Source organism: Engystomops pustulosus, chromosome 4 (assembly GCF_040894005.1).
Source record: "Engystomops pustulosus chromosome 4, aEngPut4.maternal, whole genome shotgun sequence".
Classification (NCBI taxonomy): Eukaryota; Metazoa; Chordata; class Amphibia; order Anura; family Leptodactylidae; genus Engystomops; species Engystomops pustulosus.
In genome coordinates this window covers 58,979,112-59,107,647 of record NC_092414.1, presented here as the reverse complement: position 1 = coordinate 59,107,647, position 128,536 = coordinate 58,979,112, and the positions used below count along the sequence as shown (strand labels likewise).

The 128,536-nt window shown below is 41.9% G+C and overlaps 2 protein-coding genes across 5 annotated transcripts; both read right to left on the bottom strand.

The window, feature by feature from the left end:
• Positions 1 to 32,548: 32,548 nt before the first annotated feature.
• On the bottom strand, positions 32,549 to 100,568 carry PDLIM7 (PDZ and LIM domain 7). Of its 4 annotated transcripts, none has more exons than XM_072146007.1 (11): positions 100,409 to 100,568; positions 100,102 to 100,206; positions 75,685 to 75,836; positions 74,629 to 74,659; positions 71,000 to 71,202; positions 41,492 to 41,529; positions 39,332 to 39,575; positions 38,126 to 38,306; positions 36,448 to 36,568; positions 36,193 to 36,308; positions 32,549 to 34,625 (listed from the first exon to the last, which is right to left on the bottom strand). In XM_072146007.1, exons 2-11 carry the CDS (start codon positions 100,195 to 100,197, stop codon positions 34,539 to 34,541), a joined length of 1,269 nt encoding a protein of 422 aa, XP_072002108.1. In that variant the 5' UTR covers positions 100,198 to 100,206; positions 100,409 to 100,568; the 3' UTR covers positions 32,549 to 34,538. The 4 variants fall into 4 exon arrangements, with proteins under 4 accessions (XP_072002108.1, XP_072002109.1, XP_072002110.1 ...); XM_072146008.1 differs by having other exon boundaries at positions 100,365 to 100,556; XM_072146009.1 differs by having other exon boundaries at positions 100,384 to 100,556.
• Positions 55,768 to 62,534, bottom strand: LOC140126495 (PDZ and LIM domain protein 7-like). The gene is made up of 6 exons (XM_072146010.1): positions 62,487 to 62,534; positions 62,047 to 62,063; positions 61,794 to 61,883; positions 61,509 to 61,663; positions 59,028 to 59,064; positions 55,768 to 56,467 (listed from the first exon to the last, which is right to left on the bottom strand). The coding sequence occupies exons 1-6, from the start codon at positions 62,517 to 62,519 to the stop codon at positions 56,371 to 56,373; spliced, it is 429 nt and encodes a 142-aa protein (XP_072002111.1). The 5' UTR covers positions 62,520 to 62,534; the 3' UTR covers positions 55,768 to 56,370.
• Positions 100,569 to 128,536: the final 27,968 nt, after the last annotated feature.

Here is a 128,536-nt window from a genome sequence, read left to right as displayed (position 1 = left end):
CCCTGGTATCATGAGGTATACATACAGATGCTGTGAGGGATCCCCATTGTTATGGGATATAACAGTACCAATGCTATCAGGATTCCCTACTACCCTTGTATCATGAGGTATACATACATATACTGTGAGGGATTACTAGTATTATGGGATATAGCAGTACCAATGCTATCAGGATTCCCTAGTATCATGAGGTATACATACAGATACTGTGAGGGATGCCCATTGTTGTGGGATATAACAGTACCAATGCTATCAGGATTCCCTACTACCCCGGTATAATTAGGTAAACATACAGATACTGTGAGGGATTACTAGTATTATGGGATATAACAGTATCAATGCTATCGGGATTCCCTAGTATAATGAGGTATACATACAGATACTGTGATGGATCCCGATACGAGTGGATATCACAGTACCAGTACCATAAGGCAGTGTTCCCCAACCATTTTGGATCCGACTGCACCCAAAACATTTTTTCCTAGGGACCAGGCCGGGTAACCCTCTTACCATGATCCCCGGGCATAAAATTGTGTGCCCCGCAAATACTTCATATCTGGTGCCTGGGAAAATTTATGTTCACAGCTGGTCACTGGCCAAGAAAAGGTTGTAGACCACTGCTGTAAGGGATACCTGTTATCATGGGATATAACAATACCTAGGAGGGGTTCCTGTTGTTATGGGATATAATCAATGATATGTTATATACCAATGATATGATGGACTGTAATGGTTATCTAGTAATATTTTATATAAAAGCACCAGTAAAATGAGGTATTACTAGTATTATTGCATTTACTGCTTCAAAAATGGGAAGAATCCCAAGTGTTATGGGATATAGCAGCACCCGTGTTGTGCAAGCTTCCTGGGACTGTGGACTATCCTAGAACCTTTGCTATGAGGATCCCCTAGTATTATAAACTGTAACAAGGGTTCCCTAGAATTATGGTATATTACGACAAGTACTGTGAGGGATTACTAATGTTATGGTATTTAACAGAACCATGCAGACCTTAGTATTATGTATATCATATATTCAGAGTGCCAAATCTGGAATCGTCTTAAAGGGATTGTCCACTTTCAGCAATAAAATAATATAATTTGAGTAACCAAAAGTTGTACACTTTTCCAAAATACTTTCCGTAACAGTTCACTGTTTTCTTGATTTCTGCTTGCTGTCATTCAATCGGAAGCTTTTTTGTTTACTTCCTGTGGATAATAACCTTCCCATAGTCATGTGATGTCACACAGGTGCACGGATCGTTATAACCGGTGTGACATCACATGACCATCACATGAGCATGGACCAGAGTTTCACAGGTAGTAAATCATGATACTTTTGTCAGTATTCGGGATCAGTGGATCCTCTGGACTACCGCGGGAGGTGGTACTAGCCGACAACTGGGACCAGAATCTAAGTGGAACCTGGTATTTACCAGGCAGGGTACCACCAGGTCGTTCCACAGGTGCGACTAGCCCGCAATGGCAGCCGAGGTCGAGGTACCTTAGTGGAAGACAGTCATGTGGTCAGGTCCAGGCAGATGGGAACAATATAACTAAGGCGTTGGCACAAAGATCCGTCAGGGAGAGCAGGAAGAGGAAGGCTTAAATAATATAGCTGAAATGGCCAGTGCCAATTAGCGCGTTGGCCCTTTAAATTTACTGAAGGCGGCACTCGCTGCCGGAGTCGACGCTGGATCTCAGCAAGGTGAGTGACCCGGGGCAGCGCAGAGGGGCACAGGTGTGCCTGCGACCCGGGAGATAGGTTACAGGGGCACCCGTGACAACTTTCTGATGAGTGACAGCAAGTAGAGATCTAGAAAACCATAAGAAATACAGAAATACATTTGAAAATTGTAAAACTTTTAATTAAACAACAAATATCAATTATTTGCTGAAAGTATCTGCTGGGGTAAATCCTACAACCATTCCATGTGCAGGTACCCTAAGTTTTTCCCAATGCAATAAAATATAAGCTGTGAGTTACAGCATGTGGCTAATATTTGTATTACACACTGGGGGACATGTATCATAGTTTTTTCTTTCTTTGGTCTATACGTTAGACATTTGGAAGGTCTTTTTTGCGCCTTATGTATGATAATGTCTTTTTTCTTGTGATACATGTTCAGTTTTTCCTATCCTGGCAGGCACAAATTTTGGCTTCTTTTTGAGACTTTTTGTTGCAAATGTCTCAAATCCACATAGACACAAGCCATGTGAGGGTGTTATATACAGGAGAGGACGCAAACCATGTGAGGGGTTATATGCAAGAGAGGACACAAGCCATGTGAGGGGGTTATATACAGGAGAGGACACAAGCCATGTGAGGGGGATAATATACAGGAGAGGACACAAGCCATGTGAGGGGTTATATACAGGTGAGGACACAAGCCATGTGAGGGGGTTATATACAGGAGAGGATACAAGCCATGTGAGGGGGTTATATACAGGAGTGGACACAAGCCATGTGAGGGGGATATATACAGGAGAGGATACAAGTAGAGATGAGCGAACATACTCGTCCGCCCGCTCGAGAAAATGGCATCTCCCGCCGTTGTGATTTATGGCGGCCAGAAACAGAGCCAATCACAAGCCAGGAGACTCTGCACTCCACCCAGCATGACGTGGTACCCTTACACGTCGATAGCAGTGGTTGGCTGGCCAGATCAGGTGACCCTGGAATAGACTAGTCCCTGCCCGCGCTGCTCGTATCATTCTCTGTCTGGATGCCGCTAGGGAGAGAGCTGCTGCTGGTCAGGGAAAGCGTTAGGGTGTTCTATTAGAATAGTGTTAGGCAGGAGTGATTCTACAAGAACCCAACAGCCCTTCTTAGGGCTAGAATAACGTTTTATTTTACTTTTTTTTGTTTGCTTGTGGCTTGGCTTGCTGCCATTAGTAGTGCAGCTAGTACCATATTGTGAGGAATTTGCAGGGGGACTTGCTACCGTTTAGCTCTTAGTGACACACATATCCACCTTAAACACCGAAGTGGGACAATTTATTAGGGGTTTGATTAGAATTAGGCAGAGTCTGCTGATTTATTTTTTTTTACCTTTATTTCTTTTTATAACTCAAAGTAATCTTGCAAAGCAGTGTGCTTTCAGTGTAGGCTAGAAAATAGCCATAGTAGAACCCCAACGGCTTACTTAGGCCTACAATAGCGTTATATTTTCCTTTTTTTTGTTTGCTTGTGGCTGGGCTTGCTGGCATTAGTAGTGCAGCTAGCACCATATTGTGAGGAATTTGCTGGGAGACTTGTGACCGTTGTGTTTAGCTCTTAGTGACACGCATATCCACCTTAAACACCGAAGTGGGACAATTTATTAGGGGTTTGATTTGAATTAGGCAGAGTCTGCTGATTTATTTTTTTTTACGTTTATTTCTTTTTATAACTCAAAGTCATCAGGCACAGCACAAAATCCAGTTGTGTGCTGTCAGTGTAGGTTATAAACTAGCCATAGCAATAGGATAGCATCGTTTTGTTTAAAGAAAAAAAATGTTTAACCCGAGGGCTAGGGGTAGAGGACGAGGGCGTGGACGTGGGCGTCCAACTACTGCAGGGGTCAGAGGCCGTGGTCCTGGGCGGGGTGAGACACCACCTGCTGATGAGGGAGCAGGGGAACGCCGCAGAGCTACACTCCCTAGGTTCATCATGTCTCAAGTTACTGGGACTCGTGGTAGAGCACTGTTGAGGCCAGAACAGTGCGAAGAGGTGATGTCGTTGATTGCGGACAATACTTCTAGCCATTTGTCCACCAGTCAGTCTTCCACGCAGTCCACCCATGTCACCGAAATCAGCACTCCTCCAGCTCCTCCACCTCAGCCTCCTTCCCCCCAGTCTGCCCCCTCCCAGCAAAATTTGGCATTTGAATCGGCATACTCTGAGGAACTGTTTTCTGGACCCTTCCCACAGTCACAAACCACTTGTCCGGTTGCTGCTGAGCTATTTTCCGATGCCCAGGTTTTCCACCGGTCGCAGTCTGTGGGTGATGATGACATTATTGACGTAGTGGAAGAAGTGTGTAAAGAGGTGTCGGACGATGAGGAGACACGGTTGTCAGACAGTGGTGAAGTTGTTGTCAGGGCAGGAAGTCCGAGGGGGGAGCAGACTGAGGGATCGGAGGATGATGAGGGGACAGACCCAAGCTGGGTTGATAGGCCGGGTGAACACAGTGCTTCTGAGACGGAGGCGAGTCCTATAGCAGAACAGGTTGGAAGAGGCAGTGGTGGGGCCAGACGGAGAGGCAGGGCCAGAGCTGGTGCATCAGCGCCAAATGTTTCCCGTAGTCAAGCTCCCGTGGCGAGGGCTAGATTTTCAGAAGTCTGGAGGTTCTTTAAAGAAACACCGGATGACCGACGGACTGTGGTGTGCAACCTGTGCCAAATCAGGATCAGCAGGGGTTCCACAACTACTAGCTTAACTACCACCAGTATGCGCAGACCGACTGTTGTGCGACGTGCCCACGAGGTGGAATTCAACATTAACCATGTTATCCAGAGTTTACCAGCAGCGCAGAGCGATTGTAGACTGCCAGATGTCAACTTCCACCAGAACTGGTAGTCAGGTCAGTCAGCTTCCTCAAGTCTACAATGAGGAGTGGACGTGGATGTCTGATATCTGTCAGGTGCTGAGTAACTTTGAGGAGTCAACACAGATGGTCAGTGGCGATGCCGCCATCATCAGCCTCACCATCCCGCTGCTTGGCCTGTTGAAAAACTCTCTGGTCAGCATGAAGTCGGAAGCTTTGCGCTCGTCACAAGAGACGGGGGAAGAAGATTCCCTTGTTGATAGCCAAAGCACCCTTAGGTCTGTTTCTCAGCGCATATCGGAGGAGGTGGAGGAGGATGAGGAGGAGAATGTTGGCGAGACAGAAGAGGGGACCATTGTTCAGTCCTTCACTGTTCAGCGTGTATGGGCAGAAGAAGAGGAGTTGGAGGAGTTGGAGTAGGAGGAAATGGGCAGTCAGGCCAGTGAGGGAGTGAATTCTTGCGCGTTGGGACTCTGGCGCATATGGCAGATTTCATGCTAGGCTGCCTATCCCGTGACCCTCGCGTTCAAAGAATTTATTCCAGCACCGATTACTGGGTATTCACTCTCCTGGACCCACGGTACAAGCAAAATCTTTCCACTCTCATCCCTGGAGAGGAAAGGAGTGTGAAAATGCATGAATACCAGCAGGTCCTGGTGCACAAGCTGAAACAGTATTTCCCTTCTGACAGCGCTACCGGCAGAGGGCGTACTTCTGCGGGACAAGTAGCGAGGGAGAGTAGGCGAGCAGGCAGCTTTTCCAGCACTGGCAGGGGTACACTTTACAAGGCCTTTGCCAGTTTTATGTCACCCCAGCAAGACACTGTCACCTGTCCCCAGTCTTGGCAGAGTAGGGCTGATCTTTACAGAAAGATGGTGAGGGAGTACGTAGCTGACCATACCATCGTCCTAAATGATCATACAGCTCCCTACAACTACTGGGTTTCAAAGCTGGACATGTGGCACGAACTGGCGCTGTACGCCTTGGAGGTTCTTTCCTGCCCTGCCGCTAGCGTGTTGTCTGAGCGGGTTTTCAGTGCAGCTGGTGGCATCATCACCGATAAGCGTACACGCCTGTCGACTGACAGCGCTGACAGGCTGATGCTTATCAAGATGAATAAAGCCTGGATTTCTCCGGATTTTCATTCTCCACCAGGTGAAAGAAGCTCAACCTGAATAATGTATGCACTCCTCCTCCTCATTGTCCTCCTTCTCCTCCTCTTTGTACACTAAAGCAGAGGAAACTGGCTATTTTTTGCCAGGGCCAACTGGCTCTAGCTATAGTACTCTATGTATTTAATTTTTCTGGAGGACCACCTACCTGCTCCTCTGGTTTGAAAACTTTTTGGACTGCCACATACAGGCACTATCCAAATTAAATTGTCTCCATAGCAGCCTCCACATGTCGTCTTTTTAGCTGGCTCCACACGTTGTCTCCATTGCTACCTCCACATGTCATCGCCATAGCTGCCTCCAAAAGTTGTCCATATAGCTGCCTCCATACATGGTCTCCTTATCAAACGAACTGTGTCAGGCAGAATTTTGGGTTGTTTTCATGGATTCCACATAAAACTTGTTAACTTTGTCGCCACCCTGCTGTGTAATCCACAAAATATACTGGCAAACTTTTATCATTTACCGATATTATTTCAGCGCTTCTTGCGCATCTGTTTACATTCCCCTCACCCGCCATAACCCAAACTTTTAAGAACGCTACTACACTTGATCTTATACAAAAGGTTCTTAGAAGTGCTGTTTGGGGAGTAGCCTAGATACAGGGGCTTGGATTGGCGAAAGCTCGCCTGGCAGCGGAGCGCCAGCTCCATGCCAAGATCCAACTAACATAGTTTTAACTGCAGTACCTTTAATCTACTACTAGTTCACTGCCTCCATACATGGTCCCCTTATCAAACGAGCTGTGTCAGGCAGAATTTTGGGTTGTTTTCATGGATTCCACATCAAACTTGTTAACTTTGTCGCCACCCTGCTGTGTAATCCACAAAATATACTGGCAAACTTTTATAATTTACCGATATTATTTCAGCGCTTCTAGTTTTAACTGCAGCACCTTTAATCTACTACTAGTTCACTGCCTCCATACATCGTCCCCTTATCAAACGAGCTGTGTCAGGCAGAATTTTCAGGTGTTTCACGAGATACATAGTGGAACTCGGCCCATCTGTCGCTGCCATGCTGGAGACCTGAAGTTGCAATCATAGCAGCGCAATATGGATGCCCCATACTGTCGCTCTTAATCATGGAACCATTTCCGTAAAAACAACTAAAAATAGAACCACTATGCTATTCCATTATTCCTAGGTGAAATATTCAAACGACCCGGCCTGCTTTGAAAATTATAATTTTTTCAAAGTAAACGCTTCTGGCCCCCAGGCCCATTTTGGGTGGGGAGGAGCCGAGAGACAGGGGCTTGGACAGGCGAAAGCTCGCCTGGCAGTGGACTGCCAGCTCCATCCCAAGATTAGGCAGCCTCAGAGGCATTCATGCATGCTGCCCCTGCTGTTTCCTGTCCATTTTGCCTCCACGATCCTCCACAGCGTCCACAAATGTCTCATTTCAACTCTCTATACCCCAGACGCTGGAGCACGAGAGGATATGCAGCACATCATCCCCTTATCAAACGATCTGTGTCAGGCAGAATTTCCAGGTGTTTCACCAGACACATAGTGGAACTCGGCCCATCTGTCGCCGCCATGCTGGAGACCTGAAGTTGCAATGATAGCAGCGCAATATGAATGCCCCATACTGTCGCTCTTAATCATGGAAGTCGTCTCCATGGCTGCCTCCACATGTCGTCCCCTTATCAAAAGAGCTGTGTCAGGCTCATTTTTCGGGTGTTTCACCAGATATGTTATGGAACTTGGTCACTATGTTGCCACCATGCTGTGTTATCGACTAAATATACCGTCAACCTTTTGGTCACATAGGAAATCATTTCAGCGCTTCTTGCTCACCTCCTTTGGTGAAGCCTGAGTCCATTTAGGGTATGTCGCCATGACACTCTCTAGCCTGCTGCTGCTGCCGCTGCCTCTGCATGCCGTCCCCTATAGTGTCAGGGTCAATTATTGCATGTTTTAGATGCTATCTAGCCTCATTCGGTCACTCTGTCATGGCCATGCTGTTGCCCATAATTTTGGCATAATGGTGCGATTAAGCAGCCTCAAAGGCATCCATGCATAATGCCCCTGCTGTTTCCTGTCCATTTCCGTGGTGTTTCCATCCTTTTCTGAGGTTCCCAGGTGTTTGGCCAAGCTTCCCTGTGCAGAGCCTTGGTCCCCTTGAAAAATGCTCGAGTCTCCCATTGACTTCAATGGGGGTTATTCGAGACGAGCACTCGAGCATCGGGAAAAGTTTGTCTCGAATAAAAAAGCTCATCTCTAGATACAAGCCATGTGAGGGGGTTATATACAGGAGAGGACACAAGCCATGTGAAGGGGTTATATACAGGAGTGGACACAAGCCATGTGAGGGGTTATATACAGGAGAGGATACAAGCCATGTGAGGGGGTTATATACAGGAGAGGATACAAGCCATGTGAGGGGGTTATATACAGGAGAGGATACAAGCCATGTGAGGGGTTATATACAGGAGAGGATAGAAGCCATGTGAGGGGTTATATACAGGAGAGGATAGAAGCCATGTGAGGGGTTATATACAGGAGAGGATAGAAGCCATGTGAGGGGGTTATATACAGGAGAGGACACAAGCCATGTGAGAGGTTATATACAGGAGAGGATACAAGCCATGTGAGGGGGTTATATACAGGAGAGGATTCAAGCCATGTGAGGGGTTATATATAGTAGAGGACACAAGCCATATGAGAGGGTTATATACAGGAGAGGATACAAGCCATGAGAGGGGTTATATACAGGAGAGGACACAAGCCATGTGAGGGGGTTGTATACAGGAGTGGACACAAGCCATGTGAGGGGGTTATATACAGGAGAGGACACAAGCCATGTGAGGGGGTTATGTACCGGAGAGGACACAAACCATGTGAGGGGTTATATGCAAGAGAGGACACAAGCCATGTGAGGGGGATAATATACAGGAGAGGACACAAGCCATGCGAGGGGTTATATACAGGTGAGGACACAAGCCATGTGAGGGGGTTATATACAGGAGAGGATACAAGCCATGTGAGGGGGTTATATACAGGAGTGGACACAAGCCATGTGAGGGGGATATATACAGGAGAGGATACAAGCCATGTGAGGGGGTTATATACAGGAGAGGACACAAGCCATGCGAGGGGGTTATATACAGGAGTGGACACAAGCCATGTGAGGGGGTTATATACAGGAGAGGATACAAGCCATGTGAGGGGTTGTATACAGGAGAAGACACAAGCCATGTGAGGGGTTATATACAGGAGAGGACACAAGCCATGTGAGGGGTTATATGCAGGAGAGGATACAAGCCATATGAGAGGGTTATATACAGGAGAGGATACAAGCCATGTGAGGGGGTTATATACAGGAGTGGACACAAGCCATGTGAGGGGGTTATATACAGGAGTGGACACAAGCCATGTGAGGGGGTTATGTACAGGAGAGGACACAAACCATGTGAGGGGTTATATGCAAGAGAGGACACAAGCCATGTGAGGGGGATAATATACAGGAGAGGACACAAGCCATGCGAGGGGTTATATACAGGTGAGGACACAAGCCATGTGAGGGGGTTATATACAGGAGAGGATACAAGCCATGTGAGGGGGTTATATACAGGAGTGGACACAAGCCATGTGAGTTGGATATATACAGAAGAGGATACAAGCCATGTGAGGGGGTTATATACAGGAGTGGACACAAGCCATGTGAGGGGGTTATATACAGGAGTGGACACAAGCCATGTGAGGGGGTTATATACAGGAGAGGATACAAGCCATGTGAGGGGTTTTATACAGGAGAAGACACAAGCCATGTGAGGGGTTATATGCAGGAGAGGATACAAGCCATATGAGAGGGTTATATACAGGAGAGGATACAAGCCATGTGAGGGGGTTATATACAGGAGTGGACACAAGCCATGTGAGGGGGTTATATACAGGAGAGGATACAAGCCATGTCAGGGGTTATATACAGGAGAGGACACAAGCCATGTGAGGGGTTATATACAGGAGAGGACACAAGCCATGTGAGGGGTTATATACAGGAGAGGATACAAGCCATGTGAGGGGTTGTATACAGGAGTGGACACAAGCCATGTGAGGGGTTATATGCAGGAGAGGATACAAGCCATATGAGAGGGTTATATACAGGGGAGGATACAAGCCATGTGAGGGGGTTATATACAGGAGAGGACACAAGCCATGTGAGGGGGTTATATACAGGAGAGGACACAAGCCATGTGAGGGGGTTATATACAGGAGTGGACACAAGCCATGTGAGGGGGTTATGTACAGGAGAGTACACAAGCCATGTGAGGGGGTTATATGCAGGAGTGGACACTACTGTACATTTTGGATTTGAGGCTATGTCCTGCATTTTTAAGCACTCTAGTCACACCCCAGGGAGATGACGACATATAAGGCTGCTGTCACATGTGGTGTTAAGGGGGAGGTCACACGTGGCGTTTTGGTTGCATTTTCATTGCGTTTTGAAATGCATTACAGCAGCTGAGGAGAGGTGATTTGCCCCATTACATTACTGTTAACATTTGTGCTTACAAAATGCACATGTTAACACATTGGTAACACACATGTTAACTTTGTGTTAATGTGTGTTAACATCGCGTTTACATTGCGTCTTGCAAAAGCAAATAGTAACAGTAATGTACTGGGGCAAATCACCTCTCCTGTAATGCATTTCAAAACGCGACCAAAATGGCACGTGTAAATCAACCTTAGAAGCAACCAATAAATTTAATAAAAATGTAAATGCAAAAATTTATGAATTTTAAAAAAACAGGTTAATGTGCAAAATTTTTAACTTTTAAAGCATGTGAAATAATTACAATTTACATGTTAAAACAGGGTCCATGAAATAAATCCTTGATACATAAGTGAAAAGTCGCATAGAACATCTGGTAAATAAAGATACATAGGGCACTGCACAAGCTGCAGAGCAAGGCCAGCAAAAGTCGCAGTGAATAGACGCCAAAATTAGTCAATTTAACTAGCAGTATTAAAGATACATGTCCCCTGCTGTGTCTCTACTGTAGATCACAGCATTGTATTGTTATGTCCAATATACTGGGAGCGCTCATACCTTAGTACTAGCATGGTTGTATCCAACATAATGATGGATCCCCATAGCTTTGGTATTTTAATATCTAATAGATAGTGTTGATATTGGTATAATCCATACACTAGAGAATCTGTAGAAAGTAAATGAGGAGTGTATGTTATAAACCCTGATACAAAATCTCTAGCAGAGCTCCCATCTCATAGGTATCTATGGCTCTAGGCTATGCCTCGGGACAAAAACACAGATGTGACAGATGGGAGCAGGATATGCCTGGGTGTAATGTGAGAGTACTGAGTGCAGCCTTCAGTTTGACAAGTATTTATGGGGGACACTACCAGTGGCATATGGCTTTAATAGTTTTTATTTAAAATACAAGTATCCATTTGTATCTACAAAGATCATTTTCAAGGTGCTCACATGGATTTGGAAGCATGCACAGCCTACTCTCAATTCGGCCCAACCATGGGAAAGGGGGTCAGTTAGGCCCCGTTTTTGTGATAGGTAAGGGACCCATATCTATCATGTATTTTATGACAAATTTTCATCATATACATGGGAATACCCCTATAAAGTAGTTGCCCACCTTGCAATGAATTTGTTTTCTTAAAACTTAAGTGGGTTCAATTGTTTTTTTTTTTGTTGGGGGATGTATCATAAGCTGGTGCACTGTTTGCCACTGTATGATTGAAGGGAAACTACCACTTGGGTAGTCATGATATAAACTTTATACCATATATACTCGAGTATAAGCCTAGTTTTTCAGCACAAAAAAATGTTCTGAAAACCCAAACTCGGCTTATACTCAAGTAAAAAAAATATATCAAAACTCACCTTTCCGGCTTCCCCCGCTGCTGGCTATATACTGGGGCAGGGGGCTGGCTATATACTGGGGCAGGGGGAAGGCTATATACTGGGGGATATGGGTCGGCAGGCTATATACTGGGGGGCAGGTGCTGGCTATTTACTATGGGGCAGGGTCCGGCAGGCTATATACTAGGGAGGCTGTGACCAATGCATTTCCCACCCTCGGCTTGTATCCAAGTCAATAGGTTTTTCCAGGTTTTTGTGGTAAAATTAGGGGTCTCGGCTTATGCTTGGGTCGGCTTACACTCGAGTACATATACGATATGCCTTATAGTTATAGGATTTACTTCTATGCAACAGAACATGTTTTCCTTTGGCGTTAAATGCTGCTGTCGCATAGAAAAATTAGCTAATTCGAAAAACTGGACCATGGAAGGGTATTGGATTACCAAATATAGAACGAGGGGGACCATGAGCAGCGTGTAAGTGACACGGCTTTATAATAGAGGAAGGTGCTGGTAGATTTCCCTTTGAAAAAATTTGCTGTGTTTCTGTTAAAAGCAGATACAAATGCACATCATGTGATACCAAAAAATACTTTTTTATTTATAATCCAAAAATGTGCATTTACTCACAAACCAAAATTTTAAAAAGGACTTTGTATAACACCAAAGGCACTCTGAGCTCTCCCACCTGCACGTTCCGAACTTGCATTAGGTATGGCTTCTTCTGGGAAATGTTCCCATTCCACTACAATGTCACTTTTATATCTATGAATTTACATACTTTTCAAAAAATTACAAATAAGTAACACTACATAACTCATTTTGACAGCTCAGATTATGATCAAAATCAAATATAATTTTATCACTAACAATGAAAAATAATCAAGAAATTTTTTTTTTTTTTTTTTAAAAGGTCAGAATTATTACCATTAATATAACATCTTACAAAAAAATTACAGGGAACTACAGAAACATTTATTTGAATCAGAAAATTGCCAGAGAGCGATAAATCCCTAAAATGAATGTCCAGTGATTACATTAGAATATAGATTTTGTCCCACATTGAAATATAAAATTTTATAGAAAAGTTACAAAAAAATCAAAAAACATACTCTCTATAGAACATGTTCAAAACTACAGAAAGCATTTTTATTTCTAGATCAGAATTGAAACCAAGGGGAACATTTGTCCCAAAAGTGAATTACTTTAAACATTGTCTTTGTCTAATTTTAATTTTTTTTTAATCTTCACCCCTCCAATTTCTTGTGACTCTTTCAATAATATATAGGCAGTCCCATGGTTACGTACAAGATAGGTTCCTTTGGCTTGTACTTAAGTTGAATGTGTATGTAAGTTGGAACTGTATATTTTATAATTGTGACTCCAGACAATTTTATTTATTTTTTTTGTCCCAGTGAAAATCGGCTTTTTAAAATTTTTGGTTGTCATGGGACCAAGGGTTATCGATAAAGCTTCATTACAGACACCTTACAGCTGATCAATGCACCATGGGACTAAAGTAAAGTATCCAGAGAGCTTCACCAGAGATTACAGTGGACATGGGGGTCCGTCTGTAACTAGGGGTCGTCTGTAAGTAGAGGACCGCCTGTAAAATGATCTACCTCTTGGATCCCTATTCTGGTTAGTATAGTAATATGCAGATTGTATATATGACCTTTCCTAATACATATGGTCCCCTGTAACAGAAGACCCCTAGTTGGACCCTTCTTCCCACTGTGACCTCTGGTGAAGCTCTCTGGATGCTATTACTCTACTCTACAGCTGTAAGGTGTCTGTAATGAAGCTTTATGGATAATGCTTGGTCCAATTACAGCAAAAAATTTTGAAACTCCAATTGTCACTGGGACAAAAAAACATTTTGTCTGGAGCTACAATTATAAAATATAAAGTTTTGACTTACATACAAATTCAACTTAAGAACAAACCAGGGACTGACTGTATTACAAAAATGTTCCCCATACTTTCATGTCATTCTTCCTACATCTTCTTAACCACATAGACATTCTACAACATAAATTACTCCTGAAATGCTACAGAAAAAGCTTTTTATGCCTTTATGATTTGTCCCATTTCATGCATCTTTGCAGGGTTTACAATGTAAATAAACATAAAAGCTTTTCATACCGTGCTCTCCTTTATTTTATTTTGAACAGTACTTCAATCACTCTCAAAAATATTATCTTGTATTTTTTCACTTATCTTTAAACAATATAGAGATGATAAGATATAAGAGATGCCAACATTGGGTTTTTGAATACGGTAAGTAACCTTTTTAACCATTTCCAGAGCTGCTTTGGTTGCACCATCAGGACATAAGGGTTTTTCTCCCACCAATTTGCCACCCTTGAGAATTTTGAGAACCCATCATCTGCATCTAAACAGCAGTGGGCATTGCCGGACAGAGTGAACTGTTTTCACATGACATAGGGCAGTGATGGCTAACCTATGGCACTGGTGCCACAGGTGGCACTCGGAGCCCTTTCTGTGGGCACTCAGGCCATCACCAGAGATGACTCCAGGTATCTTCCTGCAGTCCCAGACAGCCCAGGACTTGCTGTGCACAGAGCTATATTAAAGTGACAGCTCTACCTGGGACTATTTTCTACTTTATTGGTGCCTCAGGAGCTGGTATCAATGAAAACTGTGACAGAGAAGGGAGTATAAATCACAAATTAAATTTCTGTGTTGGCACTTTCCGATAAAAATAAGTGGGTCTTTGTTGTAGTTTGGGCACTCGGCCTCTAAAAGGTTTGCCATCACTGACATAGGGGGAGATTTATTATAAATAAATGGTCTAAACAGGTCACCTTGGGTGCCTTACCCACACTGCCCTTAGGTGCCCTTCTTGGGAGGTGCAGAAACTCCATATAGTTTCTCTCCCTTTATACTGATACAGACAGTCCCCGGGTTACATACAAGATAGGGTGTGTAGGTTTGTTCTTAAGTTGAATTTGTATGTAAGTCGGAACTGTATACTTTATCATTGTAATCCCAGCCAGAACTTTTTTGGTCTCTGTGACAATTGGATTTTAAAAATGTTGGGTTGTCATAAGAATCAATATTAACACTAAAGCTTCATTACAGACGCCTGTGATAACTGTTACAGCAGATCATTGTAGCCTAGGACTAAAGTACAAGAAATTACCAATATCCAGAGGTCCGTTTGTAACTAGGGGTCGTATGTAAGTCGAGTGTTCTTAAGTAGGGGACCACCTGTACTTGTAGTTGAATATTCTTCTTGTTGCTTATCCTGGGACACAGTAAACTGAACAATGTGCTCTTATACAACCCTTGAATTCAACAGGAGATACAAAGGGAGTTGGAATACTTCTTTATTTCTAATGCAGTCTTGGTTATTCATTCTCTCACTTGTTGGGAAGTACATAACTCCTCATAAGAAGCGTTATATCTAAATAGGGCGCTGAGTTAAGACGACGGACCAGCTTAAGCAATGAAACTATTGGAACGGATTACAGACTTCGGGGCTAAACATAAACAATCCCAAACACAGAGTTCTAAAGTTCTCTTCATCTCCCTTGCATTCTCTATGTACAAAGTGCCGACATGTATTTAACAAGTTTGGTAATAAGCCCAGGGAAGATCTTGGCCAGCGCTGTTAGGGTTCACCTCTTAACAACAAATGTCCACTTTTCCTGCTTTTGGCCAAAGCATTGTCTGGGTCAATAAATCTTAGATGCTAGATAACAGCATTGCATAATAATAATAATAATTCTTTATTTATATAGCGCACACAGATTACGCAGCGCTGCACAAGCATATCAAATTGGTCCCTGTCCCCATGGGGCTCACAATCTAAACAACCTAACAGTATGTTTTTGAAGTGTGGGAGGAAACCGGAGTACCCGGAGGAAACCCACGCAAACACAGAGAGAACATACAAACTCTTTGCAGATGTTGACCTAGGTGGGATTCGAACCCAGGACCCCAGTGCTGCAAGGCAGAAGTGCTACACACTCAGCCACCGTGCCGCCCTATAGCAGCATTTTTTTATTTTTTTATATGGAAAAGTGACACCTTATGGGCCCCTATGCCTCTTGGGCCATATTGCACCCACTTCACTTCACCCGTCAAGTTACACCCCTGTTAATTACTATATTTTGAAGAAAGGTAAATGCAAGAAAAGTTTATGGAAAGGGTCTTGGACCATGTAAGAAAACTATCAGGTAAGCCTTGATACATTTCCTGCATTGTCTAGTATCATTCACTCTGCCTCCCTAAAGGTGTTGTCCAGGAGTTTTAATTCACGGTCTATCTAAAGAATATAATTCCTGGCCAATCCCTTTAAATCACGTGTCTGTAATGTAAGTCAAAGAAATGGCTACATCAAAGTTTTCAATGCCACAAGGTTAAAAACCTTTACCTACCCTGTTCACTGAAAGTGCATTGTCCATCTATAATAAAGCGAGCAGTGATTCACTAAGATCGTGCGCCAAAAATCATTAATGTGTCACTTCCCCGCTCAGGTCCGACAGAGTTCACCATCTTTTTTTGTGGTGCATCTTAGGGCCTGCGACACAATTTAAAAGTTCAATACGGCGCTCAGTCTGAATCAATCAATTTGTGTTGCATGGAAGCCTGCGCACTTTTTCACCTGCATCCCGGCCTGCTGGTTTTCTCTTAGTCTACAAAGCCCGGCAGTGCCGTACCAACCTTATCCCATAGCATTAGTTTCAAGTTATAAGAGGCGTGTGGCTATGGTCGGAACAGAACTTCCAGGCTCTGTATATAAACAGAGACCCGGTAGTGACGGTAGGCACTATGGGTGAACAGGAGCACAGGAGGAGGTGAGTATACGTGTTGAATTGTTTTTGTAGCCCTTCTCCCCCATCCATTTATAGTTTTTTCCTATCCCGGACAACCCCTTTAATGTATATTTATCCATATATCCATTTATCCATATGCAACACCCTCGCCGATGCAAGGCAGAGGGGTTGTTGCGAATACGTCCCACCATGTAGCTTGCAGCCTGTGAAGGGTCTGATCAACCCCACAGCAGGTCACTTCATAACACAGATGAGCACTGCAGCGGTAGAGTCTGCCTGGTAAGGCAGGAGTTAATTGCTTTATGTGATGTAATATGTGTCATCCAATCACATGTGTTCAAATCTTGTATCTGTGAGCTCAGCTTCCTGCCTGAAGAGTGTAGTGAGTTAGTTAGTGAGAGGGTATCATCCTACCTTCAAGGGTGATATCTGAAGCAACCCAGGACAAGCTGCAGCATCCTACTAGGACACAGCTATCTACCAGCCTGCTCTTTGCATCCAGGCTGGTGATCTACTCCTGTGGCTCCCTCCAACTGCATCTCCAGCATTCTACCATTTTCTACCAGTAGTGCACGTTACTACTGTTCCTGTCGGTTCCAATAAAGAACTGTAAGTTATTTTTGTTCAACGTCTGCCTCCGTCTGGTCCCTGCTACTACGGCTGTCACCATCACGGGCACCCTATCCACTACACAGGGACTCATACTCCAGACCCCAAAGGGTTACCCCAGGGAGAACCGCTATAGCAGCCTCTCCCTCATCATTTCTTGCCAACACCACCCTGCTGGAGACCTGCTAGGCTGTAGAACAGCCCTCCAGTCCTCATACCAAGCACCGTGACAATAGCGTGCCTAGGCCGCAACCGCCAGCCACTCAGGTACTGCGGGCCCAGGCTGTCTCTAGGCCCCAAGAAAAGGCTAGGCCTCGGTGGGGGATTCATATTCATCCATATATTTATCCAATGTCCAATAAATTCTAGTATAGAATCTACCATATGTCACCTCAACTGGAAACTGATGACCATGATGAATTTACAGGCTGTCATAGCTGAATAGGTCACTAGTGGTGTATTAGGGCTCTTTAATTGGCATTTTGCTGTCAGGAAGGCAGGGGCCTGATCCTGTCCCTGTTGCCAATACTTACTGATTGCTATTTTCTGATGGGTAGAGCTGTTCACTATGCCCCAATACAATCCCTATCGAAGATCGTTGGTTGCCATGCTAGCATGTATTAGAGCACAGTGAACATTTTCGGGTCTGAGAAAGGAAATTTTGACGATTGGATATCAGAACATGATTCTACCCCAAAATATTTTACTTACTGGCCACATTGTATTATAGTATAATATATTATAATATAGTATATAGAAATTTGTGTTAAAAATGGAAGGATTTGTAAGCCATTCCAGCTAAATATAAGACTGTATTTTCAGTTTACCTCATCCTTATGGCGGCTCATCATAGGTGGGCCTGGCTTGTACATGCCAATTGAAAATTCTTTAGTTCTTTCATGTTGATTTTCAACAGGAACACTATGTCACAACCAATCTGGGAGGGTTTCTTCCCCAGGGAGTGTGGGACTGGAGAGGAAGCCTGATTTCTCTTCTATAATTAACTTGCCTTTCTAATGTGGGAGCTGTGAAGACACCTCTGTGCTAGGGTGACAATACACCCTCATCCATATGCAGCAAGGCTTCACACTGCTCACATTTTCCTGTTCCTTGCATTTACTAAGCAGGGGAAGGTGGATATTACATATGTTATTGTAAGGAAACAATGCAAAACAAGATCCTTTACGTGAAGATCCTTAGAATAGCGGAATAGGAAATGGGATATGTAAGTTGTGTGTATGTCTGTGGGATATAGCCTTTTCAACAATACAAAGACATTCCTTTTGTTACCTCCAATGAAGGTCAGAACAACAGGAAGGCCATTGTTCACATACATTAGATTCTGGGGTGTTTTCATTTTAAGCAATAAATATGACTACTCCCCCATATTATGTTTGGGAGAGGGGGTCTAATTATACGTCAGTAACTTATAGTTCTACATATAGAATTCACTACGTAGGATGAGGAGTGATATTTACTGAGCAGTAGAGAATATACAAGCTCCGAGTACACATTGGTCCGGATTTATCAATCTTCCTGCACCCGTATTCTGGCATAGTTCACACATAAATACACGTGCAATGTGCCTGCATTTCCACCAGTATTATGTTGCTACTATACTATGTGCGCCACGACACAATACTGTGAACCTAAATGTAAATTGTAGTGCATTTTCGCATCGGATGCCACATTTATGTCAGCAAGTCCAATTATATTTGTTAAACTGAGTGCACCAGAAAAAAAATCTGTTGCACCCAGTTGAAACGCTATCAGTGCATGCAGGGTGAACTAGATAAAAGGGTTTTTCCCACAAAGCAAGTTAGGCCATATCTACATCATAGCGCTTAACTTGCTGATCTGTGGGGGTCTTTGTGATGGAACCCCCACAGATCACTTGAACACAATGTACCCCCATTACACCCCTACTTGCACCATCAGTGATCTCTGTCAGCTCCATAGAGATGAACGGGACAACCCCGTCTTATGTGACTGACTGCTCCAGCTCAGTGGTGCTATGAGGGGTGCAACGGAGGAAATTCGGACCAGGGCCTGGGCCAGCACTGAGTAGACCCAGGCCCAGAGCTGCTGGGGGCCCACATAAATCTGTACATAAGGAATCCATGGGGGTGAGGGGAGCTGTATCTAATGAATCCGTAGGGTGTGATGGGGGCTTTATATAAAATAACCATGAGGGGGCTGTTTGGGATCAAAAACTAGGGAATATTATAAGAAACAAGGGACTGGTTTAGTTTCTGAATTTGTAATGCTACCACGTGAGTTCACTGCAAACAGGCCCACTGAGGCTCTGTCACCCAGGGGCCTACTGACACCTGGAGCCAACCCTGCATCGGACCCCGGTTCGATTCCCTTACTAATGCAGTTTGCCTTACTAAGAGTAAATCTGAGCCACTGCTTGGATTTAGCTAAATTCATGTCCACAGTTTTATGGCCACCAAGATGTCAAGCTACAACTATTATTTTATACTAGATCAGAACACCTGGAAAACAAATTGCTTGTTCTCTTGGATACAGTATTGTGACCCACTGATGACAGTAGGCACTGAAATGACAGATTCCCTCAGAGTGCCTACCAGTGATACACTACGCCAGGGAACTACGAGGTTGGGAGGCAGAGCAGAGGCACTTTCTCCTGGCACAGTCAAGTAGAAAGGTCAGGGGTGCAAATTCTCTGGATGTTACGCCTTTTTACTTATTTTCTGTCTGTATTGCAGAAATCTACAGCAGCTGGAGCTTCTTACTATCTACGGTAACTGGATCCAGAAAACAGCTCTGTGGGGATTCACTGAAGAAGGGAGGGGGAGAGAGTGTATAAGGAGTTCCTTACTACTGCTTGGTGGTGGCAGATCTTTAGGAGAGTTCATGGGGTTATTCAGACTGTTTCAGACTGAACCCACTTTCATCGGATCTTCAGCTTCCAGATCTGATTACAACTGGTCCAGTTTGCAACACAAAACATCTAGCCTTTTAAAGTATGAGGGTTCTGTGTGTGTTTGCATGTATGTATGTGTGTGTAATGTGTGTGCATGTATGTATGTGTGTATTGTGTACTGTATATATGTTTGGAATGTGATTTATATTTGTAATGTCTAAGTAATTGGTTTGTAATATGTGTGTATTGTGTACTAGTTTTATGGGTGTAAGAGTTATGTATGTTGTGTCTATGTATAATAATAATAATAATTCTTTATTTATATAGTGCACACAGATTACGCAGCGCTGCACAGAGCTTGCCAAATCAGTCCCTGTCCCCAATGGGGCTCACAATCTACCAGTATGGGAGGAAACCGGAGGACCCAGAGGAAACCCACGCAAACATGTAATTGGAAATAGGTTTGTAATATATATTTTTGGATTGTGTGTATTTCATGAGTTTAATCATAATTTAAGTTTTGGAGGGGAAATGGATATTTGTTATGGGTAAAAACACCTATAGCTTCTGTCAATTGCATATTGACCTGCCTTAGACTAGTGTGAAAATGATCAACCAAAGGTAGATTGAACCTACATAAATCTGCTTTGGTGGCACTTAATAAGGAAATAGTTCTTGTGAACTGAAGTGGGCAATATTTCATGCTGAATAAGAGTGTTCAGACTGTCAGCAGAGATGAAGCTTTAAGATGTCAAATATAAAGCTAGCATTGGTTTTACTGCCTTGTAATTGACCCATCTGCTTGACCCCTCTGCTTGATTGTTTCTACACACATGCAGTACTGTATGTATGGTTTATGAATGTCTCTATATATGCAGATATTTATAGATTTTCCTATTCACATTAACTGTATTGTGCTGTGTAGGGGCTTTATTTTATGCCGTGAGGACTGACATTTATACTGCTTTTATGTTTATAGCTTCCTTCATTATACACTTTCCCTGCAGTCTTAGATGCCTTATTTACCATGTGTGTAATAACATGATTTATAGGATTTGACACATTTGGTATCTTACATAACGCTAATCACTTCTCCCTTGCACCAAGCTAAAAACATTGATGACCTATCCTAAGTTTGGAGTGTCACATCCAGCACCTCCACTTTATCACTATAGTGGATAAATATAGTTCTGCAGATCTGTTCATTTTCAAATTAATCTGTAGTAACTGGTTCTGACCACTATACTAAAAATGGAACTGTCTGCTTCCTGTGTTGTATTGCTACCAATCTCATTAATTCTGAATGGTGCCTGAATGGGAGAGAAGAGGTTAGCAGATTTGTGGGGCTCTAATCATAGGCCCCAATATAACAGCATGTGGAGAAGAAACTGTGGGGCAGGTAGAGAAGAATCTATGGGGCAGCCGACCTCCACCTCCGTCCAGGCTGACCAAGCATGATTGATAAGTCTGTAATTAAAGATAAATAAGAAGAGACCGGTCACTCATTCCCTGCACAAAAGAGAATCTTCTCACAGGATCCCTTCAATGTGAACATCGCTGGAAGTCTTTGTAAGTAATGGATTAATGGGAATGTTTCCACCAGACTCCAGCGCTGTCTATATCTCCACCACAGGTCCACAAGAATAGATTGTCCATATGGATGACAGGTATACTCTATATCAGTGGTGGCGAACCTATGGCACGGGTGCCAAAGGCGGCACTCAGAGCACTTTTCGTGGGCACCCGGGCCATCACCCCAGCACACCAGTCAAAACTCAAAGAATCTTCCTGCAGTTCCAAGCAACTTAAAAGATGCTGCTTCCAGTCATATTTTGATACTTACTTGGGACTGTAGGAAGAGGGAGAATTAGACAGGGTCGAATTATTTTTGGAGGATCTTCTGCTTGCCCCAGAGCGGAACTGGAAAGTAGCTAAAATGATAAAAATTTTCCATCTTTCTACTGTGATGCTGTCCTCAGGAGGCCAATATGATTGAAAGTTGTTGAACAGGGAGCAATAAGTTACTGCTTTAATTTTCGGTTGGCACCTCACGATAAATAAGCAGGGTTTTGGGTTGCAGTTTGGGCACTCGGCCTCTAAAAGGTTCGCCATCACTGCTCTATATAAATGGCAGGATGTCAGCAGGAACTGAGTACAGGGATCCTCTATAATTGGGGATCTGAAGTTGGCTTTCATCTCCCTGTCACCTCATTCATAGACAGATTGCACCCCATGTACCCCTTGCTTCTTTCTCACCCAGTATCTGTACTTATTCACAGCCTGCACCCCTATGTCCTAGGAGAAGCAACCTCTATGTCCTAGGACAGTGATGGCTAACCTATGGCACTGGTGCCAGAGGTGGCACTCAGAGCCCTTTCTGTGGGCACTCAGGCCATCACCAGAGATGACTCCAGGTATCTTCCTGCAGTCCCAGACAGCCCAGGACTTGCTGTGCACAGAGGTATTTTAAAGTGACAGCTCTACCTGGGACTATTTTCTGCTTTATGGATGGCTCAGGCTGCTTGTATCAATAAAAACTGTGACAGAGAAGGGAGTATAAATCACAAATTAAATTTCTGTGTTGGCACTTTGCGATAAATAAGCGGATCTTTGTTGAAGTTTGGGCACTCGGTCTCTAAAAGGTTCGCCATCACTGTCCTAGGAGAAGCAGGGACCTATAGCAAACTTCTGAATGGGGCCCCCTTCCCCCTAAAAATGTAAATACTTGTATACTCACACGTGTGAGTTATAATCACACTCATAAATACACATAAATCATTTACATACTTATATGCACACACATGCAGCTTAAACATACATATATCATATACAACTACCGCTGTAGTTACGCCCCTGCTGCACCATTATATCCCCATTTTCTCATAGCCATGCCCCATGCAGTAAAAACACCATGAAACTGCACATCACCCAGCTTGAAGAGCATAATATATATAGTATAGCAGTACCTCATCCCACATTTTAAGCCCTACAAAAAAAAACTTTTTTTTTTTGTTTTGAAAATTTTTTATTTACACGCAAAATCACATAATAAAACAATTCCATTAATACATATACATTGCATATAAATACATATCTAACAGCATATATGAATACCCCACCTTCAGCCTCCCCCCCCCCTTTTCACTACCCCCTCCTTTTTCTGATGAAAAAATATTTTGTTAATACATGTATTATATCTATGTTACATGCAAGTACTCCACCCACACAGGATCACAAACATAAAATATTTCAACTGGTGCATATGCATTGTCTATAAATGCTCAACCAACCACAATGACATGGGCAAAGTCCGCTTCTTGTCCACCACATCTCAGACAACTATCTTCCATCCTCACCTTCATTCTATATAACAGTGCCGGTGAAAAATAAATCATATATAAAATGCTATGTTGGATTAGTCTGTGATTCCAACCCAACGAACAGTGTCTTATATTTCTATAAATGTTATTCCATACGATAGGGACATTATCCTCTTTTGCTACTAATTTCTCCCATTTATCTTGTGCTTTGTGCCTATTGTTAAATGTCGTGCTCTTTATCATATACTTATAAATCTTAGAAGTCATTTTCCTTGTGCTTTTACCCTTCTTTATAATCTCTAAACAGTCGTGTGTAACTACCCTCAGACCATACCCTTTCCTTTTCCTAAAATCCCCTAAAGCGTGTACTATTTGACCATATCTCAGAAAGTCTCCTCGGTCCAGATTGTATTCCCCATTCTCCTAGGTCTGGTACTTTCGCTAGTTCCGGTATCGAATAGTTGCCCCTTAGAGGTGTCATGTCCAAAAACCCATGAATTCCCAGTAATTTTTTAAAGCCTGCCCATCCATTAAATAGCACCTTGGAGATTTCCCACTGTTTAAACTCCCCCGTATTAAGGATGCCACTCTCCAGTACCTCAAAGATCGAGACCCTTAAACCTTTTGTGGCTAGGATTAATCTTTGATATACTGGATTATCCCTCCAGCCCACTATTCTGGTAATCTGTGCGGATATATAATAGCCAAAAAAGAACGGTATCCCAAGTCCCCCATCTTCCAAGGGGCGATACAAATACCTCAGTTTCATGCGGACTTTTTTACGCCCCCATATGAGGTCATTCAACATTGCTTCTATGACTTTAAAATATGATTCCTCTATCCATACTGGGCTGGCAGAGATTACGAATAGAATTTGGGGTAGCAGAATCATTTTAATCAACCCGATTCTATATGCTCTAGAGAGGGGCAATCTATCCCAGCAATGAATTCTATTCCTAATAGCTCCCAGAAGGGGGATTAGATTTAATTCCACAAACCTATCTAGCTTACTAGAAACCTGGATGCCGAGGTACCTAAAATTACCATCACATATCGAAATCTTCTTATCCTGCATTTTCTCCCTTACTCCCACATCCAGAGGCATCAAGAGAGATTTTTCCCAATTGATCTGTAAACCGGACCATTTCCCATATTCATCAATCTTCCTTACTACCCTGGGGACCGTATTCGGGGTATCCTGAAGGTATAAGATCAGGTCATCGGCATAAAGACAAAGTTTATCGGAATGCCCCCCACTCCCCCCACCCGTGACCCGTCCATCCTGCCTCAACAGGATTGCCAATGGTTCGATATATATGGCATAGAGTAGCGGGGACAGGGGGCACCCCTGTCGTGTCCCTCTAGACAGCGGGAATGACAAAAAAAAACTTTAAAAGACATCTACCAGCAAGATCAAGGATTGTAAACAAAGTACATTTACATGCTGGTGTGTGCCCCCTCTGGCAGTATCCACTTTTTTTGGCTTCTTACTTTTCACAAAAAAAAACACCTTTAAAATGATGCACACAAGCCTAAGGGGCTCCAGGCTCAATTAACTTCTATGGAGGTCAGAGCCCCTTAAGCACTTTTGCATAATGTCTAAAGCTTTTTTTGTAAAAACAAGGCATCTGAGAAGGGGCCATTAACTCTTTGCCTCTGCTACTTTCTTCAGCTTCCCTACCAGGAACTGGTCAAAACTGAGATGTCACTTTATGTACATTGCTGTGAGTCCAGTACATTGCTCATTTAGTATAAAAACACAAAAATGTGCTTGGTCTGTGCAACCTGAACCGTGTGGTGGCCTGATTTCATAGACCAAACACCCTACTGGGAAATGTCGACATGGTCAAGACAATCTCCTGCAGTTCAAACCGAGCATCAGTATGGGGAAGAAAGGTGATTTGAGTGCCTTTGAACGTGGCATGGTTGTTGGTGCCAGAAGGGCTGGTCTGAGTATTTCAGAAACTGCTGATCTACTGGGATTTTCACGCACAACCATCTCTAGGGTTTACAGAGAATGGTCCGAAAAAGAAAAAACATCCAGTGAGCGGCAGTTCTGTGGGCGGAAATGCCTTGTTGATGCCAGAGGTCAGAGGAGAATGGGCAGACTGGTTCGAGCTGATAGAAAGGCAACAGTGACTCAAATCGCCACCCGTTACAACCAAGGTAGGCAGAAGAGCATCTCTGAACACACAGTACGTTAAACTTTGAGGCAGATGGGCTACAGCAGCAGAAGACCACACCGGGTGCCACTCCTTTCAGCTAAGAACAGGAAACTGAGGCTACAATTTGCACAAGCTCATCAAAATTGGACAGTAGAAGTTTGGAAAAACGTTGCCTGGTCTGATGAGTCTCGATTTCTGCTGCGACATTCGGATGCTAGGGTCAGAATTTGGCGTCAACAACATGAAAGCATGATCCATCCTGCCTTGTATCAACGGTTCAGGCTGGTGGTGGTGGTGTCATGGTGTGGGGAATATTTTCTTGGCACTCTTTGGGCCTCTTGGTACCAATTGAGCATCGTTGCAATGCCACAGCCTACCTGAGTATTGTTGCTGACCATGTCCATCCCTTTATGACCACAGTGTACCCAACATCTGATGGCTACTTTCAGCAGGATAATGCGCCATGTCATAAAGCTGGAATCATCTCAGACTGGTTTCTTGAACATGACAATGAGGTCACTGTACTCAAATGGCCTCCACAGTCACCAGATCTCAATCCAATAGAGCATCTTTGGGATGTGGTGGAACGGGAGATTTGCATCATGGATGTGCAGCTGACAAATCTGCGGCAACTGTGTGATGCCATCATGTCAATATGGACCAAAATCTCTGAGGAATGCTTCCAGCACCTTGTTGAATCTATGCCACGAAAAATTGAGGCAGTTCTGAAGGCAAAAGGGGGTCCAACCCATTACTAGCATGGTGTACCTAATAAAGTGGCCGGTGAGTGTATATATGTATGTCCACTAAAGAAATCTCCAGAGTCGTGTTTACTATCACCAAATTTTGCGTACTGTAATGACTGCAAGGTCCCTTAATCTGCTGGAAGTTTGCAGGGCATGAATTTCACAGTCCTGGGTCCAGCTGACGAGGTTTCACAAGACATAAGGACATTATAGAAGACCCTATTAGGTGTCTTGTACTTATCCTGGTAAATGTTTGTAGTGGTGGCCAACCACTTTAAATAAAAACTTATGAGAGAGCCATTTTTCTTTCTATAGGGTGATGTGAATATGATTCAACATACTTACTTACATACTTACAAACATACTTATAATGTTTATATAGTTGCCTCTACAATGTTTGCACTCACAAAACATATAAGACAGATGCCAGTTACCGATGTACAGTACTGATCTGCATTTGGCTATTGCAGGACAGACACAAGATTGTATACTGTATATACTGTATACAGTGTTGTGTGGGAAGCTGAATTTAAATAATTGGAGAAGTTAGTTATCTAGTGACAATCCATATAATGACACTTCATGTTTGAAGACAACGGAGTGTTGTGAAATTTGATATTAATTTCTTGGGTCAATCATTTGATTTATAAAAGAAATTCAGAGATACCATTGAATGTCCTGTAACCTTGTTGAGACCCTGGATAGCAAAAAATCCCCTAAAATAATCAAACATAAACTTTACAATAAAGACTGCAATAGTCTGATTTACAGTCTGTACACACAAGACTGATGACTTCATAGGATGAAATTCTCGAGGCATATGTTATGACTAACAGAATGATTTATAGGCTAGGTTTTTGAAGGGAACTAAATGTTTAGTCTAATATTTGGGCAGAGACGGGGGTGAATTAGTCATTGTGCTTCCAGATAAGTCAAAAGAGGCTACAGAGGTTATTATGGCTCCTAGTAGTCAACACATTTACTGATAACCATTAAACATAATGACATTTGTAAAACATTATCTTAATAGTGTCTACCAGGCTGGGCAATGCTGGCAACACACAAGACAGCTTGGACATTCACCCCAATAAGTAAGGAAGGATTTGAGATACATGCTAGAAACCTCTGCAATTAGTGCTCATGTTTTAGTTGAACATACGCAATCCCTATTTGCTGTCAGGTGGCCAGCCAAACAAATCAACTGCAGCAGAATGGTCAGTACAAAAGTACAAAGTATCTCAAATCCACAGGAACATCTTTCTGTTATGGCTCAGAAAGAGAACCTAGCAGAAATCCACCTCCCTAATGCTTAATGCCATATGCCTAATGATCCCTTTAGAGGAAATCTTCCATTAAAATCAAGAATGATTGTTCCATGTAGTTAGTTTGGTAGCAAAGAGATGACTTTTGCAGCATTGGTTAGAGCCAGGGATTCCTCCGGTATCTAAAGTACTGGATCAAATGACCCAACTTTTTCACTTAGAACGGTTGGAAGCAGAAAAGGCCAAGTCCAAATTGACAGGGAAGTTGTAAGGGTTTCTTGGCACATCATGTCTCCCCCCAGGAGCGGGACAGCATCTTCCAGCCATTCACGCTCACGCAATGGTATCTGATGGAACAATTAAGGGGCACGCTCAGAAATTTGGGGATACCTGCTTAGGGGAATGGAGAGTTCCAGCACCGCTGAAGGGAAATGAGGTACCAGGTGGCCTTGATTTAGGGGATGAAAACAGCCAGTTCTGATACCAATTGGTCAGGCGAGTTAAATATCTAGTTCAAGTGATTACTGTAGAAGTATCCGGTATAATAGGCACATCGTTCACAAACCTGTTATGTGTGTGTGAAGTATAATTTGGTTCACCGTATGACCTGTGAGTCAGATACCAAGTTTATGGGACTATTAAGGTCTATGTAACAAGTAGCATGCGAGCGTATATGTGTTATGTAAATGTTTGCAAAAAAATTTAAATAACTAAAATGTTAAAAAAAAAAATCAAGGATGATAAACCAGGGACACTAAGGCTATATTCACACTGCCGTTGCCCGCCGTTCACCCCTGCCCCTCTCCATAGGGATATATGGCGCCATAATACGGGAAAAGATAGGACATATCCTATCTTTTTCCCGGGTACAGAGCCGCACGTGTGCTGCACCATAACACTCCCGTAGGGCGCCGTGCGCCCATTGCAGTCTATGGGGGACGTATATCGGCCGTATATACGTCAGCCGTATATACGCCCCCCTTGTGGCAGTGTGAATGTAACCTTACTCATAGATCCAGGCACCGTCACTGTGGTAATCTGTTTATATTTGTTATCCATGGCCTCCTTCTTGCTTAAACCAACTTGTATAATTATTGTAATGAGCCTGAAGGGCTCTGGTGGATGTTTTCACAGCCCCTCAGTGCTTCAAAAGATGTTACAATGAGCATAGCAGGTCTCTCATTCACCTGCACTTCCTGCTGCTGCCACATTACACAGAAAGAGGAGGTGAGCACAGGGGGTTATGCAAGACATGTTCTGCTCATTGTAACAGCCTGTGAATCAGCAGTACTGAAGGGCTCTGGTAACACCTCAGGGCCCTTCAGGCTCATTACCATAAATAGTTGATTTTAGAATATTGAGGCCATGAATTGCAAATATAAGAATGTTACCACAGTCACAGTGTCCCTGGTTTATCATGCTTCATTTTATGTTAGATTTTCTTTAATGTCTTTAAATACTCTATGTACAGCATATACTTACCATGTAGCACAAGTGTGAGCAAAACATAAATTATTGCCCTGTATTCTGTATCCAGCCATTTGTTAAGCTTCCTGTACTCGATTCTTGACCTCAAAGATTTTTTTCTCTTGGTCTAAGGTAATGTAGTTTTTTAAACAGTTTGCAAACTTTTTACAAGTAACCTGTACTGTTAATGGATAAATGGAGCCATTCAAAAACCGGATGAGGTACGTACTTTCAATCTGAACAGTGAACGTTGGGTACATTTGAACCTGAACTGACTGGTGAAAAGCTTTCCTTTTCACATCTTGAACTCCAATGAATGGACAGATATTGGAGAGAGAGGGAGATATATAGCAGATCTGACGGTATGTAATGGCTGTGATAGCAGAGAGGAGAATGCCATGTATTATGTGCATCTCATGGATCTCATCTCTCTCTTTCTATGTTAGATACGTTAGATATGTAGAATGTTCAAAGGCTAAATTAAAGTGTATATCAACCTGATAATCTAACCACATTGTCAGCACATGGAACTAAATGGATCATGAAGTGTCTGCTTAGAGAGTCCCTGGCCACACCTTGGAATATTACACTGACCATCACTTAGTTATAGGAGCTAAAACAACAATAAAACTGAGTAAAATTGTAAAGTAAGGGGTTAAAAATAATCTTTATTGTGTTAGCACCACTAGGGAATTGAAATTTGAGAATTTTCTTTCATGGGCAAACCCTTTTAACTCTGTGTGCCTGTGATTGCTTGCTCTTTCCCCTTGCGGCATGTCCTAGCCTCCCTATAAGTGTTCAGCACAGACTTATACACATTACGGCTTCATTCACAAGGACCTATGGGGAATGCAGCAAGCTTGCCGCCGTACATATGTACACCATAGACAGCAATCAGCGGACGGAGTGATACGGTACCGCTCCGTACATGGGGAAACGATGGAACGTATCCTACCTTTCCCCGTGTGCCTGGCCTTGTGCCATGCATCTCTATGGAGAGGGGTCACCCCTCCTCCTCTCCAGCGCGGCAGATGTATGAATGTAGCCTTACTCTGTTTGTAGATTTGCTAACCTTCAGGCATTTGATCTGTGACCTTTATTTCTTACTCTATTGGATTGCGATTTTGTCATTGCTTGATCCCACTGACTTGATTTGTCTGCTCCGCTTAATTGTGTTTTCTGTTTGTCTTGTTCCGTGTGCGCACTGAGACATAAGGAGGGATCGTCTTCTAGTTGTCTACCCCATACCAAGGGGTGGCGAGCAATGGGAAGGGACAGCTGGGCACTGGGTTTAGCAATAGGGCCCACTGTGTGTGTCTTTAGTCTGTCCCTGAGTCTGCATTTGACACTGCCGCAACAACGCAAAGGCTACACAGATGTGTTCCCACTGAAGGCAAGCCGCTCCCTCGCAGTCTTTGCAAACTCTGTGCATGAATGAGGCCTAAGGTATCGGTGTGACTGCTCAACTTCATCCTATAACCATGCCATTATCTTAAGTAGCAGATGACCTTTTGTATGGGTTACCCATGAGCTTTATAGGTAGAATCGGGGTGGTAGGTGCCCTTTAACACCTATGGAGCCTGGAGCCCTTCAGGCTCATTTGCATACAGTCCTTCAACCTGGTGGTAGATTTCCTTTAAGTCCGCCTGTGCCAGGCAGTGTGCAGGCGTGGAGCAGTAACGCCCCGTGCCAGCGCACTTATCGGCCAGGCTCGTCCTCCTTCACACCCTCTTGGCATTGAGGTGGCGTAATGGAGGTTAATAGGTGGTACAAGCCCTGATAAATGTGGACCATTGTTTCTAATGTTCATGGTTTAATGTGAATTCTACTATCTAACTAAAGTGTCTCGTATTTTGGTAAAAAAATGTATGGTATATTACTTTTGGTATGTGTACTTCTGTTGGTAAAGAGTGTTTGCCTATAGTAACAAGTTTTATAGTTACTCATGGTGAGCAGATTGCTTTCAAGATATTTTTTCCATAAAATAAAAATAATTTTAATCCTTGTTTGGATGTCTGTATTAGGCAGTCCCAATTCCATCTAAAAACATTAATACATTGACAAATGAGTATTTAATGTGAAAAGGGTGTGATTCTATATGCCCATAACTCCGGGCAGCACTGATTGGACACAGTGGGGACGGGGGTGATGTATCTGTCCATTTTCTGTCCATTTATGGGAGTGTTTTGGCTGTGCGCAGCAGTGGTGCACTTGCAGTCTTGCAACTTTTCATGTGACAAATGAACATGAAAACAAATGATTATAGACCAAAGCTAAGTCACAGTGGCATAAACCATGTGATGGGTTTCAGTGATTTTTCACAATAGGAATGAATTCATGTAATGTGATTTTCCAAAATGTTGCAGTTCAGCCGCCCCCCTTTTATTCAGACATCATTGAGGGAGATCCGGTAGGGGATCAGGTCAACGCTGGGTGGGCAGGGGCACAAATAGTCTGCCCCACTGAATTTACTGTAGTCTTCACCGGGAAAGAGAGAGACAATAGCATAAATCTCTGACCGGTCAGACCTGGCGGAGATTGTGGCTGGAGCCCCTTAGTAGATCATGGACGCCAGTAGGAATTTTATAGCACTGTCCCAGGGAGCCGGCCTAATGACAAATTCCCCCCAGTCAGTCTGTGTAGGGACACCGTTGTGTTGCACAGTTATGTTTTCATACTTTTTAATGAGAAATAATAAAATGTTCCTAAGGCATGGATGGCAAACCTTTTTGAGGGCAAGTACCCAAACTACAAAAAAAACCTACTAATTTATTGCAAAGGGTCAATATGGCAATTAAAGCAATAACTTTCCTGCCTGCTTTGTCACAGCTCTTGTATTGGCATCCTGAGGAATGCAGTAGAAAAGTAGAAAGTATGAGGAGAAATTCAGATTATTATTGTAGCCAGCCTCCAGGGCCCCCTGAAGAGGAAGAATTGCAAAACCTAGCGCAAGAGCACACATTAAAATTCAACCCTGTCCACACCTCCAAGGATGGCAGCCAAGGATGTGTTGCTTTAAAAGCACTGAGCTGTGTGGCTTGGGACTGCAAGCAGAGGCCGTTAGTCTGGTCTTGGAAACTGGGGTAATGGCCCGGTTGCCAACAGAGATGGCTCTGAGTGACACCTCTGGCGCCCGTGCCATAGGTTTGCCACCACTGTCCTAAGGTGTTATTGAGCATACACGTATTTGCTAAAGCAGGCAAAAGAGGCAACAAGTGCTTCCCATATACCACATGCTACCACTGCAGTCAGTTTATAGCCTCAGCAGTCACACAATTCATGTCGTTGAGGTCGGTGGCTACCTTGGTCATGTATTGTATAGGGACACGTTACGTCTGGCTCTATAATTATATATATTATCTATGCATAAATCAACATCAACTTGGTTTTAATCTTTGCCGATGGGAACTCTACACATCCTGACCCATCATTGATAACAGTTCCTACTACACCCATACATCTTGCTTGTTACCTACATCCATGGGAACTATGTCTACACATCCTGACCCATCACGGATGACTATATGTTAACATACTTGTCCTATGGTGAACTATAACTTCACAAGTCCAATGAACTTATAGTAAATTTGGTGCACTGTACATTGGCATGTATACCAGCTCATCCTTCGTACAGGATTTATAACCTTTCCTGGTGAGTCCAATTCTAATACAAACTCTCGCCTGCCTGAAAACCACTAACAGCTAATACATCAGAAACATAACAGCAAACAGAAAGGTTATAGCTCATCAACGGAGAAGCATTTATTAATGTGTGGTACATTAAAGCAAAGTGACAAATGGTGAGACCTTGAAGATAAAACAACATTCTTCACAGCACATCAGTCTGATGAACGCCTCCATAAATATCATGGCACAGGCAGGTAAATGACTGGAGTGTATACTGCTAGCTACTTATCAATTGCTACCTTGCACGTATCTGAGGAATGACATATACTTTCATTTTAAGGAGAATTAGCATGCAGACTCTACACATTTTGTCTACTTTAAGAAGACCTTGCATGACAATGTCATTTTAATCGGTTCAGCCAACAAGGGTATATACTAAAAGCACATGGAATCATAAATGGGTATATACGATTATACCCAATATTACTTATCACTTATATTATCCGATGGACATTTGACCATTCCCATGAGAAAGCACACTATCTGCTTACCTCTAGTATACATACAGGATAGCTAAGAAAACCAAGGGTATTAAAGGAACACTAAACCTAGTATCATTACTGAAAGAAATCAAGAAATATTCTTCTCAGTCTGTATCATGCAGAGATTGTCTTGTAGGAATCCTGCGGAGAACAATGGGATCAATCTTCTACCGATCAGTCCTGTATTAGGATGAAGACTTGCTGCAAGTGATGGAGCTTCACCTACGGCCAATTGCAGACAGGGCTTATGTGGGAGGCTGCTGCTCCAGCCAGTTGACTTGGGTAAGAGGATGGAAAATGACAAAGCTCCTAACAGAGATCCCCCTGTATATCTATAGAGTTTTAATAGCATCATGGAAGTAAGAACAGGGTGGGTTGATAGAAGAAAGTACTGGGTGTTTAATGTTCCTTTAAAAATGTCTACATTAAAATAAATGCATTTGAAATATTTTGCTCGCATTGCTAGTAAGGAATTTTGGTTTGGCATATGGCTAAATCCTGTGAACAGTCTCTTGTACACTACTAGAAGAGATAGAAAGCCTCTACATGTGTTATACATAGTGAAGTTGTAGAATTCTAGTCATAATTACCTACTGTATCCATTCTAGCTGCTACTCTGATTGAAGTCCTAGAACTGTAACAGGAATCCTCTACATATAATGCACATCCACATTATGAATCTATACATACTAAGGTAAAGCATTGTAAACTGAGTCCTATGTAAACTTACATTTCGCAATGTCCCCTTTAACATCTTTTCACTTTGTAAACCATCTGAATATCTCTTGTAAACTTTTTAACTCTTGGGCGCATAGCCCCATATGTCTCTATTACCACTGCCTTTAGTGCTGTATGTCTAAGTTTGTCTAAGCCCGATTGTGAGCCTTCAACTTCTTTCTGTGAAATACTGAATTAATGAAAAGATCTGCATAAGATGGAACACAGATATTGCCCTATGTATCAGTGCACCCCAGTAGTATCCATACTCACATTGAGCCCATACCATCAATAAGGACATGTAGGGTGTATAACCCCAAAAAGTTTGATAGACTATTATGGTAAGTGATCCAAAGGGGTCTTCAAATAGGGTTGACCTCTGCAGGAGTTCATGATCACTGAAATAGTGTGTGAACCTTGAGCCAGTCTAATACTGGAATAAGCATTGAATTATGGACTGATGCATCTACAGCTATGTAAAGATTACCTATATAATTGTTCTGTGTTCAACCCTTTCCAATTCCGCACAGAACAAATCAGCGATAAAAGAGTTTGTATGGCTAATGTCTCTCATACTAGATAGCCGATTAGAACCTTGCATTATAAAACAGTAAGTCTTTAAGAGGAAGCTGAAAAGTAATAACAAAAGTTTCTAATGTTTCCCCAACATATCTTCTCTTGTGGTGCTGGAGACATAGCTGATGTATATATATATATATTTATATATTGTGGGTCACTAAAGGCTCCTTCGTATTCTTACTGCATGCAGGCAGCTGTAGTGTGTATGAGGTGTGCATGTCTGTGAGATAGTGAAGGTGCCGCCGTGCAGGTGGGACACTGATCACACGTTGGAGAAGGCGTGGGTCTTGCAAAGAGGTTTGTCCTTCTTGGAATAAAATGTCTTGCCTTCCAGATTCATCTGACATATCTAAATGGGAAAAGAAAAAGAGTTGTATAACAGGAATATAACTCATCGACCAAGCAAATGATTTTATATACAGTATATACATAGAGAGAAAGTGCAGACCCACTCTCCATTTTTAAATACCTGATATCCTAATTCATGAGGGTCTGACAGCTGGTTCCCCAACCCATTATGACAACAGGACCCCAAGCAATTAGAAGAACGGGGTTCCCATTTTCACTATAGTGTGGACCGCCATGCCGGGCATGTGCCCTGCCACTCTATTTAATTCTCCGCCCATGATTGGTGGGGGTCCCAGCTGTCAGACCTCTACTGTTTAGGAAGTTATCCCTATCCTGTTTTGTGAGCATCCACCTGGCTATCTCCCTGTACCTCATGCATTCATTACACTTATATTTCCAATTCCTATCTCAAAAAACATATGAATTATAAGATCCAAGAATTTTGGATGTACATAACATGAGCCACATTAATTAGATTATTCTTAGCCTCTCTTGGCATAGGGTGTAGTTTAGAAGAGAGAATATTTACCAAATTTTGGCACAGTTATATTTAAAAGACATCTATCACCAGGATGAAAGACTGTATGGAAATGAGCCAGGCTCCATTAACACCTATGGAACATGGAGCCCCTGAGGCTCATTTCCATACAGTACTTCATCCTGGTGGTAGATGCCCTTTAAGTGAAGAATCTTCTGTGTGTTCTTTCCATAGCTGCCATGATGATGCACTTGAAATAGGACACATGTCAATTTTTACTGCCCACAAAATTATGTGTTATGGGTTATGTCAGTTCAGCTAAAATTATTAATGTGCCCACTTGCTAGGGGAGTGAAATCTTTCTATAAGCAACTGCAGGTTTACAAGTAGGTGTTTAATGATAACAAATATCCACACAGTCACAAGGAGCCCATCAAATAAAAGAAAAAATAATCCCATTTCTTATTTAGTCTACATAATTGCCTCCTTTTCCAGGAAATTATTTTTCACTCGAGAACTTCTTTATTGGCATTTGGGAAATCTGTGCAAATTAGCATGAAATTAAAAACAGCACAACATGCCATCAAAATGTTCTGTAACCACGGAGAACCTGTAAGAGTATCCTTGGCATACACCTTAGGAACACTGTGGCGAACTTATACAACGTTGAGGACAGGCGGTGGTTATGCCCAATTTTCTTGTAATGAAATATGTGAGAGCAGACTCTATGGATACATTAAAACACAGAGAATAATAAAAGTAAACTGGGACTTTAACATTATTATCTGTCTGCAAATATTATCTATCTGTAGATAGATCACTAGGGTCCACACCCATCCCAAAAATGGGCCTCCAGGATCCCGTATCTTGTTTGATTGGAATGATGGTTAGTATTTGGGTACCATCAGTGCCACAAAAGGTTAGTGTCTGGTAACTAAAAAACTTTGTCTGATTTCACCTCAGGGAAGTACTTGAAAGCTGTGATTAGATATTACATTGGTGCCAGATTCTCAATTTACAGTTAGGTATCATTATCTCAGCTGCTTCCTTACAAGGAGCATGTTAAAGATTGTGTAGAGTCAAAGCTTACCGCACAGACAAAGCAGGTGTCGTGCCAGCTGAACCCCAGCGCCTCCAAGAAACGGTCACCGGCATCAATCTTGAAATCACAGCCACGACACTTAGTGCCAAACATCTTCTCATAATCTGAGCAACAAAAACACCTGTTGTTGTTTTTTTTAAACATTTTCAGCAGGAATATACAAAAATAAAGCTTCAGGACTGTCTTATTATCCTATGAAGCAAAGACACAAACAGACAATTATCTCAGATGGCCGCGGCTCACCTCTTTCACAATATGGCTGTCCTTCTTCCATGTAAAAGGCTCGATTGCGAATTGGGGTCTTACAAAATGCACAAGTAAAACACTGAACATGCCAAGTCATCTTCAGAGCATGCATAATCTCCTGAAAATGGAAGATATAAGTCAGCACACAGCATTATCAGATAGAAATTAGCACACATTAAGCAAGTAAATGTCACAGGATTTATCAGGAAAATCAAAGAAACCGCCGCATAACAACCAGGAACTTACTTGCCAAGAGGATAACAACACAACACGCCATAAAAAGGAAAGCTGCAATCATAAACAGCAACTCTAACAGCTATTTGTTTTCTAGCCCCGCTCTGGGTGGTAAAATTCAGGGGTGAAATACCTAAAAGTGGCAAGATTTACAAAGAAGCTGTCCTCCTTCCACCTGTTAAAAAAAGTTTACTTGCAAGTCTGAACATGGCATACATCTAACAGTTGTGGGCCACAAGGTTTTACATTAGGTTTCCAAAATAATATATGTAAGCCGACCCCAGTGTAAGCCAAGGTACCTAATTTTACCACCCAAAACGGGGTAACCTTATTCACTCGAGTATAAGCCTAGGGTGGGAAATACATCGGTCACCGCCTCCCTAGTATATAGCCAGCCATTCCCCTGTAGTGTATAGCCAGCCCCCTGTAGAATATAGCCTGCCAGCCCCCTTTAGTATATAGCCTGCCAGCCCCCCCTGTAGTATATAGCCTGCCAGCCCCCCCTGTATTATATAGCCTATCAGCCCCCTGTAGTATATAGCCTGCCCATAAAAAAATAAACTGAGTACTCACCATTCTGACTCCCCAGGCAGCAGTTTTTGTAACTTCATGTGCGATGCCTCTAGGTCCGCGACAGCTCTGTGAGCACGGCACGGCCGCTGCTGACATCACAGTTGTACAACGCACATGAAGAAAGAAGAGGATCTGCCCGGGGCGTCGGAATGATGAGTACTCAGTTTATTTTTTTTAATATACATAAGTATAAGCTGAGTGAGAAATTTTCAGCACAAAAATTGTGCTTATACTCGAGTATATACGGTATTTCATAGCTAGAAGCCACAACTGCAGCCACAGCTCCTACTTGCTTCCAGGAGGGCTGTGTCTGGAGTTGCTTCTTCCATAACAGTTCTGCTTTCAGACACTTCTGATAAATGTCCCTCCATGTTTATTTATGTGCTGTAACTCTTGTACTGGACTGTATCCATAAGGATATCACCCCATAAGGATGTCAACCCATAAAGATGTCACCCCATAAGGATATCACCGCATAAGGATATCACCGCATAAGGATGTCACCCCATAAGGATATCACCGCATAAGGATGTCACCCCATAAGGATATCACCGCATAAGGATATCACCGCATAAGGATGTCACCGCATAAGGATGTCACCACATAAGGATGTCACCCCGTTGTATGTGGATAAGCCATTCTAAGGAATTCCGAATAAAATAACAAACATATAATAATACAAAAAATATATGTACTGCATATAATATATTATCCAATGTAATAATAGAATCACACAAGAATGAGATTGTATAGTCATAATGGCATCACACAACACCCTTAACTCCTGCCCACATTACAAATCTCTGTCTTTTTCTAGAAACACAGCATCAACAATAATAGTTGCAAATCAGTGATCCAATGGACTCACCCCTGTAATCTTCTTTTTACACTTGGCACAGTTGGGTGCGAACCTGACATCATAGCAGCGTGGGCAGAATATAGATCCCTTCTCCTCAAAAAATCCTCCTTCTTCAAGCACTTTGTGACACTGGGAACAAGTAAATTCCTCAGGGTGGTAATATCGACCAAGTGCCAAAAGATATCGCCCTCTGTGAAGACAGTTCAGATCATCGATAAGTTAAGAACATTGGAGTACACCGGCGTTATTCTTGGCTTATTCACAGATTCTGAGAATTGTTTTTTTCCTTTTTTATGATTCCATGTGCTTATTTCTTTGTGTTTCTATATAGAGAATTGTAGGTGCTTTATACCACCTACAATAAATGGGAGTCATTTTAGAAATGTCATAGACATAGGGGGGTATTTATCATTGGTTTTTCTGCGCTTTTTGGCACAAAATAGTCTCAAAGTAGTCGCATTGAGGGTTTTTGAGACTTTTCACTGCTAAAAAGTCTCACAGGTCTTTTTCCACCTCTTTATCAATCTAGTGAAGTACTGCTAGTGCAAAGCTGTGCAACACTGTGCAAAGCCATATTCAGGACTTGAGACTTTTGCGAAAATTCTCATAGTCAATTCAGACCTTATGCATTTCGAGACATTTTTCAGCCTTTTTGAAAAAAAATCCCAGACAGAAAATAGAACATAAGAACATTTAGCTCCAAAAACAGACATAGAACTGTCCCAAGGATCCCACCTAATGATAAATAACCCCACAGCCTTTATGTCCATAGACTAGATTGAAATACCATATCATTTTTGATGTTTTATTTTGTTTCACAATGTTATAAAGCCTATAAGCAAACTAATCAATAGGCCCAAGAAGAACAGTTTATGACAGTAATGGTATTGAGACAAATGAAGTTTCTTTAAAGGAAATCACCATCAAAATCAAGTATGATAAACTAGGAGAACTTACTCATACCCACTGTGGCTGTGGTAATCTTCTTATATTTGTTATCCATGGTCTCAGTTCTTCAAAAACAAGCTTTAAAATCATACTAATTAGACTCTGGGGGGCATTACCAGAGCCCTTCTATGCTGCAGTTTCACAAGCTGTTACACTGTGCAAGAGCACCACAGTCACAGAGCCTGATACTATGAGTAAGTGCCCCTGGTTTATCACGCTTGATTTTTGATGGTAGATTTCCCTTAAGTCACTGTAATGTGAACTCACCGGATGACCTTATTGCATTGTGAACAGATAGGAGTCTTGTCCCCAGTAGAGGTAGGCTGAGCTGCCTGAAGAATGGAATTGCGGTTTTGGGCAGGTGTAAGGGTTGCTGGCTGACTATGTTTAGTCATTACAGTGGTAGTTTTATCCGGTGCATAACGCTCAGCAAAAGAGGAATCTGTGGTCCAAGGAGGGCGAACTGCAGGTCCTGAAGGGGGAGGAGGAGGGGGTGGGAAATCAGCCGAATCTGAAAAAGAATGAACCATTATTGGTGATGTAGGTCTGGAGAACCTAGTTCTGTAGAAGGCTGCACATTCAGTTATTTCATCTCTTTTCCATACTTAATTAATACAATTATATTGTGAAGAGATAAAGCAGGGCATTAAAATGGTTTTCACATGTCAGAACTTTATGGAAGTTCTAACAAAATTTAACAGATGTGGGTTCCATCCCTGACACCTGCATCTGTCCTAAGAATGGGAACCAGTAACCTTAGTCTTGCCCATAAAGTGGAGAGATGGATATACATGCTCCATTCACTTTAATGCTAGTTCCGTAAATACCCAGATATCCTTGGAGGTGAATGGATGGACGGCCACGTCTCCACTTTATCACTGAGATGTGTCAATTACCATAGGCAGCTGAGGCCCATTGATGATTTACTAGCATTTTATTACAGGTATGAGAGGGTATCCTCACAAATACCTCCATAATAAAAATCAAAAATTGGGAAATGATTCAGCGCTGTAGTCACTGAGCAATTAACAGAGATGTCGATAAAGTGTAAATATCACGTGTGGGAGTATCCGCAGCAGACAGAATGGAATGAATGCATTTAGAGGATGTAGACAAAATAATTATCAGGTTTTTTAGAGAAACAGCAGTAATCACTCATTACAATCGCCCTAATTAAAGGGCAGAGACTGAGAAAATATAAATGGAAGAACAAAGCCATCTCAGCTGTAGGTAAATTGAGGATGTGAGATGAGATATCAGGATCTGGGTGTGTACAATAATATTTTACAGTATATGATTTTGCTGGAGGTTTAGGCCAGCAGCTGCGTGATATTCTTAGCCGGCCAATGCTGTGCTGCTCTATCGTGTGAATACATTTGCTTTTAGAAGTTTACTCTAGCGTGAACTGGACAGACTTACTGATTATATATAAGATGCAAGACTACAATATAATAGGATGCCATTAGATATTTGTATTGTATTAATAAAGTATGAGGAGTGTAACAGCATACTACATACAATACAGGCAGTCCCCGACTTACAGACAGCCCTTAGTTACAGTCTGACTTCCCTGCCTACTATGACCTCTGGTGAAGTCTCTGGATGCTTTACTTTAGTCCCAGGCTGCAATGATAATCTGTAAGGTGTCTGTTGGTACCATTACAGCACAAAACTTTGAAAATCCAATTGTCACATGGACCAAAAAAATGTTTTTGTCTGTAGTTACAATTATAAAATATACAGTTCCAACTTACATAAAAGTTCAACTTAAAGGAAATCTACCACTTGTGTTTATGGATTTTGAACAAAACATACCTTGAGATTGCTGTAGTTACACTGATGCAGAAGCATATCTTGTTTAATCCCTGAACCGAGTGGTTTTGCTGAAAAAACAATTATAAAATTCTGATAATGAGGCTCTGTTGCTCCTGTGGCCGCCTTGGTGCTACTGCTTACCCTAATTATACACTGCTCCAGCTTTGTCCTGACTAGCATAAGACGAGAATACGTCATCACTGTGTTGTCCCTGACAGGCAGGAGAAATCAATAGCTGCACCATCCCCCAGCTGCTGTATATGAGTCATCCAGCTCAGGTTAGGTTAATTAGTCTTGTCTGGACAGTTCAGGCAGCTCCTGTGTATGTGGAAGTAATGTGTTTATTTATTTCAGCCACCCTGCACCCAGCTTTCCCACGGTCCTCAATTTTATAATAGTTTTTTGAGCAAAACCACTCAGTTCAGGGATTAAACAATATATGTTTTGTACATCAATGTCGCTAAAGCATTCTCAAGGTATGTTTGGTTCACAATGCATAAACACAAATGGGAGATTGAACATAAAGAACCTATCCTGTACGTAACCTGGAGACTGCCTGTATCTAAAAAGACTAAAATCAGTGCCATTATTATCTATATAATCCCTAATTACCTTGGCCTGAAATAGTAGATACATTCTTCCCCGCTTGCCTGCCAAAGAAGAAAAAAAAGGGTTAAATATTTTATAATGTCAAATTAACAAAAATTATCCCATGCCATTTACGCATAACACCATTTATAACACATGTCATTAATAACTATAATGGTGCAAATTAAACGAGAATATTGTAAATACCTTACTAGAGTCTAGGTGCTCATGTTGGTATGAGGATTTTACCAGATTACCGTATATAAATGTAATTTGTAAAAATTTTCTGCCCTATACTTTAGTTGTGATTCATTGATATAACATAGTCATTTCTATAGTATTTTCATAGTCACCGAGGTCTCATAGTCACAACTTGAATGGGGAGTGACATATAGCAAGGCGCATACACACATAGGAGCTCATATGTATTCTGCTGCATTCATCAGAAAAAGAGAGGTAAAAAAAGAAAAATATTATTTTCTGCTTTTAAAACTGGATATAGACCATCCTGACCTTCTCAGCTTTCTGTAAAATCATTTCAAGCTATACATAAGCTGCTACTGTGTCCATCACTTTCTATGAGCCTCAGCTTTGCTTTAATCTGCATTACAGCATATATAAATCAGTGTTGTCGTCATCCAATTAAAGATGCTTATGGGCAAGGAGCCATCAGCATATACAGAATCCTCGGACCACTCTGTATTCATATTAGTAGATGGAAAGTATTATTGGCTCAGGCCCAAGAATGAAGATTCGCTCGAATATCGATCACTGTGAAGTGTGTATGTGTTATTTTCTACATTTACCCTTTATTCTATAGGCAGATCAAGATTTTGAGGAACGGAGCCGTCAACTTTTGCCCTGACTGTAAATTAAGTGGCTAAAGCCGCAGATTTCCAGCCACTCAGTAGCGGTGATCCCCCTCCTCCCTCTGGAGCTGACATCTGTCACCAGCCTCAATTTGTGCAGGAATTGCATTAGAAAGTGTCATGTCCTGGAGCTCAGTCTTTACACATGTTACATCCAAGACACTGCTCTATTCATGTATGACATTGATGGATGCATGTATCCAAGGACTATCATCTGCATACAAGTGACAGTGACCTGCCCGCTCTGCACTAGCTCTTGGCTGCTGCACTCCTTTTCATTGAATTTATATGGGCTGGAGCATGTCGCAGTGCTGACATCAGCATGTTCCTGCAGAATACCAAGACACATCCACCAGGAGAGAATGGGACTTACTCCGCCATTTATTCATGAACAGACATTGTGCTAGTATGCCTGGAGGTGTAATACCTATACCAGGCAATGCACACTATTAATAACTTTTCAACCTCCACCTTTTCCTCTCTTGAAATACACCTGTTCTAGGACAATACAGTACATCCTATTGTTTCTTCTAAACCTTTTAGTCTCATTTATTCTCATTCTATGCCCCAAAGTAAAATTTTATTTTTAAGGATAGATTTCACAATATATACTGTACATATAATATAATGATTATAGGATGCTGGTGATATGGTGTGGATGGCATAAACAGTGCTGAAGGAACAGAGACATGTCAAATGCCCATACCAGATATTTTATAATGTCCAATTTCAGTAAAAACACAACAATAGATAATCCATTAATAGTAAAGTTCCATTTCTTTCTGAGACCTAAGATGGAGTAAGAAGCACATGTGTCTGAGACCTGCAGCTCTGAGCCTTACCAGCGCCTGCCTTGGAGCACTGCTGTAACAGCTACTCATCGCTTCAGCCTAACGCTACCTGAATACCACACTTTGAACACCCTTTGCCTGAAACATCCAACCAGCTAAGTTGGACCCATTGAACTGTTATCTTGTACTGTTGACTTTTCCATGTTCTCAAATAAAGGAACCGGGGGTTAATGTTTACGCCTAATGGAGGTTATTTATCATTAGACCAGCTCTTTGGGTCAGTTCTATGTCTATTTTTGGAGCTCCGGTGCCCATCAGATCTATTAAAGTGACTCTGGCCCTTTAATAAAGGTTTCAAAAGTCTTAAAGGACACCTGTCATCAGGTCTGTGTCACTTGTCCTGTCACTGCTACCTGTTGGAGCAGCTCACAAGGATCCCATCCCAGCCTTTATCTAGTTATTTCATACATTATTCATTGTAAAATCATCTATTTTTTATCATGTAAATGAGGCTGGTCACATGGTCAGAGGCAGTGATGTCACCCCTGTTACCCCTCCCCTCTCCTCCCCCTGCTCATGTCTGTGTGTAATGTATAGTAAAGCATGGCTAGTGTGTGTGCTGCATCTGCTGACATGCTGCGTCCTCCTAATATACAGGTGAGAGACACAGACATCAGCTACACATGAATCTGACATGTTCTGCTATAACATGGTTGCCTGGAGCTGCTGTATCTCTCCTAAACACACACACAGGCTGCAGGGGGCGCCAGCACCAGGAAGCACATCATTATACAGCCTCACATCATTACACAGGCTGTCAGTCAAGCACTGGGGGTGTGGCTGTGCCTCCCACTCATGAATAGAGTGGACAGCTTGAATATGCTAATGCTTCATTGGACATTTCACAGGTCATTTGCATACAGCTTTAGGACCTCATTGCTTAGGTTTACAGGCATGTAGAGGGACAATGAAGGGATAGAGGCAATGCTCTCTAATAGCAGTTTATGAAACTATATTTAGTTTAGGGGGGTTATTTTGCATGATGGGTTCTCTTTAAGTCATGAATCTGGCTTACTACAGTTTTGCACTAGCAGTTCTATGTTTACGCCAGATTACTGAAGAGGTGTATATAGTTCTGCGAGACTTTTTAGCAGTGAAAAGTATAAAAAATCACAATGCAACTACTTTCAGACTTTTTTACACCAATAAGCCCAGGGATACCTATGATAAATAACCCCGTTATCTCAGCATGATTCCTGGAAGCTGCATACCATCACCTCTTCCATCTACTCTGTTTCCATTAATCAGCAGGATCTCCTTTCTTTTATTGCAGTCGGCCTTGTGCTCAGCGTGGACAAGGACTGTTCCACTTGTAACAAGCTACCGTGACCCAGTCGAGTGCTAAGCTGCGCTAAAGCCAGCCACTTAAAGGGAACCGACCACCACAAATCTACCTATAAAGGTAGATCGGGTGGTAGGTGGATCAATGGGACGTGAGGATAGCCCTTTTAAGGGCTAATCCTCACGTCCCCGCACTTTTTTAGTAACTTTTATCAAACTTTTATGCTAATTTTATTATGCGGCTACTGGGGCGCGGACCTGCTGTACTGCGCATGCACAGACTGCAGGATTGTCGGACGAGGGTGCGCAGCTACAAGCAGCTGTGCGCCGAAGATGGTGAGTAGGAGGAGAAAAGAGGCTACCGGGGCGTGGAGTAGCCGCCTCGTGTAACCTCAGATGCGGCTACTCCACGCCCCAGTAGCCGCATAATAAAATTAGCAGAAAAGTTTGATAAAAGTTACTAAAAAAGTGTGGGGATGTGAGGATTAGCCCTTAAAAGGGCTATCCTCACGTCCCATTGATCCACCTACCACCCGATCTACCTTTATAGGTAGATTTGTGTTGGTAGGTTCCCTTTAAGTACCAGGCAAATCAAGGGGTCCCAAAGCCCGTAAAGGATAGGCCCAGTGGGGATGTTAGAATTCTATCTTAGGCTGGTATAATCTTATGAGTGTAAGACATTGGCTACGTACACAAGACTGGGTGCTTCACACAGGACGCAAACCATGGGAAGTCAGCGGCCTGTTGGAGATGAGAGTAGTGAGCGCTCTTCAATCCTCCTATCTCCATAGGTGCCCGGCTTGTATGTGGTGCTCGCATCTCCATGAAGGTGCATGATGTCAATGTTCGCCATTAAATACGGTTGCGTGCATGAGGCCTTACTTTGCTGAAGATAGAGAACATTCTATGCAGCACAAGAATTGCTCTCTATTACAACTACATTGGGCAAATGAGGGAGGGAATCGCTTGAGCATCTGAATTTATTACATTAATTTGATCATTGTGATAATATATTTCATTTATTAACAGAACATGACTATACAATGGGGGAGATTTATCAGAAGTTTCAGAGCAAAACTGTTGCTCATAGCAACCAATAAAAGCTCAGCGTTCATTTTCCCACGGCAGTTTATAAAACTAAATCTAAGCTCTGATTAGTTGCTATGAGAAACTAGAATAGATAAATCTCTGTGTTTCTGGTGTTGACTGTTGCTGTGGACAGTCTCCTGTAATTTTATTGTCAATTGTATTTATCAGTATTTTATGATATCAGGAAAATAAAGGATAAGGCACATCTCTTCCAACATGAGTTCATGAATGCAACTGATCAAGAAGGCAGTAGACACACGTGGGTTAACCTGCAAAACTGTGCAGTCATTAAGAATAACCAATCCATAAGCAATTAATCTCTAAGAACGGATTAGAAAACTGCGGCAGATCTTCAATGGTCATAGATTGCTCAGACACTGGGTGGGCACCTCTTACTCAAGCATGCCATTTGTCTTCACCCTTACAATACTGATCTTAATTTCTTTAAAACCAATATACTCTCTGGCTTCTTTCATTTAAAGAAATCACAAACGGTTATTAAATATTCATAATAACAAATGAACAAATAATGAGACAAAGAGTTCCCTGTACTCACACTCTAAATGTATTAAAGGAAACCTACCCTTTGATTTGATGCATTATGAAGCAAACATACCTTAAAGGGAACCTGTCACCAGGAGACCCATTTTTAGCACTCCCCCAGTCCCCACAGAGTATAGTACATACACTGCCAAAGTGTTTTTGTATAAAAAAATAGGTTTTACAGAAAAAAAGATATGTTATATTGTACCTTTCATTAGCATCTGCTGTGTGACTAGGCACTCGTCCCCCCCGCCCCCCACCCTTGGGAAACAGCTCCTCCATGTGACCTTTTCAAATATATGAATAACTACCCTCACTCAGGATTGGCTGTAGAGGAGCAGGGGGCGTCGCTAAGCAAAATGATGGGTGTTTTTATATATTTGAAAAGGTCACATGAAGGAGCTGTTTCCCAAGGGTGGGGGGGGGGGGACGAGTGCCTAGTCACACAGCTCATGTTAATGAAAGGTACAATATAACATATCTTTTTCTGTAAAACCTATTTTTAATACAAAAACACTTTGACAGAGTATGTACTATGCTCTGTGGGGACTGGGGGAGTGCTAAAAATGGGTCTCCTGGTGACAGGTTCCCTTTAAGACTGCTGTAGCTACACTGATGCAGGCTCATATATCGGTTAATCCTTGAGCTAAGTGGTTTTGCTGAAAAAACATATATAAGTGGATCTTACATTTCCTTATTGTTCATTGCAAAATTAAAAGCTATGGCCCACATTTATCAAAACTAGTGTGTATTATGCCTGTGGAGTGTGCAGTGTGCAGCATATTACGGTATGTAGTCGAGTACAAGCAGACCCAAGTATAATAACATATCCAGTAGTCTCTCTTCATGAATGAAATGTCCACAGCGGAGTGCCCCCATTAATACGATGTCAAGCAGAGTCCCCCCATTAATAGAATGCTCAGCAGAGTGCCCCCATAAGTATAATGTTCAGCAGAGTGCCCCCATTAACACAATGTCCAGCAGAGTGCCCCCATTAACACAATGTCCAGCAGAGTGGCCCAATAAATACAATGTCTAGTAGAGTGCCCCCATTAATACAATGTCCAGCATAGTGACCCCATAAATATAAAATCCAGCATTGCCCCCATTAATATAATGCCCAGCAGAGTGCCTGCATACATATAATGTCCAGCCGATGTATGCCTAGGGCGTAGGGTATGTACTATGGTAGGGTGGGCATACATCGAGTGAATGGAGGCTAAGACTGGCAAATTCTACTATGCACCATCAGGCCATGCCACCTAGTTACCAAGGAAATTCCCATTTCCAGAGGTGTTGGAAAACCACCTAGAAATGGTCTGAAACCTTCAGTAAATGTGGTGCACAGAATTTCAGGTGAAAGTTACTCCAGTTTTCTGGTGTAGAGAGATTGATACATCTCCAATGTCGTATCTGCAGCCAGCGTGTGTAGAGCAGGAGCTGCTGAATAGGTGTAACAAGACTCAGTATTACTTGTCATTCATCTATATATATCTTTGGTGTTTCTATGCATATTGAGATATGAAGGAGATGGTTCCATCAGTGACATAGAGCCTCCCATTCATCAATATAACCTCCTAATTGACTTCTCTACAAGGTGAAGTTACACTACATCAAAATGCTCAGCTCCCCCTGCGCTATAACACCCTGTTGAATACACTGCATTTACAATAATGATAACAATCTAGTCTCCAGTCTAGGGGGGCAAACTAGAAGTGAGGACAGTTAGTCCTCTATATTAACAAATTCATTATTATTGATAGTGTCTTTCTTGATGACGCATGTTGAGAGATGTAGGGAACCGAAACTGTGATTTCTCTGGTATCACACTGAGTTGTTCAATAACATTTCATTCACACTGACACTTATCTCTTGTGGAGGTGGTTAGAAAATGTATAGCTAACCCTTTACTACAGCATATAATGCTAATTCAAAGCGTAGCAACCATTGTTACTGTTTTATGGGCAAAAGATCATTTGTTTCTAAAGAGGAAATCAAAACAGAGCCCTGGAACCTCCTTATCAGAGTGCTACACTATTCCATACCCCCAAACTGTCCTGAAAATATGCAAATAAGTTTTCCAGGATAAGATAAGGAAAACCATGCCTCTTTTAGCTACCATGTAAGGCAGCTCCCTTGACATCAAGCCTTATAACATTATGCGGGATTCGTCCTCCAATTAGCTTTCTGTATTATCACTGTGCCTCTACTGCTGCTGCTGCTGTGACTCCCTTGATAAAGCGTGACAGCGAAACACGTGTCGGGGTCTCATATGTGTGGTCTCAGTCTTTGGTATGGTACAGGCGGTCCCCTACTTAAGAACACCTGACTTACATACGACCCCTAGTTACAAACGGACCTCTGGATTTTGGTAATTTACTGTACTTTAGTCCTAGGCTACAATAAACAGCTTTAACAGTTATCAATGGTGCCTGTAATTAAGATTTATTGTTAATCCTGATTCTTATGACAATCCAACGTTTTTAAAATCCAATTGTCACAGAGACCAAAAAATTTTTGACTGGGGTTACAATAATAAAGTATACGGTTCCGACTTACATACAAAGTCAACTTAAGAACAAACCTACAGACCCTATCTTGTATGTAACCTGGGGACTGCCTGTATTTGCTTCTTTTTACTCACTTGGCACTTTGTGAGCTGTACTCATGCTGTAGTATTATGTTTACATTTTGTGTATTCTTGATTGTATAACCTACCTCCAGCCTTCAGTGGTGTTATTAAGGGACCCACATACTTTTAATTCCTCTGTGTGGTCCACACACCACATTGCTTCTTGTGAAAAATTTATATTGCATTGGCCTTATACTTCATGATATTACTGTTGTCACATATATGACAACATTTTGGTGTTACTGCTGCTGTATGTAGCAGAGCCGGCAGGTGTGATGATGTCATCCTCCTTGCCAGTTTCAGAGCTACAAATAGCAGAAGAGGACAGGGATACAGCAGGAACAGGGATAGGTAAGTAATTGTATTATTTTTTTTATTAAGCAGCAACAAAGGGGAGCTGTGAAGGGGAGGGGGGGGCATAATATGAGATGGAGCTGCTGGTGGACCCAATAAGAGGGGGAGCTTATGGGGTCACAATATAACAGGGAGTTGCTGGAAAGCCAACATATTAGGGGGAGCTGCTGGATGGACACAATATAAGGGGGAGCTCCTGGGGGAAAGGACAATATGAGGTGGAGCTGCTGTGGGAGGGCACAATACGAAGGGACAGAATATGAGGGGGCCACTGTGTGAGGGGGAGTTGGCAGAGACACAATGTGAGGGGGAGCTGAGGGGGGGGGCAGGGACACAATGTGAGGGTTGTGGTGGAATTATACTCTGGTGGTGGAGAAAATGGGCAAGACAAAAGCTAGGGCATATTTTCTTCCGCCTTCTGTGCTGCTAAAGTTAGTATGCCATTTAGTTTTAACCACCCTTACATGGATATACCTTCCTTATTGTGGACAAGTATTGGGAACAGCTAAACTAAGTGTAGGTAAATCTGTTTGAAACTCTTGTTTACTGTTGATGGATAAAATAAATTATATATATACTACCGCTCAAAAGCTTGGGGTCACTTAGAAAAGTCTTTATTTTTTAAAGGAAAGCACATGTTGCTAACGTTAAATGAATCATAAATACACTCTATACCAGTGATGGCGAACCTATGGCACGGGTGCCAGAGGTGGCACTCACAGCCCTCTCTATGGGCACCCTTGCCATCACCCAAGGGCAGTGTTGGTCAGACAGGACAGACCTCTTGCAGCCCAGGACCCTAGAAGGAAGCTACAAAGATAATCCAAACTTGTTCTCCTTATTTCTACTGTATTGGTGTTCTAAGGGGCCTATACAATTTAATCCTGTGAAAGAGCAGGGAGTAATAAGTTACTGCTTAAATTGTCGCATTGGCACTTTGCGAAAAATGCATGGGTTTTGGTTGTAGTTTGGGCACTCAGTGTCTAAAAGGTTTGCCATCACTGCTCTATACAATGTGGTAAATGGCGATTCTAACTGTAAACGTTGTGTTTTTAATGCAATATCTACATACTTTATATATGCTCATTTCCAACAACCACCACTCCAGTGATTTAATCGTACATTGAGTTTGCTAACTGTGTAAGAAGGATAATGAAGGTTTACAAAACCCTTGTTCAAATATGCTAGCACAGCTGAAAACAGTTTGGCTAATTGGAGAATCTATAAAACTGACCTTCCATTGAGCTGGTTGAGAATCTGGAGCATCACATTTGTTTGTTCTATGAAACTCTCACAATGGCAAAATGAAAGAACTTTCATGTGAAACTTGATAGTCTGTTCTAGAAATGGAGGCCATTCCGTGCAACAAACTGCAGAGAAACTGATTTTATACATAGGTGTGTACTACTCCCTTCAGAGCAGAGCACAAACAGGCTCTAACCGGAGTAGAAAGAGAAGTGGGAGGTCCGGCTGCACAACTAGACAAGTACATTAAAGTTTCTAGTCGGAGAAACAGACACCTCACAGGTCTTCAACTGACAGATTCATTAAATAGTACCTGCCAAACGCCAATGTATACCTCTACAGTGAAAAGGTGACTCCCGGATGCTGGCCTTCAGGGCAGAGTGGCAAAGAAAAAGCCTTATCTGGGACTGGCTAATAAAAGGAAAAGCTTAATATGGCCAAGTGAACACAGACATTTCATAGTTTATATGGTTGAAAGAGGAAGATTGGAAAAAAGTGTTACGGACGGACAAAACAAAGTTTGAGGTGCTTGGATGATACAAAAGAACATTTGTGAGATGCAGTACAACTGAAAAGATGCTGGAAAATGCCTCACACCATCTGTCAAGCATGGCGGAGGTCTTGTGGTGATCTCTGGTTGCTTCGGTACTGGTAAAGTGGGATTTGTACAAGGTCAAAGGGATTTTGAATAAAGAAGGCTATCACTCCATTTTGCAACACCATGTCATACCCTGTGTACAGCTCTTGATTGGAGACAATTTAATCCTACAACAGGACAATTACCCAAAGCATACCTCCAAATTATGCATGAACTATTTAGGGAAGAAGCAGGCAGGTAATGGAGTGGCAGCCCAGTCACCAGATCTCAACCAGATTAAGCTGTTGTGGGAGCAGCTTGACCGTATGGTACGCAAAAAGTGCCCATCAAGCTTGTGGGAGCGGCTTCTAGAAGCATGGAGTGAAATTTCTCCACATTACCCCAGCAAGGAGAAAATTATTATTTCAAATGAAGTAAAAAATATTTCAAACCTTGTCAATGTCTAATTTATATTTTCTATTTATTTTGCAACACATTTAAAAAATAAAAGTACGTGTTTTCATGGAAAACACAAAAAATTGTCTGGGTGACCCCAAACTTTTTAGCAGTAGTGTATTTATTGAATAACAGGAAATGGCGGCTTCCTTTCACCAGCAATATTAGGTGTCTGTTATAATCTTTCATAAAACTACAGGACACCATTAGTAGTGATGTGAATCTAGCCTTATATGACAATTTTCTTATTACAGTATACTGCTGCATTGAAAATAGACCCAGCAAATATTTGCATTTTAAAGCATTTGGAATAGTTAATGCAGTTTTGGACTATATTAATGGGGAATAACCGGTTACTGCCTCTTTGAAAGAAATTACATATTGTCAACATATGGCTGCAGTTTGGGAACACCACTCTGGTGATTTAATGACTAGTGGGGAGGTAATTAGACATTCATTACCAATCTATGTTCTTTGTGGGACAACCTCTTTAATATCTTGGTGTAGAACCTTATGTGGGTTACTTGGGATAAAGCTTATGAAGTAGAGCTCTTCGGTGGGAGTTGTGTTGGGTTCATTGGTTAGTCAGTCTGTAAAATGTAGAAAAATTGCTAAGTAACGCCATTAGGGTGCTGACTGGTCATAATCACCAAATTATGTCGAGTAACAGGCTGGTGAGCAATCATATAAATCATATCATAATATAATCATAAATCATAATAATATAAAATAGAATTATTTTTTAATCATAAATCATAATAATATAAAATAGAATTATTTTTTAATCATAAATCATAATAATATAAAATAGAATTATTTTTTTAAACACAAAAACAGAATATTTTAGTGATTATGCTCCTTGCATTCATTTACCGGTTTTGAATTTGAGAATAAGCCGGAGCCTCGATTTTCCTTACCTATGAGATGTTTTATCCCTGGAATAGAAGGGGTTAATTGACCCCCAGCCGGCATCCTAATCAGACAACATCTGTTCAACATCTGCTGGGCTTTTGGTCAGGAGGAGTTGCGGGGGCAGACACAGGATTACTTCCTAGCAGGAGCATCTGAACACAAAGCCCTGTGCTCTGAGCCTGCCCTGTGTACCAGCTGCCCTGGGCTGAACATAGAATGGAGAATTCTTTATCACCGCTGGAACCTTCAAAGAGCCAAAGCTTAACCCCTCCGCTTGGTAAATCTAATTGGAAGATGGCCACATTCATTGAGATAATGTTACAGACATTTTGTAGACCAGTTGATGTTGAAGGTCCCTCAGATAGCAGATTGGGTTAAAGATTTTCCAGCAGTGAACATTCTACTACATTTCCAATTAAACATGTGAAAAGAAATGTACAAAGACTGGTTTCACTGAGAACACAATGCAGTCTGTCTGCTGTTTGTACTGTAATATATAGGTTACATATTGTTTGACTGGTTATAGAAATCCTGGTATCTGCACATTTTACACAGTAGTGCCCATATCTTACTTTACTGCTGACATCATAGCTTTAAAACTGTGTAATCCTTCAAGATCTTAAGGACCCCAAATATCTGCCTAATGATGTGACAAGCAGCGGACTCCATTTCCCCACATGAATCATTGTATCAAACAAGATGACTTTGCACTGGCAAAAGATGTAATGAGAGGCAGAATCTCTCTCCGTTTTTTTGGCCTTTTTTTGGTTCTCTTTTACAGGCCGGATTTAATAAAGTGGCTTAGACAGCTTGATAAACGTAACACGAGGTGTTATTGTCTGCCATGGATAGGCAACTGTTATGTTAAAAAGTTACACAAATGCTAAAATTTGGTGAACTAGTTACAAGTTTTCTTATGACACCCAGGGATTGGAATGGATGTGGCCTTCGATTTCTGAGATTTTGAAAAGTCCCACTTTATAAATCTGTCTGATTCACATGATAAAGAGATTAGGGTATTCTTCATTTTCGATCCATACAAAGTGACATAATGGCCTGTTCCTTTATGTTGGATATGCACGACATTTTGCAGTTTTTTATTGGTAACCTTTGATGAATTATTATAGGATATAAATGATGCATCCAATTACCGTAACATATTTTGCCTATAATTCATAACAAACATATTATTTGGTGGCTGCTTCATGTACTGTTAACAAGAAACAGTTGCTAAATAAAAAGTTTGTTAAGAATTATAGGCAAAGTATGTGAATGTAAGTTAAAGTACTTAGTCTGTGGCTGATCGCATCTCAACTGTACCCTAGCTGCATCATGACCAAACTGTCTTAGAGTTTAAAGTTTATATAAAGGTTAAAAGCCACGAAGAAACCCCACAGTACAAACAGGAAAAATGTAGTTCAGGTCAATTTACTTGTAGCATGTGGATGAGGTTTGATATAGTCCACAATGACAATGACTAACTTACCATGAATACATGCCATCACAAAAATCTGCTACAAAAACTCCATGTGTGATTCCAGCCTTACCAAATGAAAGTATGTCCTGCTGCCACATGTTGCATGTGATTTCAGAGATATAAATACAATTTCAATGCATATCTATTTTTGATCCTTTCCTGCCCACATCATACATGGCTGATTGTGTGATTACTAGAACAAAAAGACTTGTTCCACGCTGCATTTGATTACCAGGTAACAGTGACTGTCTAGGTAAGCCAACAATGGCAGCATGATGTACTGCTACGTAAGGCATGGTTTGCTTGCGTCTCCAAACTACTGACTCAGAGTTTGCGGCACAGGCAGATAGAAGAGCTTAGTCACAGGACTGAAAATTGGTCTAACGTCATATTCCCCTTTCATTGTAACACAATGTGCATGAAAAGAGCAGACAGAAAGCAATGGTAATGTATAACCTTGCAGCATCGCCAGGTATCAAATTAAATAGTTACATAGCATAAAATTGAGCAAATAGTTCACAAAGGGATAAAAATCTATCTGATATGCTGCCTGCTTCTTCTTCTAATCCCTCTCATTACACAGGATACACACAAGATAAAGTGGTGACCTACCTCAGCCAGTGACTGGCATAAACCCCTAAGCTTAGTCTGGGCAGGATCTGAATGAGTGACAACCTTCAGATGAACATTCACAATCCTGCTAACTCTTACTGGAACGTGTTTTTAGTCTACAGACAGATACATTCTATAAAGAAGTTTTCCATGAATATGGAGATTTCCATGAATATGGAAAATATTCCATGAATATGAAAAATCCCCAATGCCGGTGCTAGTGTAAGAAAACAAAAGAAAATAAAACATCATTAAACCACTTTGGCTCCCAGGTTTCTCAGGTACTTCTGGTTTTGGGCCCTGCACCTAAACAGAAGTTCTGGGGGGGTTGTATAACTGGCCTCCTCGTATCAGGGTAAAATACAGGAAGAGAAATCCCTTTGAACGCAGAAGTGACCTTACATGTCCAGTTGATTAAGCGGATCCTATGACCCCCTGAAACTTCTAGTCATGTGCAAGGCCTGAAACTGGTAGTAACAAAGTGACCCAGGAACCAGAGCAGGGTTTTTCCATATTCATGGAAAACCCCATAATCATGCTGCAGTTTTCTCAATAATAAATACATGCTAGAAGGAAAATCAAATGACGGGCTAATTGTGGCATCTATTTCATATTCCAGGTTCGATTTTTGGTTTTGGTCAAAATTCTAATAAAAAGTGGCATGCTCCAGTACAAACATGGTCATTTTGGTCAACAGGTATCAAATCTTCTTAAAAAGAACTAGATATAGTTGTGCACTACACAATAGGATGGAATGTTTTTTTGTAAAGGGTTTACATTACCTTGTAGCCCATATATTAATAGACTTAATAGATTTGTTGAAATAGACAGTGCTGCAGATAAGTGGTCCAATATACTACTGTATATACTGGCGTATAAGACTACTTTTTAACCCCTTAAAATAATGGCTACAGTGGGGGGTCGTCTTATACGCCGGATATACGGGGGCCGCACTGTGTGAGGTTTTTTTTCCCCCGTCAGCGCGCAGAGAGCCGCTTCCTGGGACCGCCGTCATTAGAAGAGGCTTAGTACGCGCTGACGGGGCGGCGCGCTGTATGCTAATGCAGCCGCCCTGTCACAGCGGTCGGCGTCACAGAGCTGGGGGTCACAGGCGGCACTTACAGAAGCATGTCGGATCTTCATTAATATCGCAGCTTACAGTTATGATCACCAGGCACTTGCTCTCTTGTTTGTTTTGCAAGGTTTTAAGTAGACTTTTTTTCATTTGGGAGAGGGGTAGTCTTATACAGTGAGTATATACCAAATTCTATATTTTTAGGGCAGAAGTTGGGGGTCGTCTTATACGCCCAGTCGTCTTATACGCCGGCATATACGGTATATAAAATAAATGTAAAAGCAAGAAAAGCTCCAAAGTAAAAATAACTCACTGCAACAAAAATGATACATGAAACATATTTATTGTACCTACACTTACCCAAACCGTGCCCCAATAAAAAGCAGTCTCCCAGTCCCTACCAAAAGCACATGTTATAGCTGAAGGTACCAATGTTTTCTCTCCATGTCTTTTACCTGCTTGGTTCACCCTAACTAAACACCAAGCAAGATGGAAGCTGCGAGGAAAAAAAAAATCACAAAGCTGAAAATCCCACAAAAACTCCTGGCAGTGTGTGCTCATGAGAAAAGGAGGATCTTTACAACATTTTCCCTTATGGCATTGTAGTATAAGTATATTTATTGCTCTTTATACACAGAAATGGTTCTAGATCTTCTACATGGACAAGCAGTTCTAAGATGTCACACGCCATTAAATAAGAAGCAGAGAAAGGGTGAATATCAGGCAGGTAGGCAGAGATGGATGATGTATTTACAAATGCTGAAACAGAAAGGGTTTGCAGACTTCACTCAATTATTGGTCTGAGAACGTGCTACGTTGGGGGTGGCTAACATTACAAAGAAGAGTAATGACATCATTGAAGTGCATCAGCTTCCATGTCATCTTCCAAAATTTTCCTCCCCCACCAGGTCCCGCCCCTCTTTTCTCCGTTCAAGGCTTCACGTTAAGGGAGCAGGCCGATCTTTCATGGTGCCAATCACGCAAGCGGGTGTAACGTGGGCTCTGGAGTTCTGTGATGAACTTTTCTCTGTGCCATGGCAAGTGAGGGAGAGATTTGGATTTTGGAAATGTAAAGGATAGGTAACAAATGAAAAAGAAAAAAAGAAAAGGAAGATATAAGATAGAATAAGAACAGTAGACAAAAGCAAGTTCAGAGCTATTCAGTACACTTTCACATCAACTTCAAAGGCCTGTTTTTAATGAGGCCTTGTAGGGCATGAGAAAAGGGTACTTTACAATTGGCGGGCTGCCACCTATTACAGCCTGCAAGCCCTGTAGAGGAGAAGTAGAGAACACAGACTTCTATCTGCAAACCCTGTTGTATAGGACAGCAATAATCAGAAACAAAGTGGCTTACTCATTACTAGTCGTCTTACTTGCCCAAGGAGCTGTGATGACAATTCAATACCCCTTGAATTTAATTGTCTTTTCAACTACTAAGGCTCATCCACAACACTGCCGGGCACATTTACTAAGAAGAGTGCAAAGCCTTTACTAAAGGCGCTCCTGTATTTTTTGTACTGTCTGTGTCCATCACAGATTGTGGTCAAGGAGAACTGGAAATTTAATTTATGGCATTTTTCCTACCAATTAGATTGGTAAATCTAATTGTTTGAGATTTACCAATATTTTACCAATAGCATGGAAAGCCGTAAAACAAAAAAATTATGATTACATGCGCTCTGCTCCTTTACATCTTATCCTAACCTCTGCTCTCACCTACGACCTGCGATAAGCTCAAGCGGCTCAAGCTGTCAACTTGACGTCCCCAGACAGATGTGAAGCACAGGATAGAGGCAAGCATGGGATATTTATTTTATTTATGGTCTCCCTCGCTATTGGCCACATAAGCGCCCATCCTGAAAAACCCCTTTAACCTCTACTACATTGTTGCAGCGATTCTAAACCAAGCACATGCTGGGGTGGGCCTTCTGAAACAGGATCCACTCTACTTTTTGCTTCTTATTGCTTAGTTTTTGAGAAAAACATCTTCTACAATTATACAAATGAGCCTCATGGTCTTTTGTCTATGTCAGAGAAGTCCCTTCTGGGTCCCTTGTCTGCTGATCATTCACACCTCAATTTGCCGTTTCTGCCCACCTCCACTTCCCAGCCAGAAAGCCATGCATGCGTAGTCGTCACCGGCATTGTGCAGACAGCTGACATCACTGGCTTTCTGGCTGGTGAAGGAGGAGGTGGGCAGAATCATGCCAAATTGAGGTGTGAATAAATAGCAGACAGAGCCACCAAGGGCTTGTGTGCCTTAGACAGGCTATTAGAAGCAAAAAGAAGAACGGATCCTGTTTCAGGAGGCACACCCCAGTAAATCTTCATATAGGCAGTATGGGTGGCCGCCCTGGGCCTTCGGCTTCTCAGGGGCCCATGCCCGCCCATGCCCAGGCCATAGATCGCTAGATAAAAAAAAAGCAATACTCTCCTCCAGCTTCTTCTGCCCATGGCTTCGTCTTCTACTCTTCAGGGCCATGCGCATACACTATGACGCGGCTGTGGCCATTTAATTAAAGAGGGTCCAGTACGGGCTGCGGTGCTGTTGCCAGGTGGAGAATATTAAGCCTCTGGGCACAAGGATGGCTTGGATGCTGGAGGGCCCTAGTCGTGTGGACAGCCCTGGGCCCATTGGACGCTTAATCTGCCACTGACCCCAGCATGTAAGTGTGCTTGGTTTAGAAGTACTGCATCCATGTGGCAGATTCTCTTTAACATGTTTAAGAAGATCTGTCACCACACGCGACATGTCAGGTTAGTAAATGCTTGTATTTCCCATTCAATAATTTTCTGGGGCATCTTTACTCACATCTCATGATATTACTCTGTAACTTGTTATTTTGTTTGTACATGTACCTAGTAAAGCGCTACAGAATATAATGTTTCTATATAAATTAATAATAATTTATTATAATTTATTTATTGGGAACGCCCATTCCTCCCTGAGTGCCATCTGTTTGGGCATGATTTGAAGTACATCTACCACCAGGATTATGGTGCACCTGTGTGACCATGGTCAGATTTCTGTCCACTAGAAGTAAACATGGAAGCTTCCTGTAGAAGCGCAGCAAGCAGTGGTCATAATGGTCATAAATTCAACTTGTGTATTCTATCCCACAACTTACCCTTTAGAATACATTAGGGGGGATGTATTAACGCACGTGTGCCACAATTCTGGTGATTTTGTGCCAAAAAAAGTGTGAAAAGCCTTACACCACATTTATCAAGGCTTTTGAGACTTGTTTTTAGCCATTTTCTGACTTGTCCGATGGAGGGGCGTGGCTTGGTCTAAAATTTGGTCGCATGGTTTAGACCACTGTAAAGTAGGTCTAAACTGGAAACCGACAGTCTTATCTAACAAATCTGGCGCAGAAAATGACTAGGGTTTTCCTCCACTGAACTGACGGAACCTGGGACACATTGATAAATCCCCCATTATGTCTCATAAAATTTAATTTGCGAGTTTTAATTGTTATTTTGATTGGACTTTGTGAGGGATCAATACCTCCATGTGGAGGAAAGTAATCATGGGAAGAAGGGGTTTAGTATATTTAGTCTGGGAGGTAATGGCTGATGCTTACCTCACTCTTTTCATGTTCTCATCATCAGGATCTTGCACTGCAATATGTGACAGCAAGGAGAGAAAAGTAGAAGAAAAATAGAGAGGAAAATGAGAGAACAGAGGAGAAGAAAGTAAAACAATACAAGAAGAACAGGCACCAGTGGAAAACAGTCATTTTATTGTGCCTAACATGTAAGCACAAATCATATCATATCAGACGGTCCCCTACGGTACAATCGACTTACAGATGACCCCTAGTTGCAGACGGACCCCTCTGCCCCCTGTGACCTCTGGTGAAGCTCCCTGCATGCTATTACTTTAGTCCCAGGCAGCAATGTTCAGCCATAAAGTGTCTGTAATGAAGCTTTATTAATAATCCTTGGTCCCACTACATCAAGAAATTTTGAAACTCCCATTGTCACTGAGGCAAATTTTTTTTTTGTCTGGGACTACAATTATAAAATAAACAGTTTCCACTTAAATACAAATTCAACTTACCTATGTAACCTATCTTGTATGTAACCATATTCCACATTCCTCCTCACGTAACTCCAATATAAATCTGTTGTAACTTTTTCTTTTTTTTTCTTTTTACATAATTTGCCATTTTATAGTGAACATTCTTACAATGGCAACTACTTTATATTTCAAGAGATTATATTCATTTGACAAGAAAAGTTTTGTTGTTTTTTTCCCGTAGTTTCTAAAGAATTTGTAAAACTATGATATTCCAGCAACAGGATTCCCAACATGTGAGCTGGCAATGTGGCCCAAAACCTATTTATAAATGTGTTTACTGAAAGGAAAAGCCAGTAGGGAATATTTCTAATAACCCTATAACCCTATTTTGCCCTATATTCAAGTCCTCTGAATACAGGCAGCGGTGTAGACAATTGATGTTTTCAGGCTGGTTGCCATGACTCTACTGGGGTATGTATACAATACTAATATTATCTTGCGTCTTTTATGTTTATTGTGTAGTAGTAAAACAAACATGTGTGTGCTTTCTGGGGCTGAAATCACAGCACATTTGCAGTGTCTGTTTGCTTAATGTATCCATAGGCCCCCATTCACACAACAGAGGATAAAAGGGCATAAATTGAGGGGGCACAGCTGTACCAGGGCACAGGAGCCGTAAGCTGTTATGATTCTTTTCTTAATAGAAAAATACCTGTATTAACAATTATAAACATCATGATTGGGGCAACTGGTAAAGATTTTGCATTGGGGTCGTGCATATGCCAGTTACCTTGCTTGGTGGTTTATTGCTTATTTTACAGTACATTCTGCTTTACTATGCTACCAGAAAGAAATCCTTCACACGTTTACTATGTAGTACAGTATATTTTGTCAACATGGAACCTAATTGGCAATGTATGCCACAGCATTGTTATACAGTGACATATGTCAGGGGTATACGTAGGAAATTCTCTCGCTATATTGCAGTGTGCATTGATACTAGTACAGACCAGGGGATTTACATGATGATATATCCGTTTATATAAAATATATGCAGTTCTGTGAATATACACAAATGTTTCCAGAAACTTATGCAATGGATTTGATTTCCTATTCACAAGGTCCAATATGAATAATCCTGGTAGCAATGTGAACGTTGAGTTTAGCATCACATTTTAACTCCTCTCTGCTCACCCACTGACTTTAGACGTCAGCTGGTGCAGGTCCGAATCTGCAGCTTTAGACCCGGTCAGAGACAGAGACACCAGGAGACACTAGGGAGAAGGGAGATGCGGTTTGTTACCGCTTTTCCCTTCTCCGCTCCTCAAAGTACCCCGCTGAATGAGTGTGATGCACAGGAGTGGAGTCGGCGCAATGGGCTCCATAGAATCGGCGGTCAGGATCTTAAGGGATTAAACATAGCGGCTGGGTCCTATTACACCCAGTCCAGCTCTGATCAGAATCCCCAGTCATAGGTGGTCATTTCCCCTGTACCTGAGGCTCGTATATAGAGTTACATGGGAAAACTTGTAAAAGAGAGAAAATAAAGTCTTTATGACCTCATGGGGGACATATAAAGTAAAAACACACACATAAAAATATGAATAAATATTCATAAAACTATACATATTATATATCAAAACAACTGAAACAAAATAGGGAATTCATTAATAATGTTCATTTTGAATTATTTTGAAAATAAAAGTAGGACTATAAATTACAAAAAAACCTTTCTTCCACTTTTAAAATAAAAATGAAAAAAAAGTTTGTACTTCTATTACCTTTTTAACTAGCTCTATGTGTCCCGAAAAAAAACACACGGTAGCATGCAAAAAAAAAAGTTAATGCCCTTAAACTGGCGCATACGAAAATCAGCTAAAAATGCCAGGACACTAGAGCCTTTTCAGGCCGCGTCACTAAGGGGTTAAAGTAGGTCCAGGATTTGGCTTGTTTTTTAATATTATTTGCAGAAAACAAATTCTACATTGGGAAATGTAGAAATAAGCTTGACTACGAGGCACACCTATGCAGATCGACTTACTAAAATCTGTGCCAGTGAGCTGTGCCAGGATGCGGAAAGAACGGGACTGAGTGGTCCCTGTACGAGGTTTCCAGTCCTCAGTGTCCTCTATCAGCCTCTTTTTACTGGAGTCATTGGGTTGGAAGGCAGGCTGAGTATCCATCCTAAGAGAGTGTCTGGTACAGGAAAGAAGAGTGCGAAGGAGAGGTGGAGGGACAGACAAGACACAAGTAAGAATGAAATGAGGAAGGCATTGCTCAGAATACAAAGTACAGACTTGGACCATCAGTAACCCTGAGCACTTACTGATCGTCTAAGAAATAAGCGTCGAGAGAGGATTGAGTCAATCCGTTCAAGGCCTTTGAAACGTTCTCCTCTTTGGGTTTTTTGGCAACCCTATGAGAGTGAAGAACGTGCTTAAAAACGCAGAAACACAGCAAAAAAACTACAATGTACACAGCACACTAAATAATCCTTATTCACCATGCAGGAAAGGGCATAATGTGGAATATAAAGTGCACACCACACACAGACACAACAAGGAGCAATGCTTACTGACTTTTCTATGTTTTCCACCTGCAAGGCAAAGGACAAAGAGAAAGTGAGGAAACACATAAAGGGAAAGAGGGAGCAAAAGGAAACAGATTTAGTCACATTAAAGTTTTCATTTCTCTCATTCAGCTTTCCAACAACACGCATCCAATATTTGAAAAAGAAGACCTTTATTTGGTTATATTGTGGAAGCCCTCGCTGCTATCTGCATATATCAGAGGTGCATCAAGCTAAATGTCAACCAATGTCTGCATTTACAGCCTATAACATTTACAATGTACAGAAAATTGCAAAGCCTTTATAATGCCCAAGAGTATCTGCAAAGAAATCTGGTGTGGTCATCTGTGACAAGATGCCTCCATCCCCTAAGCTTATAGCAAAGACTAGAATCTCATATCAACCTGCAGAACATTTTTTCCTAAAAAAATCTAATTTTCTGTGCTTGACCTGTAGTGCTAAGTAACAATTTTCTACCAGCATCCTTGTACATTACTGAGGTTTGACGTTACAGTCTTAAATGGCTATGATATAAAGTGCCCGCTCCAAAGCCTGAGTGGGGGGAATGTCAGCTTTCATCAAAGTCTACAGTAAACTACAGAAGAAAGATAATATCCATATAAATTGTATTACAAAATAAAAAATACCTGTTGGATGGAAGGATGTGACCAGCTCTAATACGTGGTGAGCTTCTGTCACTGATCCCTCGGTCTGCCAGCCCCAATATAGCTACAGGTCAAATTACTCCAGCCCTAGTAAGGCTCTGGCAACAGGTTCCAGTGCAGCCCCCCACCCCTAATACACTGATCAGAACATAGAGAGGAGGGGGTACAGGGGAGCTTGCTTCCAATTACACTGCAATTCGTATAGTAAACAAGGCAATTTCAAGCCAAAAGATAGCTTGCAGGGTATACTATTTCCTAGCATTACAGTGGAAGTGGCGCAAACAGATCTATAGGAAAACAAGTTGTTCTTTTCTTATTGTAACCGTAGTGTTAAATAGACAGGAGTAACACAAAACCATGAGTGCCCCCTAGTGGTAAACATGTTAGCTACATTTTTTTAATGAGGATCATCTCATTTATGAATTTTGGTAAAAATTCATTTCTACTAGATTCTACTAGAAACACAGACCAGATTGGTTAATGCATAACCCCTGCCATATAGTGCCATCTCGGTTTATCCCTGAACTCATATTTCTGTTTTATACCTTTCATAAGGGAACAGGAAAACTAAAATGACAGTGGTGGCTCATCAGTATGTTCAGTTTCCGTCACGGGGTCAGCCTGTGGATCTTCAGTTGCGGAAAACAAAAAGCCAATGGGCCACATTCATTAAAACGTTGGCGCCAGTTTTCTGTCTGACTTTGAACTGAAAAGAACGTGCAAACTGCTTGTACATGTATTTATAAAGTGTCTTCGCCAGTTTTGTCGCGGCTGCTCTATGTTCGACACAGATTGTGCCACAGTTATTACTGACGTGTGCCACAATTCTGCTGCATGAACATAGTGCACCACGGGGCGACACGTGCACCACAGTACATGAATCTGGCGCACCCCGCACACTACACAGGCAAACTGCACATTATACAGACTGCACTAGTTTTGATGAATGTGGGTCAATGGCCAATTGTGGCGCAAAGTCAGACTAAGCACTAACACGTTCCTTTTGGTGCACATTCTTTCTGTCTTGTCGGACACATTGCTGCACATTTACTTACCCGGACTGGAGGAGTTTAAGAAGATTGTGCACCCGATTTACTGAATGTGTCGCTTCCCTGCTAGATTCATCAGAACGTAAGCACGGTCTTCATTAATCTGGCGCCTTCTGCACTGCTCGAGAAGTGTGCGCCATTTTTTTTATTGATGCACTTTGTTCATGCTGCAGAATTGTTGCGCAGACAGAATTGTGGCGCAAACTCCAACTAAGCACTAACACGCCCCTTTAAGTGCACATTTTTTTCTATCATGATGGACACAAAACTGGTGCAGACACTTTATAAATACATGTGCAAGCAGTTTGCATGTTCTTTCTAGTGCAAAGCCAGACAGAACACTGGTGCAAAGTCTTTAATAAATGTTGGCCAATATCTACCAAATGCACATTGACAAAGATGGCACCAATAGGGGTATCCAAAAGATATATTTACAGGGGGTGAGGAGCGGCTGCATTTTACCTAAATTGTGCAAATATTGTTATATCAGAAACTCTGCAGTATCGCCTTAGATTTTATGATGCAGCTTTATAACTTTTATGTGCAGATTCTGCCGCAGAACATTATTGTTGATATTGTAAACAATTCTGCAGAATTCCTGCACATTAATTTTTCAGGGTTTGTTCTCATAGACTGAAGTAGTGCATGTTTTTAATGCAAGTAATCTGAAGGACAAATGTACATGTTTAGATTAAGTAGAAGAAATGATATAAAATCTTATTTCTCTGATGATCTAATCCGCTTTGCTGCTATTGTAAAACAGTTTAGATTTTCTGCTTGGTAATGCAGCCGCCTTTCAGTCCCATGTGAATATAAAAGGAAAGACCCCTGTAAGTATTAAACGCCCCAATAAAGACATTTGTTTGTATTTGTGAGTCTTTCATAGAACTGGAGAACCTGCAGAATGGATCGTCCGGTGTCTGATAGGGTCTATGTAATGATCCAGCATGGTGAACGGATTAGGCTGATTCACACCACCATGTATACGTGATATGGGCTCTCTTGTAAGAGAAACTCACTAGCAAATAGTGTGCAATGGGCTATGATGTACAGCTCCAGCTATGATTTACAGAGCATTCATGGGGCACACCTACTGGAGGGTATAAATATAGTTATCTCATAATAAACACAGATCAGGTTTCCTTCACGAAGTATGTCTGCCCTGTCCCCTCCCTCACGTCACATTAATGTACAAGAAGGACAATGACAGAAGCCAATGCATTGCATAAGGCTGGATTGAATTTCTGCATGAAGCAAAGTGAAACTCCTACACAGCGGCCCCTCCAATGAAGGGACAGTGCCATCTGCTGGATAGATCCCACATTGCAGTTTGCAGAGATCCACATAAGATGACTAACATTTTCTTAGTTGCATATTATGGATTTTAAAGATCATACTTCTAGTTAAATGACAATATAAATATGATATTTACAAAGTATCAAACAGTAATGTTCCACCCAGTGAAGTGTTAAAATGTGGAGATAGATACATATATCCTCTAACTCAGATCTTGATAAGAAGAAAAAAAAAAAAAAAAAAAGTGGCGTAACACATGAGTGTTAGGCCTCATGCACATGATTGTTAAAGGGGCTGTGATCTGTCCGAAAAAATTTTTGGCCAGATCGCTGCCCTCATAAACGTTATGGCACTTGATCACATTGCACTGAGCACACAGAGCGCATTTATTATCAGAAAACTGGAGAATAATTTTACCCTTGCTGCATCTTTAAAGGGTCGGCGCCACAAATTTGGTGCTTTTCCAACACTCATGACTTGTTCTAAATTGTGGCGCCGCTTGTGAATCTGTTACTTTTCTGACGCCTCTATTTTACCGCCTCGTTATGTGGCGCAGTTTTTGAGCAGTTTAAAGCTGGTCTAGGGGGTTCCATTTCCCCTTCTTGAATGTGGAGTCAGTTAACCTTTTCGTCTGCGCGCCAAATCATGAATCCCTTTTGCAACAAACTTTGATCCCACTGAAAAATATAGCACGTTTACAGCCCCACCTGCGCTCAAATTGATAAATGCCCCCACAGTGTCTCCCCCAGAGCCGTCCGCTCGGCTTTCCATGGAGAGGGTATGGGTGAGAACCCCTCTGCCACCCAACCGTGCGCTCGCCAGGAGATGAACATGAGGCCCTAGTTCTTACCTGATCTTTCTGTCACTAAACAATAATAATGAAGTTAAACAGAACCGTTAATCTGTCCTTTGGTATCACTAGACTTTTAATGGTTTCCGTTAGTACACCAATTCTGCTAGGCTTCCATTATTTGAGACAGTAAAAATAGAAAAACTACAGTATGCCAGATTCATATTTAATTATTTAATATTCCAATATCTTGTCTGGTAATGGCCAATGAGAGACAGGTGATGAGATGCATGGGAATATGTATTCTACATACATTTGTACTGTGATCTCTGTGTATATACACATATACACACTCTTGACACATACATATAGGGGGAGATTTATCATAAGTCTCTTAGAGCAGAACTGTTCTAGTTGCCCATGACAACCAATCAGCGCTCAGCTTTTATTTTCCCACTGCTATTTATAAAATTAAAGCTGAGCTCTGATTGGTTTCCATGGGGAAGTAGAACAGTTTTCCCTTATAGCCTTGATAATAAATCTCCCTCATATTGTTTCTTACAACAGGATTAACACTTCTCCATTTGTACAGAGACAGACATTGGCGCTGCTGTGGAAGTGTATCTTTCTATTAGGCTGAGTTTCCGTATTCAGGTTTTCTGATGCAGTTTTTAAAGCCAAAACTGAGAGTGGGTTAAAGTACCACCTGTTCTTTACATGTTCGCTCCCTTGATGATCCACACCTGGTATTGACTACAAAAATTGCACAAAAAGACCTCAACATGTGAACACATCCTCAGCAAAGAGGTGGCGGCTTTTGAAAACGAATAAACCCTAATGGAATTGGCACGGATAAAAGATATCAGATTTACAAACAGAGATCAGATGGTTTCAATTCCATTTGGCTGCTTAAAGGGGATTTAACAGCTGCACTACAAATGTGAAAAACCCGTATTACACGGAATGTCTTTAAGTGTTACTAATATTACATTATTGACATCCATACAATCTCCTGCAAAATGCTCTCCAGATTACATTTAGACAGCCTGATGTGTACTGAGTATCAGCTGCTATCATACACTGAGATATGCGCTTCATGCTACAGTTACAATTTCCATAAAATGGTATTGAATATGGAATAATTACAAAAACCTTGTCCTTGTTTGGGGCCAGTGTATTTGGGAAGTTGGACTACTACTAGTCCACAGGTAATATGTGATTATGTCACGGTTAAATATATGTTCCACCCAACTTTACACCCATCAACTCATTGGGGCACATGTACTAAGCCCCTGCGCAAGTTTTCTGTCAAACTTTGCAAGTTCTTCTTGTTTGCGTCATGATTCTAGCACTTGCTTGACATGTAGCCAAAATCCACAAACTGTCAAACAGTATGATTTTGATAAACATTTGGTCTGATTCACAAATCCACATGTGTAATGCTAGTGTCTTCCTGGCTGTGTCAGATTTTCACATCTCAAGCTACTTCACTGATAGACGTGCATTGCAAGTGCCATCTGTTTATTTCATGCGCCCACTTACTTCAATGGGTGAGTTTCATACACGGCTCGTATTGGATAAATGGACTGTGAAAACATCTGATGTGCACCGCAGAATAGGCAATTCTACATCACTGATCGATAGGAGACCACTTGTTAGTGGGAAAGAGACATTATACACTTGTCAGTGTTGTGATCAATGATTGTGAGCCAAGGACAGATTTCTGGACAGTTACAATTCCTGGAGAACAGCCAAGAATTAAATGGAAGAAGTTTGTGACGACCACAATTCTTCTTCGGCCTGGCCGTCCAGCCATACTAAGCAATCATGAGAGAAGAGCCTTGGTAGGAGAGGTAAAGTAGAGCCCCAATATCACTGTGGCTGAGCTCCAGAGATGTACTAGGGAGATGGGAAAAGTTCCACAAAGTGAACTATCACTGCAGCCCTCCACCAGTCAGGGATTTATGACAGAGTGTCCTGACAGAAGCCTCTCCTCAGTGCAAGACATATGAAAGCCGCATACAGTTTGCAAATTAAAACACATGATGGACTCCAAGACTATGAGAAATAAGATTCTCTGGTCTGATGAGACGACTATTGAAATTTTTGGTCGGAATTCTAAGCAGGATGTGTAGAGAAAAGAAAACCAGGCACTGCTCATCACCTGCCAAATACAAGCCCAACAGTAAAACATGGCGGTGGCAGCAACATGCTATGGGGGTGTTTCTCAGCTGCAGGGACAGGACGACAGGTTGCAATTGAAGAAAATATGACTGCAGCCAAGTACAGGGATCTCTTGGATGAAAACCTCTTCCATAGTGTTCTCAGTGACCTCAGACTGGTTCAACTTCTTCCAACAAGACAATGACCCTAAGTACAAAGTTAAAATAACTAAGCAGAGGCTTCAGAACAACTCTGTGACCATTCTTGACTGGCCCAGCCACAGCCCTGACCTAAACCCAATTGAGCATCTCTGGAGATACTTGAAAATGGCCTCCACCAACGTTCACCATCCGACCTGAGGCAACTGGAGAGGATTAATGAAGATGCAGAGGATCCCAAATCCAGGTGTGATAAACATCATTCCCAAGAAGACTCATGGCTGTACTAGCTCAAAAGCCGCTTCTACTCAATACTGAGTAAAGGGTATGAATACTTATGACCATGTGATATTTCAGTTTTTCTTGTTTAATAAATTAGCAAAAATATCTACATTGCTGTTATTTTCTTTCAAGATGGGGGCAGAGTGCACATTAATGAGCAATAAAACACATTCTTACCAGTTGGCTGCAATGAAACAAAGAGTGAAAAATGTAAAGGGGTCTGAATAGTTCCTATACCCACTGTAGAACTATTTGAAATTACATGTAGACACTACAGCATTAGAAAATTCAGCGATAGGGCCCATGTAACAAGAGATGATCTTAACCATCTTCCATGGTGGTACAAGATGCAGTAGAATTAATTACAGACCTCGGCCACTTATTATTCTGGCCACTGACTTTGCCCTCATTTACAAGACCGATGTTTTTGTTTATGTGCTATCCATTGTTTACACAGGAAGAACATGGAAAAATTCATTTCTATGCGCTCATACACAGAACCACAGTTTCCATGGGCCTTGTGTGTGAGCAGGTCTGATTCTGGTTGTGTGCGGGTAAATACACCCTAATATTATAAACCTCCATAACAAAATCTAGTATACATAATCTCACCCTCTTATACCACCGGTGGCTCCAATGCATCCAATGCATATATAATACATATAATGTGATCAAACCCAGATATAATAAATACAAGAAAACAACAACATTTTAAATAGACTGTAAATGTGGTATACTGATAGGAGAAGTGTTTCCCCTTTCCTTTGTACAATCTTAATTACGAATTCTCTCAATTATTTAGATTTAAATATAAACCTTCCATCAGTGCTGACTCTTTACATTTACTACTATGGTAGCAGGATGTAATAATGTCTATAAGGTACTTCCAATTTGCTTTCCAGATTTTAAATGTGTACTTGCTAAAATGGGAATTTACATTCCCTGTCCAAACATATATTTAAAACCAAAACAAGGTACAGAAAAAAGCGTACATACGCAATTATGGTCGGGCGAAACAATTCTAGTAACACAACTCCTACCGTGATTCAGACAAAGAGATTTTCTCGCTGACAAAAGTTAATAAATGTAGATGCGGGTCGCGGAGTCAATATACTAAGATGTGGTGACTATCGTGTGCCTATTCACCCCAAAAATGGGCGGGAGTTCAATTTTTGGGGTGAATAGGGACACAATAGTGAATGAATACAGTGTTTTCATTCGCAGATTTTAAATGGTCAGGGCTTGGAGCTTTACTCCACTGAAGAGACTGTGTACTGCCACCAAGCTTGCCAGCTACGCCTTCCCTTAACAGATTGTGACAAGAAGTGGGAGTGGCAGTCAAAGAGGTGCGATAAGTTGTCCAAGGTTGTGTCTTATATTGCAGCTCAGCTCTATTCACTTCTATGGCGCATGGTTGCAATACCAGACACAACCAATGGACTCTTAAAGGGGTATTCTCATCTGGGCATTTGCATTTAAATAAATTCATCTGCCTTATATATACATTTATTCAATTGGATGTTTGTTTGTTTTTTAAGGTACCTATGTGAAGATAATTTCCCATAAATGAAGCCATGCCATCCCTTAGAAATAAGATAGTCCTCCTTGGACATGACCACAGAAGCGCTCTTCCAGCATCCGCCAGGCATGCACTACAGAGTCCTAACTAACCATCTGGATTCAGTGTTCAGCAACTCCTAAACTCCAAAATAATTAGTTTATTTGTGCAATCACTCCAACAGCAGCGGTCATATCCAAGGACAGCAATATTGTTTCTATGGCACATTATTCTAAATCCTATATTTATGGGAAATTATTTTCAGACAGGTACATTTTTTTAATAGCATCCAATTGAAGAAATGAATATATATGACGATTTAAAATTAAATTACATTTATGGTCAGTGCCCTGAAGGGAATACCCCTTTAAGTGCCATTACACATTTAGATAAAACAGGTGTGTCATCTACATAGGCCACATGCATACAACTGTACAGGCAAAAAAGGTCAGAGTATAAAATATAACATGTGACACTTCGCTCAGTGGATGGTGAGGGTCGCCAAGTCCAAGATCAATGCAAAAGATGGCATTCTTAGGAATTTGGCAATGTAAACTACTATACTACACATTATTTCATCAATAATGTCTATGTAAAATGTACGGACCATAAGTGGAAATGAAGATTAAAAAAAATTAACAAAGTTTTTAAAATAAAAAAAATAATGCGGTTGCTAAGAAAAAAGCAGATTTGCTTAAAGGGAACCTGTCACTAGCATTTAACACACTACACCACCAGCAATACCTCTTAAATCTAGGATTCTGTACAGTATATATTAAAAGATGGTTAAAATCACATATGGGTTCACTGGCCGTGACAGAACATGTGTATGGCTGTGACAGGTGAATCTCTAGAAAGTTACACCCTACATAAATAACAACATGCATGTGGTTTATTGGGCCTCAGACTTAGTGACAGGTTCCCTTTATGCCCAGAATGCTCTGCCGATCACTACAATGCAGGGTGCAACCGTTTTCTTATATCCCAAAGACATTCACATACCCGTTCTGATGCTGGACCTGGGGTGCAGAATTGGTGGTATATGATGGTGGAGGGGGGTTGTATGTCACTGGCTTGGTAATCTGAGCTGCCCGAGAGTTGTCTGGGGGTGGCGTCCCAGCACCAAACGGCCGGGCGGTTTTGTTGAGAGCAGCACTTGGTGAAAAGTTATACTTCACGCCTTGATTATCAGGAGATATCACACCCTTTGGGAGAAGACAAGGGAACAAACCAGGCATCATGCAGCCGTATTGAGCAATCTGTGCCCCATTCAACCCACCCCACAATTGTCATTGCCTTATGATTTATGAAAGTGTTATTAGAAGAGAGCCTGGCTATGAGATTAGTGCATGCAGAGGTATAAGTAATATTTATTAAGAAGAAGAAAAGTGATTGTTATAAGTAATATTTATTAAGAAGAAGAAAAGTGATTGGTTGTTACGGCCGATCTTCCACATTCTTTCTGTTAGTCTTTATAAATCTGAGTCATGTCCACCAAAAATCATCATAACATCAAACATGTGATAGTAAGTAATGGGGTGACTGTGGTAATGGTGTATCATAACAAAAAAAGTAACATACCTATAATAAATTGCATGCATTTTCCCCAAGTACTTATTAGATCCTGAATGTTGATCTACTTTAATAAAGTATGTGACTCCATTCGCAAAGATCAAACTATTGTTACATATCCCGGATAACAACATGATGAACAATAATGGATAATAATGGATGCTTGAGTATCATTTCTGGTAAGATTAATCACTCTATTAACTGCAGCAGCTCAAATCGTATCATAAAAGGCTCATGGATGGCTTCTAGTATCAGAAACCAATAGGGCTTTTGGCAGAATAAAATGGACAAAAACAGCGCTTCATCATTCCTATCAGTGACAGCTAGGAGTTCCGTACAGTGGAGACCAGGAGCGTTAGATGCAATTGTAATTTACTGGACAACCCCTTTAATGACTTACTAACTTCTATTTTATGAAGGGCTATGCCTTCAAGTGCGACACATAGCTTTGTTTTTATATCCCTTCTGCTCCTGCTGTGCCAAAATTAACTCTTAAAATATGCAAATGAAGCTGAAGTGCTTTGGGGGCCATTAGCAGAGCACCTTAGTGCTCGGCTCAGACCCTGAGGTGCTTGACCAAAGCACTTCAACTTAATTTGCATATTTCTAAAGTGAAGTCTTGACATGGTCAAGACTTGGGCAATAAAAATAAAGGTATGGGTGACATGGGTGACATGTGTGGGCATTGCCCTACATAAGACAGTGGTTAGTTTGGGTAGGTAAATTGTGCTGATGGATTCCTCTTTAATTCTGAATCAAATTGACAGAAAACAAGATGATAGAGAAGAATATCCCTAAATATTAAGTCTGATAAAACCTTTACAACCTTTTCATTTTGTCAGATATTTTAAACTGAAAAAAGTTATCCTCACGGGGCAGGGTCCTCCAAAGATCATAGGAACATAGTCCCCTGCATGAATGGAACAGCAATGAAATATGCGTGATGTTGCTACCCCTGTCAAACATTTTGGGGCCACGGTATCCATTGAGTCCTTGACTGCTGTCCCAATCACACTCAAGCCGTTGTGATCAGTCCCCGTGGCCAGACACTCAAGTACTTTGCAGGTATGTGGACTGGTTTATCATTCCTATACTGCCCCAGTACAGCTTTAAAGTCATTACATTCCCAATCTCCTTCTTAGGCAGCATTTAGTTCTTGGGGTGTAAGGTCAGCAACCTGAAATTGTCTTTTTACTGCTGCAGATGACAGCGGTATTTGGCATGTACTATTTAAGGAAGCCGCTTAGCTTAGGGGTCTCTTTCTCATTCTGTAATGGATGTACTTTTTTTTCTTGGTTCGATTCATTTGTCTTCTTCAGTAGTGGACTATGCATGAAAGGTTTGGGCTTGTGGAATTATGATGCATAAAACCCCCCGTATTTCATTTAACAGCAATAGACTGACATGTTTGGTGATAAAAAAAGTGGATCCAAAAGTGAACTCGAGTAATGGGCTTGGCAATCATGAATTAATATAATCGCTACCATTTTTTTTTTTACAAGTGAACCACCCTAACCCTTTCCGTATGTAAATGTAAAAAAAAAAACATATTGATTTGTGGCAGGTTGCAAATGCTGCATTTGCAGCCTTTTGGGGGACTAAAAAAAAGTAAAATTTAAGTCACTAAAATGCATGTAAAAAAAATAAATGATAAATGAACACATTTTAGTTTATAAAAACACGGTTCTACTGCTAATAAAACATCTATAAAGCTTATTGCCACATTTCAATAGTTCTACATTATAAATATAGAACCATTAAATGTGGCATTTAGGAGCACTGTTTTTCCCAATTAATATCTCCTAACGCCATCATTATACATGGATGTTAATTGCTCCCACACATCAATTTCCGCCTGGAAATGCTTTTAAACCATAAACCAATGACTCAGAAATTAGCTTGACTTCTGCACAGTAAGTTACAGGACTGAAGTAAACTGCAGCTTGCTGTAAAAAGGTTGCAGATTAGAATAGACTTTATAGATTGTATACAATATATATGTACCAATCATTGTGGTATGCCTATGAGACATAGTCAGCGTTGGACTGGGGTCCAAAATATAGTCTGTACAGCTACATGCAATTATTACCTGTACCTGTCCACAAATTCCTGAAACTGCTGAGCAGACATTTCTTTCAGTAGTAGCTAGCCGTCTAGTCTAGGCTGCCTGACATATTATATGTAACTTATCTGTGTGTATTGCAGTGAATGTACTATGCCAATCACCAATCATGCAGAGGGTGGACCAGGGGTCCATTCTGGTCAGGATTGATTTGGTCCCATTTGAACCAGTTATATGTCTATCTTTCAAGTGAACAGTGTCGGACTGGCCCACCAGAGTACCAGAGGATCCTCCAGTGGGCCCTGGCTCAACCCAATACTGAACCCCATAGGTCCATCAGAAAACACCACAATTTGGAGGCTTCTAGATTATATTTCCTGGGGAATAATGAAGAGTGGGCCCCCAAATTGATTTTCTCTGGTGGGCCTAAGGAAACCCAGTCCGACACTGCAAGTGAATACTCTAAGGTTGTGAAAGCTTCTTAGTTGCCCCCTGTATTTCTGTTTAACAAACCTTAGTGAAGCTAGACTAGAGCTGACTGACAGCAGAGGTATTACGTTGGTGATAAATCATCTTCCTAGGAAACACTTTCTCATGAGATCACATTCCTGCAGCTTAGACCAAAATCTCCTCTGTTTACCCTGCAGGGTACATAGAGCTCCAGGAATGTAGTGGAAGAGAAGGAATACAGGCAGTGTGTGTCCAGAGAGGTGCCAGGCTAGCCAGGGGGTTACAGAAGGAAGGAGATAGATAAGTCACTGTGTGCATATGTGGATAAGGTTATTGCATAGATCAGGAGAGAAAAATAAAGCAGACAGCTTGAAATCCCACTCAAAATAAAGAAAGCGAGGATAGATAGATATATATATATACATCAGATACAAGAGGATAAAAATAACCACATCCAAGACAACCATAGACTGCTTCCCCTCCTCGCAGTCACACAGACAACACCCACACACCATTCATAGACTTGTCACTGATGTAAGACATTTACCTTTGGTTGATTACTCAGTCCCCCGGCAAATCTAGAGAGGAAACAAAGGTCATTTTATTCTCTTCTATCATCACAAAGGTCCATAGACATAACCAGATGCGATAGTTACAGGGGCGGCGTGACATGATACACTACAACGTTAGTAACCGAACAATGAGACTGATGTAGCTGTGAAGGAACATTAGTGTTTTCTATAAAGTCTGTGGATTTGCATTTCTATAGAAGTCTATGGATCCACAAAACAGATAGATGACGTGTATGTGCAGTTATCAATATAATAAGCTAAGGAGCTGGCCACTTTACCTCATATTTTTTGTAATGTGTGTGTGTAAGTTACTTCTATACCTCTATTAAAAACCGCTTTCTTAATATGTTAAGAAAATAATGTATATGTCCTCATCAGTCAGACATTCCTGTCCATAAAATGGCCGCATATGGGGGGGGGGGGGTCATGTGATTTCTATCTGTCCATGAACAATCGGGGAGGGAGATTGTTCATTGGCATATAGAGATCACATGACCCTCCATCTGCAGCCATTTTATGGACAGGAATGTATGGCTGATGAGGTAACAGACAAGAGGCTTCACTTCACATAAAAAGAGGTGCAGAACTATTAATATATGCATGTTGGTAAATTACCTAATATCCTGCCCCCACACTTACACACACATTACAAACAACCTGAGGAAATGTGATCAGCCCCTTTAATGTTCTTCGCTCCCGATCAAAAAGGCTATTAAGCCCCATTCTCTGGTTGTCCAGGCGTTGAGGAAAGTAGGTAGTTTATCCACAGCTCCAATGGACTCCTCCTGGTGCCAGGTGGGTGGAGAGGTTACAGTGTTTGGGGTACACATGCCCAGTGAGTAGCCCGGGTAGTTCTTAATATGTAAGTAGTCTTACTTGTGTGACACATGTCTCCATGTCCATGTTTCTGAGCTCTGTGGGTTTCTTTAAAGTAGTGCTGGTACTGTTCTGGTTAGTCTGACACTAACAAAGCCCCATCATGCACCACAAATGGTCAGAGGCAGTTCCATCTGATGTGCTGAGTATCTTACCTGCTAAGAGCTAGGCCTAGTTTATTGCTGCAGGCTCGAATCTTGTTTTGGGCTTCAATGTGAGTCATATTTGTGGTGCTTTCACCATCAATCTGTAGTAGCCAATCCCCAACATTCACGCCAGCCACCTCCGCTTTCCCTCCTGGTGTCAGCTGTAATACAAATTAGGAAGGTTACTTTAACACTTTATAAGGCTTTTTATCAGTATATATAAGTCTAGCACTTTTACTGGGTCCAGTTATGGTCTTATTATTACATATTAGATAAATACTGGTGGAACTGCAGATTTTGATAGCACAAGCCAACTATCTGTTTATGCGGCTGTCTTAACCTTCCCTAAGCAGCGGATGCTAGGGGAAAGATCATTGGGCAAGTTGAATTTGAACATTTCCAATCCCATCTTCTCAAGGGAGATAAGCCATAGACATGTCTAGCAACAGCTTACTGTCCATGTGTAGGGACAGGCGAATAGATGATGGCTTTTGATTTAGACCCAGCAGAAATCTGTCCCCCATATCCTGGCAATTTCCTCATCAATAAGTCCAATAATCAAAAAAAATCTATTTATAAAGCACATTGGTGTATTTTCATATAGGCGGTTTGGGCAGTAGCCCAGGACCCAAGCCTTGTAGGGGGCCCATGGCCACCCAATTTACCCACCAAATTTTATTCAAATTTCTCATTACACATATACACAAGAGACTTCTCAGGACCCTTGAAGGTCCTCCACAGAATAAAAGCAGGCAGAAGGGACGCATCCTCCATTCCCCAAGAATCTTGTTTATAGTACCATATGTAAGAAGTGATTCCAGACTTGTAGTTGCTATAATATTCGTAACACCCTGGGCCCATGGCAGTCTTAATGGCATCATCATATTCCGCAGCGCTTTACAAATCAGATTAAAGCAGTTCTGCCTTCTCTCATTTTATGACATACCCACTCTTTATGGGTCTTAAAGAAGTGCAATTTCCACTCTGAATTCTAAATCCCAAGATATTTTATGGCTCTTTTATCGAGTCGAATGGCTCTGGAGCTTCATTTATTGGGGGACGCCAGACCCTGAGCTATTTTTGCTCTATCCTGTGGATAGGGGACAGCTTTCTTTCATGACACAACCACTTATTCTGTGATAAATACAGTATCTCATAGAGCAGTGATGTCGAACCTTTTAGAGCCTGAGTGCCCAAACTTCAACCAAAAGCCGCTTATTTATTGCAAAGTGCCAGCACAGCAATTTAAGCAGTAATTTAATACTCCTTGTTCTTTGACAACTTTCAATCGTTGAGCCTCCTAAAGACACCAACGCAGTTGAAAGGAGGAGGGCAAATTCCTCTATCATTGTAGGAAGATTCTGTAGGAAGATTCTTTGAGTCCTGTCTGGTGAACTTCATTCCAGTGCCATAGGTTCGCCACCACTGTCATAGAGAGTACAATAGTAGTCCTTGGCCTGACATCAGCCACACTGACTACCCCAATGATATATCGCTTTTCCTTGCTAAATCGGTTTAATAGATTTTGGTATCAAACTATGTGCCCTATTTGCAAGGAGACTAAACCAGGTCTCTGCAAGCAAACAGCAAGGGAAAAACACATGGCTGCGTATCCCTGTGCCTGAGCCTAGTAGACGGCTAGGTATTTATAACTAAAAATTGCACAAGCTCAGCTCTTCTGAACAGCCACATGACTGTCCCACCTGTCTCTTTTATTCACAGTCATACCCCTGCCCTATCAGTCATAAGCTAAACAATCCGCCCCTTGCTACAAGTGGGAAAACCACAGGAATTGTAGGAAATTCATGAAAGTACAACACACAACTTTCCAAAAAGAGAATACACACATAGCATGATGTGGCTCATCCTTTGTGGGTAAATAAATCCTACAACATAAACCTGTAGTGTTCACAGCAGTGAAAATCTAACATTAATCTAAGTTTTTGAGATTTTATAAACCGCCATTAATACGCTGCCAAAAACATGCACCGAATCTGTGCAGAAAAAAAGGAAAACCTGCTGCAAATCTGCAGCATTTCCATAACAGAATCTACAATTCCCTCTACTAAATCTTATAATAATACAAGACTTACATATAAATTTAACTTATCCGTATAAAGAACGTATCCTGTATGTAACCCAGGGACTGCCTATATCCAGTGCAGAAAATAAAAGATGCCATTGAATCAATTGTCTTCTTGTCTGCCTATGGAAAGATGACATCACCATCGCTGTGTGTGCCATACACAACATATGACATCACCTTTGTGGTTCATAGATTTGAGGTGTGTGAGGGCGTGTGAGTCTGTGATTCTTCATTGCATATTACAAATGCTGAAGACTTATTTATCCTCAGTCTGGCAATATATTTGTGTTTCTGGGGTTTGACTTCTCCTTATAAATAACGACTATTAAAATAAAGAAGGATCTTGCATTGCCAGGATTAATGGTGTTAAATGTAGCCAAAAAAAACCTGCTTTATTAAAAATATATTAAATTTGTGTCTGTTGCTTATTTACATGTAATGAGAAGTCCAGGGGGAAGAAAAATTAGGACAGGCCTAGAATAGGTTAAAAACATAGCAGAAGCTGTATTCACCTCACCTATGCCCCCTATCTCTCCAGTTCCTATTGCAACACCCCTGCCAACATGTAGGCAAGGGAGTGAATGAGGCCCTCTATCTGTAGTATCCTTCTAGAGGAGTCTGATCAACTCACTTTTAGGGTAATACAGTCCTTGTAAGGCAATTAGCAATGGTAGACCCTGCCTGGACAGCAAGGGTTAACAGGGTATGTGTTTTACTTTACTGTCATCCAATTGTATTTCAATCTGTAAACTGGAGTGTGATTGGAGAGTGAGCCACCACCTGACCAGGGTCTAACAAAACCCCTGGACAGGAATGGGCAAGGCCTCTTGGTACCTAGGTCTCTTACCAGAGACATCTCTTGGAACACATCTCTCTTACCAGAGAGACCTTAGAGCACATGCTCTGACCCCAGGCCTCCTAGGCCTCAGCTCATCTTCCAAAACACACACTGAGTGACCAGAGACAGAGTGTCAGTGCACCACTAGCACAGACACACAGAACACCTAGGACAAAGCAGCAACTTCCATACCTGGACACAGCTACCTCCCAGCCTGCACCTATTACCAGGCTGGTGAATCTACTCCTGAGGATCACTCTCCATGACCACTGCAGTAATCCAGAATTCCTCCAACAATCCGGCCTCCGTAACCAGATTGTTTGGCACGTTGCCTGCAGTTGTTCCAATAAAGAACCGTGAGTTACTTTTGCACAACGTTGCCTCCGTCTGGTCCCTGAATACGGCTGTACCATCAAGGGTTTCCCCAGCCATTACCCAGGGACATATACTACAGACACTAAGGGGTTGCCCCAGGGAGATTCAGTAAATCATCCTCTCCCTCTCTACAATTTCTTGCACACACCACCTGCTGGATACCTGCCAGGCTGTAGCACAGCCCTCCGGTCCCCATACCAAGCACCGTGACATCAGCGTGCCTAGGCCGCAACCGCCAGCCACTCCGGTATTCTGGGACCCAAGAAAAGGCTAGGGCCCGGCGGGGGATATTGCACTATGCTTACAGAGTCCATGAACCATACTGAAAGGCCTAATAAAGTGTTGGAGATAGTTTCTTTATCATCTTTTATTTTTGAACGTTAATAAAAGTCTAACAGATCGGGGTTTCCATTACACACGCAAAAGTCTTCCATCTTCCATTCCCCATTGACTTAAATGTAAGGATGGCTGCCATCTCTTACACTTCCATTATAATAATAGGTATGCGGTGCTATTTTTTCCACTACTTGATAATAGGAACGGTACAGAACCAGCTGAACGCATGCATGAATGTAGCCTAACAGAAAGCAAGTCCAATTCCCTGTCTTGACAGGACAAAGTTATGCCAGTAAGTCGGATCAGACGACTGAAACAAACCCAGCAACAGAGGCTGTCCGCCATCACTGGTAACAGAGACAGGAGGACAGATGTAGTGTGACTTTCATGAGTGGGCGGTGAGGAGAGGAACAGGCTGTACACTGCAGCTCCAGAGGAAGAGATATTAATAGGAATTATATTGAGGGGCTCCAATATTCCCTTCATGAAATCAGTTTATTCCTTAGTACAAGTTTTCCAGTCCACATGAAAAATCACTGAGGAATATCTGTGAACTTTAAGACCATGACAACAATCGTTTCCCTGTGATGACTGTCCCCTCAGTATTGACATAGACAGCTACAATCAGCATTAGGCCGCATCCATACATTCCATTTGCATTGTGTTTAGAAACGCAATGCAAATGTACAAGGGCGGAGCAAGGCCCAATCGCATAGACGTTTCTACTAAAAAACGCATGCAATTGCGTTGTTTACATGCAAAACACTAGGTGCTCTTAATAATCGCATGAGTTTCTGTTGAAACAAATATGCGATCGGGCCGAGCCCCTCCCCATTGTTCCTAGATTGCATTTGAAAGACAGCAGGGAGGAGCTTGACCAAATTGCTTATGAAGTTTCACAGAAATGCTTGCAATTGGGGACAAGCAACATGCATGTAAACAATTCAAAACAAGCAGACCTCGTTCCCGATCACAAGTGTTTAAGCCTAAACTCATATGAGGTCAGGAGGAACTGCTTTTCAATTGTGTTTTAAAATGCAATTCAATGCAGCATAAACGCGACCAAATCAATCCCCAAAGCTGTCAAACATACATAGGGTGAAGACACACATGGCAATTTTTGGCCATTTTTAGTTAGTTTAAAAACGCATCAGTTTTTTTGAAATCGCATGCGTTTGTGTCCGGTTTTCTGAATTTGCGCAATTAAAAACAGACAAAAGCCGCATGCATTTTTAAAAACTGGATGCTTTTTTTTTAACGCAACGCAGACTCTATGACTAAGGACCTTATCGGTCAGAAACTCGTAAGAAGATGGTTTTTTCTCCACTTATGTGTTAATACCTGTAACTTGCTGTGTCACCATGTATGAATAAAGGATTCAAGATTTCCGGTGAAACAAAAAGTGCCAACCTCATCTGTTCTGAATTTTCTGTAGTACATGGGCAGCCAGAAATGGTTTGGACTGAGATCAAGAATTTGATTCACAGGAATATAGTTGCCAGGGGGTTCTGCTAAGAGTAATAGCGTGGTAAGACCCTTAGTACAAGTGATGTCTGTTCAGTGATAACTGCTCAGCGTTACTGATCATTTGTTTTTCACCTTGATTTAAGGACCTCTAACACAAGTCAGGACAGTGAATGCGGTGCAAGGCCCCATACACACATATGTGTTCTTATGCTGCAAACAATGGACCCATGTGTCATCTGTGTGTGAGGTCTATTCACATGCCGATGACAGCAAAAAAGGCTTCCAGAACCACAAACTTGGCAAGGATATGACATGCTCGAGTTTCGGGGCTTGGGCAGTTGGTTCACACATGGGGCAGTGGAAAACCACGGCTGTGTGTATGAGCACATAGAATTACATGGGAACTTGTGCTTGTAATCCCTGGAGCATATTTGGGCTTTCGGGAAGATCAAAGAGAACAATGGGACACTAAAATGCCAGTGCAGTCAGAAAGTAACTCATGGTAGAATAGACTCTGATGTGCTTGATGTGTGCCGGAGTGGTCTGGAGACACCAGGGTGGTCTGGGACACTGCAGTGAGCGAGAGAACACCCCATGTGAATCTTGATCACTGGTTCACCCAAGTGGAAGCACCACGCTCTAAAATGCATGTCATAGAAAAAGTGGACATTGCAACTACAGGCATGAGAGATGCAGTGCACATGGTGGCCCCCTGATGGACCGCCACAAGGTAGACCAGCAGTTGTATCCCACAGCAGCTGGGGATGGAGATAAAGTAGGGACAGAGAGGATCCCAGCAGGTACCAGGAGCCTGTGTCACATCTTATAGAAAAGTCCAGTGAAAAGTACCATAAAAGAGCAACTCAGTAGACTACCCTATGGAAAGAAAGACCTGTAATATTCTGCAGTCTTAAAGGAGCACTCCAGTTACAGCTGATTCACTGAATAATGCACGATTCAGGGCCTGAAGGGTCTGCACAAGGTATCATTCAATAAATCAGCTTTGGCTGGATTACATTTTATTGTCACGTTACCAGTTGTTAAAGTTTATGTAAATTAACTCCTTGATACAATATTTCAATATAAATAAAAATAGTTTCTGTACAACCTTGAACCTTCATTACATGCTAGCTGTTCTTTTAATGGTCAGTACATGTCCAAAGCAACGATCATGTGCGAGATGTCCCTTTCACATGAGAATCGCAGAGTTTCCTCAGGGTGTCTTCACATGTGGCGTTTGCATTGTGTTTACAAACGCAATGCAAACGCTCGGGGCAGGGTTCGGCCTGTTCTAGTGAAACGCACCCAATTGGCAACAAACACCTGGTGTTTTGAATTGTGAACACACATAAAAAAAAATTGATGACTGTGGTCTTTCTTTTCTATGTGAATTGAACAGTCAAAAGGGCATTGCACTTGCATGTGGTCTCAGAGTGCAATGTGTTTTTGATGTTTTTGATCTCCACAGACTTGTATTGGGTATATTTCACACACGAAAAGTTATACATGCTGAAAGTTTAACGCACATTAAAAAAAAAGTCCATCTATACGTTAAAAAACATGCATGTCTTTTGAATACAATTTCAGTGCTCAATGCAAGTCCTGCACGTCAAACTCACGCATGTGAAAAACACTTGTAAAAGTGGCTTAAGGCCTCTTTCATACGAATGTATGCTTGCCCGAGCAAGCCTACAGCTACTCACCCCTCCGCTCTTCATACCATGGTGCCCGACCATATATACAGGAAAAGATAAAGCACCTTCTAACTTTTTCTTGTGGAGGGTGCGGTGACACACTTGCCATAAGCATCTATGGGAACCGATATCAATATCGATCCCTCACATGTTGCTGTGAAAGGGGTCTTAGTCTGGGATCAAAGAGACACTACCAGGCAAATATGTGATGTTCCCAGATTTACTCAGATGCAGATATTGTTGCCGTTGCCAAGGCCAAGAATAGATCCTCAAGAGGGGCAGTGTATCAAGTGAAGATCTCTCTCTTGAGTACATACAAATAAACTATGTAAAAAAGACACTATGTGAATCAGGTTTTCACTACCACCAATGCCCTATTAAAGATTATAATATATTAATAAGAAAATAAACAAACCAATAAAATAAAGCAATAAATATCTCCTCTAAACTAAAAAAAAATCCTGAAAATTGAGCTATGTGACCATCCCCTTTATGTAGAATTAAAGGCAGAAATGTATGGTATATAAAACTTGTTAAGGAAACATTTCTCATGAAAAATGTAAAAACAATTGGTTTTAAAAGAAAAAAACTAAAGAAATGGGCTACCCTTCCTTACAGGCACACCAGCTAGTGAACACCATCAAACTCAGTAGGACCATCATAACTTTTAGATCTTCCAACCAAAGTTGATACGTGTTGAAGTGCTGGTTCAGAGTTCAATAGATAAGGACAACAGTATAAGTATAAGTATAAATATAGCAGTCGTTTGCTCACGTAGATTAATTGTCCAGTTTACGAAAGGGGTGTGAGGCTGGTATATGAATGTAGTGGATACCATTGTATAGCTTAGTAATAACTTCCACAGCAAAGCTTTTTTTAACTACATACTTCCATACACTTTGTCACCCTTTAGATGTGTCAATGACCCCCACGATATGCTCCATTTCACACTTATAATCAACTACACAGCACAAGTTTCTACCATCTAATTTGTGATATTGGTGACGCAAGTCACATCAGCCGGCAATGATCTACAACAAGGACCACCTACTTCCCAGGCCAACGCTTAAATTGTGAGCGGGGGTGGAGGGATCGAGACCTTTTCACAGGTCTCCAGGCAACAGTTACCTATTTCACTTATGCTGTGCCCTTGTCTCCTGGGCTCAGGCATGGCTTGTCTACAAATAGCTGCGCTCAAAACAGCAACCTGTTGTGCTCCGTGCAGCCAGATCTATTTTAAAGAAGCCTGCAGGGATGCAAAAAGTGTTGACGGAGGAAGGGGGGGTATAATTACACGAAAGCACAGAGCCTAACCTTCACTGAAAGGACACCTGCAAGTGAAAAAATGTAACTATTGCAGGCAAAACTATTTTTTAAAAAAAACCTTCTTTAACTCTTTCATCGGCACTGAAAATGCAATTTAATATTCATTGGAATATAGGAATCGTAATTTCCCGACCAAAGAAGAGTGATGAAATCAGACAATACCTTTTTGAGTATAACTGAGTACATTTATGATGAGCTTTTTTGGTCAGACATGATGTTAGCATGATGATTATATCACAAAGATATTGGCAGATTTTTTTCACTCCGCTTCTTCTCTCTATGGCTATCACGGTACAAGTCTATACCCCTAGAAATCTCCCTGTCAAGTGTCAGTTCCCTGACTGCTACTCTCCCCTTCTGCTCTAGGTTTTATCCAAGTGACAGATACAGCGTCTGGGGGGGACGTACATGCAGCCGCAAATTTGCCCCATAGACAGCAATGGTGGTCTGTGCCGTACACCACAAAAAGATAGAGCATGCTCTATCTTTTTGCGAGTGTGCGGACGCACTCCACTGTTTTCTATGGAAGGAGGAGGGGTCACCTCCTCCTCCTCCTCTCAAGCACACGGCAGTATGAATGTATCCTTACTTAAAGGGCCGCAGACCATTCAGTAAAGGGAGTGTTAGAAATTCAGGAAGACAACACCCAGGTGACATATCACATGCAACTACCATAATAATAAATCTCATCTATCTTCTTTTTTACATAGGAACATGTCACTATGCAGTGTAATCTACAGCCAGAATATTATAGGCCACAGGGGGCTGATGTGTTTATGCCACTGTATGTACACTGTTGATGAGTTGATCTGTGTCGTTAAAGGACATCTACCACCAGGATGAAAGTTTGTAAACCAAGCACACTGGCATACTGGTGTGTGCTCCCTCTGTCAGAATCTGTTCTTCTTTTAGCTTTTTATGCCCTAAACAAGGATTAAAAAATTGTGAAAATGAGCCTGTGGGTCTTCTGGCTCCATAGCTGTTAAACCCTTAACGCTCTGCGCCGTAGCTCTACGGCGCAGAGGTATAAGGAGTGTATGAAGAGGGCTCACGTGTCCTCTTCATACAAAGGTGGGGGTTTTTGCATTTTGCATTAAAAAAAAAAACCCACCGCTAATAACCGCGGTCGATGCTTGCACCGATCGCTGCCATTAACCCTGTCATTGCCGCCGGCGGCGTTTAAAAGATTGGTTGCCATGGTAGCCTCGGGTCTTCTTTTGACACGAGGCTACATGGCTTCTGGAGATTCGTTACAATGAGCCAGTGGCTCATTGTAATGAATGTGCTGCAAAAATGCCATATATTGCAATACAGAAGTATTGCAGTATATGGTAGGAGCGATCTGACCATCTAGGGTTAATGTACCCTAGAAAGTCTAAGAAATAGTGGGAAAAAAAATAAAAAAAAAAGTTTAAAAAATAAAAAAAAATTAATAAAATATTAAAATTCAAATCACCCCCCTTTCCCTAGAACTGATATAAAACATAATAAGCAGTAAAGATCACAAACATATTAGGTATCGCCACGTCCCAAAATACCCGATCTATCAAAATATAAAAACGGTTACGGCCGGCGATGAACTCCAAGGCGGGAAATGGCGCCCAAATGTCCGAAATGCGACTTTTACACCTTTTTACATCACATAAAAAATTAAATAAAAAATTATCAAAATGTCGCACAGACCTCAAAATGGTCGCAAAAAAATGATACCTCACACATCTCCGTGCACCAAAGTATGAAAAAGTTATTAGCGTCAGAAGATGGCAAAAAAATTTTTTTCTTTTTTGTACACATTCGTTTAATTTTTGAAAATGTATTAAAACACAATAAAACCTATATAAATTTGGTATCACTGCGATCGCACCGAACCAAAGAATAAAGCTGAGGTGTTATTTTGAGTGCACAGTCAAAGTAAAAAAAACTGAGCCCACAAGAACGTGACGTTTTTTTTTTCAATTTTTCCACATTTGGAATTTTTTTTCAGCTTTGCAGTACATGGCATGTTAAAATAAATAACATTACGGGAAAGTAAAATTTGTTACGCACAAAATAAGCCCTCACACAGGTCTGTACACGTAAAAATGAAAAAGTTATGGATTTTTGAAGTTGGAGAGCGAGAAATGAGCGGAAAAACCCTGCGTCCTTAAGGGGTTAATTGAGCTTGGAGCCCATCAAGCTCATTTGCATCGTTTTTTTTAAACAAGGGCATAAGAAGCTAAAAAAACAATATCTTGGTGGTAGATGTCCTTTAATTGTTGAGTTGCACACTCTCTTCTGTTTCCCCTGCTCTAACATAACATGCTGTCTGCAGATAGGACACTGTCTAAGATCTGCGTGCTCAGCTCCTCCTGCTCTATAACATGTTGCCTGTAGAAAAGACACTCAGGCACATTTACTTGTCTGGTCCCGCAGATTTCATGAAAGTGCATTGTCCGACGATCATGCACTGTGTCTTGATTCACTAAGATCGTGCGCCTGATCTCCAGCATGTGTCGCTTCCCCACTCAGGTCCGCCAGAGTTCACCTTCTTCTCCCTGGTGCATGTAAGTGCTTGGGCTTGCGACACAATTTAAAAGTTAAATCTTGCACTCAGTCCGAAACAGCCGAATCGTCCGAGGGCACGTCCTCCCATTTCTGTCTCATGAAAGCAAGTGCAACTACGCCACAATCTGATCGCGTAAGACACAATCCCAGCGCAGACACCTGTTAAATACCTGTCAAAGCTGCGCAAATCTTGAAAACCGTGAACAGTCCAGAGAAAGTGCGATCTGCAAACCCTTAGTAAATAAGCCCCTCTGTGTGAAATCTTCTCAGCTCCCCCTGCTCTATAACATACTGCCTGCAGATAGAACACTGGGGCACATCAATCATAGACTGGCACTATGTACAATCCTCTCAGCTACCCCTGCACTATAACATGCTGCATCCAGATAGGACATTGTGTGCAATCTTCTCAGCTTCCCCTGCTCTATAACATACTGCCTGCAGATAGAACACTGGGGCACATCAATCATAGACTGGCACTATGTACAATCCTCTCAGCTACCCCTGCACTATAACATGCCGCCTGCAGATAGGACACTGTGTGCAATCGTCTCAGCTTCCCCTGCTCTATAACACACTGCCTGCAGATAGAACACTGGGGCACATCAATCATAGACTGTCACTATGTACAATCCTCTCAGCTACCCCTGCCTGCAGATAGGACACTGTGTGCAATCTGCACAGATCATCCTGCTCTATAACACACTGCCTACAGTAGGAACACAGGGGCACACCAATCATAGCTGGCGCTATGTACAATCTGCTCAGCCTTTCCCTCTCTATTACATGCTGCCTTCACATCAATCTGTATTTTTAGAGTTTACAGATTTGCTTCAACAAATATCCACAATAAATATTCTAGCCACTTTCGGACAAGCTGTTACAAAAAATATATAGTGATGATAAAATTGTAATTTCAAAACCTGTGGATCCATATATCTAAAGATATAGATATCTCTTTCAAGTCATGATACAAATTAAATTATTATTATGTTTTTTTTTTTATAAAGCAAAGAAGTGACGGATCTAATATTTAAATTGGTTGTTTCTAATGACAGATGCAGTCGATCAAATATCTACAAACAGAAGTGTAACTACAATGTAACAACTTACAATTAGAACTTGTATTAAAAACCAAACTTGTTTCTTTTTTGCTTTGGGACACGCATTTCACATGCTTTTACATGATTCAATCCATTGAAGAACTCTGCGCAAAGACATTATCAAATGACATCCCCAGATGCTGAAAGCACAAGGTCACAAGATGTCGCTGTCTTCTTTCCAATCTACATCTTAGAGAAGTGCTCAAGTATACAAATTAACTCCTTTCCTCTCCAGGAATCTCCATTTATGGGCTATGATGTGGAGACTTGCAGATGTAAAGCTAAACACTAGAACGCCGAGCACCACAGACATCCAACTACCACCAGCACTCACATCAAAAATGTATCCACCACAATCCACATCAAGTGACACCACTGATTTATGTATCACATCAAATTGTCAAAATAGGCTCTGATCAAGATGTGAACATAAGCTAAATCCCATCCTGACAAAATGCAGCGTAATAGATACTTCTGCAAATTAGTGACATTCTCTTTATAATAACTGCAACTAATAAATGTCAGGACTAAGGTCACATCCAGATGCAGCTACTGTGAAAATCTCACAGCATAAGTCCACCGCTATTCTGCTGGCCTAAATCCGCTGAAAGATTTAGACAGCCGTTGAAGGAGCCGTCCAGTCTTATGTAAATAAAGCCAAAAAAGGGCTGACACCACCACACAACCATTGCGGGACCTTAAAATAAATCTGTCTTTTAACATCATCATGCTCCTAGATCTAATATGAGGATTTCAAAAAATATAACACTGCTTATATTTAAAGTTCAATATAAAACCTTCTTTTACCTTTATCATATACATAATAATACGATAACATAGTTGGTGTGCTACAAAGGTCATAAAATGTCTCGTGTATATAACACCATAAAAAATCTTAGAATATATAGTACAGGCAGTCCCCGGGTTACATACAAGATAGGTTCTGTATGTTTGTTCTTAAGTTGAATTTGTAAGTCGGAAATGTATACTTTATAATTGTAGCTCCAGACAAATCTTTTTTGGTCTCTGTGACAATTGGATTTTAAAAATGTTGTATTGTCATAATTATCATAGGATTAACAATAAAGCTTAGTTGCAGGCCCCTTTAGTAACTGTTATAGCTGATCATTGTAGCCTAGGGCTAAAGTACAGTAAATTACCAATTACCAGAGGTCCGTTTGTAACTAAAGGTATTTACCTGCAGAATAAAGTTAAAATACCATTTTAAGTGTACATTCACACAGGCGTATGCCAACCCAAAATACAGGGGATGTGCTGGAGAAGAGGAGAGATAAACGCTCCACATAGAGAACAGCACTGGACAGCCAAACACATGGAGAAAGCTAGAACATGTGTGGCACCATACTCCTGCCAGGCCGCCATTGCCGTCTATGGTCACGTATACCCGGCCGATACACGTCCCCAGACAGTCGTATAAATGAGGCCTCGCAGTCCCATGAACAAAACTGATTGTAGACAATAGATTGGGGTTTTTTTTACTTCCATAGCTACAAATATATTTTTAAATTCGAGATCCACATAATGGAACTTTATTTTGCCCCACAAAAAAACAAGCACCTATCTCAATGGCACAACAAAAAATTTGGGAGGGCAGGGAGAAGTATTAAAAGGGTTGTCCAAAGGTTGAAAAACATGGCTGCTTTCTTCCAAGTGGAAGACTGGACCATGGTCTGTGCTAGTATTGCAGTTCAGCTGTATAGAAATAAATGAAACTTAGTTGCAATACCGTACACTATCCATGGCCAGGAGATGTACTGTATATGGAAGAAAGCAGCCGTGTTTTTTGTCTATTTTCTCTCCAGACAACACCTTTAAAGGAAAGCAATAATTGACTGTGGTGCTAAAGAGTCAAATTGGTACATTTCACCGCAGATTAAATCAATAAGCCCTCATGCACATAAACGAATGTTCGCCTGCGGGGTGCAGGAGAGAGGGGAGGGGGGGGTGAGAGCTCCTCAACCCTCCTCTCTCCATTGAAAGCCGTAATGCGGCAAAATATAGCCCATGTCCTTTATTTTTCGGTGCTCGTTCACAGTGCGGCCGGATCATGGTCCCCTCTTTATTCATCTGCATGAGGCCCAAGTGAGATAATCATTGCAGAACCTCCTCTGCATAAACCAATAAACCCACTCTACCATCTACTAAGCCTGGTAAAACTGATGCAAAAATGCACATTTATGTATATAAAACAGTTGACAACTAAAATATGTGAATGCACCCTAAGGGTGGTGTCAAACGCATACGTTTCAAAGCGCAATGGATCAGTGGAAGAGAGGTTTGCCTGCTTAAATGGCTGTTAACATTTGTGTTTACAAAACGCAAGCATCAACAGGTCCTTTTTTGTAAACGCAAGAGTAAACTGCCATTTAATTTGGCAAATCTCTCCTCAGCATGCATGCATTCAATGCCACGTGTGAATGCACCCTCGGTGTACAATTCTGTGTGTATCTATATATTATTTCCCCTGTGCGTGACGCTTTATCCTTATCTCCAGCCATATTGTGTTTACTTCCTTCTATACAGTTTCCTGCCAAGAAAACGTTTAACCTCACAATACTGGAACTTGTGTGAAGCCAGCATTAGTTATGATCAGCTGGGGATTATTACAAGAAATAAAAATAATATATTTATGAAATATTCAGTTTTATGTTTTGTTATTATGTTTAGTCTGTAAGACTTGGATGCACAACGCATACAAAGCCCTTTTAAAACATGATAAAACATGCTGGGGATTTTTTTCAGATTTTGGGAAAAGATTTGTTCTAGATGGGCTGGATGTAATTTCAGTCACAATATTGCAAAACCTAAAAAACAATGGAAAGATATGGGTACGCAAAAATATGTATATACCGTATATGTTTGTCCAAGTTCATTTACCGGTAGCCTAATGCACATTCTAAAACAAACCATTAAATAACATTTTCCTATTGGTGACAATGATCTAATAATTATGAATCCCTCATAAAGTTTAATTGAAACTGATTTATCTCTAGGGTTATTGTCTACCAATGTGCAAAATGCCTTTACTTGGTTGCCCGAAATATAAAGTACATCAAAAGCTGAGGGAACTGAAAATACAGCTTCTTACTAGTAATTACACCCGAGTTATAGCAGGGTGTGTTTGCACGCTCATGCCATGATAATCCCTTGTATGAGATCACTGCTTAGAATCCAAACTGCTGCCAAACGTAGGTGTCATTCTATGGACTGCCATTCAATTACTGAGCTAAAACCCTTAGCAACACAAATGTATCTATAACACTATATGTTATTAATAACGCAAATGAAAATTCATAGTATCATAGTATATAAGGTTGGAAAAAGTCCAATCTTTAAGAAGTTGAAGTGCAGTAACCTGGCTTGTCCACAACATAGTGGAAAGCACTGTCCACTTCCAGATTTGTAGACTTTACATTTCCATCTCCATAAGCTCATATGAGTAAACATCTACATATCTTAGAATTAGCGCTCCTTACTGTATGATCACCAATAGGAAATACCACTGCTTTGTTTCAAATGCCATTGAACCCATGAGTAGCTGTATATATCAGTGAGTCCCCTATGGCAAGTACCGTATATACTCGAGTATAAGCCGACCCAATTATAAGCTGAGGCCCCTTATTTTACCACAAAAGCCTGGTAAAACCTATATTTTTTTACTTGAGTATAAGCCGAGTTTGGGTTTTCAGCACATTTTTTGTGCTGAAAAACTAGGCTTATACTTGAGTATATATTGCTGCATTATTTATTTAACTATCAAATTTATTTCACTACTGACATTTTATGAGAAGGTGGCAAAGATGACCCGATGCATACATAGGCTAGGTTCACATTACGTTTTGTGCCATATGTTGTAAGGACATGTCGGGGGTGTTCTGGCGTGTCTTTACAACATATGGAACAGATATATCCCACTGCAAGCTTATACAGTGGGATACCTCGCCTTGGGACCACTCCTCCCCCCTGAATGCGTGTACATTGGCAACAGTCTGAGATTGGCTGCTGCCGATGTAAAGGGCAGTTTCCCCAGTGATGTCACTGTCCTTATATGGATAATGATATCACAGGGTCCCCCCCTCCTTCTGCGCTCAGCAAACCTGGAGGAGAGATGCAATATGCTGCATCCACTCCCCGTAGGCTACTATTCCCTCCGCTGAGCCTATACATCACTCAGCAGGCAGGAGCAGGATGGCTAGACGTGGCTTTCTGCATCTTTACATTCAGCCTTTTGCGCTGAATGTAACAGACCATGCTTCCATCTGCCCATACATGTCAATGTATAGGCTCAGCATATACAACTCCCAATGTATACAATGAGCGTATACAGAAAACGTGATGTTTACCCAGCCATACATGTGTTTTTATACACATATACATATAAAACAGGGGATAGAAACTTCATAAATGGTGCATAAAAGTTGTCAGTCACCTGTTCACCATATAACAATGGCAGCCAGAGGAATAAACAGAGCAGAGAAAGAGTCACTTCCCTTTCATATGATGCAAGGCACACAGGGAAATCCTGTGGTCTTTATATCCATATCTGCTATGTAATCCAAGACTACAACACAGGCAGGAGCATTTTCTCATCATCAGCATGGGAAAGCCATGTTTATGGGGTCAGGTCCATACTATGGACCAGGACAGTGCAATAAACCCGTCGTGTGTGGCCCGTTTTTGAACTCATGTCATACAGTGCCACTAAATGCACTACTTTATAATGGATCAGTGCCCATAGCTGACATTTTAGTGGACAGTGCATCAGACTCGTTAAAGAGTACAGCATGTCCTAGACAGAACCGCTTTTAATGGATCACTCATAGACAATAGTTATATATATGAGGATCCATGAAAAATACATGCCAGACTGAAGCAAATTGGCTGTGAACTTGACGATTTTTGCAACATTCCTGTGCAAGTAGCCAAAGACAAAACACATTGGGGCTTATTTACTAAGGGCCCGCATGCGCACTTTCATCACTTTCCAACGTTTTTAGGTTTTGCGCGGCTGTGACAGGTATTTAACAGGTGGGATTGTGTAGCATGCGATCGGATTTCATGCAACAGAAATCAGTGGGGGGGGCCTGTTAGGTGATCCGACAGATTCAGACTGAGCACGGGATTTAACTTCCAAATTGTGTGGCAAAACAATGCACTTACATGCATCATGAAGCAGAAGGTGAACTCTGTTGGACCTGAGCGGGGAAGGGACACATGCAGGATATCGGGCGCACGATCTTAGTGAAATGCGGCAGAGTGCATTATCGTCAGATAATGCACTTTACTTCAGCAGACAGGTAAGTAAAAGCGTCCCATTATATTGTGTTCCGTGCAGCCATGTGCATCTATTATAAATTGAATGGATGGCTCTCATCTATTTGTCACTGTAATGGGCACGAACCCTTAAACTTTATCATTTCATCTGCGCAAACTGCATATATGAGAGATGTTCTAGTCTTCAGACTGCCTAGCATTTATTTAGAAGTTGGCTAAATTTAATCCCCCAGGAATCCACCTCCGAGCTTTTCTCACTGACCTATTAAATGTTCAGAGCGCTCCTAGTTACATACTTCAGATGTTGCACACGCTGCTCATATTTTCCATGGCGGCGTGCTTTACATTAGATTGTTCATTAGAAAGCAATTGATTTGCATTAGTTAATATGCCACTAATGAAAGGTCACATTCAGCCAAGACAGGAGTCTGACTCCAGACCCAGATAGTGATAAAGGCACTGAAGGTCTGTCATTGGGTCAATATAGTTGTTGTTTGCTTGGCTTTGTATTGACAAGGATAAGACTAGCTACATGACTCTACATTGTTTCTATGTGCCCAACAAGAACATGAAAAAAGGCTGAGAAATTGAGACATAAAAGACATACAAGTAAACTGCAGAACTTTTCATCCACGTAAAAATACTCCTTGGGCTGTTGACACAAGTGTTAAAAATATTGCAGAATGTCCACAGCAATTCCATTAGCAGGAGAAAGCATAACCCTTGCTTGTAGGTGGCAGTGCTACCACTGTCATTCAATCCCATGTGTCCCCAACCTAATATGGATCTGTTTTTACATGTCGTGCTAACATTATTCTGCCACCAACCTATGAACATCATGGAGCGCGCAGTGTTATGGCACCATGCTGTAAATGCACACTATGGGGGTTCCATGGGGGAAGGAATTTTGCCCGTGTAACGCACAGAAGTTCTTTCTCATCATGGCGGTAGATTTCATGGTCAATAGACACTATGGCAACCATGGAGATTGGCACAGGAGAAGGCCTGCTCTGCCCATTGGTACCCGAGGCTCTCTGCACATGTATTGGAAAAGCTGCAGAATTTTGCCATCTGGAATTCCGCAAGCATTCTCCGAGCATCACAGTGATGCATTTTGGACATTTCCACTTTAATACAACTTTTTATATGTTTTGTCCCATAAAAAAGGATAACAAAAAGTGTATATAAAAGAAGTCTAATGACTGTTCTACTTATTGTGTGTTCGTCACGGGTCACAACCCTTGTAAATGTTCTCCCTCTCATCCTCATTGACTGTAAGCTCATGTGAGCAGGGCCTTCACTCCTATTGTTCCATATTACTGTTTGGACTGTTGATTTGTAAAGCGCTGCAGATTTTGATGGCGATATACAAATAAAGATTATTATTATTTGCGATGCATTTTCTACTATATCAAGTATAAAATACTTATGTGATTTTTATAAATTTATTCATTTATAAATTACCTACCCACTGTACCCCTATAAAAATCTATGTTGTGTATATAATAGTCTCCTCTCACATCTCTCCCAAGAAGGTAATAAATGCTAGGACAGTGCACAGACTTATCCATGACATCAGACAGTGGAAGTATGTGTGTCTATAGGACCAGCTGTCACTGCTTCTCTTTCACTCTAGTGATACCTTCCATTACAGGATACTGTACTTACATGTTTCCAGTCACAGCTACATAGCTTGGAGATAACAAACCGTGTACTCGGGACCTACTGTTCATTATAGGATCACAGTATAACCCTAGCCTTATTCTGGCCAATTTGCCATCCTACATGACCCATGATATCAGATCACAGGGTATATTATACCACATTCAAAGGGAAGTTTCAGTAAAGGGGCAGGTTCATACTCTTCATCCATTCATCTTTTTGGGGTTTTCAGTAAGTAAGGAACTTTCCACAGTCAGAAACAACCCAAAATAAAGCAAACCTAAATAAGATCAATGGATAAATATTTGGTTAATATAGGTAGCGCATAACTAGTGTCATGACTAACTGTCTCAAATGAAGGGTTGCCCTAACATAATGAGACAGAGCACTATATAATGGCAGCTTATAAGGGACGTAGTGTCAAATACGTGACACTGTCCAGCAACATTAGGTTTCAACCTTGTTGTACTCCGTAATTCGGAGCAAGATGGAGAAGATGTTTATAATTTTCTATATGAGACGCTGCTGCTTCTGGCTTATTATACTGTATTGAGCCCTTGAACTCCAAGAGAGCCTATAGGATGAATTAAAATACAGTGATGTGATATGTTATACTAGGATGTTATACTTGGAATGTATCTGATGTATTGTAATAATTTTATTGGAAAATCAAATCAAATATTTTGGAAAAAAATTCACTTTTTTAACAATAAATCTACTTCATATCAATATAACCAATTTATGAACAGTACATTCAACTAACCCTAACATCTGCACCTGAGGTTGTCCAGGAATACAGAACAATCAACGGGAATTTTTATTTCTCTTAATCACAACAAAACATATCTAACAACAGGTAACAGCTCCAATTATAAGATAATTGAGAGTTTTGCTGCCATGGCACACTACTGCAGTGAGCGTATTCCCACAGCTTTTCTATCCCTGCAAGGTAACAAACCCTTGTTCCTGTATCACTACATTCAGGCCTCTTCCACACTAGCGTTGCGTTTCACGTCAGGGTGCAATGCGAGAAAAACTGACGTTTTTGGCTGCGTTTTTGTTCCATTTTTCCTTGGAGTAATTAGCGTTTTTGCGTTTTTCACGCGCGTGTTGTTAGCGGTTTTTTAGCGTTTTCGGCGCATTTTTCACGCGCGAGTCAATGGGAGAATCGAGCATTTTTCAAAGGGACCATGGTTTGGGATTAAAATGGGTTATTTAATTGAAAAATAATGTCTTCTGATAAGTTGCAAACATCTGCGATCTATTCTTCACTGTTCCCCGTGTATATTATCTCCCGACAAGTTAGCAGATGTGAAGAACAGTGAAGAATAGAATAAAAACAGTGAACACAGTGAACACAGGATCATTTAAGAGAAAAACACAGTGCAGAACACAGTGCAGAATAGATTACAGATGTTCGGCACATCTGCTTACTTGTCGGGAGATACGCGCGGAGCGGTGCGAACAAAATAGCATGTGAAGAACAATATATATGTGTGTGAAGAACACATTGCAGATGTTTAAATAAATCTGCAATGTGTTCTTCACACACATATATATTGTTCTTCACATGCTATTTTGTTCGCACCGTTCCGCGCGTATCTCCCGACAAGTAAGCAGATGTGCCGAACATCTGTAATCTATTCTGCACTGTGTTCTGCACTGTGTTTTTCTCTTAAATGATCCTGTGTTCACTGTGTTCACTGTTTTTATTCTATTCTTCACTGTTCTTCATTGTGTTTTTTTAATTAAATGATCGTTCGCGAGCAGGGGAAATACTGTTATTCTGGTCACCTAGCAACCCTTACGTTTAAAACGCATTGCACTCGCATTGCACTTGCAATGTTCGCGAGTGCAATGCGTTTTTGATACGTCCCCATAGACTTGAATGGGGCGTGAAAAACGCGCGTGAAACGCAAAAATAGAGCATGCTGCGATTTTGACGCGCGTGCAAACGAACGCAAGCACGCGCGTGAAAAACAACGCTAATGAAGAAAGAGCCATTGAATACAATGGGACAGAGTGCAATGCAAGTTCTGCGTGTCAAATGCACGCGCAGAACTCGCGCGTGAAAAACGCCAGTGTAGAAGGGGCTTCATACATCGGCCTGGTTATCAGCAGGATCGCTTTGGGCTGGAATGTGTAACTAGTGATCACCTGTTATTCCTGGGAAATACCTTTCCAGTGGGAGGGCATGGTATATGGGCCATTCAATTTCATGTATTGGAAACAATTACCACCATTGGGACATGTTATTAGTATCCAAGAAGATTTTCCATAGGGAATTGATATTGAAAATCCGCTGCAGAATACAATAGCGGTAAAAATCCACAGCATTACAACTTTATTCTGCAGATTCGCAGATCTATTCTCACTCAATTCATGGGTGGACCATGAAATGCAGCCACAACAATGAAATAAGATTCTGTGAAATTCTACCATTAGTGGAGAGACAAACGACAGCGGTGAGCCTGTGAGCTGGCTGGATTTCATAGACCAACCAGAGAGGGGATGGTGCATTCTGAATCAGTGATACATTTTGATGTGGATCTTCTGCCAGCAAGCAGGTGTCCTATTTCCAGCACTGTACTCAGTCTGTGGAATCCGGTCAGTGCTTGGTCCGATTTTCACGGAGAAACCGCACAGTTTTGAAGATGGCCTGATACAGGACTAATGCTCACAGTGGGCTGGCAGTAACGTGGGGGGGGGGGGGCGGAACTGGATCGAAGCAATGAAGAAACGTGATATTTATTATAGATACTTATAATAAAACTTAAAATAGGCAGCACTCTAACTTAAAAAAAAAAAAAAAAGTAAAAATGTGAAGGTTTATTCACCCATCTCAATCAAGGCTTAAGAAAGGTTGCACTGTTCAACCGAAACGTGGCTATGTGGGTGATTAAACCCTCACATTTTTACTTTTTTTTAAAGTTGGAGTGCTGCCTATTTTTTGTTTTATTACAAGTGGACCACTTAGATTGTCTGTTGGGATAGCACCCACCTTTCCTATTGCTGTGCTGCTTTTTTCCAATTTTTGCATAGTTTAGATACTTGGTTTGTTTTTACAACTATCATGGCCACTAATAAACACAAAATTAATCCCAGACAACCTTTTAAACCTTACAGCGGTCCTTCTCGAGGAACCACTATTCCCTAGCCCCCAGATACCTTCTGCAAAATAGAAAGAGGTTGTAAAATAGGACTCAATGTGGCACATTTACTAAGAACAGTGCAAAGTGCATCAAATTCAGGATTTCTGGTGCCCTCTGCACTGCCCCGACAAAGTGCACCACTTTTTTTTTTTTGCACCATAGGGCGTACAACACATTTCTGTCAGACTTTGCATGTTAAATCTGGCGCATGGTCCAACTGAGCAACAGAACCCCCCTTCAGTACAGAAATTTGTGTCGCATGAAACAGTGCAGCCAGGCCAAATTGGTTGCGTTCAACACAAATGTGGCGCAGACACTTCTTAAAACCCGTACAAGCATTTTGTACCTAAAAGAATGTGGAAAGTCCAACTGAAAACTGGCGCATGGAGCTTAATTAATCTGCCCCAATATATTTTCTGGGGATTTCTGTCCTTAAGGTTTTCTTTCACTAAAGTTAGGATAGAGTTTTTTTTTCTTTCCTGACCTATAGGTATATAAAGGGAAATGCCTCTCACCAAATGTCCGAGAAGGCTGACCTTTCATTTCAAACACCTGTTCACACAAGGAATACATAACACATTACAATAAACTTTTGTTGCAAACAGTGGCGTGTGTTATGTCTTTTACAAGGCCACTGCCACCTAAAGATGTCATTGCTGTTACATTCAAGGTCTCTGTCAAAGACTTTAAGACAAATAACTTTAGCAAATGTTTCTTTTTGACCGGCACTGCTATAAAATCCACACTCTCTTAAAGGCGTTATACCAACTATTTAAGTTATACCCTATCCGCAGTATAGGGGATAACAACCTGATCATGAACAGCCCAGAATAGGACCCCGACAATTCGCAGTATGGGGGTCCCATTCTCACTAATGTGTGGAGTGGGTAAACGAGCAAACATTCTGCTGCTCCATGGAATATTGGAAATTGTTGAGTACAGCGCTCGGCTTCTCCCATTCCCTGTCTATGAAAGTGAAAGATAACTGAGCGTTGTGCTCTGCAATTTCCTACACACTCTTATTGAATGGAAGCATCCTTACAGTGCTCCATAGAATTACACAGAACTTTTGCTTGGACTGCTTGTTTCTCATTTGTGTCCTAGTCTCTCATACAAGTCCACAGTGCTATATAGCGGACATCACCCTGTGTGAGGTCTGTTTGCGGTCTGTTCTCTACAATGAGGGTCCAACAACCATATCAGTGATTTGCACGTTGCTGGAACACAAAAATGAAATAATACCATTATTCATATATAGTACGGCTGTGATGGATACTTAAGTTTCTGACACCGTTTAACACACCTACCACCATAACAACCCCAAGCAGACTGCTCCTGTCTGGGCAGGACCTCCCCTCATACAAACATTTGGGCAGAACAAAATGCTTGGCGTGAAGGGAAGTGATTGTCTGAACGTGGCACCGAAGCAAAATCAACACAAGAACAAAAGCCGCCCCACCCCAGGGAGGAGGGTGTGAAGTGAATGTCACACACTCAGCTCCTCAGCCCCCCACCAGGTTCCTACTGGAGTGACCTGTGAACATTACACAAGCCCCCACCCATCATTCTATAGTCACCGGCGACACCCACCCAGCTGCCTCCAGTCACATACGTCTGCCGTGTCACTCACTCATATGTCACATATTCACCCTTTCAATACCAGCACCCTGGTGATTTTCTTATTCATAACTTGTTTTTTTAACATATCAAAAATAATAATAAAACATAGCAGGGTGTAAAAAATACTATGTTATCCAAAAAAGTCAGAAACAACTGAAAACTTTCTATAAAATTGGTGTTAGTGATAACTGTCTCTGTACAGCGCTGTGTAATACATCATTACTATATCTGCAATAATAAAGAATAGACAGAGCATGATCCGTAAAGCGCTGCAGAATATGGTGGCGATATAAAAGATTTCTTATTCTAAAAACAAAGAGATTAATGGACAATATCCATAATATAAAGTGGTAGCTATACCAGGGCAGTGACCATTTATAGTACTACTGTGCCCTGATGTTATAGATGGGCCTTGGGGCCTCCTCAGGCAACGCAGCCTTGGCAGTAACGCAGGCGCTGCCCCCTTTAAACTATGTCATTGCTGTCCTGGGTGTATATTCCTCAAATATTATAACATTTACACAAAAATGACATTTTTTTCTGCCCGTGTCTCATCAGCTGTAACCCTGGTTTGTATCTCCTGCTGTCAGTGCAGCCCATTCCGATGTGTCATGGAAACAGAAGCTTCTACTTCAAGGAATTCCTATCATGAAACCGGATACTCACAAACTATTTTTTTCTCGCAACACTCCTATTAGTAGAACTTTTACAACTTTTAACATATTTTTTTTCCATCTGCTGATGGTCAATAGCCGCACACATGGGGCACACATATATGCGTCTACATTTTTTCAAGGTGACATTTAAATCCCATCACCGGTTAACTTTTTTTTTTTTCCCCCCAAGCCGGTGTGAAGCTTACTGAACACCAGGGCATTAGGGATGTTTAGCCACCTATGGATCGCAGTAATAGCAGGCAGTCACTCACCCTGGAGATGGACAGTGGCATGTTAAAGTCCTTGCCTCCCTGCAGGCGGAAGCCCCAAGGAGCTGGTCCATCCAAAGTCACTTTGTAATCCTCCATGTCATCAATCTGCAGAAGAGACAATACAGTAATGTGAGTGTGGGAAACTCCATGGAGCTTGTCAGGAGGATCTTCTCTATGCTATAGTTATGTGTGCTGTTACACTGCACTAGCATTGCTCCCCAGTGTCCCTATACAGAGAGGGCACCCACTAGCAGCCGCTGCACCTATGGGAGCTCCATGCACCTCAGCGTCTCCCCCACAGTCTCACCCAAGGCAGCGGGCGGAAGAAGGACAAGCTCCGAGTGCTGCCAGCTCTCCCCGGCTCCCAGGCTATATAAGGAGTGTAAGATGACACCCGGGCCGGGGCCGGGGGATACAGGGAAATGAATCATGCGCGGCTTTGGGAGGGACCAGGGCTGCAGCACACATTCCCAGGCAGCGGCTAACACGGGGGGAGCACATTCCTCAGAGCCACAGTGATGTCTCACACTGGAGACACCACCATTATCATGGCGGCCGGAGGGGCTGCCACCTACATTCACCTCAGGAACATGGACACCGCTTTTATTCATAAGGTATTTCTTGTATGGTAAGGCACTTACAGTAAAAGTTTTACAGAACACCACACCTTTTGGGAAAAGCCCCCCTGACATAAAAAGCAGCAGCTGACTTTTATCCATTAAGGTGCGTTCACATGTAGAGTTTTTTGGATGTGGTTTTTAAAAGCATCCCAAAAATATAAATAAAGGAATTATTATTATCATTCTGCACATGGGGCTCACAATCTAATCAATCTACCAGTATGTTTTCGAGTGTGGGAAGAAACCGGAAGACCAGGAGGAAACCCACGCAAACATGGAGAGAACATACAAACTCTTTGTAGATGTTGACCTGGATGGGACTTGAACCCCAGCACTGTGAGGCCATAGTGCTAACCACTGAGTCACCATGCTGCCCTCTAAAGTATGCATTCAGTTTTTAGATGTAGTTTTCAAAGCCAAAAGCAGGTGTGGATCGTAATGTGTCAGAATATATCAGAGAGAGGTGCTATCCCTCCTCAACATCAAAAAATGCATGTGTGAATGCAGATTGAGGGTGTGTTCACACATTCAGTTTTTCATATGCAGTTTTTGATGTCCAAACCAGGAGTGGAGTGAAAAAAGAGGAGGAGGAGCATTTATCAATGATATGTTCTGACCAGGGGTGTACCAAGCCTGTCTGCTGCCTGAGGCGAGCCATAGAGAGACGCCCCCCCCCCCCCCCCCCATATATGTAATATATCAGGGAACGTCAGGACCAGATCCATCATATTGGTTTGATGTAAAAATAAAGAAATGCAAAATGCATACAGCGTGCCACCGTGTAGAATAAGATAGATACAGCGTACCACCAAGTAATATAAAATGCATACAGCGAACCACCATGTAGTATAAAATGCATACAGCATGCCGCCATGTAGAATAAAATGCATACAGCGTACCACCATGTAGTATAAAATGCATACAGCGAACCACCATGTAGAATAAAATGCATACAGCGTACCACCATGTAGTATAAAATGCATACAGCGTATCGCCATGTAGTATAAAATGCATACAGCGAACCACCATGTAGTATAAAATGCATACAGCTTGCCGCCATGTAGTATAAAATGCATACAGCGAACCACCATGTAGTATAAAATGCATACAGCGAACCACCATGTAATATAAAATGCATACAGCGAACCACCAAGTAGTATAAAATGCATACAGCTTGCCGCCATGTAGTATAAAATGCATACAGCGAACCACCATGTAGTATAGAATGCATACAGCGAACCACCAAGTAGTATAAAATGCATACAGCATGCCGCCATGTAGAATAAAATGCATACAGCGTGCCACCATGTAGTATAAAATGCATACAGCGTACCACCATGTAGTATAAAATGCATACAGCCTGCCGCCATGTAGAATAAAATGCATACAGAGTACCACCATGTAGAATAAAATGCATACAGCGTGCTGCCATGTAGAATAAGATAGATACAGCATACCGTCATGTAGTATAAAATGCATACAGTGCCCCCACCATTTAGTATAAAATGCATACAGTGCCCCCACCATTTAGTATAAAATGCATACAACGTGCTGCCATGTAGTGCAAAATATAAGTTCTATAAATATTACAAACACAGCATATACATACAGCATATATACACATATACAGTCGATACAGCATATACACACACTGCACATACATATAGCAAATATACACACATATTCATATATACACACACACATATACATATATACACACTCACACGCATATACACAGACAAGCATATATACATATATACACACAAGCATGTTCACATATACACACACACATATATACACATATATACATATACACACATATATACATATACACACATATATACATATATATATATATATACATATATATATATATATATATATATATATATATATATATGATAAAATACCTTTACCTTTCTTTTATGGTCTTGGTAAGTTCTGCCTTGTCCTGCGGTGGCAGTGGATGGTTTCAGGCCGGGAGCGAGGATAGGAAGGAGGGAGAGTCGGGACCGCGGGAGCGAAGGGGAAGGGGGGTCGGAGCCAGCAGCCCAGCAGCGAGGTTTTGGGAAGGGGGGTTTGAGAGTCGGGACCGCGGGAGAAGGGTCGAAGCCGGGAGCTTAGTTTGGGGGTAGTGGAGCTGGGACCGCGGGAGCGGGGTCGGGAGCTTGGGCTGGGGGAGTGCAGCCGGGACCGCGGGGTCAGAGCCGGGAGCTTTCGTTGGGGGGACCGCGGGAGCGGAGTCGGGGTCCGGAGCTTGGGCTGGGGGGAGGGGAGCAGGGACTGTGGGAGTGAGAGCAGTGGGGGTAGCGGCGGAGTGTGGGGGGCGGAAGCGGAGGCATGCTGGGAGCAGGTGTGTGGGCCAGCGCCCGGAAGCACGGAGCTGAAGAGAGCACTGGAGTGCCGGAACCACGGCGCACAGTGCCAGCGGGGACCATGGTCCCGGACGGAGGGCAGCAACGCGGTCCTGTCTGGCGACAGCGGGGGTCAGAGGCACGGTACCAGCGGCGGCGGGGAACTCGATGCCGGCTGACGGGGAGTGGGAGCACGGTGCCGCCCCCTCATCGGGCAGGAGGCGCGCCGCCTGAGGCGAGATGCTCAACTCGCCTCATGGCAGGTGCGCCCCTGGTTCTGACCCATTATCATCCACATCAGCTTTTGGTTTTGAAAATGACTACTGGTTACGTCCAAACCAAACGTGTGAAAGCACCCTGAGGCCGTGGTCACAGCGTTCCGCTAGTGTTGTGTTTTTAACACGACCCAGGGTGCACACGGGGAGTGCGCCTCGGCCCGGTCGCATATACCTTTCCAGGGAAACACGGGCGATGGATAACCAGACCCACGTTTTTTTATTTAAATTCTAGACTCCGCGTTCTGGTTACCAAGCGTATGCGTTTCCCAAGAAACACATATGCGATCAGGCCAAGGCCCATCCCCTGTGCTCTAGTGCTCGTTAACATTTGTGTTTACCAAATGCAACCATTAACGCAATGTTAACGCATGTGTTAACAATGTGTTATCTCATTAGCTTGTTAACGCACACGTTAACTGTTGAGTTTTGCAAATGTTAACCGCCATTTAATTAAGCAAATCTCTCTTTAGCTGATCCATTGCGGTTTGGGTGAATGCACCCCAAGGGGGAAATTTATTATGGACTTTCAAACGGAAAGCTGGCAGAATTTTTTCTACCCTTGCTGCGCCTCTTGCGCCTTATTTATGAAGTGTCGGTGCCACAATTGTTTCCACTACTCACGACTTTTTTTTTTTGGGCGCAAATTTGTCATGCCGACTGTGAATCCAGCACTTCTAGTTTTCACACTCGTTTTGTGGCACCATTTTTGGTGCATTATTAGAGCAGCTAAAGGGTGATGGCACATGTGGCGTTTTGAACGCGTTTTTGGACAGTCCGTCAAAAGACGCATGCGTTTTTGACCAGTTTCAATTAAAAGAATTGGTCAAACCTGTCAAAAACTGATGCATTTTAAAAATATGCATGCGTTTTTTAAAGGACTGCTTAAAACGGGCCAAAAACGTGTTCAAAACACCAAGTGTGCCATCACCCAAAATCTTTTCTAGGGAGTTCTATTTCTCCTTCACCCATCCAGGTCAACATCTACAAAGAGTTTGTATGTTCTCTCCGTGTTTGTGTGGATTTCCTCCAGGTCCCCCATTTTTTTCCCACACTCTAAATCATACTAGTAGGTTGATTAGATTGTGAGCCTCATGGGGACAGGGACTAATTTGGCAAGCTCCGTTTAGCGCTGCATAATCTGTGTGCGCTATATAAATAAAGGAATTATTATATTATTATTATGAATGGGGAGACATTTCTAATCCTTTTGTTTAAACGCCAAATCATTAATCGCTTCCGCCACAAGTTTACATCCCACTGAAAATTATAGCACACTTCCTGGGCCACCCTGTGCCCAAATTAATAAACGCCTGCCAAAAGTTGCACTAAAAAACGTGTCGGAAAACTAGAAGCGCAGGAAAAGTGTTGGATTCCCAAGTGGCACCTAAATTGTGCAGCCAAAAAAAGTGAGTGTATGAAAATCACCAATATTGCCGCGCCAAAACCTTATAAATGAAGCACAACAGGAGCAGCAAGGAAAGAAAAAAACACAATTTTTCTCCTGGAAAGTCAATGATAATTTTTGCCAAATATCTGGAAATTATGCATTTTTCCACCATTAAATCCACAAACATGAGCATGGTTAGCCAGTCAATTTGCCACATCAATAGTGAAGTCACAAAAAAAAGTTGAAAGCCATATTTTATTGAGCCAGTGGAAAAGAAAAAGGAGGAAAATCTGAAAACAGAAGTGCTAGTCTTTCAGATGGACTAAATTTACCAAATATTTTGCAGAATGGAATAAACTTGGTGCAAATTACGTCATCACAGACTCCAACCAAAATAAATTCCCTCATACATCCAATGTGGTACAATACACCAGGGAATGGGAGACATTGAGGGATATTGTGGCCCCCTTCTTCTTCTTAGACTGTAAGCTTTTGTGAGCAGGGCCCTCACTCCTATTGTTCCATATGACTATGTTTTCATGTCTTATTCTTTTTGCATATGTCCTCCCATAACTTGTTAAGCACTATGGAATATGATGGCACTACATAAATAAAGAATATTGGATCATAATGGGTCACAATGTTGCTTCTTACAGGGGTATTCCCACAAAGATTACTCAGGATAATAAAATATCACATTCTCTAATTCAATGTTATTAATAAAATTGCAGCATTTCACAGATAAAATTCCAACTTGTCTCTATCAGTCCTGGGGCATACAATTTCGGTTGCCCCAAGATCTGTAGATCTTCTAATGGATACATTCAGGTCCTAAATCACTCTATGGAGAGGGGCAGGGTTGAGCTGCTCTCATCCCCTGCTCCTCTCCCCGGCATAATACGGCGGGCATACATCGTGTGAATGTAGCCTTAGAGTTGGACATGGCAGATTCTTCTCATAAACAGCTTCTCTTGTCTGCACACTGCAGAACTCTCAGACCCAACCCCTCCATTACAAGACCAGCTGACATACAGACACTTCCTGCCAGCAAGCATTGTCGTGCAGAGACTTACTCTACAACCTACAGACAGATATGGTCTTTATCCAAGGAAGGGAGGCACTCTGTGTCTGTTATACCTCAGATGTAGCAGAGCTGAAGTATGTCATTGTGCATTATATGGCTCTCATGGACCCAGAATGTGTAAAGAAGTCAGTGAGAGGTGGTGGAGCAATTGTCATACAAAAAAAGACGGCTTCTTAAAAAGAATACATCATCATGATTGACAGGCAAACAAGCAGAGATGAGCCCATACTTGATGTCACAGGGGAAGGAAATACAGCAGGTGGGCTGCGCTATGAATTCTGAGAAGACGATTGTTTGATGCTGACATCCCACAAACATAACAAACGCAAATATGCTTTGGTCATGTTATGGGCCTTTGGAATTTGTGTTTGATGGAAAATAGTGCCTTGGTGACAGGTTTCCTGTAAAAGAAAGTACAATTACACATGTAACAAGCCAGGCTACGAAAAACTATTAAAGTATTTATCACGTGCAACAAAAATCTTTAAAAAAAGAAAGAAAAAAGATACCCAAAATTACATTTTTTTTAATTACCTATCACACAATAAATTAAATTAAACATTAAACACAATCAAAAAGCTTAATGAACCCCTCGTGTGTCATTTAAAAAAATATATATAAATTTGCCATTGTTGTTGGTGTTTTGTCCCAGAGAGAAATGTTTTTCTATTATTTAGGTTCCACAATAAATTTAGGAAAATTTTATTGGAATAAATGTCAGATTTGTTTTGATTCTGTTTTTAAGTATACTGCATAGAAACAGTTTAAGTTCATCAGTACAGGCAGTCCCCGGGTTACATACAAGATAGGGTCTGTAGGTTTGTTCTTAAGTTAAATTTGTATGTAAGTCGGAACTGTATATTTTATCATTATAATCCCAGCCAGAACTTTTTGTCTTTGTGACAATTGGATTTTAAAACATTAGGGTTGTCATAAGAACCAGGATTAACAAGAAATCTTCATTACAGACACCTGTGATAACTGTTACGTCTGTTTATTGTAGCCTAGGACTAAAGTACAATAAATTACCAATATCCAGGGGTCCATTTGTAACTAGGGGTTGTATGTAAGTCGAGTGTTCTTAAGTAAGGGACCGCCTGTACAATATATGTGCTATTAAAAACTATATTTTGTCCCCCAAAAAAGTTATGGCTTATAGAAGGCATTGACGAAGAAAACAGAAATGACCTGGAAATTGGGTGTGGAGATAAGGGGATAAATGTAAAAAGGAACTGACATTATCAGAAATATTGTAAAATGGAAGGTAATGGGGCAGATGTATTATCGTACTTGTGCCCAAAAATTGTCGGTTTCGTGGGGGTTTTTTTGCGCAAAAGTGTATTGTGTTATTTAGAATGAGTTTGCGCCAGAAAGAACAGATGTTTCTTACTATCCCGACTCCTCTGTCTTATTTGCCGCAAGTGGGCGTGGCCTAACTTTTCCACATTATCTGTCACATTTATGTGTATTTTGTCAGCGTACAATAGTCCAGGAAAAAAATTGGTCAGAGAGCAAAATTAAGGCGCAGTCCATGTAACATTTTGGCGCACATCTCATTGATGTCGGCATTTTTGTGGCGCACGACTGATTATTACCATCTACCCATTATTTAGTTACAGCCGTGCGCCACTTTAAAACATCGGACTGTGCCTTCCGGAGACTGATCTCCGATGCCGACAGTCGTGCTTGCGCCAGTATTGGTAAATCCCCCCCAATGTGCGAAACCCCCAAATGGTAAATAATATGTGGGAGATAACGCTATCCTAGAGAATGATATGACCAGTCTCCATGTACAAAAGCATCCAAAACCATGTTTACTAATTCCCCAAATAATTGATGTTTTGCTGCTTCTATTTAATATCCAATCTGAATACAAGATTAAACTATAATGACATTTTTATTCTCTTTCCGGGAAAATAATAAAATGCTGCATTTAGAGAAAGTCTGGCTATAAAATACACAGCACGAAGATATCAAAGAATAAAAGGCATCTTACTGCAGAACCTGGCACAGGCCTGTTATTTAGCTTCTTATGGCGAGTATCAGCAGGAGGCATTCTCACAGGTCATCAAACAAAGCAAATAGCACAATATAGACCAGGACTGCATAAATCTGTAATTATGTATGGTTTTTGTTATTCTGCGTTTTTCTTATTCCAGAATTTGAAAAGATTTTTTTTATCCCCAAGAATGTGAAGTGTTCAGTTTTTTTTGCCATTTTACTTTACTGACACCTTGTACTTTACTTTCCTATACATATCCATGACAGTTCATTCAGGCTACAATCACACCACTGTTTCCATTTCCATTCCTGTATTCTGATATAGGAGGAGAACAATGAAAACCAAATACTGGTAAAAGGAACATTTTAAAGGGAACCTGTCTCCAGATTTTACCCAATTAAACTACCAGCCCCCTCAGATAGGATATGACATGTAATCTATATAATTCCGCAATTATTGTGAAATATTGCAGGTTTACCCATAAAAAAAAATCCCCCACAAATTCATATGCAAATAAGCTGAGAAGAGATGTGTATTCGCACTGATGTACCAGGCAGAGGCTGGACCACCGTCCAACACTAGTTTTGCGCAAAAACCATGTGAACATTCGAAGTGAACGCTTGCACGATCTAGGTAATGCTCAGATGTGGGACAGGAACGTGGGACAGTTTTCTGGTGTAGAAGCCCAGATAAATGTCTATTTTGTCAGGTGAGTTAGGATTGGAGGCTGTAGGGCGGAGGTGTCACTTCAGATGCTCTTAACTTCAGTTCTCTGGCACCTAGAAACATGCTTTTGGTGTCATATTAAATATAAAGATCCCATCTCTAAGATTGCCTGTAGTTCGGTGAGCTACAGAAACAGAGAAACAGGCAGATACAAAATGGGAATTGAATCTTTATCTGTAGCTCACATTTCCAACTATGTCTTTAACTGTATCTCCGGTTGTGTAGATCACACAACCACCAGTGCTGTGAAAGAAGGCATGTTTCTAGGTAATAGAGAACTACTGCAGTGTCTCTAAACCTGACTCGACTCAGGTAAATCTGACTGAAATCTTATTCGTTGTCAGAAGACCCTGGAACTTACGGCACAGTGACTCATAAATGGACCAATGCACATGAATGTGTTTTTTCTGAATCTGGAGGCTATACAACACTCAGGGCAAGTCCTATACCAGCCTCTGTTTGTGGCTTCGGCCTTCCCATAGAAATATATGAGAACTTGAATGGTACGAATGCCACATGGATGACACAGAGATGTCACAAGGACCACCAAACCACAGATCCATTTTTTGTGGCAATGTGTGTGTGCATGAGGCCTTACAAAAAGAATATCACTGTGGTATGAATTATTTACATGCTCAAAAGTAGGAGTTGACTGAGTGAACTGTGGTTACACATGATATGCTTGTTGATCAAGCAGTTCCCTCCACCATACCGAAAAAGTTCAAGGGAATACAGTAGTGGTTCACCCTAGGATTGTCACTTTTTCCTATTTCTTCTATCCTAATGGAGGCCCCTAGGTCTGTCCACAGCATATGCCAATATGCCAGAGGAACTAATAGCCAGCCTATCACTTATTTCTGACAGCTATAATACACTGCCCATTAGTTATGCACTGCACCAGAGGATGATGTAATCACTGTTCTCCCTGCCAGGCAAAATAATCAATTGCTGCACCATCCCTCAGCCTCTGTGTATGAGTGATCCAGGTCAGGTTGATTAGTCCTGTCTTGGCTGTTCAGAAAGCAAAGTGTGTAATGTAGATCTAGCTCTCCCAAGGTCCTGAATTTTATAATTTGTTTTTCAGCAAAGCCACTCAACTCAGGGATTAAACAAGATATGTTTCTGCATCAGTGTAGCTTCAGCATTTTCAGAGTATGTTTGCTTCATAATGTATGAAATCAAATGGTATATTTTCTTTAACTGCCTGTATCTCTGGTTTTGTAACTCACCACAAATCTGAGATTGTTATCTTTAATACAGCACATAAAATATGCTTCTAATGGGTGAGGGTACGCCCTGGAGGACTGCTAGGGGTGTGATGGGTATGGGACAGAATGGGTGAGACGTACTGCCACAAATGGTTTTTAGTGAACTGAACAAAGAGATACTTCTTAATGGGAGTGGGTTAAGCCATACTTCTTAATGGGTTTGGGTTTCTGAGACAAAATTATACTGTTAAGACATGGGGGCATATTTATCATACGCCTGCACTCGTGAGCGGGCGTATGATTGCCCCGCCACTGCATTTTCGCAGCGTCAGTAGTGAGGGAACTAGTAGTTTAATAGCATTAAATCTATGAGCCTGCTTCGTGTATACACTCACCGGCCACTTTATTAGGTACACCATGCTAGTAACGGGTTGGACCCCCTTTTGCCTCAATTCTTCGTGGCATAGATTCAACAAGGTGCTGGAAGCATTCCTCAGAGATTTTGGTCCATATTGACATGATGGCATCACACAGTTGCCGCAGATTTGTCGGCTGCACATCCATGATGCGAATCTCCCGTTCCACCACATCCCAAAGATGCTCTATTGGATTGAGATCTGGTGAGTGTGGAGGCCATTTGAGTACAGTGAACTCATTGTCATGTTCAAGAAACCAGTCTGAGATGATTCCAGCTTTATGACATGGCGCATTATCCTGCTGAAAGTAGCCATCAGATGATGGGTACATTGTGGTCATAAAGGGATGGACATGGTCAGCAACAATACTCAGGTAGGCTGTGGCGTTGCAACGATGCTCAATTGGTACCAAGGGGCCCAAAGAGTGCCAAGAAAATATTCCCCACACCATGACACCACCACCACCAGCCTGAACCGTTGATGGATGGATCCATGCTTTCATGTTGTTGACGCCAAATTCTGACCCTACCATCCGAATGTTGCAGCAGAAATCGAGACTCATCAGACCAGGCAACGTTTTTCCAATCTTCTACTGTCCTATTTCGATGAGCTTTTGCAAATTGTAGCCTCAGTTTCCTGTTCTTAGCTGAAAGGAGTGACACCCGGTGTGGTCATCTGCTGCTGTAGCCCATCTGCCTCAAAGTTCGACGTACTGTGCGTTCAGAGATGCTCTTCTGCCTACCTTGGTTGTAACGGGTGGCGATTTGAGTCACTGTTGCCTTTCTATCAGCTCGAACCAGTCTGCCCATTCTCCTCTGACCTCTGGCATCAACAAGGCATTTCCGCCCACAGAACTGCCGCTCACTGGATGTTTTTTCTTTTTCGGACCATTCTCTGTAAACCCTAGAGATGGTTGTGCATGAAAATCCCAGTAGATCAGCAGTTTCTGAAATACTCAGACCAGCCCTTCTGGCACCAACAACAATGCCACGTTCAAAGGCATCAAATCACCTTTCTTCCCCATACTGATGCTCGGTTTGAACTGCAGGAGATTGTCTTGACCATGTCTACATGCCTAAATGCACTGAGTTTCCGCTATGTTATTGGCTGATTAGAAATTAAGTGTTAACGAGCAGTTTGACAGGTGTACCTAATAAAGTGGCCGGTGAGAGTATACTATAGTTCAGGCTTGTGGAAGACCAGGATTTTCCACAATGACTAATTTTAAAGATTGGATTTATGATGTTCATACAACTGTGAATATAACTTGCCACATGACATATACATTATACAAGTACTGTTAGCATGTACAGTGTGCCAGAACATCTCCCAGACGCATTCTGGAAAGCGTGCTTATCTGGCTTCAAACATCCTCTGTTACAACACAGGAAACCAAACGATTCAACACCCGCCGATAGTATTCATCTGGCTCCCAGCAATCAGTGGTTTTGGCAATTAGTATGTTATTTTTTTTTTATTTATTTATTTTTTTAGTTCTAACAAGTGTATTAATCCACTGCATGCCTTACTGGCTGGAACAAGTGTAATAGCACTTGCGTATGTTGCCACATGTATCTATATTAGGCAGGCCTCCCATTTCTCAGTGCTCTGACCATTTGCTTTTCGGTGCAATGCTACCAGGACAGATCAATCAAGTACTGAACCAGTAATACCAAATAATCAATTGTACCAGTGTCTTTAAGATATAAAGATATAACAGCACTGTACGCACTTCTGTGATTACTGGTACATAGTTACATCATGACATGGCTAGCTGAAGCAAAGAGCAGAGGGAAGCCATATAACTATTATTTTAGCTTCTGTAACAAGTATGCACAAAATATAAAATGACTAAAGTATGAGAATTTTATCCAGGAGGGGCAAATTGCATAGCTAATGAGAATGAAGGAGATCAGTATACATTAATAATGGCGTCGAGTTGGGTCTCAGTTTAATGTTTCCCCACCACCATAATGCATATTAATACATAGCGCCCCTAAAATAAATAGATACCCCTAAGGCTCTTTATTTATTAGAAGTCCAATATATGGTGTGGGTCTCAGTTTTTTTTACGTGGGCACAATATATATTATAATTCATAGTGAAGAGCACCATACATATTACAATGCGTTATAGCAGCTCTATTTATAATATAATAATTATGTAGGTTATCAGAAATAATAATCATTGTCAAGAAACAATGGGTGTCGATTACTCATGACTCATTTGTCATTGTAGTTTTGGCTATTTGTCAAATGAAGAATTTGCGCCTTTTTTAAAATTTAGGCTTAAAATGTTTAAAAATTACTAAAAGATACAGTACACTGAAAAGACAATGGCATAAAGAGAAATGAAGGGCAAAGAAAGGTAAAATTAGGTACTTTTTATGAGCTGATGCCTTACACCGTATCTGCATATCAGATGCACAGGCTGCCTCTATATTTCACCTTCCAGTTGCAACATGTACAAATAATGGCATAAAATGGAAGATTAGGTTGCACATTTCAGCTTAGTCTAATGCTGGTATTTCACGCACAATGATTTATCAACATTGAAATTGCAAACAGCAGATGGAAAAGTCCTAAATTTATAGAAATCAATGGATCGATAAAAATGAATTATACTGAATTAAAAAGTGTTCTAAACCTTTCCATTTATATTGAATCAAGTATGAGGGCCACATACAACACTGCCCACGCTCACACACCTTGGCATGCTATCAGTGAGATTATTAATGGTTCTCTGAGGAATGTGCTGCCATCCTAAATGCACCTGGACATACAAATCATCATAATATGCGGATGGCAGCTTCCTTTGCATTTCGAACCAATGAGATCTCAAGTATACTGGATGAAAGACAATTACAGAGAATCTGCAGGCCATGGAAGGAAATTTAGGCAGGCTACTTGCTGTACCACAAGCAATATGTGTTGACTTTTTGAAAAGTAAAAAGTTCCTGGGACAAGAAACTGTACTACTGTTTCCTTGACCATATCAGTGTAGCCCAAACTATTTATGTATCTGTAAAAAGACTAGAGGTAACTCTACACTATGGCCCCAACCACCCTCATAACCCTGAATTAGGAATGATGTGACCTTCAATCTCAAAGGCCTCTTAATTGTATTTTCCACATAGTCTCCAGAAAAATCTACAGCTAACATCTAAGCAGGGGCATAACTATAGGGGGTGCAGAGGTTGCAGTCGCACCTGGGCCCAATAGTCAGGGGCCTGGCACAGACTTTGCACTGGGGCCCACCAGCTTCTAGTTATGCCACTGCATCTAAGGTGAAAGCCGGACTCAGCTGAATAGAAAAGACCTCCATTCCAACCTCTATTGCCATTTTGCTCCACACCATGATAGCCCATGAGAGCTTAAAGGAAATCTACCACTGGATCCTGGCCAAAATTACCTCCTCACACCACCCTTTGGGCTCTGTACCACTGATTTAGTTTATTGACAAAAGCCAATAGTTTAGGCAAAAAAAGGATTTTATAATCTATGCAAATGAGGCTTTGGCGCTTCACTTATGTCACCCTGGCGATTCCGCGCACCTCCGATTCTTAATTATGCATGCCTCCATCTTCGCTGCATTCCTCCTCCTTGGACCGAGAGCCGGTGACATCATTCGGCTCTCGGTACTTCTCGCACTTGTGCAGTCAGTGAATCTCACACAGCTGCAATGTGTAAAGAAAGCACGGCCACAGTAATACTATCGGGTATCCGCACATGCACATCCACGTTACATTGCAGCTGCGCAAAAATCACTGACTGCACATGTGCCAGAAGAGCCAAGTGATGTAATCGGCTCTCGGTCTAAGGAGGAGGAGCGCAGCAATGATGGAGGTGTGCATAATTAAGTATTGGAGGTGCACGGAATCGCCAGGGTGATGTAAGTGGAGCTCTGAAGCCTCATTTACATAGATTATAAAATGTGCCTAAACTGTTGTTTTTTGTCCCTAAACAAAATATGTCCTGGGATCAGTGATACAGAGCCCAGAGAGTGGTGTGAGGAGGTCATTTCAGCCAGGATCCAGTGGTAGATTTCCTTCAAGTATGAGGTCAGTCAGACTCTTGACTTTCATCTTTTGCAGATCTTCATGTGAAGGAATTATTTAAAATATGAAATTGTTTGTCAGTACACACTGCTAGAGTTTCTTAAAGGGGTTCTCCAGTTATAGCAAGTAAGGCCCTATCCACAGGATAGGGGCTAACTTGCTGATTGGTGGTGGTCTCAGTGATGGGACCCCCAGGGATCACAGAAGGGGGTCCGTTGTACCCCTGTCGTAACTCAAGATGAAGAGAGCAGCCGGTCCCACCAGTTCTGAGGAACTGAAGAGACCACAGCATTCATGTGACTTCTTTAGTCTCTTCACAACTCAGATTCTAGGCACCCTGTGTGACAAAGGTGTTTATAGCTATTTGGTACACAGGAAGAAGAAATACTTAAAAAAAGATACCAATACAGGCAGTCCCTGGGTTACGTACAAGATAGGGTCCAGAGGTTTGTTCTTAAGTTGAATTTGTATGTAAGTCAAAACTGTATATTTTATAATTGTAGATCCAGACAAAAAAAAATTGGCCCCAGTGACAATTGGATTTTAAACATTTTTTGTTGTAATGGGACCAAGGATTATCAATAAAGTTTCATTACTGACACCTTACAGCTGATCATTGCAGTCTGGGGCTATAGTAACATCCAGAGAGCATCACCAGAGGTCAGAGGGGTCTGTCTGTAACTATGGGTTGTCTGTAAGTCGGGTGTCCTTAAGTAGGGAACCGCCTGTACTTCAATACAACATCACTATGCTGCTATCAACGCCTGCATAGTACAAAGACTAGCACTTAAACCTTTTCACTTCTTTCATCTGTGATGTTAGTGCTTTAGTCCAATATACAGATGAAACATCTCAGTATTTGATGTCCTATAGACATTGGCCCACATTTATTAATGCACCAGATTTCTGTCTGACTTTACACTGAAAAGAATGGGTAAACTGCTCGTACATGTATTTATGAAGTGTTTGTGCCAGTTTTGTGTTGTGGCTGCACTATGCGCCACAACATGCCACAAAATTCTACAGCTAAAGGGGCATTACTGTGATTAGACAGAATTGTGTCTCAACGTCTATGTTAATGGCGAGTTCACACGTAGCAGTAACGCTTGCATTTTGAAAATGCATTGTTAAAGGAAACCTACCATTTGATTTGATGCATTATGAAGCAAACATACCTTGAGAATGCTGTAATTACACTGATGCAGGATCAGATCTTGGTTAATCCCTGAGCTGAGTGGTTTTGCTGATAAAACAATTATAAAATTATGATAATGAAGCTTTGTAGCTTCTGTGGCTGGCTCAGAGCTTCTCTTAGCACATTAGTTATTCACTGAACCCAAGGATTATGTAATCCCTGGGTTGTGCCTGAAGGAAGAATAATCGATTGCTGCACCATCCCCCAGCTGCTGTGCATGAATGATCCAGCTCAGGTTGATTAGTCATGTCTTGACTAACCTCCATGTCTAATTGTAAGCCCCATGTGTAATGTGTTTATGTAGGCAGCCAGCCTGACCCAGGGATTAACCAAGATATGTTTCTGCATCAGTGTAGCTACAGCATTCTCAGGATATGTTTGCTTCATAATGCATCAAATCAAATGCTAGATTTTCTTTAACAGCTATGTATTCAATCACCGTATCCCTGCATCATCCACTGGCCATAATGCCAGTTCTAAGTAATGTAGTGCTGAGTAATAATTTCTTTTTTTTTTTCTATGCTACCTGACTGGGGCCACAAGGAGGGGGAGACTTTCCAAGGGGGTCCCTGTCTAATGAATTAAGGAGGTCCCTGCCTATTGAATGATTAAGGGGGCCCCTACATAAGGAATAAAGGGGGTTCCTGCCTAATGAATGATTAAAGGTGGCCCCTGCCTAAGGAATTAAGGGTGGACCCTGCCTAATGGATGATTAAGGGGTTCCCTGCCTAATGGATGCTTGAGGGGGAGCCCTGCCTAAGGAATGATTAAGAGGGAGCCCTGCCTAATCAATCATTATGGGGTCCCTGCCTAATGAATGATTAAGGGGGCCCCTACATAAGGAATTAAGGGGGTTCCTGTCTAATGAATGATTAAGGGTGGCCCCTGCCTAAGAAATTAAGGGTGAACGCTGCCTAATGGATGATTAAGGGGTTCCCTGCCTAATGGATGCTTGAGGGGGAGCCCTGTCTAAGGAATGATTACAAGGTAGCCCTGCCTAATGGATGATTATGGGGTCCCTGCCTAATGGATGATTATGGGGGGTTCCTGCCTAATGGGTGATTCGGGGGGCCCTGCCTAATGGGTGATTAAGGAGGCTCCTGCCTAAGGAATTAAGGGGGCCACTGCCTGATGGATGATTAAGGGGGAGCCCTGCCTTAAGAATTTATGAATCTTTATGAATCACGATATAGTTCCTCCTCGTCGGAGATTCCGGTTCCGGGATCGCGCATGGACCAGGTAAGTAAATGTGCCCCATTGTTGTGGAGGGGGGACCTGCATTGGCTGCCGAGCTCATCCTATATGAGGTGCTCCATACTGCTGAGACCATTAATCTGGCCCTGTGCGGCACTGTTAATGGATCTGGCACACTCTGAACACTCCACAGGTAAACTGCACCAAGTTCTGTTTGCACTACTTTTAATAAATGTGGTCCATAGGATGTCTTCAGACAATATAACTGTCACAGTCTATGGGGATTAGTCCCTTAGGACTAAGTAAGTGGACTCCCTGGACCACCGCGGGAGATAACAACCTTAGCCGCACCCGGGAGCGGAGTCTAAGTGAACTCCTGGTCTTCGCCAGAGCCCGCCGCGAAGCGGGATGGTCTTGCTGCGGCAGGAGTCACCAGGTCGCTCCGCGGGCCAGGAATGCCGAGCCAGGAATGCCAGAGCCAATAAGGAGGACGCTGGCCCTTTAAGGCTGGGAGAAGTCCGTGCGCACCCCCTCTAGTGGCAGGAGCACGCAACTGCATGGAAACAGCATGCGGCCTACACGCGGGGAGCAAGAGTGCAGGCCAGAGCCAGGAGAGGTAAGTGAGAGCTGGGGGAGCGGGGACCGCGGCAGCAGGCATGGGTACACCCTCAATCAGTACAGAGGATCGCGGGTGTAACCGTGACAATAACTTTATTTTGGTGAGACTGCAGTAGCACAGAGGCTCAGTGATGTAGTATAGAATTAAACCAAGAATTCAAAGGTCAACATAAAAAAAATCACTTGTTACAAGGAGGGGCTTAATAACCCTTAATATTTATCAGCGTACCATCCACCATATGTTATTTGTTACTTTTCTGCTCCATTTGATGAGTAAAATACACTACGTAGATCTTCAGTTTATGTTCCTTTACACTTCTACCAATTATACTCAAATCTTCAAAAGGACACAAAACTTTGCGTAATTTATTTTCTGTTGACTTTGCTTCCCCGCATGTAAATCATGGGAACTGCAGCTGTGTTTATTTATGCACATCCACATATCAGACAACTTTATGGATGAGATAGGAAACACAATGTTTGCTATATAAAGTTTGAGATCAGCTTTAGTACATTTGTGTTCATTTTGGACGGTTAAAATCCTCCACCATTACATTAAATTCCTTAAAGGGATTGTCATTGTTTTAAAAACATGGCTGCTTTCTGCCAAAAACATGCTCCTCTCCTGACCATGCATAGTGTGTGGTATTGCAGCTCTATTCATCACTATACAGCTGAGCTGCATTACTATGGACGGGTATAGCATTATATTGGAAAAAAGAAGGCCTTTTTTTCAACTTCCAGAAAACCCTTTAACCCCTTAATAACCAGGCCTGAAAAGGCTTGATTGACCACTCTTACATTTTTTAATTTGGTGAACTACCTATAAAAATGATTGCGTTCAGGTAATTTTATAATCCTCATTTCTTGTAACCTTCTTCTAAGTTTTAGTTTTACAAGCAAGTAAACATTACAAAGAATTATTTTAGGTAGGCCCATTTCACACGTACGCTACGCCCAGGCCGGGACTGGGCATAGAATATGGCCTACTACAGAAGAGGGTGGGGATCATCCCTCCAGCCTCCCGTCTCCCTCCTCGCCATAGGGAGCCGTGCACAATGCACTTCTATTGTGGCCGAATGCTAGCTGTTAGCATAAGGCCACCATATACATTTGTGTAAAAGGGGCCTGATGTATGTGTGGATTTTTTTTTGTTACGTAGTAAGTCACCCCATTTATGTTGGGTTTCGTTTATCGATTTAAACAAAAACTGTCGGGGAAATTTGGGACACTAAACCAACTACAGGTCCTTGACTGATGGTTTAGTGTTCCAAACCACCCTGTTATAGTTCCCTCTGTGGTCGCTTTAAAAAAAGTAATCTTTAAACTTACTTAGGGATATATCTGAAAAAAAGTGAACTCACCCTCTTTCCAGGAGCCAGAGCAAGATAAGTACCCTTTTTGTCTTTTTTGGTGACTCTTCTATCAAAGAGTGCTGGAAAACCCCTTTAACCCCTTCCAGAACCGGAACGTAATAGTACATCACAGGGCAAGGTAAGTTCCCGACCCGTGTCGTATTATTACATCCTGCTCTGGCTGCTACTGACACCTGGTCGTAGGTGTTAAACCCTTACATGCCACATGGCGATGTGGTTCACGCTGCGTACCGGGGGAGGGGGTCTCATCCTCCAATGATGAGTGCTCCAGAGCTGTGCAATCTCCTCTGGAAGATGGGTCCTCGAGGCAAGACCCGGCTGTAATCTACTGAGCATCTGCTGCATGCGCAGTATGATATACAGGGCAATATATTTGTATAGCAGAGTGTTAGCTCAATGACAGCTTGAACAAGCGATCAGAGGATCGCTTGTTCAAGGAAACCTCTAAAAAAAAAAAAAGTTTAAAACAATTAAAAAAGTTTTTTAATAAAAATAAATTACCTTATATACTCGGGTATAAGCCTAGTTTTTCAGCACAAAAAAATGTGCTGAAAAACCCAAACTCGGCTTATACTCGAGTCAAAAAAATAAATAAATCAAAACTCGCCTTTCTGGCGGCACCCGTAGATCTTCTGTGCGATCCATCCGGTATTGTTGTGCTGCACGACGGGAAAGGGGGGGCTATATAAACTGGGGCAGGGGCTGGCAGGTTATATACACTGGGGCAGGGGCTGGCAGGTTATATACACTGGGGCAGGGGCTGGCAGGTTATATACACTGGGGCAGGGGCTGGCAGGTTATATACACTGGCGCAGGGGCTGGCAGGCTATATACACTGGGGCAGGGGCTGGCAGGCTATATACACTGGGGCAGGGGCTGGCAGGCTATATACACAGGGGCAGGGGCTGGCAGGCTATATACACTGGGGCAGGGTCTGGCAGGTTATATACACTGGGGCAGGGGCTGGCAGGCTATATACACAGGGGCAGGGGCTGGCAGGCTATATACACAGGGGCAGGAGCTGGCAAGCTATATACACTGGGGCAGGGTCTGGCTGGCTATATACACTGGGGCAGGGTCTGGCTGGCTATATACACTGGGGCAGGGTCTGGCAGGCAATATACACTGGGGCAGGGGCTGGCAAGCTATATACACTGGGGCAGGGGCTGGCTGGCTACATACTGGAGAGGCTGTGACCAATGCATTTCCCACCCTTGGCTTATACTCGAGTCAATAGGTTTTCCCAGTTTTTTTGTGGTAAAATTAGGGGCCTCGGCTTATACTCGGGTCGGCTTATACTCAAGTTTATACGGTATGTTAAAAAAAATTCAATTATGTGCGCCAGGAGGAGGCAGGCTATTTACCACAAGGCCTTGCAGGCTATATACTACAGGGGGCTGACAAGCTATTTGCCACAGGGCCTTGTAGGCTATATACTACAGGGGGCTGGCAGGCTATATACTACAGGGGGCTGGCAGGCTATATACTACAGGGGAATGGCAGGCTATGCACTATAGGGGGCTGGCGAGCTATATACTGGGGATGCTGTGACCAATGCATTTCCCACCCTCGGCTTATACTTGAGTCAATAGGTTTTCCCACTTTTTGGTGCTAAAATTAGGTACCACGGCTTATATTTGGGTTGGCTTATACTCAAGTATATACAGTAATTTTTCTTCAGTAAAATTGTTAAAATATGTAAAATAAACTATATAAATGACAAATCACCATAGAATAAGTATAACATTTTTTGTGGTACAGAATTGATGATTTCCTTTTCCTCCAGAGTTAATAAAATCTCATCAGTAAGCTAAAGCCCCACTAAAATGAAGTATTTGTAAAGTGTATCTAATCTTGCAGAAAATAAGCCCTAATATGTCAAAATTGCCAAAAAATAAAAAGATTGTATAGCCTTAAAAATGTGACAATGCAAATCTACTGTGAATGGTGCATCTTCCATTCAATTTCAAAATTACACCAGATTTTGTTTTAACTCCTGTCAAACAATTAAAGGGTCAATAAACTTTATAAAAGTTGTTTTACACACATTGGGGCTCATTTACTAAGGGTCCGAATCATGTTTTCTGTTTGGTATCCCGCCGATTTCTGATTTGTGCTGAATTCCACTGGGATTTTAGCGTACGCAATCGGATTTCGGCGCCGGGTTGCATGTGACGGAAATTGGGGGCATGGCCGTCGGAGAATCCGACAGATTCGGAAAAAACGCAGTATTTAAAAGAAAAAAGTGTCGCTTGACACGCACTTACCTGCACCAAGAGAGAGAAGGTGAACTCCAGTGGACCTCGACGCAACAGCGACACCTAGTAGATATCAGCGCATGGACCTTAGTGAATCCCGGCGGGACCTGTATCAGCGTCGGAGAACCCGCCACTGGATCGCGACTGGACCGGGTAAGTAAATCTGCCCCATTTATCTGAAAAAAAGTGAACTCACTTTCAAAGTATGAGTTTGCATTTTTTATGCAAATGTTAATTATCAAGTTATTTTGTTGTTATGACTATTTGTCGGAAAAGTAGAACATTTTTAATTTCGAAAATAGAGGATTTTTCCAAAATGTTGCCAAATATTATTTTTTTTTTTACAAAAATCATCTCAAAACATCACCCAAATTTTTCAACTAACATGAAGTGCAATATCTCACAAGAAAACAGTCTCAAAATCGCTTGGATATGTTAAAGCGTTCCAAAGTTATAACCACTTACATGTCAGATTTGAAAAAAAAGGGCCGTGTCAGGAAGGTGCAAAATGGGCAAGTCGTTAAGGGGTTAAAGATGTGGTAAATTTATCATGTGACATTGGCTGCCATTAAACAGTTTTATCATACAATGTAATAAAGATGTTGCTATCCTAGATATGTTTTTTAGACTCTTTCATACCCCCAACTGTCCAGAATCTGGCTGGATAGTCCCTGATTTTGGGATAGTCCCTGATTCACAGGTGGTTGGAGGTATGTCTGGTAGATAACGTTAAATGCAATGTTGATGAAGGAAGCCATCAGCTCCCTGCATTATCATTGTTCCTTTGCAGCTGTGTGCACCAAAGGCCGGCAGGTGCAATGTGATGATGTCATTGCTGAGGGTCACAGAAGGGGGTGATAAGATACAAGAGAGGGCATTATATGTTGCTGGGTCGCATTAGGGTAGTGGAGGTGTAGCTATGGCACAGGTGCCAGAGCTATCAGAGCCCTCTCTGTGGTCACCCAGGCCATTGTCGCAGCACAGAGTTCCCCGGACAAGACTGGATATGCAAGTCGTACATTGGAGCTAGTTCTCCGGGCCTGCAATTTTTCCTGTTCAGGAGGACCATGAAGGGATGCTACAATGATAATCCATATTTCTCCTCCTTCTTTCAGTGCTAATGACATCTTTATGATGCCATTTAAATTTACGGATGTGGCAGAGCAGGTAGCAATAAATTATTGCTGTGTTGACTTGTTGGATAAATACCGTATATACTTGTGTATAAGCCGAGTCTTTAAGCACAAAAAATGTGCTGAAAAACCTCACCTCGGCTTATACACGAGTCAATGGAAAAAAAACCTCACCCTTCGGTGTCCGGATCGTTTGTGCGGGTCCCGATCTTCGGGGCGAGGCTCCCGATCTTCGGCGCTGTTCCCGGCCGCTCCTCTTCTCTCTTCTTTCTTCTGCTGCTGATGACGTCACCAGCGACGACACCGCGGCATCATAGTGTGCGCCCACCGGCAGATCGCATGGATGCGGCTCTGCCTGCTAGAGAAGAGGAGCCGCTGCCGGGAACCGCGCCGAGGATCGGGTGTCGTGCTGAGCATCGGGGGTGAGTATCGACGGAGGGTGAGCTGTATACTACATGTTAGCTTGCTGTATACTGCAAGGGTATGGCTGGCTGTATACTGCAAGGGTATGGCTGGCTGTATACTACATGGGGGCTGGCTGTATACTACATGGGGGCTGACTGTAAACTACATGGGGGTTGGCTGTAAACTACATGGGGGTTGGCTGTATACTACATGGGGGCTGGCTGTATACTACATGGGGGCTGACTGTAAACTACATGGGGGCTGACTGTAAACTACATGGGGGCTGACTGTAAACTACATGGGGGTTGGCTGTATACTACATGGGGGCTCGCTGTATACTACAAGGGGGCTGGCTGTATACTACAAGGGGGCTCACTGTAAACTACTTGGGACTGGCTGTATACTACTTGGAGCTGGCTGTATACTACAGGGGGCCGGTTGACTGTATACTACTTGAGGCTGTCTGTATACTACATGGGGCTGGCTGGCTGTATACTAAATGGGGGCTGGCTGTATCTACACCCTCAGCTTATACTGGAGTCAATAGGTTTTCCCAGTTTTTGGTAGTAAAATTAGGGGTCTTGGCTTATACTCGGGTCGGCTTATACTCTAGTATATACGGTAAGTTGGTTCTTGGTTGAAATTTGGGTACTCAGTCTCTAAAAGGTTCGCCATCCTTTCAGCAATTCATTTTAGGCTGGAGGTTTTTCACGGGACATATGGAGGGGATTAGTATAAACCCCATTCACTACGCTGTCACTGTAAATCACTGCGGGTTGGACCCTAGGGAGTCCTAAGATGAGAGCATTGGTTTGTGATCCCATTGTGATCCCATCATGAAAAAATACTCCTGTGTATAACTACATCCATTTTAAATAATTATACATTATAATAAGATTATACCATTAATAGGACTGTCTAAAGGCAATTTTTTATATAGACAGTCAGCATTTTAGTCTGAAATAAACATTTGTCACAGTGTCAGGGACAACCCAGGGATGTAGTATTAGATCCATGTGTGTGCCTAAGAGAATAAATCTATGCCATGATTTTGCAAGGACATAGAATTCAAAGCCAATGGGGGTCATTTACTAAGGGCCCGATTCGCGTTTTTGCGATGGTTAACCGAATTTTTCCGTTTTGTGCCGATTTTTCCTGTATTGCCCCGGGATTTCAGCGCACATGATCGTATTGTGGCGCATCGGCGCCGGCGTGCATGCGGTGGAAATCAGGGGGCCTGGCCGTACGAAAACCCGACGGATTTGGAAAAACCGCCGCATTTTAAAAAAAAAGTGCCGCTGGACACGAGCTTACCTTCACCCGGCAATGGATCGTGAATTCCGGCGGACTTCAGTGCAGCAGCGACACCTGGTGGACGTCGGAGGAACTGCCTTAGTGAATCGCCGGAAGACCCGAATGCACCACAGAGAACGCGCCGCTGGCTCGCGAATGGACCGCGTAAGTAAATCTGCCCCAATGACTTCCCATAGGTAATTAAATGAATAGAGGATTATAGCTCTGCTAGCTGTGCCATGATATCAAGATTTTACGCTGTGTATTAAAGGCATTTTTGTTCATGGAAAAGATGACAACATACCATTATATTGTGACAATGGAAACTGTGAGCTATGGTTTTCACAAAGTGAAATAGGTTTGGCCTCTTTTTTTTATTACTCTGAAGGCATACGAAATATTCCTTTGTCACATTGCTGCACTGCATATTTGTACATGTCGGCTCAGATTCATTAAAAATTAACTCTTCTTCTGCGGCAGGAAATCATTATTGGGCACTTAATGGGCCCTGATAGGAGCAAGTTGTCCAAACCCAACTGTCCAACATATTAGCAGGTGCTGTTTACAGATCTATACTCAGGCAACCACACTGGCAGATGGCTACTGTGATAGGACGGATGTAGTAAGGATAATATCAGATACTGCCAAGTAAAAGTAACCATCTGCTATCATTAACATTGTATAATGTATCTTTATAGTGAACATACCATGACATAAAATTTAACAAGCTTCTGGAAGATGTTATGTAATTAGGTAATTGTACATATAATAAGCACTTTCTACTGGTTATTACAATAACAAATATGTCATTTTTGTTGGTTCTTTATTATAGCATTATGCTTAAGACAATTATTGGAAGAACAATGAAGCCATAAACAAATTACATGTTTTATTGTCCTGGAAAGCTTTTTTTTCCATACCCCCAATGTAAAATTGATGTATGTTAAAGCTACACTGGAGACATGTCCTCACACTGCTGATCTCTGCAGTGAACTGCTCCATAGCTCCTCCCCTTTGCTCTGAGTGGCTGCTTTTGTTCTCAGCTTTTACTCAGAAAGTGACAGCTGTGTTACAACTGATAGTGAACAGTGTGAAAACATAAACCTGGAATATAAAAAAGCTCTTTCTAAGACCTGTTGTTTCCTCATGGGGCGCATTTATTTTCTCAGAAAACTGGCGGAATTCTTTTTTCCTTCGCTGCCTTATTTATGAAGCGTCAGACATGTTCTGTTTTTGGAAAGCAAAATTGTGGCGCCGCTTGTGAATCCGACACTTTTCTGGTGCTTCTATTTTTCAGCCTCGTTTTGTGGCACAGTGGTTGGCGCACAATTAGAGCAACTAAAAGCTGTTCTAGGAAGTTCTATTTCACCTTCATGAATGTAGAGACCGTTCTTTTGGTTTGTGCGCCAAATCATTAATCTCTTGCGCCACAAACTTATGTAACACTGAAAAATCTAGCACAATTCCAGTGCCAACCTGCACCCAAATTGATAAATCCCCCCCCCATAAACCCTCCCCCATATATGTGTAATTTAAGGGATTCCATGGTCTTCACTCTCAACCCTTGAATGCCCTTCCCTGAAGTAGAATCCACAGGTCACATTCCCTGGAGTTCCTTCCAAACAATATCATTGCACAGAAGAAGATTTTCATCCACAGACACAGGATTCGGGAGCCTTTAGGCTGTAACAAGGGTGGCCAGCAGCCAGTTGGACAAGGTACCATGGGGCAGAGCCAAAGGCATAATGAAAAGGAGTAAACATTCTTTTTTATAGCGTACAAGCTCAGCCAGAGGAAGCCATAGAAATACACTATTTTAGTGCAGCGATATGTGTGGATATGCAGCATGGTCAAAATGACATAAGATCTTGGGCCAGTATATAACATAGTTACCAATGCGAGAGCGAGATAATTCCCTATCAAATCAATAATGTTGTCAAAAACTGTTTGTCCTCAGTATCAAATTGGTGGTATATAAATGAAAGTTGAGTGTCTGATAAAGGAAGCAGACAGCAACTAATATCAAAATGAGGAAATTTTCTATATTAAGTAAATCTCTTTTGAAAAAGATTTCATTTAAGCATTGAGAACAAATCCAAAGCTAAGGCCCCTTTCACACTTGTGTTTTTCACGCATATGTTTGGTGCATGCTTTTGATGCGCAGAACTTGTACTGCACTCTGACCCATTGTAATCAACAGGCTTTTTCAGACGTTTTTTTTTCACGCACACACACGTGATATTTTTATATCTCAACATGCTCTACTTTTGCAAGTCTTGCGCATAAAAAACGCACCATACAAGGAGACGCATCAACAATGCATTGCCCTCTGAGACACATGCAAGTCCAATGTGTTTTTACTGATCAATTGCCAAAGAAAAGATAGACCTCAGTCCCGAGTCTTTTTCACACGCGTTATCTGCACGTGAAAAACACATTCAAGTTGCCAAAAAAACGTGCATGAAAAACTGAGACACTGAACAAACTCTGACTGAAAACTGATTGAAATCTGATGAAAAATGTCAGTTTTTCACTGACCAAACCCTGATCGCACCCTGATCAGACTCTGACGTGATCTGCAACGCAAGTGTGGAACGGGCCTAAGATAAAGGATTGTCGTCAATGAGAGTTAATAAAAAGCCACAAATTGTCAACTGAGGGATAACAAAAAGAGATATTTGCAAGAGATGTGGTTTTCCAAGATCTGGTGGAAATTCATTTTGTAAAGTGCACTGGAAGATTTATAGAGTATTCAGGGCACAAGGAGCAGGTGCCACCATTTTCCAGCATATTAAAGGGGTTGTCCGAGAGTTATGAAAATTAACTAAAGGTGGCCGGAGGGGGCTGCTTAAAAAAATAAAGAATTACCTTCTGGTGCCCTCCGGTGTCCCGCGCTGCTGTTGCTCCGGTCCGGGCGCCATGTAAACAAACATGGCCGCCAGAGCGTCAGCAGCGCGGGACACCCACAGGGCGCCGGAAGGTAAGTAGTTCTTTATATTTTTAAGCAGCCCCCTCCGGCCACCTTTAGTTAGTTTTCATAAGTCTCGGACAACCCCTTTAACTTATCTATTCTCTCACTCCTGTTCAATAAATTTTTCAGAAAATCCTATATTTTTCTAAATCACGTTCTTTGTAGATGCTCTCTGCTTAGGCAGGCTAGTAAATTTGGGCTGTCTCTCAGTGACCCTGCAATATTGCTTGCTTTTATTATTTAAGCAATGATCTTCTTCTACTACAGGAACATACAGGGACATGGTCGCTCAGGAGGGGTTATTATTAATATAACAAATATGCATTTCTGTTTGACATCACAATTAGGAGTTGTGAGTTTTCTGCTGTCTGTCTATGAAGCCCCATCACCTTGTGTATAGGGGGCGATACACTTTATTATTGGATCGCTTCTGTCTTTCTGCATATTGTTGCATATGCATTTAAGAACTCAGGAGAGCTAACCCTGTCCTGAAAAAGTATAGAATCTAATGTAAAACATATGTCTTGTTTCCAAAGACTTAAACTACAATGTATAATAAATGCTCTGTTTCTAAGAGTTTACACTATAATATTTAATGAATGCACATAGTGTTCCAACGTTCCCTCTGTTTTAAGGATACATTGAGAAATTTCTAAACATATACTTAAAATAGGGAAGGGGGTAGATATATGATATAGACATGTGCATGTAGCCTAAACCTGGTCCCTGGAACAAACTTAACCTACTTGCACAATCGTATGAATTTTACATGGGACTTCCCATTGCCCAGTGTGTGAGCTGACTGTCCAGGGTGCAAATATTGAAACAGGTCCTATTCCTGCCTGAGATTTTGGCAGTCTTCTTCTACTGTCACCGGTGTATGCGAACCTCACATTCTGATGACACACAAGTCACATGGGTCCATTGTTTGCGGCACACAAAATGCATAGGGGATGTAGCCTTAGGCCCAATGCACACAACCGTCTAATAATAATAATAATAATAATTCTTTATTTATATAGCGCACACAGATTACGCAGCGCTGCACAAAGCAGGTCAAGTTGGTCCCTGTCCCCATGGGGCTCACAATCTAAACAACCTACCAGTATGTTTTGGAGGAAACCGGAGTGCCTGGAGGAAACCCACGCAAACACGGAGAGAACATACAAACTCTTTGCAGATGTTGACCTGGGTGGATTTGAACCCAGGACCCCAGTGCTGCAAGGCAGAAGCACTACTCACTCAGCCACCGTGCCCACCCGCTCCTCCTCTCCTGTGCGCCGACGTGTGCATGGGACCTTAGGAAGGTGTTGGTAAATTAGATTTTTACAAGGTTACATGAGTATTTATTTGGGTTGTAAATGACAAGTTAGAAAATAGCAAATACCACACCAAAACACTGGTGCACATATAAGAAATAAAGTAGAGTATTGCATGTCCAGCCAATGCTCCTGTGGAAATAAAGAAGATGACTGTGTTGCAGAATGTAAGATCAAGTAGAGTAAACAAACAAGTGAAAAGTGTGGTCACTCTTCAGGATGAAATACGAACAAATCTAGTAATTGGTGAACATAAAACATAACAATAAACAGTTCTAAAACATTAGAAAGAACTTAAGAAGAAGACGGAGTGAAAAGGAATAGCGTTGTGAATAAACACACAATTTATGGAAAACTGGATGTCGACCAAGTCCTAAACCCATTCAAATCTATGAATAGCATCTTGGAAGTGGTTACTGGTTATTTCCAGCGCACTGCTATGATCTAGGATGCTGCTGCTCCCAGAATGTCAGAGGAGGCTTCTTTTGGCCAATAATGGGGATACTGGGTGAAAGCACAAAACTGCAGTGGCTGGAAAGGA

Coding starts and splice junctions, on each gene's coding strand:
- LOC140126495 (XM_072146010.1), bottom strand. CDS start 62,519: ATGCTGGTAGAAAATTGTTACTTAGCACTACAG. Junction 61,664..61,793: donor GCTTATTTCTTAGACGATCA/GTAAGTGCTCAG, acceptor TTCCTGTACCAG/ACACTCTCTTAGGATGGATA. Junction 56,468..59,027: donor GAGAACATGAAAAGAGTGAG/GTAAGCATCAGC, acceptor GCCATGGCACAG/AGAAAAGTTCATCACAGAAC.
- PDLIM7 (XM_072146007.1), bottom strand. CDS start 100,197: ATGGAGGATTACAAAGTGACTTTGGATGGACCAGCTCCTTGGGGCTTC. Junction 75,837..100,101: donor TGCCACTGTCCATCTCCAGG/GTGAGTGACTGC, acceptor TTTGTATTACAG/CTGACACCAGGAGGGAAAGC. Junction 38,307..39,331: donor CAATGCAATAAGGTCATCCG/GTGAGTTCACAT, acceptor CTGTCTTCACAG/AGGGCGATATCTTTTGGCAC.